The sequence below is a fragment of the Phocoena sinus genome, chromosome 9 (assembly GCF_008692025.1).
Source record: "Phocoena sinus isolate mPhoSin1 chromosome 9, mPhoSin1.pri, whole genome shotgun sequence".
NCBI lineage: Eukaryota > Metazoa > Chordata > Mammalia > Artiodactyla > Phocoenidae > Phocoena > Phocoena sinus.
This window is the reverse complement of record NC_045771.1, coordinates 10,084,949-10,229,127: the sequence shown is the minus strand read 5'-3', so window position 1 is coordinate 10,229,127 and position 144,179 is coordinate 10,084,949.

Here is a 144,179-nt window from a genome sequence, read left to right as displayed (position 1 = left end):
TCTCTCATTCACTTACAGAGTTCCTTTGAGATTAACTTGAAGTCATTATAACTCTATATTCTCTAGCACAAATGAGAGTAATTTTTGAATACGGATTTAAAGAAAGAACTCAGCAGGAAGACACAAGGCATCTAGTGATGGAAACACGGACCTAAGAGGTGGTGAAGGTTAAAATTAGTATGTAGGGTCTTAGCCATTCTGAGGTTAATGTTATTTTTGCTTTTGCAATTATCTGTGTAACCCTCTCTTTTCTTACTGTGTAATAATAATAATTAAGATGTAAGTGGAATGCACTCATGCTTATTGTTCCCAGAGGTGGCCACATAAATAACTTTGGTGTTTTTCTGTTGGTTGGAACCCAGAATGGTAAAGTGTCTGTCATTTCCCTAAGAGTGCATATTCTGCTTTTTCCCAGAAGATGCTACCTGGGCAGGTGGGGATTGTCTGGAATGTGACATATTGTGTCTTTAAAGGAGGCCACTTCGAAAACTACATTAACACGTTCAAGCCTGTAGGGTATTATTTAGTTTAATTTAGGGCTAGTCTTAGCCACCTCCAAACTGGTGAATTACTCTAAATGGTACAGTAGAACCTTGAATGGGTTAGTGTAACTTGCAAACATGCCACATGAACGAAGGAGCAGCTGACACCCAGGAAGAGTCCGGTGCAGTGCATGGGCCTGGCAAGTTCCAGGACAGGACAGCTCTGGTTGGCCTTTTCTGAGCAGAGAGTGATCAGGGCCAGCCTCACTTCCAAAATCCTCCCTCCTTTGTGCTGTGGAGGTTTTACTGAATGATAATCTAGGAGTCTGAAGGAGTTGATGGAGTTTCCATTTATTTAGAGGTAGATGAGACTTTGGCATGGTTTGATCTGTGATCTAAAAAGGGAGATTAATTATTTTTAGTTTTTAAACAAAATCCAGGGTATTCTGAATCTTATAGCATAGCATTTGGATAAGTTCTCTAGGGCTGCCATAACACAGTACCACAAATTGAATGGCTTACACAATAGAGATGTATTTTCTCACCGTTCTGGAGGCCAGCAGTCTGAGATCAAGTTGTCAGCAGGGTTAACTCCTTCTGAGGGCTGTCAGGAAAGTCCATTCCATGCCTCTCCCTTACTTCTGGTCTTTTGCTGGCAATCTTTGGTGTTCCTTGGCTTGTAGAAGCGTCACCCCTACCTTTGCCTTCATGGTCACATGGTGTTCTTCCTGTGCATACCTATCTCTAAATTTCCCCTTTTTTATGGTTACCAGTATTTTTGGACTAGAGCCTACCCTAAATATTTCACTGTGATCTGATTACCTCTGTAAAGACCCTATCTCCAAATAAGGTCGCATTCTGAGGTACTGGGGGTTAGGAATTCAACATTTGAATTTTGTGGGGATACAGTTCAACCCATAGAAGCATTATCAGAAAATGCTTTTGTGTTTGTATATGTTACGGTTTGAAGTCACAAGACTTCAAAGAAAAGCCATATTTAAGAATATGTCTGTTATAACAGATGAAATACCAGTCTACTGAAAAACAATTCATTGTTAAGAGAAATTAAATAAGATCTAAATAAATAGATAACAGTTTTCCCATATTCATAGATCAGGTGACTTAATGTTGCTAAAATGTCATTTTCCCTCAAACTGGTAGATTTAATGCAATTCCAATTTTAAAGGAATCAAAATCTCAGCATGTTCTTTTGTAGAAACTGAGGAGCAATTTAGGTATTTATGTTTAGGTGTTAAAGAATTAAGTTGATCTAGTACATTATTATTATTGTTGGTTCATGAAAGGACCCTTTCATTTTATTTTATTTTGTTTTATTTTATATATTACTACTTACCTTCAGCCCTCAATTCAGTTACCATCCTGTTATTTATTTTTTGCATGCAATTAGTGATATTTTATTATTCACAATATTTTTAGTAAGTAGATTTAATGATAAGGAAAATAATTTCTGCGATTGTATGTGAGTGTGTGGATGTGTATATCCATAACTCTGCAAAGTCCTCTAATATTTTCCTTCCTTTTCTTTTCCTTTTTACATTTTGTGTAGCCGGGGCCATGATTTTCCTGTGATGATTTTTTAGTCAAATATAGATATCTGGGCTCTTTGGTAGTGAGCACGATACAGCGGAAAGAATTCTTACTTGAGAATCAGAGAGCCGGGTTCTAATTCTGGATATGCCAATAGTCTAACTGAGAATTTGGGCAACGTAGTTTCTCATTTCAGAGCTATTTCCTCATTCATCCTCTAAACTGCTTGGCCAAAAAAATCTGTAACACAATAGTTTCCAGAATAATTTCAAACACAATCAAGATCAAGGAAAAAATATAGACCTGAGTAGGATTGCCAGATTATAAAATCCTGCTATAACTGAAAATATATTTTTCAAAAAATTATGCCCTCTACCAAGGGTTCATCTTCTACAACTTCAGTTCCAATTTGGATTCATCTATATCCATCCATTCAGCAGCCTAGCCAACGTTTACAACTATGGGTTCTAAAGGTCCTAACACAGAACCTGTCCCAAACTAAATTCAACTTCTTCACCCGTGAGGTAGTTCCTCCTTCTGTATCCCTGTTTGATTAATAATATCAACATTCTGCTTCTCAAGTTTGAAATGGTCAAGTCTTTGGATTTTCTCTCTTTTGCCATCTGTTGTAAAGTTCAACCAGTCATAAAATCCCCTTAATTTGAAGTAAAATACAGCTCTCCTCACTTCTCTTTACCCATCCTCACTATCACTGCCCTAACATCTTCCCCAAATATTGTTCACCTTCATTTTTTTATCAACTTCCCAATTGTTCCCGATACTCTCACTTACCCCTCCTCAAGTGCCTTTTCTAATGGCATCCTCCTGAAGATGGAATGTGATCAAGGTAGTCATATGCCTACATTTTCCACTGACTAAACAGTAAGAATTAACATCTAAAAATTACAGTTTCGTGGATTAGACTTTTCAAAGTATTTTCTTAATTTACTTTTCAAGTCTCAATTCCCAGTTTCTGACTGACACCGTATACCTCACCGAATATATTTAAACATTTTTCTGAACATATCATAGTGGATGGACACTTGCCAGCCTGTCTTGTTTATTCTTCTGGGAAAGTCTGTCTTCCTCTTTGCCTGCTAAATTTAGTGAACACAGATAAACATTACCTCACTCAATAAACCTTCACAAAATCTCTCCAGGATCAGTCATACCCTCCTTTATTCCCTACCTGCATTTAGCACTGTGATATTCTGAGGGAAACAACAATATTTTAGTCATCACTGTGCCAAGAGCCTCGTATCATGCCTAGGAAATCAGATGAACTGAAAACATATATTTATGCAAAATAATCATTGAACTGTTGAATGGCTGAATATTAAGGTATATGAGGTTAAACAAGTATTGAACAATGTCGCATCCTCTGTACTCAGCACAGTGCCTGCCACATCATAAATGCACAATAAATTTGTTTTGAGCAGATGAGTTACCAAATGAGTGAATGGGTGAGCATGACAGAATAGGGAAATGAGTAATGAAATGGACTTGGAGGGCTGTGAGACAAGCCCCTTTACCCTCAAGTCCCACATCCCCCAGCATGAAGGTCAGTCTTACCCAGGAAAACTAGGATACCAGTGACCACTAATGTTAGCAACTATGTTCTAACATTGCATATTCTTGGGTTTTTCAGTTCGGAAAATTATGAATCAGAGATCTTCCACATAGTGTAATTGATTTATTAGTTCAGGCTATTTTTCCTTATCATGGATATGAATAAATCATTTCCAATGAAAGAGCCTGCTGAGAGGAACACTGTTCCCAATAAGATACACAAGAGGAACCTTTCCCTACAGGGATGGATGGATATAGGTATGGAGTCAGGAAACTTTCCAGGAGAGGCAAGCATGTCACATATGCTGGGACCATGAACATTTTTCCAAAGAAGCCAAGGTGATCCTCGTGCACGTTAAAGATTAAGCACCGTAGTCTAAGGAGTGGGGTGAAAAAGATGTTTCTATGGCAGGGTAAATCCCGAAGAATGTATCTTCCTCTAACAAGTTTTGGAGTTTATTTTCCCCAGTCCTAGAGAGCTCTAAACATAGTCAACAAATGTCAACATAGCTTTGAAAATATTTAATTGGAATAAATAGAGTAACAAAATGTCTCTCACATTGTTTATTAGAAAAGTTGTGATGAATTAATTATCCTTTAGGTTGTGGAACTCCACATCTACCAAAAGTTAGATTTATATGTAGGGGTGATAGTTTGACAGAGCTTTTTAAAGGGAGAAGTGAAATAAAACACACGTACACAAATGACAAAGTTAATGCACAAACTCTGTAGAGTATCATTGGTGCCTTCTTGCATGGGTTTTAATAACAGTCTAGCAACTAATTAACAATTAATTTATCAATAACCATGGATTGAAGTATGGGCAGGAAAGGCATTAAATATACAAAAGTATTTAAAAACCCTCAAATATTTTCTTTTGAAGAAATACATGGACTTATTCTCAGGAAACAAAAAGCAAATTAGAATGTCATCAGAAAGAAATCACTTTTTAGTTTGTTGCCTAATTAATATAGTATAGTTTTTACCCAAAGTTATAAATTTCATTTAAAAATTTACTTTCCAAAACAATTCCTTTAGAAACTTTGAAAACTGGTTTAAGGGGGTTTCATGCTAGATTAAAATGAAGACTGATTCATCTGTAAACTTTCTCTTACCCGAAAACAAAAAAAAATCAAAAGGTCCCCTAAAGTCTTAGTAGCCAGATGCTTTTGTCATGACTTTGGTGGAAATAGCATATTTCCAAACAAATTACTTTGATCTAGATTTTAATTAACCAGTGTTAAGACATTCTTTTTATTCTTTCTCCTTGGGTCAGTCTTTCCAGAAACTCAAACTGAAGAGAAACAAATGAAAATTGTTTACATTCATTTGTTCAAGGGACTTGATCTTTTGTTTGAAAATTGGTGAAAGTTTATAAGTAAAATAAGGTTGCTTACTCCCCTGGAGAGTTTTGTGACACTGAATAAGATACTTCAGTTCATAAACACATATTGAGCTTCTTTAGTGTGGACTCTCTGTGCTTAATGCTGTAGATGATACCCGAACTTTTAACTATTTTTATGTTTGCACATGAGAAAATTACATCCAGAGACATTTTTGTCCCAGGCTGTAAAGGGAGCTTTGGGACTCTGAGCCAGACACAGGTCTCAAAATTGTTTCCTGACTCTCAGTCCTGTGTTTTGCACACCTCAGAATATCAGTGAAGTTTCGTATCATTTCTATACCAGCATCCCTTGATAACTGTTGAATTTCCATCATCAAATCTTCACTCAGAGAGTAATAGAAGAATCAGGATTAGAGGCAACATTTCAGGTCATTTGTTTCAAACATACGTTCTCTGAACTAAGCTAAAAAAGTGTCTGTGTTACTTTTTTAACTCCAAATGAAAACAAACAAAAGAAACCCAAAGCAAACAAAACCTCTGTATTATCTCCTGGAATGACTTATCTTCCATAGTATGAGTTTTTCATAACCTTTTCCCAAGAGCTATTTTCGCAGGGGGAGCAGGAGTGAATAGGAGTATACTGGGAAAGACATATAGGAAAAAATATCATTAGAGGTAAGAGGACATAGAAAGTATTTAAAATAAAATGTAATCAACATGTATTTCCAGGATATTTTTTGTAAAGTCATTTCTAATCCTAAATCCAGGGCCTCTTCTTTTTGTTGTTGTTGTTGTTGTTTAACCGTTTTCCTTATCATTGCATTGACTAAAATGAGCTCACATTCTCCAAAATTTTTCGAAAATCTTGTAGTGCTTTTGAGGTGGCAAGGACTTCTTAGTATAAAGCAGAATTAAAAATTGCCTTGTGTTACTAGTAACAGTAATATACAATTGTCTTACCATTTAAACATTAACACTCCCCAGCTGGATAACTGGATTTCAAATACAACTGGAGACCATCTCATTTTCTAGATGAAAAGTTTAATAAATACTTAGGGAGTAATATAAGTTGATAATATTCAGCCTAAAAATGTAAATAAACAGAAAAAAACCAATAGAATATATGGAAAATTATGCTAGTATTTAGAATACTTTATTGACAAGAATCCATTCCTAAACTGTAAATTCAATAAAGCAGACAATTGCACGAGATTTGGAAAGCAAAATTCAGCTGTGAAGTTACAAAACAATTTCCCATAATTTACTGTTCATCCTTCCCCCGCAAGCCCCCACACGCAAAATACCTCATAAATAAGCATAACATCTATAACCCTCCCTACTTTATAAAAGGGGAAAAACAGTTTTACAGTGAGTTAATAAATTACTTGCCAAAGTTGCTGTAGTTTGTAAAAAAACAAGCTATGGACCGAACACTGCTGGTCAGAATCAAATTAGATTTTGAATTTAGATATTCTGATTCTAAATCTCATGCTCCTTCACATTGATATGAAAAAGAAGATGTTAAAATAGTCTTGGGAAGGTGAAGTAACAGGACCAGAGTTACCTTCTACCTTAAACAATATAAAAACCAGATAAAATATACAAAACAATGATTTTCAGACATTAGACATCAAACAGGGCAGGACAGTGACCTCTGAGAGAGGGGAAAAATATGAGGGATGCTTTCTGATTGGCTCAGCTAACTGGAGCCTGTTGGACTGGCTGAGTTGAAGAAAAGAGGGGAGACCAAAGCAATTAAAATTTGCAAAGCAGATTACCAACTGAGAGAGAGAGGGAGAGAGAGAAAGAGAAAGGGAGGGAGAGAGGAAGTATGTGGATCTGAACAGCCACACAGGTTTTCTTTCAAGTCTTTAGCTGAGTACTGATGAATGCATATGAGACAACTATCTAAGGCTGGGAAAGGATCAAGCAAAAGGACTAAAGAAAAACATTTACAGAGGTCACAAGGGATGAGAAAAGTTCTTGCTCCCGTGATTCAGAGGAATTGCCATTTTGTAATTAAAGGACTTTGGATAGAGTACTCAGAAGTGTGTTGCCTCAGTAGTGGAGCAGAATTAGTTCTCCAGTAAAGTTCTGTCCGCTCTCACCTAAAAGAATATAAAAGCAAGCTTTGAAAGGATCAAACTGTTTCCAAGTCACTCTACAGCACCTCAGATAAAGATCAAGAATATTAAAAGGAGTATAAAAATATGGAGAATCCAAAAAGGTAAAATTCACAATGTTTAACATCTGATCCAAAGTGACTAGGTATGCAAGCAAGAAGGAAAATATGATTCAGAATGAGGAAAAAAAATCAATGAATAGAAATAGACCTATGAAGACACAGATGATGGGATTGACAAGCATATTAAAAGTTATTATACTTATACGCCATATGTATAAGAAACTAGAAGAAAGATTATGCATGTTAAGTAGAGAAATGAAGGATAAAATAAGATTCAAATCCAGCTTCTAGAGATAAAAGTTACAGCGTCAGAGGTGACAAATATATATATCTAAAGAAGGACTGAAATCAGTGACCTCAGCTCCACCTTATGAAAAGCTTTACAAAGAAGAGCAAATTAAACCTGAAGCAGGCAGAAGAAAGGTAAAAGCAGAAATCAGGAACCAGAGAAACTAGAGAAAAATAAAGAGACCAAAATCTGGCTTTTTGAAAAGGTTAATAAAATTGATAAACTTCTAGCCAATCTCAAGGGAAGAGATGAAACAAATTATTAATATCAACAATGAGAGAGGAGGCATTAGTACAGAGCTTACAGAGTTTAAAAGGATAATAAGGGAATATTATGGGCAACTTTATGCCAATATACGACAACTTAAATGAAATGTAACATTTATTGAAGGACACAAATTACCAAGGTTCCCTCAAAAAGAAATAGATAAATGAATAGTGCTTTTTCTACTAAACAAATTAAATTTGTAAACAGAAAATTCTGGGACTAGGGGATTACTTCTATCACCTAGGTAAAGATAACATGCTACCCATACATAATATGGTGGTAAACAACCCATTTAGAACATGGCAAAAAATTGTGAACAAACACTTCACCAAAAAAACAAACCAAAAAAAACCATGAATTAAAGATACTCAACGTCATTAGTCATTAGGTAAATGCAAATTAAAACTATAATGAGGGACTTCTCTGGTGGTCCAGTGGTTAGGACTTCACCTTCCAATGCAGGAGGTGCAGGTTCAATTGCTGATCGGTGAGCTGGGATCCCTCATGGCTCATGGCTAAGAAGCCAAAACGTAAAACAGAAGCAGTATTGTAACAATTCAGTAAAAACTTTAAAACAAAACGGTCCATAGCAAAAAAGTCTTTAAAATAAAACTACAATGAGATGTCTTTACACACTCACTAGAATGCCTAAAATTAGAAGCCTGACCAAAACAATTTTGGCAAGGTTTTGTAACCACTTGACATTTTACTTTTTTTTTTTTTTTTTTTTTTTAATTCTGTACGCGGGCCTCTCACTGCTGTGGCCTCTCCCGTTGCGGAGCACAGACTCCAGACGCGCAGGCTCAGCGGCCATGGCTCACGGGCCCAGCCGCTCCGCAGCATGTGGGATCCTCCCGGACCGGGGCACGAACCCGCGTCCCCTGCATCGGCAGGCGGACTCTCAACCACTGCGCCACCAGGGAAGCCCCCACTTGACATTTTATAACTTGTTAGTGAAAATGTAAAAAGGCACAATCATCTTAGGAAAAACATTTACACACATAACTACGACATGACTTGGCTATTTAACTCCTAGGTATTTATGCAAGAGAGATGAAAGCATATTTCCATACAAAGATATGTGTACAAATGTTCATAAAACCTTACTTGTTCCAGCTCAAAACTGAAAATGATCCAAATGTCCATCAATAAATGAATTATTAAATAAATTGTAATACTCTTATAATGGTGTACTAGTCAATCATAAAAAAGAATGAACTTTGGTTATATACAAGAACATGAATGAATCCCAGAATTGTTATGCTGAAAAGGAGCCAGAGCAAAAAAAGAGTACATACTCTATGATTCCATTTACATAAAATTCTAGAAAATTCAAACTAATCTGTAGAGACATAAAACAGATTAGAGATTGTCTCAGGGTGGGAGTTAGGAGTAGAGGCATAAGGAGCAGTTACAGAGGTGCATGTGTAAATGTTGGGGGGTGATAGATATTTTAATTATCTTGATTGTTGTGATGTTTCACTGTGTGTGTATGTGTGAAAACTGAGAAAACAATACACTTTATATGTTTCTGTTAAAATTAACTGCTATTATAATTGACTATATATAGGCATTTAATTTTATGTGTTATACTTCCCTAAAGCTGTAAAAATTATTCTTGCCATATCCATAACCAGAGTGTTCACAAATATTAATAATTCACTCTGGATGAATGCCTAAAGAAAAATAAATATTAGACAATTTTTGGATTGACAAGAGAGGTAAAACATTATTCTTCTTATATGGGAAATATTTGTACTAGCCCCACACTGAAAACCACTCAAATGTCCAAAAATAGGTGAAAGATTAAATAAGGCATAATATATTCTCATAGTATACTACTCAGCCATGAAAAGGAATTAACTTTGGTTATATATACGCAGCATGCATGAATCTTACAATTATAACTACCATCCCCAAATACTTAAGAACTTTTGAATAATAGGGTTTTTAAATACAGTGAATCTTTGTTGCTGTTGTTACTGAAATTATGTCCTATTTTCTTTCCTGTAAGTAAGATTCCTCTCTGATAATCAGAGGGTGTGTAGCTCTTCTGTTGGGTATTATAAAATGCATTCTGTCATTGGGAAGCCATTTGGATGAAAACACCATTATTTAAAGTTTCACTGTAGGTTTCTAGTTAAAGTGGGCAACAAGAGAGGTGCTTGAGTGAGATCTGGAGGATGGAATCAAGGCAACGGCCACTTTGCAACTCACCCCTGTTGTAGCTTATCTGCTGGCTCATAACATAGGTATAGGGCAGCTACCTGTCCTGCAAATGCTCTACTTTGCTCTGGCATGATGAAGGGCACCAGCTTCCCTTGCTGGACTTCCATACCCTCAAGATCAGAAACCAATAAACTGACACAGGTTTCAACCTATCCTCATGGACTCTAGCCCATATTGTGGTTCCAGGTTGTCCTCGTTCTCCTCTACTTACCCATCTTCTCTTCCCACCTGCCTTCCTTGTGAACTTAAAGTCCCAGCATCAGACTCGAAATTTCCATAAGACTCTGATTTTTATATAGGAAATTTAAACACTTCAGCCACTTTGACGAAAGTTTCATTTTCATCTATGGTTCTTATCTCATTTCATAAGATATGAAAATTTAAGTGTACATTGACAATGTCACCATCCTGGAAAGGTTGCCTTCATTTCAAAGCTCACTTGTTGGTTCAGGCTGTGTTATACAAATGTGAAGCCCTTAGTGCCATGTTGAACAGAGTAGATTTAAAGATGACAGGCTGAGCAAAGGACATTCCTGTTCTTTTTAAAACCAATGCTTTTTATGATCTCCCAGTCACAAATAACATATGATGCTTTAGTAGATTTTTGTCCCTATTCCAGTAATTGACTTTAATTACCCCACAGCACAAGGCAAAAATGTTCATGAGAAAGGGTTATTTTTTTACCTAGATATTTCAATTTTCCCTTTATCCCCTGTGGAAGGCCTTAGAATTAGCCCTCACTGTCTTTGTAATTTTGCCAGCAGTGTATTATTCCTTTTGTTTTGCATCTTTAGAATTTAACTTAATGCTGAACACAATGAACCATGCTTCCACCAGTTCTGTTCCTTGTACCAGTGCAAATTACCCCGTAGATGAAAGAAGAAACGATGTTATTCATTTAATTTGTGTTTCCAAGCTATTTAAGTATTCAGCCGTCCTAGATGTGGGTAAAGCGTAATTCCTAGGGGCCAGCGGCTGAAGTCAGGAATCTATAGGATAGTGTTTATCTTTGACCTCATTCTCTTCCACCAAGCCATAGGGAAATCTTAGGAAGGAGAACGCAGCTGTAGGCACAGAAATAAACCCACAAATTAGGACTCATTTTGTTGTAAACCCATCTAAAGTTAAAAGTTAAAAAAAAAAATGAATGCATTTCCTCATGAGTGTGTCAGTATTTGCATATGCATGTGTGTAAACAGGTATAGTAAAAATGGAACTTTTGTTCTAGGAGAACAGTTGGCAAGATACACAAAAGACCTTACTTACCTCTCCTGTCTTATGTGTATCTTGAAAGGTCTCAGCTGTCAGTGCTACTACATGAACATGATATCACCAAAGAGGAATGAACACTGCAGAAAGGAATTTCATTATGATTCGAGACTAGAGAAAGGCTAAGCTGTTTGTCATCAATTTGGATAGATTCAAATACAGCTGGAGTTTCCCTTGACTAATTATATTCCTTTCTGTATTGTTTTATTAAAGATAGGAACAAAGGAAGTCCATCTGGAAGCGCTGGCAATATTTTACTACCTGATTTTGATGGTAATCTTGGTAATATCGATCATTTTAAAAGGCAAATATTATTATTAGATTAATTTTTTTTCCTTTTAGGAAAAATTATTATTTTTTTCCTTTTATTTACAAATTATTTCTATCTGGTAAAGTATACGTAGATGGGATCAGGAGAGATAGGCTCAAATTTCAGATTTTTCACTTTATTTATTTATGTCTATAACTACTTCTCTTCTTAATCCTCTGTTTGCTTGGCTGTGAATTGAGAGGCTGTATTAGACTTCTCAAAATTATTTTCTATATCTAAACTCTATTATTTTATCCTAATGCTCACATGTAAAAATATGACCCGTTTTTAGTTACACTATTTATTATACCATTCATATGACAACGAAATTTAATGCTATCAATGAACTAACTCTGCTCTATCAGCTATCAGATGGCTCAACATCCAAAACTATTTTGCCAACTCTCAAAACTTTTATTTGCTTTCTTCAAACTTATCAATGTTATAACAATGAAACATGGCTCAGAAAGGACATTGGTAGCCTGAAGAAGTAGAAGAAAGGAAGATGGGTTGTATTTTCAATTTTATTAAAATTCTTATTTTCCACTAGCTGTATGCTTTTTATGCTTGGCCTAATTTCCTCTTAGCTGTGAGCAAATTTTCATGGGTTTTACAATCTCTTCATAAAACACAACCTATCTCATTATCACATTACATACCTCCATAAGCATGTAATATTTTGCTCAATTTAGAAGTGGGGAAATAAAGGCAAGAACAGTTTCAAGGTTTTGAACTTTTCATTAAAGTGCAATTTATTGAGTTTTGCTTCTAGTCACATATTATACAACATGCATGATAAACTACTTGAAATCTTTTTATTTACTGATTTCTATGCATCTCTTATGGAGGTAAGAATTTTTTTAGATAAATGAATTATTTTAGCATGTCATTTTGTTTTCATTTCTATAAATGATACACATGAATTGATATTTACTATACTAATCTATCAAAGTAAAAAAGTCAATCACTCTCTACTCAACGGGACAAAGTAGATTCTTTATTTCCAATAGTTGAGCATACTCTCCTCTAGGTGATAAGGGAATTTTTACGTGCTGAGATCTCAGTATTTCCTGGCTTAATGAGTTCTTTTCAGTACAGGTAGTTAGTCTACCTAAATTTTAACTCCCTATCAGAATTAGTTTTACACAGTAGCCTTTGTGTTGATCATTCTCTTTAGGTCAAGAATCTTCAAGTTCCATCCCCTCACTGCTATACCTCAGGATCGTGTCTGATTGAGTGGACTTATATCTGGATAGAGAAAGTGGGGCCTTGGTTGATATATTGTTCTCTGGATTTGGGGTGATGATAGAATTGAGTTCCTTGCAGCTGGAAGCTGAAGTCCAACACTGTTCCTCACTGGCTGTTGGCTGAGGGCCTTTCTTTCAGTTCTGTAAGCCTGCCTACATTCCTTCTTGTGTGACTCCCTCCAACTTCAAACCAGCAACCAAATGCCAAGTTCTTTCCATTCTTCAAATATCTCTGCTGTCTTCTTCCATTCTGCCACCAACAAGAGAACACTCTGCTTTTGAGAGCTTTTATCTGATTAGATCAGGCTCACCTGAATAATCTGCATACTCTAATTTAACTGACTTGGCACTTTAATTACATTTGTAAAATCCCTCCAAAGCAGTACCTAGATTAGTGTTTGAAAAACCAGGGGACTGGAATCTTGGGAGGGTCATCTTTAGAATTCTGCCTACTACACTTCTGCCTTCTAGTCCCCAAAGATTCATGTCCTTCCCGAAAGCAAAATACATTTCACCTGTTCCATGGTATCCAAAATTTCTTTTCATCACAGCGTCATATTAAGTTGTTTTCTCGTCTGTATCTCATCAGCTTAAAAATTCTAAAATCTCATTGTCTAAATCATCTAAATCAGGCTACCTTCCTTTCTGAAGACTCCGAGGAAGAATCTGCTTCCAAGTTCATTCAGGTGTTGGCAGAAGTCAGTTCTTCATGGTTGTAGGACTGAGGTCCTCTTTCCTTGTTGGCTGTCTGCCAGGGGTTGCTCGAGACCAGCTGCATTACATCTGCAAAGTGCCCTTGCCATACAACATAACATATTCATGGGCATGCTGTCTCATCATATTCCCAGTTTCCTTGGATGAGGACAGGACAACTTTGGCAACCATTTAAGAATTCTGCCTACCATTAGTAGATGCTCCTATGGGCCTTCAGGAGCCCTTCCTAATTCTCTTCTCCCTCTGCTACTCCTGATCAATTAAGCCTCCATTCTCAATGTTCTTGGGTTTTCCCATAGAGGTTCTGAGGCAGGTGGAGCAAGGACCTGCTATCTGATTTATTTATCCTCCCTTTGTCTTTCTTCTTCTTAAAAACCACTCAGTCTGGCAAAACAGGCTTTACACTTGTTCCTTCCATTTTATTATGATTTTCCTTAATATAAAACTCTGAAATTATGTTTGCCAATTTGGTTCTTACTATGGTTGTCATAAGACAATTTGGATCCTGGGATTATAGAGTTCAAATATAACTATACACTCACTCTTTTCTAATATTGGTGAGATACTAACACATCTTTCCAAAATACACAGAAAATATACAACAAATAAGTGGAGATGCATGCAATTGAATGAATACTGAGAATTGGAGAGAAATTGCACATTGTGATCACTGAGTGTTTACATTTGAATTTGGATCATTGATTCTGTGATGAATAGAAATACCTTTAAATTTTGATCCTAACATTATAGTCATGTGATAAACGCTACCTGTGTCTGGCGTCCAGGAGAGCCAATAAAATCTGGGAAATATCGTAGTGAACATACAGATGAAAATAAATTGTTCACATAACATTTGTTTAACAAATATTTATTGAGTACCTACTATATGTCAATACCTACTATTTGTCAATGTTCTAAGTGAATGGGATACGTGAGTAAACAAAGCAGGTACAAAATCCCTGTGCTCAACTATACAAGTAAATTATATAGAATGTTAGAAAATAAATACTACTTACAAAATTAGAGCAAAATAAAAGAGATCGGGGCTTCCCTGGTGGTGCAGTGGTTGAGAGTCCGCCTGCTGATGCAGGGGACACAGGTTCGTGCCCCGGTCTGGGAGGATCCCACATGCCGCGGAGCGGCTGGGCCCGTGGGCCATGGCCGCTGAACCTGCGTGTCCGGGGCCTGTGTTCCGCAATGGGAGAGGCCACAACAGTGAGAGGCCCGCGTACCGGCAAAAACAAAAAAAAGAGATCAGAAATGTTGATCCTGGGATGGAGAGATTCCATTTTAAATACGTTTATGGAAGAAGATCTAACTAAAAATGAGAGCCAAACTTGACGAAAGAAAAGGAGGTTGCTAGTGAATATCTAGGAAAAGAGAATTGCAGGCAACAGTTAAGGAAGAGTTAGGACAATGGCCCTAAGATAAGACTATGTTTGGAATATTGTAGGAGCAGCAAAGGAGCGATGGGGCTGGAGTGGAGGAAATATGATGGGGAGAGTGAGAGGAAACAGGTAGAGGGGTGGGTGGGGGGAGAGAAGTCAGGTAGGAATATATAGTTACTGTAAGGATTTCAGATTTGACTTTGAAGGAAATGGGAAGACCTTCGAAGACTTTGAGGTAGGTTTGACGTAATAATTCAACTCACGTTTTAAAACAATCACTTTCACTGCTTTGTAGAGAGTACTTGTATGGGGCAAGGCTGGAAGCAAGGACCTGGCTAGAAGGTTACCGCAATAATCCTAACCAGAGAAGATGGTGCTTTACATTAGGGTGTTAGAAGTGGAAATGTGAATGGTGAGAAAATTGTTGATGTATTTTGAAGATATAATCAAGAGAATTTTTTGAAGGATCAGCTGTAGGTGTGAGAGAAGGAAAGGATTCAATAATAAATCTAAATTTTTTGGCTTGAGCATTTAGATTTAGAAAGATAGAGTTGTCAGCTTAGATGAAGAATACAGGTAAAAGCAGTTTGAGGGGGGTCAGAATTGCATAAGTTTGAAATACTTATGAGACATCCAAATGAAAATATTTAATAAATATCCAAGTAGAATTTTTTATTAGATATCCACATACAAATGTTTATTAGAGACCCAAGGAGAAATGAGTAGAGATTTGAATACATGAATCTGAAGTTCAGGCGAGAGGTATGGGCTAGAGATATAAACTTGAAAGTTATTGGTATAAAGACAGCCTTTAGATCCAAGAGACTATATAGGATCACTGATATAGTGAGTGTGGATGGAGTACAGGATTAAGGACTGAGTCCAGAACACTGCAATTTTAAGAGGTTGGGTAGAAAGGAGGAATAAGAAAAGGAGACTTGATAAGAAGAGGACAGTGTGGTAAGAGGTATGGTAGGAGGGTGTAGTTTTCTGAAAATCAAGGAAAGAGACTGTGTCAAGAAGGAAGTGATCAAAAAGAAGGATGATCAGTGTCGAATATTGCTGCTGGGTCAAGCGAGATGAGGACTGAAAATTGACTGTTGGGTTTAAGTAATTTGTCAAAATTAGCTGCATTCAAGTGTGGGATGATAGCTTACATGGAGGGGGTTTAAAGGAGACTGGAGAGAGCAGAATGTGATAAACTGATGTTTGGACAGCTCTTTGATAAGCAGAAATAGGGAGCTTAGCTGATGAAGAAGTGGAGTCAGAGATTTCCCTTTTTATTTTATTTATTTATTTTTAGAATTTTCCCGAATAGGGACTCAGAATAGATTGCAGGCAGGACCAGATTATAAGATTATATTTTATTTATTTATTTATTTTTGGCTGTGTTGGGTCTTCGTCTCTGAGCGTGGGCTTTCTCTAGTTGCAGCGAGCAGGGGCTACTCTTCATCGCGGTGCGTGGGCTTCTCATTGTGGTGGCTTCTCTTGTTGCGGAGCAGAGGCTCTAGGCACGCGGGCTTGAGTGGTTGTGGCATGTGGGCTCATTAGTTGTGGCACGTGGACTCAGTAGTTGTGGTTTGTGGGCTCTAGAGCACAGGCTCAGTAGTTGTGGTGCACGGGCTTAGTTGCTCTGAGGCAGGTGGGATCTTCCTGGACCAGGGCTCGAACCCAAGTCCCCTGCATTGGCAGGCAGTTTCTTAACCATGGTGCCACCAGGGAAGCCCAAGAGATTTCCCTGTTTAAATGGAAGAAAAACAGCATTCTTCTGTGCTGATTAAAATAATCATATAGGAGGAAAAATTGATTATGGAGAAGAGAGAATTCTATGGCAAAATACTTGAGTAGGTGAGAAGGAATAGGATCTAATACCCAAGTGAGGGAAATGGCTACAGTTGTTCATCTATTATAATAGGTGAGTAGGTAGAGCACATGGATACAGAAACTGTAGGTCTGTAGGTAGATATGATGGTAATGGCTTCAAATTTCACAGCAGAAAAGGATGCAAAGTCATGCCCTGAGAATAAAGATGATGGAAGAAGTGGAAAAAATTTGAATTTAATTGAAGAGAAATTAGGTGAAGATATTGATTTTAATTGTCATTTCATATTATATGAATTATACTGAAATGCTTTTATATCTGATCTTGTTTACCTTATTCTTGTCATCTATTAGTAGAACTTTGAGCCAATATACTTGTTTTCCAAGCGTTTTTTCACAAGTGCCGTAGTGTGTTGGAACAGTAGTCTATTAACTCCAGAAATGAGAGTATGCTATGTTAGATATTTGCTTTTATGCTATGACTTTCATAAATTATTTTTCTTAATGACTTTTAGTCATGTGTATTAATTTTTGTTGTTAATACAGTTTTCCCTTTGGATATGAGAGCACTTTGCAACTTAATTCTCAAACATTTTGCATAAAGAGAAACCAGATATACTAATGATAAATTAATCAGTATGTTTATTCCAGTCCCAGAGCAGCACTGTGTGATAATGGTGAACAAGAAGGAAGAGTCTTGCTATCATAAATAATGCTGTATGAAAATTAGCCACATCATTAAATTCAACTCCTTTAGCCCAAAATAGGAATTAGCATATTCAAATAAATACTGGAATAAAAAGGCAAGTTGTTCTAATACATGTTAAATTCCTAAGAACAGACTTCCTGGAGATAACTAGTTAGGCATTTAGATACCATACAGAAATATTATCCTATCTAGACTCATTAAGAGAAAGACATTTGTAAATAGAATTTTGAGGATATCCTCATGCATTATTCTCACATTTACCTCACAATATAGGCATTAAACCTAAATACTTATATTGCTATTTTATTGGTAAACTCCAGTGCTGTTAAAACACCACAGATCAATAGTTCAAACCTAGCAATACCATTCGAGTGGGAGAGCAAATCTCTATATGAATTCGGAGTTATATTTCAAGGGAACTGCATACAATATAAAAGCTTACTGAACAAATACCATTAAATAGAGGAAACTTCATTCTCTCCTCCAACATGAAAATGTATTTTGTCGTTATAAGTAAGAAGTAAATTTCCATGCTCTATCATTCTTTACCATGATTTATTTCATTTGGTTTTCCCTCGGAATCTCCAATTCACCAACATGAACAAATATATCAACTCTAATACCCTACCTATAACTTACACTTTGGTTGCTCCATGTTTTCTCCTCTCCCTCTTCCCTCCCTTTTTCTCTTGAATTGCTCCTGCTCTTAGGGGCACAATGTAGGTTAGTATTGAAGGAAACCAGAGATAAAGCATAAATGTATGCACAATATAATTATAGACTTAAAGGGACATAGACATCTATACCAAGTAGAGAGAAGGCAAACTATGTCTAGAAGGTGGTCTGAGTTTAAGTCTTAGCAATTTAAATACTTTAAAAATTCTGCGTATATAGCAAAAAAATCCACGACACAACAAATAATATATTTATGCTAAGCAATATTTCGCTGGGTTGCATATGAGGGGGTGATTAATAAAGCCTACAGGGAAGATGTGTAGGATAAATGATGCAATCAGAAATGGTTAAGCAGTTTTGGATTTTCCTGAAAATATTCATTCTTCTAGTAGATACTGAGCACCTGCTGATCAAATTGCTACTAGAAGTGTTTCCTTGTGTATGACATTTGGATTATTCCCTGTCATGTTTGTTGCAGATGATTAATCTGTGATAATCTAAGTCAAAGCTTTTGAAATTGGTTTGATACAGATTAAATAACAGTATGAACAACAAGTTTTTTAGTAGAAGAAAATATATATTTGAAGTATAAACTAAAAAAGTATATACTACATTTAAAAAAGATAAAGTTTACTGATGTTGACCTATAGACATATTATTTTTGTTCCTTTGTTTTCCATGATCATTTTGTACATATCTGTCAACTATACATTGTAATTGTTTGCATCTCTGTTACTGGGCTAAGATGTTCTTGAGAACAGACACAAGATTTATTGATCTTGATACTTTCATGTGGCATACTTGCAGTCTTCAACATGTTATACAGAGGTTATAACCTATGTCAAAGACTGACCATTGGGTAGTAAACATATGGGCTAGATCCCAAGAGAACTAAAAAGACTTTGAAAACTGAATGGACATTCAAACCACAGCTTACAGAAGGCAAATTGGAACTTAAGGCCTGAACTGAACCAATTAATTTCAAAACCAAAAATACCATCATTCTCTGTAGGATTTATATAAGACACAGAGTATTGACATAATATCCGAAATTCGTAAAGTGAAATAAAAAATGACTCAGCATACAACAAAACCATGAAAGTCAGCTGATACAGAAAAGACAATTAGCAATGCCAACAGCGAGATGGCAGCTATGTTGAAATTATGTGATATAGACATTAGAACAACCATTGTAAAAATGCTTGAAAAAATATTTTTGTGGCCAGCATAGTTTTAACATTTTAAATAAATACTTTTAAGTACTTGAAACACTAAAACTGTAAGCTCCCTTCTGATCTAATCGCAGACTAGATTCGCTCATTTACTTGGTGCTTGCAGTAATGAGATTTTGTAGCATTTGGAATAAGCTAGATTTTCTTAGTTGTGATGATGTTCAACCCTTACAGGGCATTTAGGAAATGTGTGAGAGTGCTTGGGTGTTTATAATTGTTGGAGGTACTACTCGCGTTTGATTAGAGGCTGGGAATGCTGGATATTCTGCAGTGTAAAAAATACTCCTTTATGGCAAAGACTTGTCTCTTTCAAGTATCTCTACAGTTATCTTCACACAGGAGAAAGATTTACTCATGTTTGCCCGAGGCGAAAATTTAACTCCATATTAAAAATAAACATAAGAAATACTTTATTATTATGTAAATTTCTAGGAATGAAGATGTTGTGTAAATTTAGAAGAGATTGTACATTGTTTTTCAGAACATTACCGAAAGTTGATTACCATTTTGCTATCATGAAACCAATGACATATCAATTCATGGATTTTAAGTCTCCAATACAACATCCATATAGCTGTTGTTCATTTCAGAATAATAGCTAGAGTGTTACAAAAGTATTTTTTTATAATCAAGGGTACTTAGGAAGAGACAAATGATCTTTTAATGTTTTTACTAGAAAATCTGTCACTAAAAGCAAACACATGAGCATCGAAAAACAAAGCCCCAATTCATTTCCCGGTAACTCATCCCAGTGGTACTACACTAGGGTAGAGGCTGTTGATATCACATATTAATCATATTCATAAGTCAAATTGTGACTATGGTATAATTTCCATACAAATTAGACATAAAATTGGTATAATTCAAGATCCTGTTGAGATAAAAACTCTAAATACAACAAAAACAACATTGACTCAAACCTTACACCTTATACAAAAATGAACTCAGTTCTTCTGCCCACTTTTTAATCAGAAAGTTGCTAAGAGACTAGATCTTAAATGTTCTCACATGAAAAAGAAATGACAATTATGTGACATGATAGAGGTGTTAGCTAACGTTATGGTAGTAATAACTGCAATGTATAAGTGTATCAAATCAACACATTGCACACCTTAAACTTACATAATGTTATATGTCAAGTATATCTCAATTTAAAAAATAAATACATAAATAACAGTTAACTTAAATGAATCATGGACTAAATGTAAAACATAAAACTGTGTATCTTTTAGGGAAAAAAAAGAGAAGTTTTAGGATTCAGAACTGAACAATGAGTTCTTAGACTTGACATCAAAAACATACTTGGGCTTCCCTGGTGGCGCAGTGGTTGGGAGTCCGCCTGCCGATGCAGGGGACATGGGTTCGTGCCCTGGTCTGGGAGGATCCCACATGCCACGGAGTGGCTGGGCCTGTGAGCCATGGCCGCTGAGCCTGCGCGTCCGGAGCCTGTGCACTGCAATGGGAGACACCACAACAGTGAGAGGCCCGCATACCCAAAAAAAAAAAAAAAAAAAAATCCTTAAAAGGAGAATTGGTAAATTGGATTCCATCACAATTAAAAACTTTTGTTTTGTGAAAGTCTTTGTTAAAAGGATGAAGAGCTATCAACTGGGAAAAAATATTTGCAGGTCTCGTATTCAACATAGGACTATCATCTAGAACAATAAAGAACTCTCAAAACTGAATAGTTAAACAGTGAAACAATCTCATTAGAAAATAGGGAAAAAGTATGAAGAGACATCTCACCATAGAGAATTTACAGATGGCAAGTAAACACAGGAAAGATGTTCAACCTCATTAGCCATTAGGAAAATGCAAATTGAAACTACAATGAGATACCACCACAGATCCATCGGCATGGCTAGAATAAAAAACATCAATTACACCAAATGCTGGCAAGATGCTGAGTAATCACTCATACATTGCTGGTGGGAATTCCAGCCATTCTGGAAAACAGCCACATTTCCAGCCATGCTAGAAACCAATTTGGCAGATTCTTATAAAACTAAATGTATTTTTATCCATGGCTGGGATTCCGGAGAGACAGGAGAGGCACTTACCTCAGGTACACAATTTAAGAAAAGGTGCTGAAAGCTCAGTAATCACAATAAACAATATTTTAATGCAGTCTTTTGAAAAATCAAAATTAATGAAAAATCTTTTTTTTGATAAAAAATTTTAAAAGCAGAATAATACAATTCAGCAAATTGTACTCCTGGGCATTTGTCCCAGAGAAAAGAAACCTTCTGTTCACACAAAACCTGCACATCATTTTCATAGCAGCTATAACCCCAAATTGTAATCAAATCAATGTCCTTCAAAGGGTGAATGGCTAGACATATATATTGTGGTACATCCATACAATAGAGATTGCCAGTACCATTTGGGTGGATCTCAGGGGCATTACGCTGAGTGAAAGAAAGTCAATCACAAAAGTTACACACAGACCAGCTTCTCAAGGCTGAATTCTCAAGGTTACATAAGAACTTGAGGAAATTCTGCAATCAAGGAAGTGCCCTGTTTTTAACTTCCCATACATTTGCCGGAAGATATTAATCCTATATGCAAATATTACTAGTGTATTGGCCTCCCCTCAGGTGATTAGAATGCTAATAGAACTATGCTGTAATTTATTCCTTCCTGAAGCATCATTACTATTGAAATTTGAGTGCATTAGGATATTCGAATATAAAATCATTGAAACAAAATTAAAATAATATTTTGCCTGCAACAGAAGGTTATATACTGTATGAAGCCATTTGTGTAATATTCTTGAAATAACAAAATTATAGAGATGGAGAGCAGTTTAGTGTTTGCTGGAGACAAGGGGAGGGAAGTTCCTTTGGGGTGATGGAACAGCTCTGTATCTTTATTTTGGTGGTGGCTCCATAAGCATATAGGTGTGATAAAATTGTATAGAGCCATACACACACACAGCAGACACAAAGCACTGCATGTAAAAACTGGTGAAATCTGAATTAGATCTGTACTCTAGTTAACAGTATTAAACCAATGCCAATTTCCTGGTTCCTAGTAACTATTGTACTATAGTTATGTAAGTTAACATTCTCCGATGAAGGTTACAGAGGACTCTACCATTTTTGCAACTTCTTGGAAGTCTATAAGTATCTCAAAATAAAAAGTTTTCAAAAGTGAACAAAAGGGTAGTGCCTTAAATGAGAACACTGTCTCAATTAAAATCATGCTTAATGTTGAAACATAGGGTATACACCTGGTCTAGTACTGCCTAACAAGACTCTTAGTTAACATGCTTTCAGAAGAGCTATTCAGTTTATAAATATGCTCAGTATTCCTTTGGATGGTATGTTTATTTTCTTTCATGGTGCTGCATCTTTTCAGAGTTGCAATAAAGTGCTCTTCTACATCTGGATGAATGCACTAAATTAATGAGATTTGGGGTTAGAGAAAAGCTCTGCTCACAGCTATGCCCTGGCTCCTTTGCCTCTTTGGAAGGCACTCAGGCCTAGGGGAGCCTGAGTGGTTCGTCAGTGGGGTGGTGAGGGGTGAGCGACCGACAGAGGAAATGAAAGAGGCAACCCAAAATCCGAAGGAGCAAATGTGACCAATTATATGAAAAAGTACTAAATTGCTTGCAGAATGATGGAGAAGTTTGGATTATAAAATGACAACTGGCATCATTAAGATATACCAAAAGATCTGAAGACAATTTTAAACATTTTAGCTTCTTTGTTAAGATTACTGAGGCTACAGAGAAAGGTACTTTTATTACTGCTGTAGTCATTCATAATTTAGTTCATCCTTTACAATTGCAAAAAAAGACATCTTCAGGCAAAGTTGCCTTGTCTTCAATATGAATTTTAGAAAGCAGTGTTAGCAGCATTTGAATTATACCATATAAAATTTCTCAAAAATAACACAACAGAACACTTTTACAAAAATAGGGGTAATTACAACTCTTCATATAGCTATAGCAAAGGTAAATGTATTTTATGTATAATTGTATAATTTTCCCTTGGATGGTAAAAGTTGTATAGATGGCATCTCATTACTCTCATTTTCAGATAGTGGGAATCAAAGAAAACAGTAATCAGGAAATTTTTGTGTCATTCAGAATAGAACAAGATGATCAAGCCATGGTCTCCTTTTATGGGAAAACATAATGAGATTTCTAGGGCCAACTCTGCCAGGATCATAACTGGCAATTTTAAGATCTGTCACACTAATTTTTTGGCTTGCTCTGAAAAATGATAGCCCTTAAATGTTGAACGTTTATTTAGTTGGGTGCATAGACAAAAACTTTTCCTATTACTAAATGTTCCATTCCTGTTCAAATAAGGAATTTCTTACTATAAATTTTCTGAACAATTCCTTGAGAGTCATTTTAACTATATATGTATATATTATATATACATAGATATGCATATATTTATATGTGTATCTGTCGTCTAGCTCTCTATGTATATATACACATAGATACACTTGTCCCCAGCTAAATGAAACTATACCATGCTTTTTTTTTTTTCTCAGCATATCAGCTGCCTGTGAATAACAATTTTAGTTGGCCATCATCTGGCTGACGCATCCCATAATGACGTATCTCCTCCCAGTGTCATTCACTTGCACTTTTCCAGTTGTGTAAGTCGTCATATATGGAAAGCTTAGTTAACTGGCATCCTATTTGCAATATATTCCACTAATGGAGCATTTCATACCTACTGGGAAGCTACCAGTAATTTAATTGTAATTCTGCCTTCTGCTTTTGGTTGTTGTTTTTCTTTTTTCATATTTACCCCATTCACGTAATTGTTCATTGGGTAGGAAGTAGAAAGGGTGATGTCATGAACTTGGCCAAGTTGTCTGGAAAGATAGTCTCGAACTTTGGATACTCTGGAGGAGAACTGTGGTTAAAAATCCCAAGGAGTAAACAACTGATAGAGCTCTAAAACTGTACAGATGACTACATCGTTGGCTCCACATCTGTAACAAATTGTTATTTCTAAAGACTCTGGAAGTTCAGAATTGTATTGTGACAAATTGTAAGCATGCCTAATTCTCAAGAAACCGTAGGCAGTTTTGCTTAACCAGTTACTAAGGATGCTATAATTCTCCCAGGAGAAAAAAGGACCTTTGCTTCTGACGTATTCTATTTTTGGCTCAGAAATTAAAAAAAAAAGATAAAGTATAAAACTTACGTAATAAAGACACTGTCTCATTCAACATAAATATTCTGAACCATTCCATTTTCACTCAAAGTCCACCATTCCTGACACTCAAGTAAGATTTGACCAGAGCCGGAGTCCACCAGGATCCCTGGAGTAAAATCATTAGAAAGGGTTTAGGAAATACCAGGGGTTGTCACCTGAATTTCACTGTGAATGATGATGAGAAACTAACGCAAGCAGTAAAGACAAGACTGTCCCAGGGATCCTAATTTAGCCAGCTGAGAGTTTCAACTTCCTCCTTACTATTTTAAGTGTTTAATGGCTGCTAAATTTGAGTCACATGTGGCTACTATAAGCACTGATTGACAATTCAGCGAACACCTCCCCAGCGCATACACTGGTAGCATTAGAGAAAGTGAGAAAACTAGGGAGTGATTATTCTAGGACTCCTGACAAAAAACCTATAATGGCGCTTCATCTTACTTTGGGTTGTGGGCATAGTATGGATAAGAAGCAAGGAAAAGAAAATGTCTCGAAGACATCTTGGACGAGTAGCCAACAGTAATGGAAGACCTGAAATATATATTCACATACATATGCTTTTTCTCTATGATTAAGAAATATTCTGTCGTTTATAGAATTAAAAGCCACAGACAGTTGATGTTTTAACAGTTTATGGCATATATGTTTGACAGTCTTCAAAACTTTTCCCCAAAACCTTTTTCTTTTTTTTTAACTTTTGTGAAGGTGCCAGGTAGCTGTTAGGCAACTGCAAAAATCTGAGTGATCCCTAAACATACTTTCCATGAGGAAAATATTTTCCCTTTAGGGGAAAAATTACAATTAAAACCAGTTTTGTTCCTGCATTCTCCTTGGACTTATAATATTTTAGTTGTTTTCCTTTTTTATTAAAAAACCTGAATTTTTATCAGCTGAAAAAATTGGAGCATAGAAATACTTTATGAAATATTTGAATTGCTAATTGTGTGGGATTTATTTTAGGTTTGTAGTTTCTCAAACAGTGGAAATAACAGCTGTGACGGTTCATTTTGTGCATTTGAGACTCCATACTCTTAGGCAAAATGTGTAGAGTATAAAATAGTCCATCCCTAGTATGCGACACTTGAATCCATTATACAGTTCTCTTTATGCTGAGAAAAAAATCACTGATGTTCTCATTCTGCTGTTAATAACAAAACACTTTTCTCTCCCTCCCTCCCTACCCACCCTCCTGTCTAGGGGGTGGTTTTGTAGAAAGAGTCATGGGGTATTCCTAAGTATTTTCAACTTTAATTCTATAGAAATATTGTAAAAACTGGGAGTGATTTTGTGGGATAAGTATAAAAGGGTTCTGTAATATTATTTACATTTTAAAATGCTGTCTATTGTTTTAGGAGAAAGCTAAATAATCCTAAAGTTTTCTTGTGTTTACATAGAAACAGGAAATAAGTGGGACAAAGTAATGGAATCTGTAAAAGACATTCATAGGAGTCTATTTTTGCCACTACTTGTTCACTGGAATTCCTTAAACTCTGTGAGTCTTTGCAAAATAGGAATAATAATAATTACAATGCAGAAGATTTTCTAAGGAGTAAGTAAAATTATACATATGAATGTCCTTTTTTAAAGCTTTCTTTTGATATAATTACGTATCATAAACTTCGTTTGTTTTAAGTTCACATTTCAATGATTGTGTATTTACAGAGTTGTACAAACATCATCACAATTTTGCTTATTTTGAATTAAATGATTGCTGTGGTTGTCAGATTTCTAAGATGGCACTCCAAGATTCCTGACCCTTGATTATTCAATCAAACTTTTATATAGGTACAGCTGAAAGGTCCCAGGTCATTTGACTTTAAGATATAGAAGTGATCTGAGTGGGCTGGACCTAATTACAGAAGTCATTTGAAAGCAAGGAGTTTTCTCTGGTTGGAGATTGAAGAAGTTAGAGGGATACGGAGCATGAGAGGGTTTTGACAAGGGAGGGGTCCTCCGTCTATTGAGATACAGCAGGTTCGCAGCAGGGCACTGAGAGTGGCTTTGAGACTGAAAATAGAATTCCTCAGGGCAGAGAATGAGACAATTGACATAAGGGGTAGGGGGCAGTCAAACTCCCTAAATAATGTTTTATTAATTTAAAAAAATCTGAAGTAGATTGCCAAATGTCCAGGATTAGGAATAGAGGAGATGTTTATAATCTGGTGTTTATTTTATATCTGTATATTTTAGAAAAAAATATTTTGAGAAAAAAACCAAAATAATTGAAGAGGAATCAGACATTGGCTATAGTAAAGTGTTGACATTTTTTTTCCCCTCTTTTTGCTTTAAATTAACTTTTTACTGCTTGATGATGGAAAAAGTACACTTAGCTTTATGTGAAAGTGAGCTGTAATGAGATATGGAAATAAAAGAAAGGAAAGTGCTTACATAAGACTAAATTGTTTGACCTTAAAGCACCAACAGAAGTAAAATTTCAGGCAGCAGCATTTTCTGTTTTAAAGTGGAAGTCACTACCCTACGTGGAGAAAAACGTTTAAAAGTTTTACAGCTTCTCACCAAAAATTGTAAGGAATATTTTTAAAGTTCTAGCAATGATTAGTTAAATATAGAATATGGGCCATTTTATTAAATTTTAATCAACACAGCAAGGAAATGGCACATTATGGTTTATGTTTATGCATAGTTCAAATTTCATTTAGAAATCTATGAAAATTGATTTAGCAGTAGAATAAACAAACATTTCTCCTGATTAAACTTCTATGTTTGCCTTTCTTTGTTTTAAGCACTGTCACAAGCTAAGAAGTAGGACAGAAAAAAAAAGTTCCAACAATGTGTCTTAGAAATTAGAGGCTGAGGGCTTTCCTGGTGGCGCAGTGGTTGAGAGTGAGCCTGCCGATGCAGGGGACACGGGTTCGTGCCCCGGTCCGGGAGGATCCCGCATGCCGCGGAGCGGCTGGGCCCGTGGGCCATGGCCGCTGAGCCTGCGCGTCCGGAGCCTGTGCTCTGCAGCGGGAGAGGCCACAGCAGTAAGAGGCCCGCGTACCGAAAAAAAAAAAAAAAAAGAAAAGAAATTAGAGGCTGAGGCATAGTTAACATTCTCATACTTTGGAGGTGCAATCCTGGGGCTACACGAATGAGGGATGGAGTGTAAACGACTATAAGCAATTGCAGTTGGGTGTGTTCGGGAGATGCACAGCCTTACAAGAAACAGAGCTCATTGCTCAGTCATGTGGGAGGCTTCCAGAGAGGAGAGAAAACTATGCATCACTTTCCGTATCCTGATGCGCATACGTCAAAACGTGCGCAAAGGCTATTCACTCCTTTGCATGCCTTGGTTTTGTTACCTGGTCCAGCTGGGCAGCCGCTGGGGAAGCCAGAGCTTCTGTAAGTTTCCACAAGGACATAGGGACTGCTGGTGCTTTTGCTGCAGCGCGTTTGATGGAGGTCCTGTGGAACTATCATCCCCATGCCTTGGGAGAGGCTGAGGCAGCCAGGGTATCAGATGATGAGAAGGTGGATAGTGGTAGCTGGGGCTCTTCTTTGAGTGAGTGGGTGAGGCTGCGGGACAGGAGAATCGAGAGAATCTAGAGGGGCACAGAAACTGTGTGTAAAGTATAGCAATTTAAAAAGATTTTATGGACAAAATTTGAATGGACAGAATCATACCTATAGCTGAATACTGAGTACATGAAACGCGCTATAACATAAGCAGAATGTTGTTTTGGACACATTCACTTATTGTAAAATGAGGAAGGATGAAGAGTAGTATTAATCATAGTGGAAGCAAAAAAAAATTCTGAGGAGAATTATTTTTTTACTTTTTTGTTTTTTTTTTTTTTTGCGGTACACCGGGCCTCATCACTGTATGTGGCCTCTCCCCGTTGCGGAGCACAGGCTCCGGACGCGCAAGGCTCAGCGGCCATGGCTCACGGGCCCAGCCGCTCCGCCGCATGTGTGATCTTCCCGGACCGGGGCACGAACCCGTGTCCCCTGCGATCGGCAGGCGGACTCTACAACCACTGCGCCACCAGGGAAAGCCCTACTCTTTTTAAAACAAATTTATCGAAGTATAGTTGATTTACAATGTGTGTTCATTTCTGCTGTAGGGCAAAGTGATTTTGAGATATATATATATGTGTATATATATGGATATATGCAATATAATATATATATATATATATGTATCTCTCTTTTTCATATTCTTTTCCATTATGTTTTATCACAGGATATTTGAATATAGTTCCCTGTGCTCTACAGGTAGGAGCTAGTTGTTTATCCATTCTATATATACTAGTTTGTATCTTCTAATCCCAAAACTCCCAATCTGTTCCTCCCCCACCCCTTCCTAGGCAACCACAAGCATGGTCTCTATGTCTGTGAGTCTGTTTCTGTTTCATAGATAAGTTCATTTGTGTCATATTTTAGATTCCACATATAAGTGGTTTCATATGGCTTTTGTCTTTCTCTTTCTGACTTATTTCACTTAGTATGATAATCTCTAGGTCCATCCATGTCCCTGCAGACGGCATTATTTCATTCTTTTTTATGGCTGAGTAGTATCCCTTTGTATATATGTACCACATCTTTATCCATTCATCTGTCGGTGGATATTTAGGTTGCTGCCATGTCTTGGCTATTGTAAATAGTGCTGCCATGAACATAGGGTTGCATGTATCTTTTCGAGTTATAGTTTTTTCTGGATATATGCCCAGAGGTGGGATTGCAGGATCATACGGTAACTTTATTTTTAGTTTTTTGAGGAACCTCCATACTGTTTTCCATAGCAGCTGCACCAATTTAAATTCCCACCAACAGTGTAGGAGGGTTCCCTTTTCTTGAGGAGAATTCTTCAGTGAAGAAGACTTGGGTGAAGTTCGGAATCCATTAAAAGCAGCCTAGCGTGTGACAGTCAGTCCCCAGCAAATTACAGTCAGACTCATGCAAATTACACTTGATTTCTGTAATATGCAGTCAGGAAGCTTGTTATCTGATCTAATAAATTCTTTTTGCAGAAAGAATTTAGAATGCTTGTGTGAGCATGGCCAAGACCTTTTTTAGGTCCCTTTGGTAATCCTGCTGGGGCTTCTCACAGGGGCATCCAGGACTGTCTGAAGAGACATTACTAAAATAAACAGACTAAGCCCGAAGCTTGACCTGGGTATTGGTATTTTGTTTTTGGCAGACTGCCTGAGAGGATCTTTTTTGGATAGATTTTTCTCCAAAGCTTCAATGATTATATTCTTTAATAGGGTTAAAGTCAGATGTCTCAAAAACAATTAGGAGTACATTGAGTACTTTAAACACTGAAAGCAAAGGGGCTGAGTATAAAGGCTTGAGAGTCCTAGCTCCACCTCACTGTGTGAATTTCTGTAAATTTCCTTCTCTGTTAACTGTTACGGGGGGGATAATCATATTGAACTCATAGGTTTACTTTGAAAATTAAATTGATAATTCATATATAATGATATATATAAGCACTTGATATGAGTTGATTCTATATATTACACAGTTCTTCCCATAAGTCCTAGCACCTTGGAGTAATCTTGACCAGTTTTAATGTTTTACATAACATTAATTTTCATAAAAGCATAGAATGACAAGGTAGGGAGGGACTTTAGGGTATTATTAGCTCACCTATTATTCTCCCCCCAAGTTCCTATTTTCTGTATTAGACCATTTTTGGTGAGTAGTCATCTAATCTCTGAATATTTCTCATGGTAATGAACTCACTACCTTGTCTGGCTGCTTGCTTCACTATTGGGCAAACTCCTTCCTAGCTACTGGTGGAATTAATGATGTCTCTACTGTGAATTATATTGTCATTTCCTGGAAATAGAATACATTATATTCAATCTGATTTGTTCATGGCCATCTCCAACTGACACTGGAAAAATAAAATATTCTTGATGGTAATAATAAAGAGAAATAACAAAAGTAGTAATAATTTATATTTTGGTTTCTGATTCTGTATCACCAATATTTAAAAAAAATAATCTAATACCTGAGTTGAGAATAGGGCTCTAAAATTACATCATGAGTTCTAACTTGCAAATATTCTACAAAATTAGAGATTTCTTCTCAGATCAACACCAACACCAACACCATCACCACCAACAAAAAAACCTGTCATACTGAACCATAGGCTCAAAAGAAAGCTTTTTATGGACTTGTCCTATTACCTGAAAGTCCAGAATATATTGCCTTAATTCTTCCCTTTCGGAATCTACAATATGAAGATAAAATGAATATCACTTTCTTCCAGTTGTCAGATGGAATTAGGTAAAATAACTTGAATGAACGACTCTCTTCACACTATCATATTTTCAGCTTGTATTACCTATTCTGTATGGAAATGGGTGGTATATTTTCTTCTAAGCACTGACAGCCCATTGTACTGAAGGTTAAGTTATTAGTGATTGCTTTGAGGGTTGGAGAGAAGGGAAAGGGAAACTTTACATAGAAATGTAATAAGTGCACTTACCTTTCAATCACCAGTGGGTACAGAATTCTCTATCCAGAAGCCTGAAACATGCAGTTGATTTTAATAGCAATTAAAATGCAATGATAACATAACTGTAGCAAGTAATTCCACTTTTTTGTATTTTAATTCAAAGCCTCTCATCTGATTATGTATCTTAAGAAGTACAGCACTTGCAGAGAAAATAAACAAAAACAAAAATGAATGCTTAAAGCAACTATTAAATCTTCCTGAGTATTCAGGTTGATACAAAGAGAAATAAAACATGCATAGTGGGCTTCCCTGGTGGCGCAGTGGTTGAGAGTCTGCCTGCCGATGCAGGTGACACAGGTTCGTGCGCCGGTCCGCGAAGATCCCACATGCCGTGGAGCGGCTGGGCCCGTGAGCCATGGCTGCCACGCCTGCGCGTCCGGAGCCTGTGCTCCGAAACGGGAGAGGCCACAACTGTGAGAGGCCCGCGTACCGCAAAAAAAAAAAAAAAAAAGCAAATGCATAGTGATTTTTGGACCGGTATAGTTTATAATAAGCAGTCGTGCCCATTCACAAACAAGTAGCTTTATACTTTAGACCACATTTATTTTATTTGTTATAATTATATAGATAAGGTAAATGTGGAGGGGAAGGGTCAATGTGTCTATAATTATTTTCCTTTCTTATGAAGAATTACTTTTTAAAGGATCAGTAGGTGTAATTGAATGGAGCTTCCAAGGCATAAGCTGAGGAAAGCTTATGGATGAGGATAACATTATTCTCTTTCTCACATATCCTTCTACTAGTCCTATGAAAGCAATGGGGTCACTCAAGTCTGAGCTACTATATTCCCACCGGTGAAGAAAAGAGAGATGACAGTCTATGCCCTGCTTACATCACTGAGCTTTTGGGATGAGATGACGTCATATGTGTTAAAGAACTTTGGTGTTGATAATGAACCTCAATGATATGAAGAATTGTTTTGATATTAAGTGGAATTTGTTTAATTCAATGTTTAACTTGAAGCATCTAGACTTTTGTAATTTTATCCCTGGAAGTATTATTAAAAGTTAAAGGTTTTTAAGTGATATTTTTCCCTCTCTAGATTAATGATACATTGCTATAAGTAGACAAAATGAGTAATTTCTAAATATTTCAAGACCCACTTATGTATATTAAAATATAATATATACACATTTTCAGGATTGACCCCTCTGTGGTAGCCCTTAACTTCTCTTACCAACCACATTTTCTATACTGTATCTTAAAACAATTTTTTCAATAAATTTATTTATTTATCTGTTTTTATTTTTGGATCTGTGTTAGGTCTTCATTGCTGTGCATGGGCTTTCTCTAGTTGAGGCAAGTGGGGGCTATTCATCGTTGCCGTGCATGGGTTTCCTCATTGTTGTGGCTTCTCTTGTTGCAGAGCATGGGCTCTAGAGAGCAGGCTTTGTAGTTGTGATGCACGGGCTTCGTTGCTCCATGGCATGTGGGATCTTCCTGGGCCTGGGATCGAACCCATGTCCCCCACATTGGCAGGCAGATTCTTAACCACTGCGCCACCAAGGAAGCCCTTAAAACAATTTATTTGCATATTTAATTCATTTAAAATTACTATGAAATCTATAAAACACTGCTTAATATTGCAAATTGTTCAAGACATATATGACTTGATTCTCATAACAATCTTAGGAAGTGGAACGTATTTTTTGTAGATGAGGTAGTTTGTAGATGAGGATACCGTGGTTTATGTTTTTATTCCAGACAAGAAAGAAAATAGTATCTACTATCAGCACTTATGTAAGATTTATATGGAGAAAGTTTAATTTCCACTTGAACTAAAGAACATGGTATTATATGTACTGCTTGATTTTCTCAGAAAAAAAATATACATTATATGATCATAAAAATGTTTGAAAAAGAAAGTAATATAATTACATTTTTAAAAAGGAATAAGGATACCTAAACATGATTCTATAATGCTAAAACATGAAGACAATTTTCTATATAAATATATGATGACTGTGTACTGAGAGTATCTTTCAGATAGTAAACTTAGACAAAAGAGTTCTGATTAAAGAGTTATAAGAAATAAAAAAGATATGTCTAAATATACCCATGCAAAAACAGTCTCTTCTGAGCATCCCTAAAAGGAGAAAGTTCAGAATGAAATACAAATCCAGTAATTATAAGTAAATGTCTGAAGGGTATGATGCATAAAATACATTATTTCCCTCAATTCTCTGAAAAATCATCTCCTTCCATTTCCCCCACCCTCATATTTCTATGTTTCAAATATGGGCATGATGATTAGTTTCTAAGAAGGTAATACCAAGACAGAAAACACAACGATTTTTAAAATTCCTAACCAGAAAATTACTGAAGAAGTTTTATTGGAAGGCGACTAGGCTTTCTTCTATAATATTGTTTTCACTAAATTCTTTTCAGCCTTTTTGAGGCCAAGGACAGGGACAGTCATCAAATATGGTCAATAGCTTTTATGTAAAAATATTTTTATGTGTGTGACATGGATAATGCTGCCTGTCAAAACTTGAATTTGTTCGTCTTCTAAATTGGAGGAAGATATTAATTGTTAACCTTGAGAAAATATTAATATAACTTGATGAGAATAGATTAACTACTTACATAATAAGAAAATAATAGTAATAATTATATAGTAAAGAACCCCAAGGTTCCAGTATTGATTTACCTTTTTGCTAGTTTTTATTTATTTATGTATGTATTTATTTTTTGCTTTGCTAGCAAACACAGCACAGTTTAAATTCCTGCTTTCTGTAACTTTTTCAGATAAGAAGCTCAAGATTTTCTGGTCTTATTCAACTGAGGATAAGCATTTTTAAATAATTTTTAGAAATTTTTCCTTTATAGATACTTTATAAATAGACTATCCACTTACAGCCCAGGAAGAAAACTATGGATAATTCATTGTTGAGCACTTCTGAAGCCTACAGGAGTACTACAGGAAATTTTAGCCAAGTTAATGTTTAATTCCTCCAAGAGGATGGTAGTCAAAAAGACTGCCTCCCAGGAGGGTCTGATAGCCTGGAGCCATGCTAAAGAACTTTTGTAAGTGGTTCAATGCGTTGAAGCAGGAACCTGTAAAACAGAAACAAGGAAGAGATATGTTGGTTTAAGCTGGGTAGTCAACTGAAAAGCAGAGTAGAACAATTTGGAGGGGAGGGGCATAGCAAGACAGGTAATGAAAGGGACAGAGCAAGATCAAGGTGAAGGTCAGAGAAAGTGTGGTCTGTGGTTTCAGGTCTCTCATAGCATTCTTCTTCCATTTAGTTTGCAAAGCGCTCCATTTTGCTATCAGTGTCAGAACTACACCAAATATTGCTTTTGAATTTGGGCTCCGGAATTTGACAATCCACTCCTTGGTTGCACTGATTTCGTGCCTAATCTCCTATGTTTCACTGGCCAGCTTAGTGGAACCCCTTTGGTTTTTCTGACATAGTTGATTAACATTATGTTTTATGCATAATTGATTAATATTATATTCTTAAATATTAATATTCTTCCTGATTTGAAAGTTTAGGGTTTTTTTTTTTGTCTGCCCCTGAAACCCCTGCTTCATCTCCTGTCTTTTTGCTAATAGAGACTGAGAGGAATTTACAGTTTGAAAGCAGTATGCGGCCAGCTGTGATCCCAGCTATCAGGCTCTTGGCAGGTTTGGATTTGCCCAGTGGAAGACCACTTTAGGCCTCGTAGTTTGCACTAAACTCCTCCTGGTGATTTACCACGAGACTCATATGTGGTGGTAAAAAGTTAGATTTCTGCACTCACCTGTCTGCATGAATAAACGGGAGCTCGTATAATTCTTAATCCTAAAATGCTTTGCAACTCATAATCCTATGTTTACCCACTTGCTCTGGTGATTTCTTTGCTCCATTCTGCCTCACGTTACTGAATTCTATGCTTTACAAATGTTTGCAAATTACGTTATAAGCTCTGGTTATTTTTCCCTGCACTAGATTATAAATTCCTTGAAAGCAGAGACAATTGCCTCTTTCTTAAATATCGCCAAATACATTCTAGTAGAATTTGCTGCCTATGAAACACTAAATCAGTATTTTTTATTCTTGTTAAATGAATTGTTATTACTTGTGATTCCCATTTCAATCATATGTTTGAATTTAAAATTTAGTTATTAGTAATATAATTTTTTTCTAATTAAAAAACTAATTCCTGAAATTTGGGCATTGAATAAGCTGTTAATCAATTATCTGGTTCTGCTCAATGTTATATATAACATGGGAAATATTTAAATTCTGAACATTGATGATCTCGCCGGGTGTATTGTGATATTATAACTTGTTTGACAACTCTGATGGGGTTCAAAACATTCAGGATCAACTGTGTGTTTTGTGATCAACTGTCTTCGTTGTATCCTACACTTGCTTTCAAATATATTGAACTGGATTTTACAGTTAGGACCTTGTGTGATCATTACTTACTTATGACACTGTGCTAAGTCTTATCTCAGGCCAGGCAGAGTGAGTGCCATGCTGAATGCTGCAGTGACAGCTAATGCTTCTCCTTCTGAAACGTGGCTGATCACGGAACCTACTGCTGTGTTTTGCTCTCAGCTATGTCACTACCTCCTCCAACTGAAGCTTCACAGTCCAAAGAGCTGACTGACCAGTGGGAAGGAGTGTGTAACAACAGCCCAATGTCAAGGTTTAGGTTGCTAGGAAATAGTATTGCAAAAACACATTATCAGTATCCTTTTGGAAAATTCACCCAGAAAGGTATCCCAGATACTTTTTCTCCTATGGAAAAAATGTTGATGTGCAATCATAAATGAAAACTTTGCTCAAACAAATTAGAAATAATTGAAACATGAACAAGGAAAGTTTAAACTGAGGCTGGTAACTTTTTCACATGCTGGTAAATTTTAGAAGGGAGAGAAGAACCTAGAGAAGATGGTAACCAATCTAGCGTATCAGCCAAGGCTGAAATGCCGCTTGACCAGAATCAAGCTAGAGCGATAGATGGAGTGGTATATTAAGTTGAGCAAATATTGCAAAAAGTGCTTGAAGACAGCAAACTCAGTTTAATCAACTGTTAGCCAGCCTCCTTTCGAGTTTATACTGTTGGATCTTAACAGATATTTTTTGGGTAAATAAAAAAATAACGTACAGTCTCCAGTTGCTTGGTATCCCAAAGAATTGACTAGTTGTTCATGTTTATTTTACTTGGAAAATGATTCTGTGTGTATAAAGACAAAATATCATTATAAAATATAGTATTATAAAAAAAGCTATTTTTGGGTACTAAACCATATAAAATGCTGAACAGACGTTATGTTCCTAATTTCAGGTCTACTTTATATAACATGACCATGGTTAAGGTGAGTCTTCAAGGTATCTGTCCTTTTAGTTTTTGAGACTGTTCTGTTTTGATAATTATCTACGATTCATATGTTTACTTATACACTGAAACATTGCAGAACAATTTAAAAGAAGAGTAACACCTTTCTGGGAGGTTTCCTTTACTCCGAAGAAGCTTTGTAAGCCCTCTGACAAGGTTAGTATCAAAGAAGGTATCAGTTAGGAAATAATATTAGGAAACAATATAGAGGCCACTGAAAAATCTGAAATAGAATTTAGGATGTTGAATTTTATGATCAAGGTAGGTAAGTGCCATTTATAGAGGCTAATTCTGCACTATAGATGTCATGAAAATATATTGCCGTTAATCTCCTAGAGTAAATTTTACTAGAAGACCTGGGATCAGGTTTCCCGGATTAATATTCCCTGGAGAGAACAGAGACTTGCTTAGTTTCATTTGATGGCCAGTCTTAACAATACATTTGGAAGAAAACTAGCAATTTAAAGAGATGTTTACTAATATCAATCTTTTTAGTCCAGTAAATTATCAAATCTTAACATTGAAAGAAATCTTTTTTTTAAAGCACAGATTTCTTCCTTCCCGTCAATGCAGAAAACCCTTTTATCATATCTTTAATAACTGGGCATTTGGCAGCAATTCAATTACTTCCAATGCAAGGTACTCAGAACGTAGGGTAGACACACACTTCATTTTGAGTGAGTCATTCTGGAATTTAAATCTTGGCTTTGTTGCTTAAACCTTTCTGAATCTCTCTGCTTTTATCAGTAAACATTCTTAAAAATTTTACAGAGTAGCGAGGATTAAAGAAATCCTGTGTATAAAGGGACTAGGTTAGCAGTACACTCATGTTCTTTCTTCCAACGCCAATTAAAATTGTCCTTTGTTTTGAAAAAATAATACTCATCAAAAGATTGCATCACTATAAGTTCCACTCATTTGTTCAGATCCTGTTGTACTACAAAGAATTAGTCTATTCTGTTTACATCATGACATGTTTTAAATATTAAAATTAGCCTCAGAAAGTTTTATTGTCTCTAGGCCAAATAAACCAACACCCATTCCAAAAAAACAACAAAATCCCTGATTCTCAAGCATTCCTCAAAGACAGTGTTCAGATTTTTCTGATTTTCCTCCACATACATTTACAATTTTTCAGAACCCCTTTAAATAGAAAATTCTCACCTTAACTCAGAAACTAGGAAGAGTAGAAGAATACTTTTGACATGAAGTGCTCCAGAGGTGTCATTTTAGGGAAATAGAAAATAGTGTGGAATATGATTGAGAAAAGATTGAATGTGAAAACAGTGATTAAGAGATTGCTGAAAAGTTATTTGGGAACTAGATTGAAATGGGTCTTGAAATCATACTAATATATTAGAATAGTTTGAAATTTCCTTTAAAGAAAAGGGAGAAATAGTGATGATTTTCTTTAAAGGAGGAAAAAGATGTTTCTGGATCTGAGTTTTTTGCATAGGTTAGCCTGACAGGATTGATTGGAGGTGGAGGCTGCAGGGGGTAGAGTGACAAAGATCTCAGAAATTTATACAATAATCTAGATCAGAGGGGTGGAGCCTGAACAGGAGCAATGACAGTGAACCTGGAAGAGGCAGAAGCAAGAGAATTCTGAGATGTAGAAGAGGAAACAGGGAGAGTTGACAATATTCTTATTTGAGCAGGTGAGCAAATGGAGATGCTGATACAGTTGGGACTCTGGGGAGGAGTAGGTTGGATGAGTGAGCAGATGGTGACAACTCCACTTAGAACATCCTTACAGAACATCTTTACCAGGAAACTTTATCAGATGCTCTACTGAAATAATGCAACACTATATATCTCTTTAATTTTGCCGTTCATTTGAAAGTGTTTGAATTTCAATTTTTACTCTACTTGAAGTAAAAATATCTCCTAGCATTTATAAAATATTCTGAAGTTCAGAAAAGATCTCAGACGAGCAGAATATTTATAGAGCAAGAAGTCTCTAAGGGCTCATGTCCTTGTGGTAAGCCCTCCTAGAAGCGTTTTGTTCTCACAGAAACAGAAAAAAAAAAAAAGAGAGAGAGAAAAAAAGTTAAAACATATTCAAACACCATATCGTTAATTATTTCTACATGACTGAATCAATAATATCATTTTCTGTGTCTTTGGAATAAAAATGAATTATCAACATTTGAATGATAATTTTCAAAACACATAGGCATGTATATTCCATATATATTCCTTACAAAGTCTTTTGAACAGACCTAAACAAGGCCTGAAAACATCACTGCTTGTTAAAGGAATTTCAAAAATAGATGCAAAAAAGGTTAGATACTTTTTCCTAAGTTAGATATTTTTTTCCATGTTACTGGAAAATATAGATAGCTATTAGCAAAACTTGAACATAAGCCTGGGTCTCCAGGTTAAATCCAATGAATACTTAATTCATCATGAAAAGCCATTCTTAGTAGGTGCACAGCACTTTTCAAGGCAATTCATAAACTCTGTCACAGGAATCTGCAAGATTCTTATATTATCATGATCACTGCCGATGGCAATGTGAGGAGTGAGAAGGCCACTGCAGGGTCAAGCAGCTGGACAGACCAGCATTCTAATGGAAACAAGCACTGGAGAAAATCACTGCAATAGCATTGGAGAGATTCACCAATTCCCAGTAATGGTTACAAAAATATGATGAGGGTTCCCAGAACTCATAGAAGGGAAAAAATAAAAACAGCTTTCAGAAAAAGATTGATTATGTGGATTTTAATACTAAGAAGTTGGTTAGGCATTTTCTTTAAATGTTGAGTGTAAGGACAGACTGCAGAGGAAGATGGACAGTTATATTTTAATTGTGTTTAATTAGAATTGACAACTGATGAACCAATTTTATAATGAAGACATTATTCTAGGGCACCCCATGCAATGTTCAATGTCCCAATTTATAAAAAGGAAATTGGGGGTTAAAAATCAGGAACTCTAGGTAAAAGACAAACAGATCAATGGAATACAATAGCCTAGAAACAGACCCTCATGCATATAGTCAACTGGTCTTTGACAGAAGAACACAGGTAATGCAATGGAGAAAAGGCAGGTTTTTTTTGTTTGTTTGTTTGTTTTAAAACAAACGATCATGGGTAAAAGAACAAAAAAAATCTAGACACAGATGTTACTACTTCACAAAAATTAACTCAAAATGGATCATAGACCCGAATATAAAAAGAAAAGCTCTGAAACTCCTAGAAAATAACATAGAAGAACAATATAGATGACCTTGGGTATGGTGATGACATTTTAGATACAACACCAAAGGTACAATCTATGCTCAGGTGATGGTTTATGTCTCTTCTGACTTGAGGATGGATAACTTGAGGACCAGCTGACCTCTCATCCCTTAATTTCTTGCCAGTGTGTAAGCCACTCCACACCTTGACAAAAGCTGAGGCATTAGGAATCAGGGGAAAGCTCCCCTAACTCCAAAGACTAAAAATAATGGCATCACTAATCCAGTGGGATAGAGGCTCAAAATTAAGCTGAGATAATAGAACATAAACTTAAATTTCCTTCACACACGACTCTATTAACTGAGAGGCATACCTGCTATGTCTCCAACTGGCTTATGACCTAGCAATCAACTAGAGAAATTTAGAGGCTAATTTCAGGTAAAAAAAATTTTTTTTTAAATTGTATGTTGGGCTTCCCTGGTGGCGCAGTGGTGGAGAGTCCGCCTGCCGATGCAGGGGACACGGGTTCGTGCCCCGGTCCGGGAAGACCCCACATGCCACGGAGCGGCTGGGTCCGTGAGCCATGGCTGCTGAGCCTGCGCGTCCGGAGCCTGTGCTCCGCAACGGGAGAGGCCACAACAGTGAGAGGCCCGCGTACCGCAAAAAAAAAAAAAATTGTGTGTTAACTGTAAAGCAACCATGGAAAATCACAGTGAAAAATAATTCAAGCACTGACAGATGTTACCAGTGATTATATCCATAGATTTGGGGTGTTAAAGCTTGTTCAGGATAAGTCCAAGGACACAAGTAAATATATATTTTTTAATTGAAGTATAGTTGATGTATAATATTACATGTTACATGTGTACAATATAGTGATTCACAATTTTTAAAGGTTATACTTCATTTACAGTTATTATAAAATATTGGCTATATTCCCCATGCTGTACAATATATATTTGTAGCTTATTTTATACATAATAATTTGTACCTCTTAATCCCCTATCCCTAAGTTGCCCCTCCCACTTTCCCTCTCCCCACTGGTAGCCACTAGTTTGTTCTCTATATCTGTGAGTCTGTTTCTTTTTTGTTATATTCACTAATTTGTTGTATTTTTTAGATTCCCCATGTAAGTAATATCATACAGTATTTGTCTTTCTCTGTCTGACATGTTTAACTTAGCATAATACCCTACAAGTCTGTTCATGTTGTTGCAAATAGCAAAATTCCATTCTTTGTTTATGGGTGAGTAGTTTTCCATTGTGCATATGTATATATACATATATACCTGTGTATATGCATATATATATATATATATATATATATATATAACATCTTTATCCATTCATCTGTTGATGGACACATCCGTATCTTGGTGATTGTAAATAATGCTGCTATAAACATTGGGGTGCATGTATCTTTTCAAATTAGTGTTTTTGTTTTGTTTTGTTTTGTTTCAGATATATACCCAGGAGGGGAATTTCTGGGTCATATGGTAGTTCTGTTTTTAGTTTTTTGAGAAACCTTCATACTGTGTTCACAGTGGCTGCACCAATTTATATTCCCATCAGCAGTGTACAAGGTTTCCCTTTTCTCCACATCCTTGTCAAGTGTTGTTATTTGTGTTCTTTTTGATGCTAGCCATTCTGACTGGTGTGAGGTAATATATCATTGTGGTTTTGATTTGCATTTCTCTTAATAGTTAGTGATGTTGAGCATATGCCTGTTGGCCATCTGCATGTCCTCTTTGGAACAGCTGAAATCCATGGCTGTCCTCTTTGGAAAAATGTCTACTCAGTTCTTTTGGCCACTTTTTAACTGGGTTGTTTGTTTCTTTGATGCTGAGTTGTATGAGCTTTTTATATTTTGGATATTAACCCCTTATCAGTCATATCATTTGCAAATATTTTCTCAGTCATATCATTTCAGGCATTTCATTTGCAATTCAGTAGGTTGTCTTTTCATTCTGTTGATGGTTTCCTTTGCTGTGCAAAAGCCTATAAGTCTAATTAGGTCCCATTTGTTTATTTTTGCTTTTATTTCCTTTGCTTTAGGAGACAGATCCAAAAAAATATCGGTACATTTTATGGCAAAGAGTGTTCTGCCTATGTTTTCCTCTAGGAGTCTTGTGGTTTCTGGTCTTACATTTAGTTCTTTAATCCATTTTGAGTTTAATTTTGTATATGGTGTTCGAAAATGCTCCAATTTCATTCTTTTATATGTGCTGTCCAGTTTTCCCAGCATCACTTATTGAAGAGACTCTTTTCTTCATTGTATATTATTGCCTCCTTTGTCATAGATTAAATGACCATAAGTGCATGGGTTTATTTCTGGGGTCTCTATTCTGTTCCCTTGACCTATGTGTCTATTTTTGTGTCAGTACCATACTGTTTTGACTACTGTAGCTCTGTAGTATGGTCTGAAGTTGGGGTGCTTTATTCTTCCAGCTCTGTTCTTCTTTCTCAAGGTTGTTTTGGCTATTCAGGATAATATTTTGTGTTTCCATACAAATTTTAAAACTATTTTTCAAGCAACTATATTTTTAAAATTGACATGGACCTTAACATATTGATGCCACATAATAAAGAGAGAATTCTGAAGGTTAGGTTATTTCTAATGCACAGAAGCTGATACTATTACTGGGCTTTCTCCATATCTTCTGAAAGTTGACCTTTCTAATATGTACTACATATTTCTGACACTATCAAAAGTATCCTCCATTACAAGTAAAATTGACTGTCTAAATATCAATCAAAAATGTCAGCTGCATGAAAAAATGGGAATGAATGAAGAAACCATCTTAGCTAACTCTGTAAGAGGAGATAGATTTTTATAGAGTCAACAAAGAAAATCAAATTAGGGTAATGTGAGAAAAGAATGGACTCTGTACAAATATTTCAACTGATATCTTTCTCACAACATGTTTCTTACACTTTTAATAAAACACTGATATTGCAATACCCAGGAATTCTTCTTTAAAAATAGCACTTTTATTCTTTGTGCAGTTTCCTGTTTAAAAGTGACATATTAGGTATGTTTACCTTTGGATGCCTATTTCAAAGGCAATAGTATTATAAAGGAGGCAAGCAGTTGAATCAACTCCAAGAAGCTGTGAACCTTTTACCAGGTCATTACCTAGCACTAGCTGTCTCTACTCTAAATAGAAAACAATGCAGCTCTATTCAGATCTCCTACAAAAAAAGGTTTAAGTCAGACAGTAAAATGTTAAGTTCTACCTTTTTGATTAAAGAGACAGTAAAAAAGAGGAGTAGGGTAAAAGCCAGAAGCTCTGAAAATGTAAGTTCTGAGCAAATGAGGATTGTAATCATAAACAACATGTAACTACAGTGCGCATATACACACATGCTTCATTGTCTTGGAATTAGAATACATTATTTACAAAAGCAAAAGTAGGTCCTTATAGAAGGAGTCTCTGTAATGATTCCCCTCAGACGGGCAAATGATTCTAACAGACCAAAAAATACGTGCAAAACATCAAGGAAAGAGCTTTTTAATGACATTTAAATTGTAATTATAAATAGAAAATCGATTTCTAAAGTGATCTTGTGGGTTTTGAACACATTTTTTTCAATCTCAGTGACTTTTACATTGGATGTTCTCAGTTGATAAATCAAAAGATCATTTTTAGCTGCCAGTGTTATAAATTCCACCTGCAATCTATTAATCACGCTGTGTTCTTTTCCTCTGACATCATCAGCAGTAATAAAGATTCTGTAAATGGAACTTAGCCAACAGTGCTGGAGTTGATGTATGAGATGAAAAGAATCCAGCCTGCTCTTTCATAAACTGCCTTGGCTCGGCAGGAGGTAACAGTGTTAAAAACTTGCTTTCTGTTACTGAGGTAGGTAGATACTGGGCCAAGACAACTAGGGAGAAAAAAAGTGTTGAGTGAAGCTCTGCAGGTTTCACCATCTGGCATCAGCCATCCTTACTGTTTGCTTCTGTTCACGTGGCTCCCTTTTCATTAAATGGTATTTTGTTTCATTTTAACACGAGTACAGATGGAAAGGCCAATAGGCAAAACGGAATCACAGGATTTCCTTCCAATGTGTAGATTCATAATTCCTTATAATGGCTTGTCTCGTCTCTGTTGTAATTGAATAATCAACCAGCCCAAAATGTTCATTTTGTGGCTCAAGAGAACAACAGCCCAATCCAATCTCCAGAGAAAGGTCTACTCTTTAAAAGGCATACTGTATTCTAAAAGACAGGCAGGTAAAATGTGTACAGTACCAAACTAGAAATACAGAATATTTTTAGAGATCATCTAATTCAAACTCTTCACTATAGATATGGAGAAAATAATACCGTTACATGCCTCAAGTTCAAATGCTAGATAGTGTGAAAGAAGGTATCTGAATCTGAACTTTCTGACTTTCTTTCCCCCAAGTGTTCATTCTGTTGCATTATGTAGTCAAATTAAACCTGAGTTTCATTCCTGACTGGATCATATATTGGCTTTGTGACTTTGGGCAAAATTTTCAGAGAACCAGTTTCCTCATGTCACAAGTGAAAATAGCAACAGATAATTCATAAGATTTTACTGAGGAACACAAGAGACTCCTCATTCAAAGCACCAAGAAAGACACCTAAGACATTTCAGGTGCTAAATAACAGGTACTATAATGAGTACCCATCATCACTGTGATGGTTATTCTTATGTGTAAACTTGGCTAGGCTGCAGTGCCCAGTTCTCTGGCCAAACACTAGTCTAGATGTTGTTGTGAAGGTATTTTGTAGATGTAATTAACATTTATAATCAACTGACTTTAAGTAAAGAAGGTTACCCTTGATAATGTAGGTGGGCCTCATCCAATCAGTTGAAAGCTCTAAGAGCAACACCTGAGATTTCAAGAAGAAGCAATTCTGCCTTAAGACCATAACATAGAAACCCTATTTGTTTCTAGCCCATCAGCCACCTGCCTGCCCTATGGATTTTGGACTTGCCATCCCCCACAATTATGTGGGCCAATTTTCTCTGTCACCTGCTGTTCTTTCTTTTGGAGAACCCTAACTGATACTGTCAAAGAAACTGATAAAAGAATGAAGTAAATGGCTCCTCACGCCTACAATACAAAGTATTTTATTATTCTGGAAACAATGTTACACAGTTGAAGCTAAGCTCCACTGACATATTTACATGGAACCATTTTATCCTTGGAAGTCACAACTTGAAAGATGTTATTGACCCTACTTATTAGGAGGTGATTGGGCCGTTGTTTCATTAGAGTGGGGAAAAGAGAGATGATGATTGGTGCACAAACAATCCATTTAGTTGCATCTCGATTTTTAATGCCTGGTTTTAATGGTAAATGCACAGGTCAGCATCCTCAGGCTGAGAAGGGCTTGGTGATGACGGGGCTCAATAACCCTCAGGGGTCAGGTCTAGGTCACACCCCCAGGCAAGACACCAAGGCCAGTAGAGGTATGGCTCATGGTAAGGCTACATATCTACAATATGCTGTAGGTTAGAGCAGATGCGAACGGATATACTTGTTTTTGGAGTGTAAAGGGAATCGCAGAAATTAGCATGAAGAAAACAAGGGAAGAGTGGGATTATTGCTTTCCATAATTAAGTTTAGGCTACATTTTTGTTTTTGAAATGATGATTGTTGTTTTTCCTCTATATGTTATGATGGTATGGGGGTAAAAGAATAGGTTCTGTACTGAATAATGGGCAGAGAAATCGTCCTGCTAGTAAAGTTGAAGGGGAGAAAGCAGGGTGATCAAGAGAGATGGCAGTGGAGGAGAGCAGTGACAGAAAGTGGAGAGGAGGCTGTGGTGGGGGAGGATGGAGACACACTGGGAAGTGGTCTTTCCTCGCCAGGTGACTGTGAGTGTGGCCATTTGTCGATAGCTGCCTTTGTTGCTTGGGTTTGCTGATGAACTGGGGGGTCTTGGTGAAAAAATACACACTCGTACTTCATTATCCAGAACTTTTCTATTCAGACTTGAGAACTGATGACAATAGGGCCAGATTCTCTAAGAAATGATAACTACTGGGGCTGACGAATTAGTGTAAAAATAGAATGGGAAAAAGGATGGAAGAAAGAGAAGGAAGAGGGCAAGAAGCAAAAGGAGATAAGAAAGGAAAGGAAAAAATAAAGAGGCAAGGAAAGGAGAGAGAAAAAGTGGGAGAAACAGGGTGAAAAGAAAGACAAAGAAATAGAAGAAAAGAAAAGTCTTTTCCATGTAGAGAAGCTGAGGTGATGAGTGTTTTTTAACTTTGGGCTTTTAGACATCTATTTTCATGAACTTTTAGCACCCGATTTGAGTAATCAGAGAAAAGTACAGTCCTATTACAGATAATTTCATGAAGGTCTCAGAAGCGAATACTGTGGCTGTAATTTTATAGAGAAAAAAAATCTCGGGTTTGGCTTTCATCTGACCTAGAATCCAGCTACCAGGGAGACTGAGAAGGTAGACACCTTTATACAGGCATTCAAGGTTACAGAGGTTAAGAAGGTCTGCATTACTTACTCCTACCTCATTGTCTTTCAGGCTTAAGAGGATAGATGATGTAATGTTGGTCATTTTAAAGCTTTTCTGAAAAGAAAGTGAAGTTACCAAACGGAGAAAACACTTCTATGGAATTCTTGGTAAGGTTAGTAGATATGTCATATTTTCTAATGATGGCATCCGAAAGAACTCTTAAGAGCTATGTCAAGTGGTTGAGGAAAGTTCCTGGTGGGTCTAGTCATTGCCTAACTTGAATCTGCAAGCAAACTGAGCCAAAAATAACATGACATACAGACGAGGGTCAGGAGGCCGAGGTTATATGCCAAATACAGCTTCAGTAACGGAGGTCATCCACGGGAGTGAGAGAAGCTGTTCAGTATGTCCACGTACAAACTGGGCGGAGTGAGGCCAGAAAGGGTAGATGTTCTCTTGCAGATGGTCCTCAGAAACCATGATCCTTGTGGCCACCAGGCATTGCCTCCTGGCTTTCACATGGGGGAAAATCAGGCTAGAGTATTTTTCAGGCAGAGGGCAGGGGGACTGCAAAAGGCAGTTCTTGAAGGTGAAAATTAATGCTGTCTGGGAGTGAAGGAGAGACCGAAGGCTCTGTCTGGGAGAAGAAAAAGACAGAGGACTAGTCAAGAAAGTGTGAAGGCTGTGCTCAGTGTAAGGAGTTCGGACTTGATCTAACAAGTACTCAGAGATTATTGTTAAGAAGAAATGAGATAACATATGTGAGAGCACTTTGTAAGTGGAGAACCTCTATGCTCATGTGAGGCATTAATACTATTACTCTCATCCACTACAGGTTCCTGAGCAGGGGAGTGACATGATAAAACCTTCTCTTTAGAAGATTAGCGTCAGAGTGAGATACGGATTGTCTTGTAAAGGCAGGGAGAGTGCAGGTGAGGAGAGATGCAGGGTTCTGCTAAGGCCAGCATAACTGAGAGTTGGAAAGTATTTCTTTAAAGGTGAAAGTCCCCCATTCTCTCCCCTCCCTCCCCATCATGCCCTGAAGAAAGCATCCTTTTGGCCCCAACAGCCAGCTGACAATTAGATCTTGCTTCATCTTAAAGGTAAACAGAGAACGAATTAAAGGATAAAGGATATCTTAAAGGATACTGAACCATTGCAAACACTGGTGACAGTGTACAGTAAGTCTCCGACATACAAACGAGTTCTGTTCTGAGAGCACCTTCATAAGTCCAATTTGTTCGTAAGTCCAACAAAGTTAGCCTAGGTACCCAACTAACACAACTGGTTATATGGTACTGCACCGTAATAGGTTTATAATACTTTTCACCCAAATAATACATAAAAAACAAACACAAAAAATAAAACATTTTAAATCTTACAGTACAGTCCCTTGAAAAGTACAGTAGTACAATACAACAGCTGGCATCCAGGGGTTGGCATCGAGTGAACAGGAAAGAAGAGTTACTGACTGGAGGAGGGAGAGGAGGTGGGAGATGGTAGAGCTGAAGGATTGTCAGCAAAGGAGACGGAGGGCAAGCTGCAGTGTCACTCATGCCTGATGTCGATGGCACAGGTTCTGCTTCCTTACTGGATTCAATTCTATCTACCCTCTTGAAAAAATGATTGAATGATGTCTGGGTAGTAGCTCCTTTTTTCTCCTCATAAATAACATGGTAGCACTAGATTGCAGTCTGAACGGCTGCTGCAACCTTCATGTACCATTGTACGTTCAGGTCCTGTGCCTCAAAAACTAACAGTGCCTCCTCAAATAAAAAAAAATCCCCTTGTCATTTCCTGCGTTATGAATCTCTTCGGTTCTTCAGTTACTTCTTCTTCCTCTTGTCTCTCTTCGTCCTTTCTCTGAGCCTCCAATTCCGTCAGATCTTCACTAATAAGCTCCTTGCGTTGCTCAACAACAGGACTATACAGTAAAGTACACAAAAGCACAATCACTTGTAGAGGATGCACGAATGTGACAGTGTACGCCAGACACGTGAACTAACTTACGTGAGAACGCACATTCGCGTCTTTGAAAGTTCGCAACTTGAAGGTTCGTATGGCGTGGACTTACTGTAGATCTAGCTATGCTCCTACTTCTTCATTTGGATCAATGTATTTATCTCTTCTTCCTGCACTTCTCATTCAAGAGAAACAGACATCGCAGTGCTAAGATAAATCCATACGTGGGTCTAGGAAAGGGAACTGCATGAAAGCGGAACATGGGCTTCTGATGTTGGCTTCCTGGTGGCTTGGGAGTTCCTGAGGATGCAGTTTATACCACTAGTGCAATATTAAGGTTTACTCAGTAACTTATTCCTACTTCTTCAAAAATCAGGCTTCTAAATCGATCTCTTTGTGTGCCTTGTAATAAAGTTTAATACCTCATTAAAAACAACAACAAAAAATGAAGAAATATGCATTTTTAAACAAGGTAAATCCTTAGGGAGGGAAAAAATCCCTGAAGTATATAAAAAAGGAGATAACATTGCTTAGAATAAAAGATCAAGATGGATAATATGAAACTTCGATTCCCGTAAAGATTAATGTATCTTACAAGTTGAATGATGAGCTGCCAGCAATTAGAAATCAATATGCTGTAGAAGAATGAGTCAGTGTAAGACCGATAGGAAAATACAGTAATCATTTTTGGAGATGGGACTGAGAATGAAAACAGAAATACTTGCATCAAAGTGAAAGCTGCCACACATTTGTCAAGGGAAAAGTACTGAAGACTGTCAATATATCATCGTCTTTTCTTCTTGGTTTAAATAAACAAAAGCCGCCAAATAGCCCTTATTCCATGAGCCAGGAGGAAAAAAAACACACTAGATTAGCATTTGCTCATAAACCATACTGTTTGCACACATCATTTGTTATCTACCTCATTGTAATAAGCATCTATTTGCAGGCTGGCTTGGAACGCTGGAGTCTGGTTACTGTGGGATACTTGCCATGCTTAACTGGGGAGCCAGGAAGAATGGCTGAGGAGATCTGAGCCTGTCAGTGCAGAGACTCTTATTCAGCCAAAGCACGTGCATGTGCATACACTCACACACACACGCACACACACACACAGATATTCAGTCAGTTCTCGCTCAAGGCCAGTATGAAAAAGCCATTCGTCTATTTGCTTTCTCACCTCATAATGTTCCATAGTAAAGTGCTCATAACTTACTAACGTTATTATTTATGAGTCAGCAAAAGTCAGTAAGAAATCCTAAAATTCCCTGCTTTTACCAAAGGGATGTTACAAGGCTAGGGAGTGATCTATCTCTCTTAGAGGAAGCAAGAAAATATGCACAAGACCAAGGGAAGAGAAAGATGAAGGAAAATAATCACTTAAAGTGAAAGAAAAGTATGATATGTGAGCAAGAGTGTAAAATATGAATGTGCCTAAGAATACACGTCTCATAATTTATAGATAAGAGTGAGCAGTTGTTTTGTTTTGATAGTGTTCTTATTATTTCAGTCCTGGATTCACTTGGCAGTGTGTTTTGGGAAAAAAAAAAAATGATGAGACTGGTGTATAAGAATAAGGCCTTGTTACTTGTAGAGCTGGATCTGCCTCACCCTGGAGAAAGGGTCCTCTAAGAAGAAATAAATATCTCCAGTTTGAGAGGACAACTCCTTTCCCTAATTATTTATGTATGCTACAGTAGTCATTTGAATGGAAAGCTAGGGTTTGGTATACACAAGTGCAATAACTGGTTAATGGGATGAAGAGAAACGATTAATAACGTGTAAATGGATTTTCTACCCACTTGGGCAGTATTAGGGTTCTTCAGAAAAACAGAACTAATAGAATATAGATGGATAGCTGACAGAGATAGAGACAGAGCCGAGAGAGAAGGAGAGATTTATTCTAGGAATTGGCTCAAATGGTTATGGAGGCCAAGAAGTCCCACGATCTGCCGACTGCAAGATGGAAAACCAGGAAAGAGGTAGCGTAATTCAGTCGGAGTCCAAAGATCTGAGAATTGGGAGCTGATGTTGTAAGTCTTCATCTGAGTCTGAAAGCCTGAGAACATGAACGTCTAAGAGCAGGAGAAGATGGATGTCTCAGCTCAAGCTGTTTGTTCTATTCAGGCCCTCAAGGGGTTGGACGATAGCCATCTCCCTGCCCCACCCCGGTGAGGGTGACCCTCTTTACTCAGTCTACTGATTTAAATGTTAATCTCTTCTGGAGACACCCTCACAGACACACCCAGAAATAATGTTTTACTAGCTATCTGGGCATCCCTTTGCCTGGCAAGTTGACACATAAAATTAATCATCACAAGTTCACCCTTAGTCAGTTGTGCACTCATACCCGTCTCCTTAAACGATGCTTCGTCTCTAAAGACAAGGGCAAGGTCGTAATTCCAACTAACATGATCCAATTATCCTAATTACAACAAAAAATGAACTAACCTCTTCCCTAGAAGAAGAGGTAAAGTCTTTGTGTGCTGTTTCTTCTTCTTCTGATGTCTTATAACTTAAATAGTATAAAGTTAATGATAATTAAATACTGATATAAAGTCAATACCTCTTATGTTATATGATTAGAGAATAAGAGAGGAAAAAATAACCAAATATATTTGTTTAATATATGTATAAATGCATAGAAACATATTCACTACAAAATAGGGAAGAAATACACTTGACCCTTGAATGACATGGGTTTGAACTGTGCAGGTCCATTTATACACAGATTTTTTTCAATAAATGTAGTTGGCCCTCTGTATCCACAGGTTTTGCATCCACAGATTCAACCAGCCATGGATCGAGTTTCAATCCGAGGTCAGTTGAATCCCTGGATGTGGAGCCATGGACATGACGGGGCCGATGGTACTGTGCCATTTTGTGTGAGGGACTTGAGCATCCTTGGACCTTGGTATCCACAGGGGCTTCTGGAACCAATACCCCTGCAGATACTGAGGGATGACTGCACTCATAATAATTATAGTCTTCATTTCTGTAACTGCTCATATGGTTGTAGGTGGTATTTATAAGTACCCTCTTCTACTACCCATTCTGTCGTTCCTTTGCCTTCAGCAAACACCTCAGTTGATTGTGGTTCTTTACCTGATGGAGTGATCCAAACCTTCATTCTAAAAGCTTCTGAACCATTAGTTGTTCTGCCCGGATTGGGTTGTCAGAGTTTTCCATTGACTTTAATTATAGTGCATGGTAATACTAAGAGATGCCCTAAGGGATTTCCTGTATTCCAGACATACTCTTTCTTACCTCCATTGTAGAATAGTAGTCCAACTTCCCCTTGGTAGTCAGGATCAATCATCCCAGCCAACAGTGTCAGTCTCTTCTTTTCCTGTTGATTTAGAGGCATGAGAAGCCCAAAGTAGCCAGGCAGCAGTCTTAACTTCTAGTTCAGTGGAATCATTGTTGTGTCTTCTGGTGAAAATATTCCTCCCTCTGAGCTAAGATCTCTAGGCCAGCAAAGTATAAATTTGAGGGAACAAGAAGCAAAATTTGGCTTGTGGCCCTTAGGGTAGTAATGCCTGGTGCCACTCCAATTGTCACCCCTTGATTCCTAGACTCAGAACACTGAGGCAGCCTTCTAGAGAACCTGCCCCAGCCCTGCCAAGTATTGCCTGAAAGAGAACCTTCACCAGAACCCAACCATTCTTGAAACTTGATCTTGGATTTCCAGCCTCCAGAATCGTGAGAAATAAATTTTGGCTGTTGATAAGCTACCCTGTCCCAGTCTATGGTATTTTGTTATAGTAGCCTAAACGGACAAGGACAGATCCTAATATATAAAATATAGTTTGAGAAATGTGACTGTTTCTTAAATTTTGCTTTATGATAGCCTTCTTTTTTCTTCCAACAGATTCGCTAGCAATATGGACTAATTAACTTTACACTATGGCACACTTACAGATTGTAATTTAATTTCAGACAGTTGTTTTAGAATGGTGTACAGATCTGAAGAGTGGGAAGAGTGCAGATGGTTGTGTGTGCCAGCCCCCAAAGGCTACAAAAGCAGCTCAAAGCACGAGGCCTTTTGTGTATTTGCGTGAATGAATAATATCATTTCTAATAATTATTAAAGATAAAATTGAATTTAAGGATAATGAAAAATCTCTAACAGTGTAATAAAAAGCTTGCATTCTTGATTCTAGCAACAACTTAATTTTTAGAGACCTCTAATTTCAACCTCAGATATTTGGAACCCAACCCATAAACCTACAGCGAACGAGAAAAAGCATTATCAGAACTAGAGTAACTAATTAAGCATAATTAAAGTTTATATAATTTTTGTGGGAGTATAAATTTATATAACTGCTGAAAAAGGAATTTGACTTTTGTCAAATTTTTCATAAACTTAGACCTTGACTTCACAACTAGAAATTCAAGCTGGAGTTTTAATTGGACAAAAATGATTTTCATAGAATTAGATCCAAAAATGAAAGCAAAAGCAACATTATGTGGAACAAAGGAAAAAAGGGGAATAATCTGTGGCATATTCACATCATGAAGTTTATATGGAAATCAAAATTCATGTGTTTGAAAATTATTTATTGACGTGGGAAAATATTTCAATTTAAATCCTAAAAAGCAGGATATAAGCTGTTCCATTTAAATATAATAATAACAAGTGATAATCAGAGTAATAGTAATAATATTAAAATATATAGAGTGGAAAATAAGCTAAAATATTGGGGGGTCTGGCTGCTGAGATTAAGTATGACATTTATTCTTCCCATTTAGAACTTTCCACATTTTATTTCTTAAATAGTGAGCATGGATTACTTTTCAGTCAGAAAAAAATTGTTAAGAGCAACCGAATCTCTCCTGTAAAATGCAAGCTCATATGCTTTACTTTAAAATGGTCTCTCATACCCAGCAGATTCTTATTTTAAACACTTAATGATTAGATTTCAAGCCAACAGCAAATTGGTAGCAGGAATTTAAAAGGAGGAATGATGGGAACTACTATAAAAAAGCAGAGTAGCAAAAAGATGAAAAGTAACTGACAACTTGTTCCTCATGGGAGGAACAGGAATATTATGGGAAAGTGTGCATGTCCTCTAAAATCATAGTCTCAGTAAGGCCGTTTTGAGGATAGACTAATGAGCTACCGATTTCAACAGCCTTTCAGGATATCAATAATATGTGAAGGGAAGATTTCTGCACCAGAAATTAAAATGATTTGATTTCTGTCCTCGGTCTGACACTTCCTAAATGACAATTCTTAAGATAGTCATGGAAGATCTTTAAGACTCAGAATTCTCAGGCTCTAAGTGGGGACAATTAAGTATTCTTTGCAGTTTGTACAGTGTCTTTTTGTTGTTGTTGTTTTGTCATGTAAAAGTGCTTTGAAAATAATGATGGGACAGGCATATGTGCCTGATGTTAATAGCCTATGGCGTATTGACTGACACTAACAAAAAATCTAATTCAATACAAATTTAAAAAGCAATTATTTTCTATGTAGTCTAAGAAATTAGAAGGAGGTACAACGTGCTTTAGAAATATGCTTTTGCAATCAAGTTATGATGAATGTTTGTATTTGGCCCTTCTCTGGTACTACTTCTTTTCATGAAGATAATATGTCACGGTGGAAGCAGGTTAGGGTTTGGTGTCCGGCAGATACGGCTTAGGTCCTGTGTTTGTTACCTCCTAGCTTTCCCACCTAGATGGACTTGAGTATGTGATTCTCTTCGAGTCTTAGTGTCTTTATCTGAAATATGCTGAACACACACAAGCAGTAGTCAATGCTTACTCTATAGTATATTACCATATAGTCACTTTTTTAATGGCTAATGTATCAGTTATCTCGGAAAATTACTTATTTGGAATGATGTATTCCCAGACAATTTTGGAAAAATGAGGTGCATCTTCATTTCAAAATTATGAAGGATCAACCTGTCATTTCTGGTAATAAAATATTAGCTCCCTTACTAGGTAATCACTAGATAATGCGATAATCACTAGATAATGTGAGAATGCTATAGCAACAACTGCTGCTAAATTTGGGGGTAGCTTTACATTTGTCCTCAAATTATTTCTTCAGTAAAGTGGGACTAATAATAGCTCCTATAGGGGGTTGTTTTGTGTATTAAACATTTATAATGTATATGGACTGCATCTTAACAAAGCACCTGTCAGATAGCACTGTTGGTTGAAAGCTTTAGTCCAGTGAAAAGCATATCTGCTTTCAGAATAAAATAAATTTGAAAAATAAATAAACTATCCAAATTGTGGTCATGATGAAGTAAAATGTTAAGAGCTATACAAATTTGAATTTTATTTACGACAGATCCACATATGAAAAAAGCATGATACACAGTATTATACTTATTATATATTGTATATTATAAATATATACAGTATTATATTCATGTATATACACTCTTGCTAAAGATGATTAATGTTAGTTTCACACACAGGGATGTAGATTTAAGGAGCATAGTTATAAATAAAAGAAGAAGCGTAGTTGTAATATAACAGACGATGTTGACGTGGGAAAAAAAAACTAGGTAATTACATCGTTTAGTGACAAAGTCCAGCTGAACCAAAGAAATGGTCAAAGGTGAACCTCAGGTGTTCTTCAGAAGATCAGCTGGTAAAAAGAAAGACAAGCAGAAATGGGTTATCATTGGTTAGCTGAGAGGCTGAGAGATAACTGGCAATAGAACTAGGTTTGAAGGAGGAGTGAAAACATTTTCCAGTAGGCAAAACAGGTTCTACACCAGAAATCACAGAGCCGCAGATGAGGTCTGGTTGTCTGGTTTGGCTTAGCATGCAGCACAGAATGGGGCAAAGGATGTGCTTGCTTTGCTGAGCTTGGGCTTAGCTGGAGAGAGATAGGCAGCTGACAGTCATGACTGGAAAGTCAGAGCTTGACTAGCAATAGAGATTCTTCAACAGAAGTACACCGATCAAAAATGGAGAAGAATCAGGAATGGGAGTAATGGTCTCAAGACGCAAGTAAAGAGTTAGAGAAGGCAGAAGAGATGGCAAACACACTGAGGCCAAAGGTAAATTGCTCTCAGCGTGAGTGACGATGGTAAAGCAGACTACAACCCTTAGAACTTTAAATGGTACAGCTGGGAGTATATCTCTCTCTGAATGACTTATTCCATCAAAGGAGGTTTGGTTTCTCTGAGTCAGGTGTCGTGTTTCCTCCTGTCCATGAGTCTACCAGATTGTCTCTGAAGTCAGCATTCTCTTTCGGATGCTCAGCTGGGGAAACTGCTTTCTCAGAGAGACAATTATCTCTTCTTAGAGAGATACTTAGATACTCCTAACTATCTAGGAGTAATATATGTAACATATTTATTTATGGAGAAGCATATCTGTTCATATGAATGTTTTTATCATGAGCATATATATTTATACCTACAGATATGAATGTACGAAACTATAAATCTGTTAAACAAATACTTATTAAACACATACTAGAGACCTAAGAGGGACTATGATAAAAAATGAAAACCAGCTTGATGTAGGATGCAACAAAGGGTATGACTTTATTTTTAGTTGGTATCAGAAGAAAGATGGCAGCCCATATGGATATTTGAAGAGCTTGAATTGAATTAGACTTAGCTAAGCATTGATATGGTGGTTCTCTTGTTCTTATTCTAAAGAAATCAGTATTACTTGCAATTCTATTAATGAAATAAACATACCGTTATTTTCTTTTAGAAATTTTCATTTATTTAAAAGAAAGAAAGAAAGAAAAAAAACTGTGGCATCTGCCGTATCCATCCACCAAGGGAAGTGTCCTAGTCTCTGAAAATTAGTTCCTGAGCTAGAGAAATTGAGACCCTCCTATTCCTCGTAGCTCTAACAAATTTGAAAATGAGAATAAGGAAGAATTCCAAACACTAATTTAAAATTACATTAGTGCAACTAATTAATGAAACTAATCTCAATCATTTACTATGGTTTTGTGAAATGTTAAGTGGTATTAAGAATATGGAATTATTTACTTCAAATGTTATCAAATTTACAAGGGTATTTCAAAGCAACAAGTTCTCACCTTCTTATATCAAATTAAAAAAAATCTTATACAGGGAAGCCACACATGTTAGCTATTTTGAACTATGTCTAGAGTTGAAACAGCCATTACTTAGTGTTACAAATTTGATATGAAATTTGATTAAATAAATGAGAATTTGAAAGAATACACGAATTTGCTACATAAAACTGCCTTTCATTTCTAATTAGTTTTTACATTTAGAAAGATCCAAGTACGCCCTCCAAAAGTAAAACTCCCCTAATCTCTTTGGTACAGACGCCTCATTTCTATTTATTTTATCTGGACCAAAGATACTGAGTATTTATTTAGTCTCAAAAATCTTGTTGAATTTACGAGGATGTACATAACCTAGCAATTTTGGCAAACTGGATCAATCATCATGAAACCAAATAACGTAGAAAGAAGGACAAAGCATAAAGTTTTAAAAGATACTAAAAGATAGGATTTGGGATTAGACAGTTTTGCATTAAAATCCCTCCTACAGTTTGGGACTTTGAGAAAGGTAGTTAAGTTCAACATGCCTCAGTTTTCTCAACTGCAAAATGGGGATCATTATCTTAACCACATACAGCTATTCTGAGTATTAAATAGGATAATATAAAACACTTGACATAATGCCTGGAGTATTTCACTGCTTAATAAATGGTAGTTATTCTTATTGTAATAGTAAATAGGTTAGACCTCAGTTCAAGTTTCCAAAGTCATTTTCTGGGAGTCACCCAAGTTTTAGAAAATAGTGACCAAAATTGAAAAGTTTGTACTCAATACAGGGGAGTGAGTGTCTGTGCAAATAATTTAGATAGCTAGTACAATGACATTATAGTTATGGATGATCTTTTGATAACAACAGCATTATTAATCCATTTTTCAAGTCATAGAGAAGCCTCCTTCATTATGAGCATTTTTGGAGGAGGGAGTGGATGGGGCAGGCTTCTCTATCTAGAGAGCATGAAAAAAATTCAGTTGAGACCTTGCTTTCCAGTCACTGGAACTGGGCTATCCTATTTAAGGATGTTTTAAAACAGCTAAAGTCATAACAATCTAACTGCCAATATTGCATTCTGAGTGTCACATCTTTGGTAAGCTTGGTAAAATTAACTCGTTCTTTCCCAATTCAGGAGAACAGAGTCGCCTTTAGGCAAAGGGTCAAAGTGAACAGTTAACAGCCTTGTTCTTTTGCTCCTTATCTTTCTGTCTGCATATATTTCTAGCCATGGCATAAATAAATACATTTTGCCAAGGGAAGCAGATAAGATAGGAAATAACAATTTTGGAAGAGTCCAGAAATGAAACACCAGTTGTGATGAACTTCTGTCAGTTTCACAGGGTCAGTTATTCCTCAAGTTTCCCACAGAGAGCAACTGCAAGCAGCATCTTCTCTCTGCCCCAGAAATGCAGCCACATGCAGGATGGGAGGGGAAATAGGCTCTACTGGGGTCCCAGTGAATTCACTTCCCTATTATTCACCAGATAATTAAGTACAGTTGAAACAAAAAGAGCTTGCGAATAAGTGGGATTAGAGAGGTAAACATTTTTGTGAGCGTTTAATGCTCTCGTTCATGTCTTATGAAAACGTTCTCTTCTCTAGAAATTTGATGGCCAAGAAATTCAGAAATCCATTCTATTTATCTCATTGGGTAGCTGCTTCTAACACAGCGGTCCCCAAACTTTTTGGCACCAGGGACCAGTTTCGTGGAAGACAATTTTTCCGTGGACGGGGTGGCTTGTTCAGGCAGTAATGCGAGCAATGGGGAGGGATGGGGAGGGATGGGGAACGATGGGCAGATGAAGCTTTGCTCGCTCACCGGCCGCTCACCTCCTGCTGTGTGGCCCGGTTCCTAACAGGCCACGGACCAGTACCAGTCCATGGCCCAGGGGTTGGGGACTCCTGCCCTAACATTCAATTGACATGCGTGTTCTGTCGAATCATTTAGGCAGCATCTCTCTTTGGAAAATAGTCATTTTTTAGATGACATTCAGTCTGCACCCCCCGCCCACCCCAGGTTAAAATTGAATTGGTGAAACTTAGTTAATTTTTGTTCTGCTTCTGTTTTTCTCAAATGGCAAGTAATAGACCTCTGCATTAGGAACGTATTTTTGAGTGCTCTTGTATAACTACTGATGAGCAGAGGAACAATGATAAAATGATGATTTTGTTAAATATGACACCCAACACTTCAGACTCTACCTGTTTTGAGTTTCAAGATGGAATAATAATTTTTTCATAAATTATATGAAGATCGGGTGAGAACATTTATAGAAAGTATTTTAAGAACTAGATGAGAAGATAATATAGATAATGACAGTGGAGAAAGAAAAGGATTGTGTGTTTTTGAAGGGAGAGTAGGATTTAAAGATTTTGTGCATAATTTAAAAAATGTAGAAAATAACAGAGGCATAAATAGAATAAAAGATGTATTTGTGGTTGATCTGTGAGAATTTACTTTCCTCCCATCCAAAAGAATGATCCTCAGTCAAAATAAATTTGACTATTTCTCCTATAGTCAAATAAATTAAACTTCTTGGGGGGGAAAAAAAAACGGTGATGTTGATCTATGACAAAGAAGAGCCGAACGGTTCACGGAACTTAATCACTGTCCTGCTGGTTCTACAATGTCACAGAGCAGATGACGGCATAGTTTTTATTACTCAGACATATGCTATGTTTTATAACAAACCTGAGTTTTCAGAGAAGGCCGCCCCGAAATTAACAAATTTCATTTATTTTAATGCTTCTTGTGGGCCATACTAATCTGTAAGTAAAGAATTAAAGTTGTGTCCTTACCACAGGTAGATTAGTTATGAAGATTCTGAAGATGGATGGAGGGAATATCTCTTTAAGAGCAACGTCCAGACCTTTGCTTAGAGGTAGATCAACAAGCAATTCTTTAGTCCAGCAGTTTATTAGAAAATGTAATTTTGGGCTTCCCTGGTGGTGCAGTGGTTAAGAATCTGCCTGCCAATGCAGGGGATACGGGTTCGAGCCCTGGTCCGGGAAGATCCCACATGCCACGGAGCAACTAAGCCTGTGTGCCACAACTACTGAACCTGAACTCTAGAGCCCGCGAGCCACAACTACTGAGCCCACGAGCCACAACTACTGAAGCCCGTGCGTCTAGAGGCTGTGCTCCACAACAAGAGAAGCCACTGCGATGAAAAGCCTGCACACCGCAAAGAAGAGTAGCCCCCGCTTGCCGCAACTAGAGAAAGCCCACGCACAGCAACGAAGACCCAATGCAGCCATAAATAAGTAAGTAAATAAATAAATAAATGAAAATGTAATTTCAAGATAACATTGCCATGGGCTTGCCAAAAAGTAACTAATTGTAAATCCCTTTCATTCACTGACGGGGATAGTGAAGGTTGGAAAACCAGTCCATGGCGCCAGACCTGGAGAGTATCTACTCTGAGCTTTGCTCCAGGATATTATGGATTCTGTGTAATGAGAAAGAAAAGTCACTCTGTATTTTCTCCAGATAGCAGCCTAGTTCTCTAAAACTTCGAAGAATTTTCTTGCATAGCATGTACTAAATATATCACAACTTTAAATTTCTTATACAGCCATGAAAGTGCCATATAGCAGAGAAAGTGAGCAGACTAAAGTTAACCCACGTATAAGAAATGATATAATTATATAAATATTAATTTTCAAGGATAGTATTTATTATCATTTGCCAAATGTGTTTAAGACTAAGTTTGGCCAGCCCTTTGTGGTTTAAAATGAAGCTCTTTTATATTTCAACAAATTATGAAGATGTCCTTAAATCAGAAGGCTATAATTAAGGCTAGGAGAGCCTATGAGAAACCAAATGCAGAGGAAAAGATATGGGCCAACAGACTATATCCCTCTGAAAATGTGCACAGCCCCATGAATTCGAATCTCACCTTGATAACATTCTGTGACATGTTACAACTTAATTTTTTTCAGTTTCTCTAGAGCAATGTTATAAAGGGCTAACTCATCATACTATTACTTCACCCCAGAATATGGGTACACAAAAAAAAAGAATTATAACTCCTATGACTGGTTGCCTACTTGATAATAAAATGAATGTGTGAAAAGTAGCCTTAGGAAGGATATTTTATTAGATCAATTAATATTGTAGAGGGGTTTTGTTCCTGGGTTAATCACTGGTATGAACTCTTAGCTTGTAGTTAAGGTTTGGGGCTAGTCATAAAAGTGCCTTGAAAAAGACACCTCTGTTCTTTATTCTCTATCAAGAACTTTAACTCAGATTTATTCAATGTGGTTCTCTACCTGCAGATTTCTCAAATTACATGTTTGCCAAAGGAATTCTAAGAGGAATGTTGAGTTACCTTTCAAGGGTGTTTCGCTCACTTTGATTAGGAATTTTTGTAGATGAGGAAAACACGAGAACAGCTAGGTACTCTGAGTTTTATTGACCGTAACTGTTTTTAATAAAAATAATACAGATTTCAATTTAACATAAGTGCAACCTAGATATCTGTTGCTCCCTCTCTCCTTTTTTTTCAAAGCATCACCTTTGCTAACCCAAGGGATGGTCATACTAACTAGTTTTCTCCTTCCTGTCTTTTCCTGACTATCCTGCCTTAGGGTGCAGAGCTTTGGACCAAATAAATCCCTTCTTAAACCTTTCTGTGCTACAAACTCATGCCCTCCCACAAGGAAGAGGGCCCAGACTTCAATCACATCTTGAGGAAGATTGTCTCTTCTGTAGGAGGAGATCTTACTCCTTAATGATTTCCAGAGTCTTCCACTTTCTCTAAGTGCCCAAGACTTCAGCTCAAATGTGTACTGATTACTATTTTCTTCCCACTAATTTTCTGATGAAAAATGGTGAATAGGTATCCTTCAATTCTAGTTCGGCTTTCTCAATAGAGAGAGCCACGGACTCACTAGTTGCTTTTCTAACTGATATTTTAATTAAGAAAACATCTCAAGGATAAATATTACTTGTTTCTCAATGTCAGCACACTTTATATCGATGGTAAGAGAATATTTTCCCTAGCATTGGAACAGACCATAGAGTGGCTGTTTCCTTTTTTCCTCTAGCTCATCTGCAGGTTTAGTGACCTTACGTGAAACATCACAGAATTTGATGTCTGCACAATCTATTTCTAGGAGAATGATACTGTCTTGGATTAATATATATATATATATATATATATATATATTTATTTATTTATTTATTTATTTTCCTTTTCACATTAGTTCTGGTAGAAAATTGGAGTGAGGCAAGCTACTGATTCTTTGCTACAGCATAAAAATAAAATCTTATTAAAATTCTGGCTGAACCCAGTTCAATGAAACCTACTCGGATGTGGTAGCAATGTGTAAACACACTTCATAAGTTAGCAAATATCTGAGAGAAAATGTTTAATAAATATTCTAGTTAATTAATATTTAGGGGAAAGAGGATATTAATATGCTGATAATTTAATACTACTCACCTTTCATGCCATTTATTTTACATAAAAAAGTATTCGCCTCCTACCACGTTCCAGGTCCTCTGTTAGTGCTGAAAAGGCCGTTGTGAAGAAGGTCGATGAGGTTTCTTATCTCTTGGAGCATGCATTTGATAAATGAATCATTTTCGTGTTTTAACACTGTAATCGTCTGGATTTTAGAATAGATGTAAAGAACTTTGAGGCTAAGAGACACTCACATTTTATTCAGATATATTTATATTTTAACATTGGCACAATTTGAAATTGTGCGGAATTCAGCCTCTTCAATAAATGTTGACAGTAGGTGCAAAATCAATATGGTTGTGTACCTGGATCCATATCAGGACTCATAAACAATTCTGATTAGTTATGACCTTTTAGGTAGCTGAAACATGGTGAAAGAAATGCTTCAGTACTCGGTGACTACAAAATTTGGAAACAATTCTGAAGATGATGGAGTAGCTATGTGCAGTACACTTATTTCGTGAGAATTTCTATCTTTCCCATTGCATATTCTTCCCCAAAGATCTCTCGTGAAACCATTGTAGGTCTAGCTTGATTTTTTGGTAACTGCTGTATAGTATTCCAAAACAGAAATGTAGCTTCATATATGTAAACATATATTTAGGTTGTTTAAAATTCTACAATATTATAAACAATTCTACAATAATATAAGCTATACTGCAATGAACACACTTCTGTGTGTGTCTTTCTTTGCACACAAATGCTCAGAATATTGATTACCCATATTCCTGCAAGTAGAATTATTGAGAGAGTCAGTAGATTTAAAATGTTAATGGTGTTAAAATGTCCTCCAAAGTGTCCTTCAACTTATAGACTGATCAGCAATAACAGTGGGTATTATTAAATGTTTTTAATTTTTACCATGTAATGAATAATTTATCATTGTTGCTTAATTGGTATTTCTGATTATCAGTAAGGTTTAATTTCATCCATGTATTAATTAATATTCCTATTTCAAGTGGCCATTGCATTTTCCCCTGTGCCAGAAGCATGTTTTTATTTAAATATTTTTGATGTTTTTATTGAAAAAATTATTATATGCTGTATTATGGACATTAAAATTTTGTTATAAATATTGCAAATATTTTCTTTCAGTCAGTTGTGTGTCTTTAAACTGTATTCATGATCTTATATCCTACTCATGTTTTTAATGTAGATATTTTTTTCACATTTTACTATTTGCATTAGGATTTTATGCCTTTATTTAATGGCCTTTGTTTGCTTTTTAGTATGGTAGGAATAGCCAATATTCTCCTCTGCATTTATTGAGTAGTTCAGCTGTTCCACCTATTTAAAATGCCATGCATATTATGTACAAATTTCCATACGTGGACTCCTTTGTGTACTCACTATAACAGTCTTCTATTTGTCTATCTCTGCATCAGTGATATACTGTTTTAATTATGGCATTTTTCTAGTTTTTTTTTTTAATTTGGTAGCTTTTGTCTTTGTTCTGATTCATAATCTTGTTAGGTACTTTAGCACATTTATTTTTCTGCAGGAATCTTAGAATCAGCTTTCAAAAATCAGGTTTCAAAAATGCCATTGGTAATGAATTCAAGGAACAGATTAACTTGGGAGAATGAATAACCATGTGTACCATTTATTAAACATACCTTTGTGGGTTTCAATAATGTATTTTTATTTTTCTCATATGAAACTTCAAAGACCTTACTGGATTTATTCATGGAATTTTACAATTCTAGTGTAAAATAGATTTTTTGGTTCATTTTGGGGTTTGCGGTAGGTAGATTGGGTGCTGAAATATTATTCATTTCTCTATGTTTATCCTGCTATATTAAATACATTATACAGTCATTCCCTACCTTATCTGCATTTTCCCTTTCCAAGGTTTAAGTTACCTGAGGTCAACTGCAGTCTGAAAATATTAAATGGAAAATTCCAAAACCAAATAATTCATGTTTTAAATTGTGCATTCTGAGTAGTGTCAAGAAATCTCGCAAGGTCTGGCTCCATCCCACCCTGGACGTGAATCATCCCTTTGTCCAGCATATCCTGCCCTTTGATCACTTAGTACCTGTCTTGGTTATCAGATTGACAGACACTGTGTTGCAGTGCTTCTGTTTGAGCAGCCTTTATTTAACTTACTAAGTAATGGCCCCGAAAATAGCCCCAAAGGGCAAAAATAGTGATGTTGGCAATTTGGATATGCCAAAGAGAAGCCATAACGTGCTTCCTTTAAGTGAAAATTTCTCGACTTAATAAGGAAAGAAAAAAATTGTATACTGAGGTTGCTACAGTAAAAACAAATCTCTCCATGAAATTGTGAAGAAGGAAAAAGAAATTTCTGCTAGTGATGCTGTCGCACCTCAAACTGCAAACATTATAGCCACAGTGAGTGGTAAGTGCTTAGTTAAGATGGAAAAGGCATTAAATGTGTACAATATCATAGGTATGAATAGGAAAAGTCACAATATATATATAGGGTTTGGTGCTATCAGTGGTTTCAGGCATCTGCTGGGGGTCCTGGAATGTGTCCCCTGTGGAAAGGTGGGACTCCTGTAATACATTCCTGTTCTACATAAACGTTGGACTCTTTGCTGTGACAACTTATTATAGTTCTCCTTTACCAGCTCTTAATCCCAATGATTGCAGAGAGAAAGAAATTTAATTTTTTAAAATCATCTTTATTTATTTTTTAAATCTTTATTAAGAATAAGAATAGGTTTAAACTGTAAAATGCAACTTGAAACATGAGGCCAAGCTGAGCGCTCTGATCTTTCACTTTGAATGAGAACAGTTTTAGAGCTGCCTGCCTCTCCAGAAAAAAAAGGGCTGTACTGGGGGACTCCTGCCTTTGTGGGCTCTGGAACAGGAATTGGAAGAAAAAAATATACTTTGCTCAGAGGGAAGCACAATGGATTATGTTGGTGTAGGTCAGGACGTATAACAGATTTGAATTTCTTATTTTTTCCTACTTTTTGGGAGAGAGGAAATGGGGAAGAATTAGATATGGGGTAGTTTTGAGAGACTTTGGGGTCTTTGTGTGATAAGGGTTTTGGAATCACCAGAATCACACCCCGCTAAGCTCTCTGTGCCTGAAATCACAGCCCAGTCTCCCTCCTTGGATAATGCTTTTCCTCCCTTGTTTGAAGAAAGACACTGTTAGTGCCTTGTCAGAAGAGTTTACCTTTCAAAGGAAGTTAATTTTCCACATGCCCCTTCGCCATCCCTCCTCATTCTCTCTGGGCCTGTAATTAGAATCCAATTCCAATATGTGCAGGGGACCAATTGCGAAGCCAAACATGTCGGGACGAGGCTCACAGGACAAAGGATTTCAGGATTTTGCTCTTCTTCCTTTTCTTTCTTTTCCCTTTCCTCCTTTATTGTACATAGAATTTGTTTGTGGAGGTTAATTATAAATTCTGGTCTATAGACAGCTGATTTTTGAAACAGAATTGCAAAAGAAGCAGAGTAAAAAGACATCCCTTAGCGATTTTTAACTTGGAGCTGAATTAGTTAAGAGTTAGGAACTTGACTTGTCTTTTATTTATTTTTTTTTTTGGTAGATGGGTAGGAGTGTGTTTTGGGCTATATAATGTAGAGTTGCTTTGAGCTAATAGGAGCCTTAAAATATTTTATTACCAAAAAGAAATATATGCATAGGTATTAGAACAATACCTAGAACATAGTAAGAGTTCAAAAAATATTTGTTGAATGAATAAATACATGCTGGGCAGGCAGTGAGGTGAAGCACAAGGTACTTTGTATTTTAAAAGGTTTTTGGCTTATTAGCTCTCAAATCTCCTCCCTCTTTAAGGTAATTACTCATATTGTGTGAGTCTTAGTGAGAGGTTGTGCATGCCTCTGAACTCTTTCATTTTGCTCTCTGAAATTCGGTTTTTCATCAATAAAATTTGCTGTTTTCAAATGATTTCCTGTTTTCAATTTCTTTGATTTCTGCTCTTATTCTTACTATTTCTTTTCTTCTGCTTACTTTGGGATTAATTTGCTCTTCTTTTTCTAGTTCCCTGAGGTGAGAGCTTAGATCGCTGATTTTAAATATTTATATTTTAATATATGCATTCACTGCTATAAATTTCCCTGGAAGCCCTGCTTTCACTGCATCCCACAAATTCTGGTAAGTTGTGTTTTCATTTTCTTGTAGTTTAGAATATTTGAAAATTTCTCTTGAGATTTATTCTTTGACCCCTGTGTTATTTTGAAGTATATTGTTTAAGTTCCACGTATTTGGGGACTTTCCAGTTATATTTCTGTTATTGATTTTTATTTTAATTCCATTATGGTCTGAGGGTAGCCGTTGTATGATTTCTATTCTTTTAATTTGTTGAAGTGTGTTTTATGGTTCCAAGTGTGGTCTATCTTGCTGAATGGTCCATGTGAGCTTAAGAAAAATGTGTACCCTAATGTTGTTGGATGAAGCAGTCTGTAGATGTCAATTATATCCAGTTGATTGATGGTGGTATTGAGTTCAACTAGGTTGTTACTGATTTTCTGTATGCTGGATCTGTTCATTTCTAAGAGTGTTGAAATCTCCAACTGTGATAGTGGATTCATCTATTACTACTAGCAGTTCTATCAGCTTTTGCTCCACATAGTTTGAGGCTTTGTTGTTGGGCATATACATATTAAGGACTGTTATGTCTTCTTGGATAACTGACTCCTTTATCATTATTAATGCCCTTCTTTATCTTTGATAAATTTCCTTACTTTGAAGTCTGCTTTGCCTGAAATTAATATTGCTACTTCTGCTTTCCTTTGATTATTTGTTAGCATGGTATATATAACATTTCTCTACCCCTTTACTTGTAATGTACATACTTCTTTGTATTTAAAGTAGGTTTCTCGTAGACAACATGTAGTTGGGTTGTGTCTTTAGATCCACCCTGAGAATCTCCATCTTTTAATTGGTGCTCTTAAACCATTGACATTCCAAGTGATTATTGATATAGTTGGATAAATATCTACTGCATTTGTTGCCCTTGTTCTATGTTCCCATTTTTGTCATCCACTCTTCCTGCCTCTCATTGTTTTACCTGAGCTTTTATTTTATTATTTTCTATAATTCCATTTTATCTTCTTTCTTAGCCATGTCAAGTATACTAAGCCCATCAGACATTCTTCATTTCTCTTACAATGATTTTTATCTCCACCATTTGTTTGTTTTTTCTCCCTTCTTATGATTCCTATCTCTTTGCTTACATTGCCCATCTATTCTTTGAGGCTTCTACTTTACCTATCAGAGCCCTTAGTGTGTTAATCATAGTAGTTTTAAATTCTCAGCCTTATAATTCCTACATTCCCACTATGATTGGTTCTGATTCTTGCTGTGTCTCTTCATATTGTGTTTTTTGCCTTTTGGTATGCCATGGAATTTTTTTCTTGATAGTCAGACATGCTGTCCCAGGTAAAAGGAACTGCTATAACTAGGTCTTTAGTAACATTGTGGTGCAGTGGAGGGGGAGGGGGAACATTCTGAAGTTCTATGATTAACTTTGCTCATTTTTAGATTTGTTATTAATGTTTCATATTGTTATATAATTTTCAGTTAACACATTTATCTTTATGAATATAATTATATACATACTGTTGCATTTTTGTCATGTTTTAAATATAATATATTTAGGTATATTTACTTTATACAACAAAATTATTTTTTTAGTTGCATGGCTTACATTTAATTTTATTGTATTTTTAATCTAACACACAATGGAGATAAAATTACTTCCCCAAACCACACTCTTAAGCAAAATCTACAATCATCTGGGGTCCTTGTAAAAACTGCAAGAAAAAAAAAAAAAGTTCCATGATTAGGTCTCAATCTTTTACAGAGCCTATGCATCTGGGCCATGAACTTCACAAGTCTTTCTCATTTTCTTTCTCTCCGCTTGGGTGGCATAGGATGGCTAGAGTGGGCTGGAGTTGGGAATTTCCCGCTTCCCACATAGAGGGTGAGAGCCAGCTGGAGCTGGTTATTTCCTTTCCCCAGGTCAATTAGGCTCTGATCACACACAGCAGGTTGGGTTCTAGTTAAATAGTTGCCGCTGAGAACAGGTTTTGTTGAGAACAGGGCACTCTGGAGTATTTCAAAACGGCTCCTTCTCCTCTTTCCCTGCTGGAAGTAAGTCTGAGGGAATTTCTCTCTGATACTTACTGTGGGAATATGGTTGAGCACCTGAAAGTAAATCTCACAAAATTGTGGAGGCCTAACTATGACAGGGTTCCCCAGGAGTTGTTTTTTTTCTTTTTTTTTTTTCGGTATGCAGGCCTCTCACTGTTGCGGCCTCTCCCGTTGCGGAGCGCAGGCTCCGGACGCACAGGCTCAGCGGCCATGGCACACGGGCCCAGCTGCGCCGCGGCATGTGGGATCCTCCCGGACCGGGGCACGAACCCGTGTCCCCCGCATCGGCAGGTGGACTCTCAACCACTGCGCCACCAGGGATGGCCCCCCAGGAGTTTTTAACTCCCAGAGTTGTCCCCAGTGAACGTCCAGCAATTCATTAATTTCAGTTCATGGTTTCCTACCCAGCGCTGGTTGCCGCAGTGATTTCAACTTGTGATTCTACTTCGGTAAGTCTCGAATCCCTGTATTTGTCTCCAGTCTTGGGGGGCAGTGGCTCGCCCTGTGTGCCTTCCCCTCTCTTGTGGGTCCAAGAAGAGTTGTTGAATTGTTAGTCTGTAGAACATTTTGTTGTTAAGACAGAGTGGTGACATCAAGCTCCTTACATGTGGGACTTATAACAGGATGTCCCTCATCTGCTTTTTATTCTTGTGTGTGTGTGTGTGTGTGTGTGTGTGTGTGAAATTACCCTAGGCTGGTCCAGTCTGCAGGGATTTCTGCCTCTATATTGTTAGGGCATTTAGTTTCACAAACTGCCTTGGGACACCTTTCACATTGTTATTCTGAATGGTAATTTCTCCTATATATTAGGGTTTTAGAATGTTTAATTTTTTACTCCCTAAATATTTTCTAAGTTCTTTCAAAAATAGATTCTCTTACTTGTTTAGAATCCTCTCCCATTTCTAGAAACTGTCGTTGAAACTTCAATAAAGATTAGAGGGCTAATTCTCAAACCTTTCCTTTGGAATCTCTCTCTGCCGGCTTCCTAGAGCAGCTTATGCTGTCTATTTCCAACTCCACAAACAGTTGTTTTTGCCCCATTCTTTCTTATTGGGACTGGGTCAGGCCTCCATGTTACAGATACATGTATATGATGTAAGCGTGTTCACTCAATATATTTTATCTCCCTTACCGGGATAAAAGTAGTTGAGGATTGTATGCATAATGTGCCTGGTTCCTTATACTGTTCTCTGAGATGCTTCTGATACAGTTACTGAGAAAGATGTTCCTGTAACCAGAAGGTATGGCTAGTAAGATGTGTGTCTTCCCACTGACCTCGTTTCTCACCAGGTGAAGACAGCCTTAGAAATAGAGGGGTGGTGTCTGATGAGAGCATTTGAACCCCTAAATTCAGCACCTTAATCATATGAAACAATAAAATTTCTTAATTGATAAAGTAATTTTTAAGTGGGGATTTCGATCACTTGTATTTAACAAAGTTCTGCCAATACATGTCCTCTCTTTGACGTGTCTTTAACCACATTTTTCTAATGGTTTGTTTCCAAAGCATGTACTTATATTTGGGCACCTCTCACTATGCCACCAGCCATCAAAAGCCCTCTCTGCACTTCTTGATTCTCTCTTTTCCTTCCCCTTTTCATTAAAGCTTCTTGAAAGCAGGTTCAGAGCTCGTGATGTATTCTCCACTTCCCATTCACAGTAGTGCTGATTTGGCTTTGGTCTCTTCCACTCCTTTGAAAGTGCTATTACTAAAGTTATGAGTGCTTTCACATGTGGAAATCCATTAATTGTTTTCCTGGCTTTACATTATTTATTGGTTTTGCTACATTTGGCATTGAATAGTGTCTCATTCACATACCCAACTTTACCATTAGTTCCCCTGATACTGTTTTTTTTTTGTTTCTTTTCCAAATGATTTACTGCTTTATCTTACTTTCGTAAGTTCATCTACTCAACTTTTTGACATTTTCAAAGATTTGTCCTCAAACTTTTAATCTCTCACTCTATTGATGTAGTTGCCTCGTTTAAACCCATGGCTTAATATAAACATGTCTACTTGGTAAATATTTGAAAATTGAGAATTCTAGTTTCTGGTAATAGTGAGGTAGGTCATTCAGACTAAATATCCCATTGAAAGCCATTAAAAATGCCAAAGAAAAAATAAAAATCTTTGATTTTTAGAACATCAAAACCCTGATAAGATTATATATTAAAAAAAACCAGATAAAATTTGAAACAGAAACAAAACAGGAATGCAGAGAGAAGCAGAGCACAAAAACTGCTATTATATTAAGAACAGTAAACTTTTATCTAATGACTTTGTCTAGCATGGACTGCATAAACCAAGGCAAAGGGCCATACAAGACAGAGTTCTAAAAAGACCTTATTTTTTAAGGGGTGTTGGAGTTTTAGTTAAAGACCTCAAAGCCTTTCTGTTAAGTAGGCTTAACTGAGTGTGTCTCTTTACTAGGTCTTTTTACCAAGTAGTGAGATGCCCTGAGGCCATCAAATACACAAGGATTTGTCTCTTCTTACTAGAGTTCTAGAGTTTCAAGTTTTAATTTAAAGAGAATATACTATAATAAGGTTTCTAATTTTTTTACAATATTCAATAATAAAGGTTAATTTTAACCTTAATTATTTATCAGTTTGAAACTTTTTTGAGTCGTTCACTAGGGCACATTTCTTCTTTTGAAATAGTAGGTTAATTAGGATGACTTAGTTGAGAAATCACTAACTTACTTTTTAAAAGAGAGAAGGATTAGTTGTAATATTACAAGGACTGGAACTAGAAATCTTTAGAGACTAGCCGATTTTCCTCTTTCTCTTCCTAATTCTGTTTTCTCTACTAATTTCTTACACCTGATTTCTCCTTAAATTCAGCTTCCACATGATTTCTGCTTTCTGTGACTTTTCATTTTTTTGGACATTTTCTTTAAAGAATTTTCAAACACGCGTGAAATAAAGAGAATTATATGGCGAACTCCCATTTTATAATTACCTTGCTTCAACAATTATCCATTTTGCCAATATTTCTTCACATGTCCCTTCCCATTTTGTGTATTCAATTATTTATCTATTTAGTTTCCTGGATTATTTTTTGTAAAAGCTAATCCCGCTTATCGTGTATGAATCAGGACTTCTTTCTTGCTGTAACTACTATTTTCTTAGGAATCCTTGAATTAACAGTAGTTTGTTAATAACACCTAACACCTAGCTCATATTTAAATCACCCAGATTGTATCAGGTGTTTTTGAATTGCTGATTGCTGCCTCCTGGAGTTATTTTGCTTCTCTCTCCCCAGTATTTCCTGTAAATTGAAGTTAAATATCTAGGCTTGATGTTTAGGCAAGGATTCTTCATGGATGACTCTAATCTTTTAGCGTTATGAAATTAAGATAATGATGAGTGTTTTTAGTGTCCATTGACTTAGTACTTTCAAATGGAAATTTTCTAATAGTATCTTCCTTCTGTCTTTATCTCCTGGCATTTTATGAAAAGGGGATTTACCACATCCACCTTTTGGTGTTCTGCATCTAAACGTAAAGCACAGGTAGGGTAAATACTTCACAGCAATTAATGGGTGCCCTAGCAACTTCAGGTGTTCGATATTTTTTCATTTTAAAGTATAATTATCTTATGAATTTTTGTACACTTAATATACTTCAATTCATCGTATATTTATGCTGTTTAAATTGTCCAACAGGAGCTCTGTCAAAGTATCTTTATCCTTTTGTCATAACCTCGTTGAACTTTTCTTGCTTTCTAGCACAAAAAGATAGCCTAGACTCACCTGTTTGTTTCTAGCTCTTTTCAAGTCATAGATCAGACTATTCATATTTTAAAGAGAAATATCATGTACATATTATGGTATTTCAAATACAAATTTAGTATTTCCTATTGTATTTGAATATTTTTTATACTTACATTTTTTGATAAAAATCTTGGTTCTTTTTTTATTTATGCATAGTCAGTTTACAATGTTGTGCTAGTTTCAGGTGTACAGCAAAGTGATTCAGTTATACACACATATATATGTATAAAAAAACCTTGGTTCTTAACAATTGTAACAAAATTATTCACTTTTTCTACAGCATGCTTATAATGGTTCCAAAATAATAGTCCACAATATTTTACTTGTTAGTAAATTGAAATATTTTCTCTGTGATTTGCAGCCATTGTTATAAAGTTATAGCTATATTTATCTTAGCCCAACCCTTACACCCCCACCCCAGTGTTTAGGGATGTTTTATGGTTTGATTTTTAACATATGTAAAATACTCACCTAGCTTCAATGTCAAAATATATAATAAGGTATATTTCCATAAAACTTGTGTTTTTTTCCCCCATTCTTTCTTCTATTTTCTCTTTTTAGCTGTAGGAAATCATTTCGATTATGTTTTTCTTATTTTTCCATACTTATAAACAAAAAAAAACAATTCTGGAAAATTAATTAGCAATTTAGAAACAAAGTTTTTACATCTTGTCATATACCTAAATAAATGCCATAATTAGTGAACAGCTCCAGGTAAAATTAAATTAATTTCAATAAAATGGTATTTAATGTTGATCCAAACTCTAAAAGAAGGAAAAAATATCTAAACGTAGAAACTCTAAAACAAAACACACACTGGAACAAAAAACTTACTTCAAAATACATCACAGAGCTTCCCTGGCGGCGCAGTGGTTGAGAGTCCGCCTGCCGATGCAGGGGACACGGGTTCGTGCCCCGGTCTGGGAAGATCCCACATGCCGCGGAGCGGCTGGGCCCGTGAGCAATGGCCGCTGAGCCTGCGCGTCCGGAGCCTGCGCTCCGCAACGTGAGAGGCCACAACAGTGAGGTCCGCGTGCTGCAAAAAAAAAAAAAAAAAAAAAAAAAAAAATCACAAAGTTAAATGATAAATATTATCATAGGAAATTCTTGCAATAAATGTAACCAAAATAAATTATAAAAATACCATTTATTATCTATTCCAGAAACTTTTCAAAATCATCTTATTTGATAGTACTTTCGTGATTCTTTTAGTGTACTATTTTATAAGTGGAGAAAGTTTTAGAGACAAATTAATTTGGTCTTATGGATTGAATGTTTGTGTCCCTGCAAAATTCATGTTGAGGCCCCTTCCCCCAGTGTGACTGTCCTTAGCCATAGAGACTTTATGGAGGTAGTTATGATGAGATGAGGTCATACGAATGGGGTTGCCCTGGCTTCTGGTTCCCCATGTTGTCTGGGATCTTCACAGTGGTCAACCTCTATATGCAGATCTGGCCCCAGCAGTGTCCTGGCCCTGTGGGGAGGCTGGGGTCCCTGAGGTGGCCTAACCCCCTTAGAAGGCCTAACCCCCTTAGAAGGCCTCTTTCTACCCATGGGTTCCTTCCCCAGGGCAGCTTCTTAAGAGCTATTTCTGTGAGAGCTGGTGTCTCAGGTCTCCTGGGTTTCCCATAAGCAAAGGGTTAGGAGGAATCATCTGGCTCTGCAGGACAGTCTGCTTCAGTGGGGTCTTTAGGTTTCATATCAGGATGGCCTGGCTCCCAAAGATACCCTTTGAAGGATTGATTAGTAGCCATTTAGCAGATGTACTTCAGAGGCCTTTGTTTTCGCATAGGGAATCTGATCTTCTTGCTGTTGAGTTCTTTGCAGCTGGGTCTGGAAATGTAAAAATTAGGAACCACTTCTAGGAGACCCTTCCAGGAAGAGGCCTGATGGATTGAGAGTCTAAAGGTATCCACAGCGTCACGGTTGTGGTTCTGACACCAGCCCTCAGATGTGCCTCCCACCAGGCCGACAAACCTCTTTCAAGTATGTGTGTACATCCACACACACACACACACACACACACACACACACACACATACATACACATGCCTATACTCATACATTTGCCTAGTGTTGCAGAGTTAATAAATGAACGAGTAGAGAAGCAGATTTTGACTCATTTGGCTCCGTGTTTCACACTTTTTCCTATTATGTCTTCTATAAAACATTTACTAAATATATAAAATGCTACAGAGAATAAATAAAAATAACAAACATTTCCTAAATAATTGCAAAAGAAGAAATATAATTGGAAAAAAAAATGTTTGAGTGGGCATGTATGTTACCTCACTGGTAACAAAAAAGAGAATTAAACAAGAGTGAACAGTTAATTGGCAGCATGTGGTTCTCAAAATTTTGTCAATTGTTAGAGTCTGATTTATTTTTAAAAATATGTTATTAAATATCGTCCTATTGATTGGTATTTAGTTTCTGAGAAACAATTGTAAGGGAAAATAATACCATAATTTCCACTCAGATTTGTTAATTACTGGTTATTTACAAAACATTTCCTTCCAGACTTGATATTAAAATTATTTATAACTCAGCAACTTGAGATCATATGGAAAATAGTACCATCGGGAAACCTATAGAAAACATAAACAATAAAAGCACTATGTTTTTATTTCTAACACTACAGCAATTAAGTATATAGAACTCAAAATTAATTGCATGCATTATGATTTAGGAATTAAATCCAATATTTTAGGTAATAGGTATATGAAGAGGTAGTTCTATGTCTAATCTTTCTGATTGAATTAGAAGAGAAACCCCTGTATTTTATCTACACATCTCCCTCTCATAGACCTGCAACTTAGCATGATCTATTTGATATGCTGTGTGTGTGCATTTCAAATCTTTTCCTGGAATCCAGGTTTAAAATCTTACCTTGTTCAACATACAGTTGTTTTTGTATTTGTTGTTTTCTAGAATACCTTAATCTTACTTGGTTCACAAACACCTCTGAGAATTTGAGAAGCTCTTAGTTCTTTGGTTACCTATTATACAACTATTGTCTTCCCATGAATGATTAACGGGCCTTCCATGAACTTATATACTGGGGAAGGTATATTTGGATGAAATAATTGTGTGCTAGCTGGGAAAGATTTCAAAAGAAACATTGTTCTACTTAGTCATGGTCTGAGTTGGGTGGACTCACATGGATCATCCCATACATGGAATTCCTGTACTGGTTCTAATGTACTGAATATATCGACCAGGATGGTTACACAATAGGGAAACAAAAAAGCCATTTTTTTTCCCCTTAAAGACTGCTGCAGGCTCTATTTACAATAGCCAGGATATGGAAGCAACCTAAGTGTCCATCGACAGATGAATGGATAAAGATGTGGCACATATATAAAATGGAATATTACTCAGCCATAAAAGGAAATGAAATTGAGTTATTTGTAGTGAGGTGGATGGACCTAGAGTCTGTCATACAGAGTGAAGTAAGTCAGAAAAACAAATACCATATGCTAACACATATATGGAACCTAAAAAAGAAAATGGTTCTGAAGAACCTAGGGGCAGGACAGGAATAAAGATGCAGACGTAGAGAATGGACTTGAGGACATGGGGAGGGGGAAGGGTAAGCTGGGATGAAGTGATAGAGTGGCATGGACATATATACACTACCAAACATTAAAATAGCTAGTGGGAAGCAGCCGCATAGCACAGGGAGATCAGCTCAGTGCTTTGTGACCACCTAGAGGGCTGGGATAGGAGGATGGGAGGGAGAGGCAAGAGGGAGGAGATATGGAGATATATGTATATGTATAGCTGATTCACTTTGTTATACAGCAGAAACTAACACACCATTGTAAAGCAATTACACTCCAATAAAGATGTTAAAGGAAAAAAAAAAGAATGCTGCAGGATAGATGTCGTACACGTGTGGACTCTTCATTCACAGCTACCTTGATCTTATTGCAATACGATAAGAATACATTATAACATAATAGGAGATGGGGGAAGGAAAGATGATCATATTTTGGCTCTTAAATGTTTCTGCAGCAAAATGACAAATGTCATTTCTCATATTGTACTGACCAGAGCAAGACACTTGGCTGTATCCAACTTCAGGAAGTTCAATTCTCACACTTAGTTTTAATAATACAGCTGCTCAAGTACAGGTTATGGGAAATATGTCTGAACAGTGTTTCATGGGAGCATGAAGAAAAAAGACAAAAACTTAGTGGTTTTGCTTAAGTGTAAGTTCAATATGGATCAACAACTCCTATTTAAAAAATATCTTAACAGCTATAAAAAAAAGAATGAAATTCTGTCATTTGCAACAATGTGGATAGACCTAGAGGGTATTATGCTTAGTGAAATAAGTCAGACAGAGAGAGACAGGTCCTGTATGTTACGACTTATGTGTGGAATCTAATAAAAACCAACAACAATGAATGAATAGAACTGAGACAGACACAGATTGAGAGAACAAACTAGTGGTTACCAATGGGGAGAGGGAAGGACGAGGAGGGCAAGATGGGAGGGGAGTAAGAGATACAAACTACTATGTATAAAATAAAAAAGCAACGAGGATATATTGTCCAGCACAGGGGAATATAGCCATTATTTTTTAACAACTTTAAATAGAGTATAATCTAAAATATTGATTCACTATGTTGTACACCTGAAACTAATATATTATAAATCAACTATACTTTAATAAAAAAGTCTTAAGAAATTAGCAGCTACACAAATAGAAGTGAACTATGAATATTGGCTTAATATTTTAAAATCAATAAATAACTATGGGGCTTGAGAAATATAATAAGATTCTAGTTACTTGAAACATATTTTAAAATAAAACCAAAACCAAAGCAAAAAATACAAGAATATTTGACCTAGAGGTAATCAAAATTTGGGATGACATTTCTTACCAAAAATGTGAAATATAAGTTTAACTTGAGTGGCCCAACATAATTCAATTAGAACTGCTGAATGGAAGTCACATTAGTTCAAATTAAGGAAGAGACTTCCAACAGAAAGATGGGGCATCTTGAAAAACAAGTTCTCTGTTCCAGTGTGTTGAAGAAGGGGGTTCCAGGAGACCATAGAAGGGATTCTTACCCCAGGTGACTCGGTGAACCTTGCAAGTTTCCTTTGGCTCTCAGCTATGTGATGTGATCCTATGTCATCATTTTTATTTTCAGGGCCATATTTTTTTCTACTGTATATTCTTGAGTCAGTTGTCTCATTTAACTTAAAACATTTCATCCTGACAGTGTCTTATAGAATACAATCTTTTCCCTTAACTCATTTAGCCTAAGTTCACTGTTCCCTCCCCTTCACTTCCTCTCAATCCTCTTCCTCCCTGAACCATTTGTCATTTCTCTTTTCCAAACAAAAACACATTTTCATTTTACAGGTATAAAGACTTGGGGGTATAACCAGGCTATTGAAAGTGAAAGAGACGGATATTGTTTAATAGCTGTCTCTATACTAGAGAAAAGGCTCAGATACTCTCCTTCTCCCTATAGGTGTTTCTTTCACTTAACTGACTCGATATTGTATATATATTTCATCTGAGGCAAAATTAGAAAGACCAGGAGACAGAGCAGAAATGATCCTGCTGCCAATTCATCTTCACTTGTACTTTTTTTCATTGAGCCTGTCAGATGCTACAGGGCGAAGAGATAAAGCTGCAGGGTGACAAATAGGCCCCATGATTATTTTCAACAAGTCACAAAAAAGTAGGACAAAATATCTTAATGTTTTCCTCTTCCCCCTCATCTTTCATTCAACAGAGATTTGCTGTCATTTATAAAGGTCATTGGGCCTCTGAGGAGTCAGGTGGAGAAAAAGTTTGGTCATTGCTCAGGTAGACTTTTAAATAGCTACTCTATTGAAATACAGTGAAGTAAGAGCTTGGGTCTAGAAAGTGTCTATCTTTTAGGGGAATAGATTTTATTAGGCCACTTACTGACTTCTATCTACTTGGGGCTATTGTGAGCATCAAATAATATAACATTTTCATGTGGAAAGTATGAAAATGTTAAAAGTGCATTTTCCCCCATTGTTTCTCTCTAGAAATGGTTGATTGGTTTTGGATGTGAAGTTCTAAAGAAAAAAAAAGTTCAAGTGGGATACTCTTTGGCACTTAATATATATACTGATTTACTTAGTAACGTTTTTTCTCCTCTTGGGAGGCATTTCGAAGTAATAGACTCCTCAAACTGTAAATGTGAATAGAGCTAACATGAATAAAAGATAGGCTGAAATGAATATCTATAACCACTTAGCCACAGTCACTTTGGTCTTGGCAATGGGCATTGTACCTGAAGGATTTATACTAATTGAAGAACTTTTAGAGCAAGTATCGGATAGAGTGCCTTCAATTTACTCCCGAGATAAGCCAGGACTGTACTTTTACTAGGAAACTTGTCACTATAAATTTTTAGGTGACAATGTGATGTAGCAGTGACAAAAGGAAATGGCTAATGACTGCTTATCGAATGCCTGCTCCGTGAAAAGCATGAAGGAGGGGGTGGCAGGGGGGTCAGAAAACTGTTAAAGGGACTTCAAGCCATCAATATTATATTAGTCATCATCTTCCTTGATTATGACAACATTTGAAACAGTTCTGTACTTCTCCCCCTTGGAAACACTTTCAGCTGTCCTCCAATACAACTCTCTTTATACTCCTATATTTCACTAGCTTTTCTTTGCAGTCTCCTTTACTGGTTCTTCTTCTAAAAGTTGAAGTGCTCCAAGGATCAGTGCTCAAATCTTGTTCTCTTTGACTGTGAGCCACAAAGTGATCTTATCTACATGCTGATGACTCCCAAATCGGTATCTCTAGCCAAGACTTCTGCCTTCAACTCCACTCCTACTGAAACCTGACTAATCCTTATTCCCGCTTAGGTGTATAATTGAACTATTTAAATAGAAATGTTCAAAATAGAATTTGTGATTTTCCCCAATATAACTGCCCTTCTTTCAGTTTTCCCCACCTCTTTAATTGGCTCTGTATTCTACTAGTCTCACAAGTAAAAACCTTAAAATCATCTTTGAAACTTCTCTTTCTTTACCCTGTACTCTAACCAATCCATCAGAAAATCCTGTCTACTTTGCCTTCAAATTATATTGAAAACCCTAGCATTGATTCCCCACTCCAGTACTACCATTAGTTTAGATCTCCATCTGGCTTTGTCTGGTCACCTGCACTGCCTGCCTCCTCATAGTCTTCAGAAAAGATGCTTGATATGATATCAGTTTTCTTAAATTTACTGAAGCTTGCTTTGTGGCCTAGCTCATGGAGAATGTTCCATGTACACTTGTGTATTCTGCTTTCTGATGGAATGCTCTATAAATATCAATTAAGTCCATCTGGTCTAATGTGTCATTTAAGGTCAGTGTTTCCTTATTGATTTTGTCTGGTTGGTGTGTCCATTGATGTAATTGAGGTGTTAATGTCCCCCACTATGATTGTGTTACTGTCGATTTCCCCTCTTATGGCTGTTAGCATTTGCCTTATGTATTGAGGTGCTCCTATGTTGGGTGCATAAATATGTACAATTGTTATATCTTCTTCTTGGATTTATCTTGATCATTATGTAGTGTCCTTTGTCTCTTGTAACAGTCTTTATTTTAAAGTCTATTTTGTCTGATATGAGTACGGCTACTCCAGCTTTCTTTTGATTTCCATTTGCATGGACTATGTATGTCTCTAGATCTAAAGTGGGTCTCTTGTAGACAGCATATATACAGGTCTTGTTTTTCTGTATCCATTTAACCAGTCTCTGTTTTATGGTTGGAGCATTTAATCTCGTAGTCTTCAGGTTTATGTTTTAGATGTCCCTCCTCCTCCTGTCTGTTTGTTGTTGTTTTTATACATAGAATGTAATTAATATCACTTGACATAATGTCCTTTTATTGTTATTAATATTAGCTCCATGAGGGTGGAATGTTGTCTCTTTCATTCATTGCTCTATCCATTTTCAGCACGTAAAATAGGCCCTAAAATATCTGTTGAAGTAACAAGTGAATGATCTAATGAGAGAGTATAACTATCAACTGCTTGCTGCTGTCCACTGATCTATGATACTGTGACAAAGAAGACAGGACTTTTGATGGTGTGTTCCTTTGATATGGGTCTGACTCCTTCTAAATGTACATATGTACAGAAGGAAGCAGGCTTTCTCAGAATGGATGTGAAGAAAGCATAAGCTAAGTGATCGGGACATACAATGAGAGGATAACTGAGGGCAGTGGATCAATAATTAAAGTGTATTAAGGAGAGGAAATTAATGTAAGAAATGTAGGTAAGGGCCAAATCATGGATCACCTTAAAAATCAAGGAATATACATTTTATCATCTCAGCAGCTAGGGGCCTAAGAAAACTTTTAAAAGGAAGGCATTATGAAAGTCACATTTTAAGCTGTTTAACCTGGCTAGATAAGAGAGAATGAGTCTGCCTTAAGCACAACAAGGCAGCAAGCTAGGTCATAGTTGGGTGAAAAACAGAAAGCTTCTCTTCTGTATACTTGTAGAATTAAAATGATGCAAGAAGCATTGCAAATTTACAACTGGATATTTCATAGGTTTAATCTAACAGCTGGATGTAGGAAATAAAGGAGAGAGGTAAGGCTTACAGTAAAACTCTAAACATTAGTTCTAGCTTTAATTGTTTTGAACTTCCTATAATAGTAGCCATTAAGAGCATCCAGTTGGCAATTACTAGTAAAATTCTGGTCCCGAATCAGAATTAATAGCTATCAGATTTTTAATAGAAATAATACTTTAAATATTGAGGGTACATGAATTCTCTAATAGAAGGCTTATATAGAGAACAGATATTTGAATTGTGAGGACCAAGTTTTGGATTGCTAAATCTATTAGAATAGTTGAACACAAGTGAATGAGAAAAAGTGGTCAGCAGAGAATCACAAAAGAAAAAAGAATGGTTTGTGCAAGCTACAAAAAATGTTGGAAGAAAGGATTTTCAAGGAATAAGGAACACTACCAAGAGGTTAAATATTTACAAAGGATAAAGACTTTTCAACAAGTATTTGTATTTGGTGTCTATGACATCATTGTAAATATTCCATTTTTTAATTTTCAGTGTTAGAAGAAGGAGCTTTAATACAAGATCACAAAAGGTGAATGGGTCATGAAAAAACTAATGCAATTGATTTGATAAAGTTTGCTGGAGAAATTTGTTAGTAAAAAGGACAGAACTAGGGCTTCCCTAGTGGCGCAGTGGTTGAGAGTCCGCCTGCCGATGCAGGGGACACGGGTTCGTGCCCCGGTGTGGGAGGATCCCACGTGCCGCGGAGCGGCTGGGCCCGTGAGCCATGGCCGCTGAGCCTGCGCGTCCGGAGCCTGTTGCTCCGCGACGGGAGAGGCCGCAGCGGTGAGAGGCCCGCGTACCGCAAAAAAAAAAAAAAAAAAAAAAAAAAAAAAAAAGGACAGAACTAGATTGGCTAAAAGATACTTATCCAAAATTTGGAAATGGAAAAAAATAATGACTTTTTCATTTAACCTTGAATACTGCCTTACAAACTCACATGCGGGTCAACCCACCTATCATCACATGATCCTAGGGAAATGTAAATTTATTTGACTTGCTATTTACTATGGATTATACATATTTTCTTGTAATGTTTTTTGACTTAATGCTTATTGATACTTAGCAGCTCTAAAATTAGAAATAAAATTATAGATAAATGAAAAAGTATAGGTTTTTTTACTGTCTAGTAGAGAAGATACCCCCAAATTTGTGCCTTTTTAAAAAAATTGCCCTGTAAGACATCAACCTGTTTTGTGTCTAGCCTATCTTTAACATTTTTTTACCATTTTTTTCCATATTTCCTTTTGAACTGGGTTTTCCTGTAGTGCTTTCATTACTGAGTTAAATAAGTTTGCCACATTCTAACTATTATTTGAGAATTAGGTTTCAGAAATTTTAAAATTAGACTTTGACAGCAGCAAGGTTATTATTCTTATTTCATTCCTTTTCTCTAAGATGGGGAAGACATTTGCACATGAAATAAGGAGGGTAAAAGGCCAGGGGACAGTAGGAGGTTGTGTGTGGAAATTAGATTGCCCTATCTTCTAGTTGTCAGCAAAGATGTAAGTTGTGTTCTGTGATCAGGTATTAGAAGTAGATGGTCCAGAAACAAGCAAACCCCCAAAAATGCTTTCTGTGGTTTAAAGTCTTTAAGAAAAATAAGCAATTTAAGCAAGCCCAGGGAAATACAATCTGTAGTTTAGGGTTCAGAAAGAAAAGTTAGATCAGGACCTTATAAAACTTGAAGCAGGCATTGATAAAGAAAGAATATAACCCTCCCAGTTCTTCATATCCCCTATCTCCTGGGTTTTTACTCTTCTTTGTAAGTTTTTACTTCTGAATGCTTGGACAGAGAAAAATCAAGAAAAAAGCCTAAAGACAGTAGATGAAAGTCTTAGTAGAACCTAGAGGAGATAAATATATTACTGTAAATATTCTTTCTCTGTGGCAAAGAGCTGTATTTAGAAAGTACTCCAGTAAGTTGTATGCCTGGACTTTTGTTTTCTCATCTATTAAATAAGGGCATTGGCATTACCTGAATACCTTTTCCAGGGTGAATCGATTCAATTGATTATCCTAACATGGGAGTAGAAACCTAAGTATGCTCTTTTAAAATTTTTTTTCATTCAACACATATATGTGGTTTATCTATTATTTTTATGCACTTTAAGAAATATAACATACAAAAGATAGTCCCCAGCATCTCAGAAATCTGTAATTACAGATGAGGGTTTATGTATAAATAGCCTTATCAGTACATCATAGGTCTTGATCCTCTCTGCTCAGGAAAGATTGGAAGCTGAAGCACCATGGATAAAATTTGCCAATGCTTCTATGTTTAAGCGCTCTTCTATTATCTACACTGATATAAAATAATGCTGGCACATGGTAAGCACTCAGTACATAGCAGTCAAGTGAATAATTGTCCAAGTGAACAAATGGGTGAATAACGTTAGGAACAAATACTTATTGTATACCCTATATTACTTGTTAAGGAACCATAAAACAGGTAAACAAAAAAGAAGTGAAAAAAATAATTTTAGATTATGGTAAATGCTGTGAAGGAAATAAATAGAGTAATGAGTTAAGAATAATTGGAGGAGAACTTATCCCAACTCCTACCCGAGGGGCAACAGATATAAAGTCCCAGGCACTTTGCAGTGGTCTCTTAGCCTCGGACAGAGCACTTCCCATAGCCCGAGGGAAGCAAGTCTTCGGAAGAAGAGTGTCACCTGCAGGGCTTTGGAGGCAAAGCATGCTGCAGCCGGGAAAAGGTATATAGGAGTAGTTAAGGGATCCAAGGGAATCTCAGCGGGCTGACTGTGTCCATCAACATGGGCAAACTTGTCTGCAAGTATCCTTTATTGTCATTTAGAGCTAAGATAATCCAAATACCTTTGTGAGATATTTGAGTCATTTTGATTGGAAAGCTGTCCTTGGAATTTAATCACCAATATAAAGTTGCAAAATTGATCCAAATATTTGATCCGATCATGAGATGAAAATGTTTTCTCTGTCACTTGAAGTTAAACTTCATTGTGGATACTCTGCACTGCAAAGCAAAATTGGCCAGCAGCTGGAGGTGGCATTTTCTAAGATGTTTTATGTAAGTTGTAAATATTTTGTGGGATTTCTTAGACCTGTGGGCTGTCTTCACTGTTTTACTTTACCTTACTATTTTGTTTCTTACTATAAAATACATAATTCTTAACATTTACATAATAACAAGTAAAATCTATTTTAATAAAATTAACTTTAGTCCTAATAGGTAAGTTAGCATTTGAGTATATCTACTTTTCTGAAGATAAAGGTATTTTAACTTTAAAAGTGTAATTATATTTAAAAGAAATTATGAATCTGATAGCCAGTGCTGCCTTAAGCAAAGGACTTCCAAAGGCGTTTCTTGAGTCTAATTACAAGGTGATTTAATAAAGGTTTAATAATCATAAAAATTGTTTTGATTTTTATCTTCATCCATATGGCAATGTGAAAGATTTATAAGATATTGAGTAAGTTGCTAAAAAATCTGAGTCATAGTTTCCACATCTATAAAATGCAGGTAGTAACAACTTCATGAGATGGCTGTGAGCATTAAATATGTAACAGTGTATATTACAGTGCTTGAGAAGATAGGAACTACCTCATAAATTATATTTATATCATTGGGAACAGTGTCAGCAGCAGTAGACACAGTAGTAATGATGATGGTAGTAAATACTAATGGCAGGAGAAGTAATACAGTAGTAACACTAGCAGTAATGACTAGTAATGTAAGAGTTTAAAGTCTTTATCTGCATGTTCAAACAGTTGTGGTTTGTTAGTTTACATTGAAATTACAGTACAACAAAGTCTAACATCCTCTCCCTCTATTTCGGCTTTCTTTTTATTTTTTTTTTAACATAATGCCTGTCACTTCCTAACATATATTAAAATTTTCTTGTTTATTATATCTACTGCTTATTTATTGTGTCTCCCCCACCTCCCTCCCACCTGAGAATAAGAGATAGATCTTTCTTTTGCCAATGCCTCCTTAGTTCAGGCCATGAAAAACTACACTTCTTGAGGCTATCAGTGAGTGAATGAGTTTGTTTGACAACTTTCTATATTTTTGATGGCCCTATAGGAAATAAAACAAGTCTTTTTCTTAATTTTTAATTATGACTTTTCCTACTTTTGATGTATATTTCAGATGTCTTACAGATATGTCTTCAAAAGGTTTTTTTCTCCTAGAGAGAATAGGACACATATTTTTTCAGTTTTAAAGATGTGTCTGCTATTTCACATGATCATTACTGGACAAGTTAGGTCTAAAATTATTGGGTTACCAAATTTTGCCTAAAAATCTATAAGTAATTGCTATATTGTCATCTGAAATTTAGTTTTGCCAAGGAGTCTAAGGTTAATCTTAATTTTCCTCTTTTTAAGTGATTTGTTTATCCTGCCTTTACTTTTTATAATATTCAATGAGCACTTTAATGCTTCAGTTATCTGTTTTACTAATAACCTTATTTTTTCTCTCAAACACATCAATAAATCATGAGTTGAATCTGTGCTGTCACTATACCACAGGTATCACCTTTCAAAAATATTTTAGTTATCTTTAATTCTTTTTCATGTTATTCATTCAATGATGGCTTTTAAACTTCTTTGTTTTGAAAAAATGTTTGAATATTAGTTTTGCACTTTACTATCCCTAATCCTGTTTTACATTCTTCTAATTAATTTTCTGTCTCTCTGTGTCTTATCACCTCTTTCAATTTCAAAGTCATGTTGATGTTACCATTTTTTCTCTCCAACAACATGGATGACATTAAAATATGTCTCCAGCATGCCTTGCCATCATGGATCTTTCCTGCCTCTGACACTCTTAATGTGCTTTATGCATACAAGGATTAAACCTGTAAGTATATATAACAGCATATAGGTGCCCATTTACTTTTTTTTTTTTTTTTTTTTTTTTTTTTTTTTTTGCGGTACGCGGGCCTCTCACTGTCGTGGCCTCTCCCGTTGTGGAGCACAGGCTCCGGATGCGCAGGCTCAGTGGCCATGGCTCACGGGCCCAGCCGCTCCGTGGCATGTGGGATCTTCCCGCACCGGGGCACGAACCTGTGTCCCCTGCATCGGCAGGCGGACTCTCAACCACTGCGCCACCAGGGAAGCCCGCCCATTTACTTTTAGACAAATTGAGCGTGCGTGTGTTTTGGATAAGTGGTGGTGGTGATAGACTCTTTCTGAATGTTAATAAGTACCATTATGAGGGACTGAGGATTTGGAAATAACATTTAGCCTGCTTTAAACAGAACCACCAATAGGGTAGGTGGGAATTACTCTATTTTCTGAGGGAAGAAAAACCTCAAGTTTGTAAACCAAGATAAACATCGGGCCCGAGGGATAAAGTATATTCCTTTCCATAATCATATGAGTATAGCATATGTTCATCAACAGTTTTATTTCTCAATTTTGTCATAATAGTTCATATTTCAGAGAAAACCTTATTTTAAACATGGTGACTGCATTTTTTAATGGTGTTATAGGTTTTCATCTTTTCTTTGCCTTTGTTTATTTTAGTGGGAAGTTGTGAAAATAGCATCAAGGCAATACTGCCAAATCAAATTAAAATCAGAGACTACATCGTTGTTATCTTACAATGCGATTCAAAAGATTCATGGGAAACTAGCAAATTATTTGAAGATTGGAAACTGGTTAAAAAAAGAGACTAGGAAAAATCAGATAAACATTTTATTGCTTTTTTTTCTGTATAAAGAATATCCTTTACCTTTTAAAAAATTATAAGGTACGCTTATTGTACAAATGTAAAACATAAAGGCATGTATACAATAAAACATTAAAGCCTTCTCATCTACCTCTGCAAAATATTCTTCTGAAGTAACTATATGTATACTTTAACATTTTTGACAAAAGCTATAAATTCCATATATATAATATTATACCTTAATAGCTACTGAATACCTAAAAAAAAAAAAAAAAAGGACAGAAAGCTATCAAGATCCTGTTTCAGGAACTGGAACTATAGATAGACATGAAGAGGCTACCTAGAAGAATCATGGGCTAAAGTAAAGTTATGTATAACATAGAGAAGAACATACAGATAACTTCCAGTCCCTCACTCATTCCATTTCAGAGTTCCCTGTTCGGTTAGCCAAGGCTTCTGACACTGTATTTCAGTTATATTTTTCCCTCTGTCCAACCCTGCTTCTTTCCCTTCCCTTCCAGAGGTGTGGATCTCAAAAATACCACCTAACAAACCCTTTGCACATTAATCTCCATCTCAGGGTATGTTACCAGGGAGCCCAGTCTATGGCACCATCCTCCCTGCAAATTTGGTTATTCAGACTCTATACATACCCTTCTAACTATATTTAAACTTACAAGCTCCAGTATCAATAGCACATTTCCACTAAAGATAACCCAACTGTCATAGAATCAAATATACATTCTTAACCCAAAAGAGAGGAAAGCCAAACTCCTGTCTGTTTATATACTACTCTTTGTTACCCTGTAGCTTAAAGGTATAATTACATGTTTAACCAAGTTCTCACTTTAAATAAATTTGTAAGGGAAGAGGGGGGAAAACTACAATGTATGATGGTATATTTGCATAGCCGCTATAGATTTTATTTCTGCAAGTTATCACAAAACAATATTTGATACTTATTATTTATCTCTTCTGCTGTTTACTTAATGTTCCTTTTGCTCTCTGTGAGTACCACCATAGGCAATATAATTTTTAACTAATGCAATAACCCAAACCTTTATTCCTGCAGGATCTAATCGTCTAGTTGCTGTATTAGATTATAATATTTTATTAACCTTTATTACTTCACATGGAAGTACTAAGAGGTATGTAAGAAAATCTCTTATGTTCTAGCAATGAGATCTCCCTGCTATGAAGAAAGCCTCCATATTCCCATGATATTAAGAAACAACTTTCCCAGTTAATATAAGTAGTAGCCAGCTGTTGCTATGGCACCAAACAACCCTTAAAATTCCATGACTTGTAAAAGCAAATACCTGTATCTTACTTATGGTTGTGAGGTTATGCTTGGCTCTGTTTAGTTTGCATCAATTTGGGAGGGCTCTTTTCCACATGTCTTCTCATCCCCAAACGCAGGCTGATGAAATACTCCCTGCTGGCCCCAGGGAAGCAGGAGCATGTTGGCCTGAGCCAATCCACTCATTTAAGCTTCTACTCCATGGTGGCAAATATCACATCCATGTATATCCCATGAACAAAGCAAGTCATACAGCCAGGGCTCACATTAATGAGTTCTGTAACATGCAGTTTGCAAGTTCCCATCATCTTTGTTTCACTGAAATGCAGTTTTCCTATAAAAACCAAACTACTTTTCTGTATAATGGTGAATCAAGCCAATTCATAATTATTATCAATTCAGCTAACTCATAAATAGTATCATTTCTGTTGTCTTTGGTCCCGTCTCTGTCTTCTCATTTTAGCCTCCACCCTCTTTTCCATCTTTCTTTTTTTTCTTTCCTCTTCCCTTCTCCTGTGTTCCCTACTGCGTTTGTTTTTAATCTCGTTTTTCTTTTGTATCGATTTGATACAGGGAAATGCTAGGAAACAGCTAAATGGTCAAAGTTCATGCTATTATGTGCCCTCTCAACCCATAACCTCATCAGTGGAGGTAAAAGATAGCCCTGGAACATACAACAGTTTAGAAGCTCATAATATCCCAGAGGATAACCTAGCCATATGTTACATATGTAAAACCATACTAATTTCATGCACTTATGTTAATTGCTTACTCATTGTGCATAATAACCATATAGCATAATAATCATCCTAACCATTAAATGTGATATTAAATGTGTAAGTCGTATTCATTTGCAGTACTAAATTTGACTCACAAAAACCCACTGAAACAGATTGTCACCTTAAAACATAACAATAAATAGATGAAAACAAGTCACTGTTTTGAAGGCTATTGACAACTGGGAATCTTTGTGAAACGGAGCCAAGCATAAGTGTCTTGTGAAGCTCCCAAGGTAATTTCAGTGAGCGGCCAATTTGAGATTCACTGAACTAGATTAACAATCACAGATTATTTCCCACATTACAGCTCACTTTTCTCCCAAGAGATGAGGTGAGCTCCTGACAAGAAACTGAGTTTAGCTCCTTCTTTTCCCCCTCTTCAAGCCTTCTGAGATGGTATGTTCTGACCTGTGATCTACCACTGATAAAGGACCAAACCTCAGAGAATTTTGTTTCCTCTGGGGGTGAGTAGGTCCATCTGCTTGAGGAGTGAATTATTAGCTAACATTGATTTCCATCTTCCTGACTTCTCTATATCTGTTAACCAGATCCAAACTTGGAGACCAAAGAGAGTCTTTATATAATCCCATACAACTTCTATAATAGTCATTACATAATCATTGAAAATACATAACACTAGACATTCATATTACAATTACCTCTTCAAGGTACTTACATTTTTGAGATTTTTTCTCTGCTCAGTGTTTTACTTTTAGTCTACTAATAGGAAAACCTATTTGATGATTTAACTCTTCTTTTTTAGATTTACAAAAAGTATTATATACATCTGTAATCTATTAAAAACTTGTAGATTTTTACCTTAAATAAGAGAAATGATGTATGTAAATTAACATGTTATAATAAGAATTGCTAATCACTCAAACACACTAGGTAAATGTAATACTAGAACAGGGAGAGTGTATAGTCTAGTCTTGCCCCCTTTGTACTCTGCATTAAGAGAGATTGAAGGAGCTCATCTTTTCTACCTCAGATGATGGGAAGTTCAGACCAGCTGATAGGACAATAGAAGTTTTAAACTCTAGTAGACTGTCAACAATTGAAAGTATTTCCCACATTATGAGATCTGCCTATAGGTACTGTCAATAGACCTGCTCCTCAGAGAGAAAGTGAGTTTTCATATGGTGTATTTGGGGACAGCAATGAAATAAAAATATTTTTTAAAGGTTTTATATTTATACTGTCACAGTAGAGACCTTAATAAATCAATTAGTATTAAAGATATTATTTTATGTTCCTTTATTATTTTCTTAGACAAGACATATTATACAATTATGTTAGAATAAAACTCAACTATTACCTTAATGGTTTGGACTCTAGAACAGTACTAATATAAATCAAAGAAAATAGAAAAACAGAGGGAAAATAACTGATTATGGAAAGAAACCAATACACATCTTAATATTTTCTTAAGTATGAGATCAAGATAGAGCACGGCTCTTTTAAAAATAATTTGTATTAAAGTTTTATCCCACAGTGTTTTATTAATATTCATTTTATAAAAAGAGAAATGCATATATTCTTAACAAATTAGGAGGCAGAAGCCTAGAAGTCAGAAATTCCAATGGCTCTTTTCACTGGAAACTCCCTCAGGCCATCATTATTGATCACTCCTAATTTTCTATTGAAAGAAAATATCAGGCAGAGATGCTTAACAGCATTTGAGCTTTAAGTGTTTTGAAGGATCAGTGAGTAGATTTGGAGCAGGATCTTTAGAGTTTGCTATAGAAAAACATTTTAGAACCCAAAATTCTTTTACCAGACACTTCAGAAAATACAATAAATTTATTTATTGAAAACTTTGACTTAAGTGTATATTGATGGTATCAATAGGTTTTGTGACTGTGTGTAGGGGAAGAATGGAAAGGAATGAGAAATTAACGTTCTCCAGAGAGATGGCTAATTTTTTGCACTATCACAATGGGAAAAGCTACTGCAACACTATATGTTTATTGGGAAAATATTAATAGACTGTTAAATGATAACAAACTTTGGATTTCAATATGCCAATCTTTGTTGGGAATTGTTTGCATAAAAGTGACTAAAATTGCCATTTTTTTCACAAAAACGAGCTAAAATGAAAGTTTTAAAGAGTTGCCCATTACTCATTTAAAAACATTTGAAAAGAATTCTGGATTTATGAGCTAAAATTTTCCTCCTATTTACTAGTTTTGTTTTTGCCTTCTGTAGATATTAGCTCATTAATCTTTCATTAGATCTTTGTTGCATGCTGGCTCCCAGTAAACTTGTCATATCCTTAACTTTTCTTCATCTCTGTGTCTGGCCTCTACTGTTGCAGGAAGGGAGACCCCTTCCAGGGCCAGAGAGTGGGCTCTTGTCTAACCTTCGAAAATGAATTGTCTGAGGAGACACACGTGCTGACAAAGCAAGAGACTTTATTGGTAAAAGGCGCCCTGGCGGAGAGCAGCAGGGTAAGGGAACCCAGGAGAACTGTTCTGCCATGTGGTTAGCAGTTTTGGGTTTTATGGTAATGCAGTTAGTTTCTGGGTTTCTCTGGCCAATCATTCTGACTCAGGGTCCTTTCTGGTGGCACGAGCATCACTCAGCCAAGGTGGATTCCTGCGAGAAGGATTCTGAAGGGCTGGTAGGACATATGGACTGGCGTCTCCTCTCTCCTTTTGAACTTGCCTGAATTCTTCTGATTGGCGGTAGCTTGTTAGTTCCACATCCCTTACCAGGACCTCCTGTTGTAAGATAATTCACGCAAATTGTTACTGTCTTGCCTGGCCAAGGTAGGTGGTTTCAGTCAGTGGTTCCTCTAACACTACCACCCTCACCACCCACCTTCTATCACAGCCATTCTACACACAAACTAAGCCATTCTTGAAAAGTTGGGTTGCCTCCTGACTTTATGTACTGACATTACTGATAGTTCTAAAGAGTTGAGTTTATACATTAGATCCTCAAGATCTTAAAATGCAGTCTTTGTGAAGATTTCAACGTTAGGCTTGCTGTCAGTATTGACAGCAGAAAATTATCTTCTTCATCATCATTGACATCTTCTTTGTTTAAAAAATGAAATTCAGCTGAGTGCATTTTAAAGCTCTTATTAGCTTTATTCAGCAATTCATGAATTAGCCAGTATCTAATCTAGCAGATAGAAAGTGGCTCCAGAAAACTATAAAATGCAAGAGATTTTATAGGCAGAAGGCAGTGGGAACAAGGAAGTTATACTGGGAAAAAAGTGGGTTGGTTATTGCAAGGTTACTTTCCTTATAAGGGATGGGAGAGGACATCTGGCAGATTACTTAATAATGCTGTTCAAATGCTTCCTGATTGACTGGTTTAAGATTCCAATTCTGGAAGAGCTGAAACTGTAATTAAGTTAAATCTTGGTTTGGTGACATGGAGCTTAGTAAGCGACTCCATTTAGGGCCTTTTGTCTGGTTTTTACCTCTTCATCAGCATTATTGTCCTTGTAACTTATTGAGCTCTTACTATATGGCAAGAACCTTTTAAAACACTTTATATGTATTAATGTGATCCTTAATTCATCCTAGGGATGGTTATCCTTACGTTAATATGAATGGAGATATTAGGGATTAAAGGATATTGTTGCTGAATGTGTCACTCTAGTATTTAGGTAAAGGCTCAATCTGGGCCTATATTCTAGAGCACAACACACTCTTGCCTATGAACCTATACTGTTGGGCATTCATTTCATGGCATTTAAAAATAATTGTTAATATTGGGAGTTCCCTGGTGGTCCATTGGTTAGGACTCAACGCTTTCATTGCCATGGACCAGGTCCAATCCCTTGTTGGGGAACTAAGATCCTTCAAGACACCCCGCAAGGCCAAAAAAAAAAAAGTGAAAATTGTTAATATAAATTCTGAGTTAAAAGAAAACAGTAAAGATATTAAAAAACATTTTAATCCCTTAGTTTACCAATGAGTAAGTGAATAAATAGCCAATTATTTGCTAATATTTGCCAAATATTTTTCAATATTTAGTCTTTAAAAGCATACATTTGGAAAAGACCTGTGTTACTGAACTCAGGTTCAGCTACTCACCACTTGAAAGCTGATACTTGAGAGACAGGTGTTGGTCTTCATTCAGGAGGCCAGCAACCTGGGGAGAAGGTGGACTAATGTCTAAGAACCAACTCCAAAGAGTCTGCTTGGCCACAAAAGTTTTTAAAGGGAAAAAGGGGAAATAATCTCGGTTAAACATTAAGGTGGGGGTCAGATTCTTCATCATCTTTCACTGTGTGCAGACTTGCTGACTCATGATCTTCCTCTAGATACTATCTTGTTCACATAGTTTGCTCACAGGATTACTGAAGGGGAAGCTGGGGAAAAGATCTGTAACTACTTCCTCAAGATGTTAGGCAAGGCATTGTGTGATCAAAAGACTTGAAAGGTATACTAGGGCTAGAGGTTAGTGAAACATGGGAGAACCTGGTGTAAAGTTTAAGTTAAAATACACCTTGGTAAAGTCTGTTATCTGTTAGCTTTTAGGGTCTTTTTACACATGCATTCCAAAATAATTTTCTATTCATAAATTATAGAAACAAAACAAGAATAATCAAATCACAAAATTTTAAATTAACTCTATTAGTTTCATTTTATGACTATAACAACTTACCACAAACTTAAAACACATATTTTTATCTTATAGTTTTAGAGGTCAAATGCCAAAAATCAAGGTGCTGGCAGGGCTGCATTCCTTCTAGAGGCTTCATGAGAGAATCCATTTCTTTGTCTTTTTCAGCTTCTAGAGGCCACACATATTCTTTGGCTTGTGACCTCTTCTTCCATCTTCAAAGCCAACAGAATAGCATCTTCTGTCCTCTCTGACCTTCTGCCTTTCTCCTATAAGAGTGCTTATAATTATATTGGGCCCATTTGTATAATCCAGGATACTCCCTTTATCTCAAGATGATTAATTTAATCATATCTGCAAAGTTATTTTAAATTTAAGGTACATATTCACAGGTTCCAGGGATTAGGAGGTGAACATCTTTGGGGGAACATTATTCTGGAACTAATAATAACATGATGTTGCAGTCCAGAGTAGGCTGCTCCAAATGTGCCTCAATGGCATATTTGGAATTAAAGTTACTTAAGAAATGGCCAACACAAGAGGGACAATCTGACCCTCCTTTCTGTCTCCCTGAAGGCAGAAAATAAATCTATCACATGGAAAGTATTCTCCCTGCATCTGGAGTTAGAAGAACACCCTTATCATCAAAGATATGGAATTTGGAATAAGCTTGTATAAACAAACCTTATTACTTCTTTAATTTACTATCCCAAACCCAAACTCTGTTTAGATTGTTCACTAATTTGACACCAGAAACTTAAGTTTCTTTTGTTTTGTCAATTCCTCACCAATGTATTATTTCTTTGCCTAAAAAGTATAGAAGCTGTCTGCTTTGGCCATTTCTATGAGACCATACACATGATTAAAACGTGTTTCTTTTTCTCCTGTTAATTTATCCTGTGTCAATTCTATTATTAGTCTAGCTGCAATAATTCAAGAGAGGTAGAAGGGGAAATTTATCCCTCTCTGACAATGATATAAATGATCCTTCGGAATGATGCACCTGTTTTTCATCATGCATGATGTTGATGGTATTGATCTGGAACAAGTAGACTGCCAGATGTTTCTCTAGCAAAGATGGGTTTATTCAGGATCAGCAGAAAATTGCAGTTTGGGGTCTGCAACCATGACGAACCAGGTGCAAGTCCTCACATGGCAAGGGGAGAATGCTTTTAGAGAGAGGAAAAGGAAGTTGGAGGGCTGCAGTAAACAAAGAGTCCCTGGCTTTTCATTGGCTGACCCCTTGCTAGGAAGGAAGAATAGTCCTTCTTCTTGCTGTTGGGCTCTGCTCTGAGCACAAGCACTCCCCCTTCTGGTCTCTCAACTCGATTTAATTGAGGTTTCTAATTTTTACTTTTTTACAATTTTCCCCTTTTGCCAAAGATCTTTCCCTGAAAGCATTGCTAATCAAGAGTCAAGTTTTCTAGTTTTGGTGTTTTTTTTTTTTTTTTTCATCCCTCAATGTTAGGAAAGACCTTTCCTGGGTGTAATGTTTCACTTCAGAGGGAAAGTGCACAGACTAGAAACCTATTAAGGTCACATTCAAGTATGAAGGAGGGGTGGGAGGGCAAATTCTCAGGCACTTTTTATCTAAAGTCCATATGTTATTAAGATCATAAACACTGGGGATCATCTGAAGTGTTATGTCATCATCAAAGGTTTGGCAACAAACTGCCAACAGGCCTGGTCCAGCTATCTTGGGAAAGCTGTTACCTGCTTTAATTCTGGGAAATCTTTACTTTCAGATGATGTGTAGGTCCAGCCAGGGTTCAGGGCTTTCTTGAGGTGTGTGCCATGAATCCAAGAGTCTATTCCTTGGAGTTTGGCAGCATGAGGTTTGGTTAGCAGTACCTGGTAAGAGCCTTTCCAGCACGGTTGAAGAGAGTTCATCTTGAGGTGTCCTCTCCAATAGACAAAATCTCCAGGTTTCAAGGTGTGATGCTTAAGGTCTTCATCACCCAAGGGTGTACTGGGAAAAGATTGCTCTATTGAAACATGGTTATTTTTAATAAAAGCAATTAGGCCTTTGCAATATTGGATTATCTCTCCTTTTATCAGTTGTGGATGAAAAGCAGAAGCCAAGTGCATTGTGTATCCTGTGACTATCTCAAAGAGTGAGAGCTTATGAGTTCCTAGAGGGGTGGGACCAAGGGCAATGCTTTTTGGAGGGCATCTTCAAATTTTGCCTGTAGAAGCACCTGGCCAGTAAAATGGGTTCCTCGATCACTGTGAAGTTTGAGAGGATTTCCCCAGGCAGGGATAACATTTTCCAAAAAGACTTGAGCCACGGTAAAGACAGTAGCCTGGCTGCGAGGGAAGGCTTTAGTCCAGTGTGAAAACCGTGACTAAAACGTATTTATATTCATTAGATGAAGGAAGTTGTGTGAAATCCACAGTTGTGTGAAATCTGAGCCAGACCTTGAATGGTCCATTAGGTAGTTTAAAATGCCTGGGAGCAAAATAGCCTTCTCTGGATTATACTTGGGACAATTGTGCAGGACAAGTGAGGTGTAGGCACTTCTTTTGCAGCCTTGTTAATGTTTCGTTACCAACAGTGATTCATGAAAGCTATCAGTTTGCCAGTAGACCAGTGGTTTAATGCATGTACAGTGGTGAGGAGTGGAAATGTTAGAGTCTCCAGGAAAACTGGGTTGTCATTTGGTCCAAATCAGAGCTCTGCCCATAAGGAAGATGGTGGCTGATTCAATATGGACAAATAATCAGTGTTTCCAGATTTTGTTCTAGTACCATCAGAGATGGAACAAATCAAAGATGCGAAAGGGTGATTTAACGTAAAGATGGGTCACTTTGATGACTACTGTCAAATTCTAGAATTATTTCCCCTTTTGGGGAGGAATGAATTTTGGCATCATACTTGAAGTCTCAGCCCAATAAATGGGCACTGGCAGAGGGACTAAGGAGAAAAGGATGTGTATCTCTCAAAGGGTCTGGAAAAAAGGGAATAGGATGAGAGATAAGAACCTCTTGAAGTTCATTAGAGATTCCCACTGTTTGAACTATTTTAGTACTCCAAGACAGGGGCTGTTTTATAGTAGTGTGGTTGAGCAACAAGAGTGTGGCTCTTGTGTCGGTTAGGATTGGAAGAGATTCACCCCTCACCTGGAGAGATGTTTCTCCAAGCTGATTAAGAGGGAGGATTTGGAAGACCCCCTGTACTTTTTTAGAGCTCCATCACTGAGAATTGGGAGGACATTGAAAAGGCTGGTTAGAGGGCTGAAAGAGCCTCAAGTGCTCTCTTTTCCAAAAACTAGGAGGGTTTCGGTTTCATTTAGGAGCCTTCATTTACTGGAATTGAAGATTAGGAATTGTGGTGGTGTTCCTTTGAAGTGACTCATCTAGACTGTGAGAGAGTTGCTTTGCCAGATTAACTAAACCTAGAGTGGACATCGTTTTTCATTCCATTTTGATCCTTCTTACTAGAAGGGAAAGGTCCTAGTTCAGCCTATTAATAAATATAGAGTTAAAAGCTACTCAGGTAGAATCAGCATCTGAAGAAAGACCAGAATTTTCTTTAAAAACAATCTGAAGTTGATTGTGGTATTCATGAACATGTTCATCAGATTTTTGTGTGCAAGCCTAAATTTTATTCCAATCAGCAGGCTTTGGAAAAGCTCTAGCAATTGCTTGATGACTTTGCCTAGCAATTCCCTGGGTCTGATCATGTAAGAAGCTAGGGGGCTGGTCTCCTGTTTGTAATTCTAGAGACCTTTCAGAACTTTTCCAATATGCAGTTTTATGCAGTGCTGGGCCTGCCCTTCACAAATAGGCCTTAGAACTAGCTGATATAAGTCAGAGAAACCAGGTTGGTCAGGTTGAATGTCTGTTTTAAATTCCTCAGAAAATCTGTGAGGATCTTCAGTTACCTTGGGAAAATCTTTGACTATGGCTCACAGTTGAGCTTCAGTCCATGAGTGTAAGAAATTAAGCATTTAGCTTCTGGATCCTCAGAAGTCTTAATTTTAAAGGGACAAGTTCTGACAAGTTCAGAGGAAAAGGGAGTGGAGAGAGTTTCAGGGAAGAGGGGAAGTTTGGTGAGAGAATTCGTATGGGAGGAGTTGAGGGTATAGTGGAGGTGTAGGAGGCATAGAAGGGAAGGAAGAAGGAGGTAGAGCCTGAGGCAAAGAAGTAAAGGAAGAAGAGCCCGAGTTTTTGGAAGCCATTTTATCTCTCTTTAATCTTTTGCTTCAGTTAATCTTAAAATCTTGTTTTTCAGAGAGGCAATGTTAAACCTCTGATAATATTGGAAAGCTTCAAGATACCAACTGAAATAAATATTCCACTCAATTCTGGAAATTGTTGAGTTATTGTAATCCAATTCAGTTTTAAGGAAATCAAGTTTGGGAATTTCAAAAGTTTATTAATTTTTTACAGTGGTTATTGTTGTGTAAATCCCTGTTTGCTTATCAGATAAAAAGATAACTATATGTACACTGTGGTTATAAGGGAAATAGAGAAGTGGGCATATACTATAGAAAATAAGAATCATCATGTACTTGTCTTTTCTCCTTATTAACTTCCCAAATCTGAAAAATAAATCTAGCTAAAATGTTTACAAGATTCCATATTTAGATTTAGTTGGGAATGTACTATAAATAATACCATCTGTGCCAAGTACTATAACAAGTTTTCTCTTTCATTTAGTTTTAGAAGCATTTCAAAAGTTTTCTTATCCCAAGAAACAATAAGTTACTATCACTTACTCTGATGTATATTAATATATGTTTAATGTTCAGATTTTTTTAAGTTGGAGAAAGACAGAATATTGTGTGATAACCTGGAAGAGAAATTAATAATGTTAATAAAATTAATGATATTATAGTTCTCTGAAAATAATAAAATATATTTTGTACCTACCCAACACATGCAGTTAAAACGCAGAAACAAAAAAAAAGTAGTTTTTACCCTGTTTTTACTCCAAAAAGATCAGGAGAGTATTTTTTTCTAGTAGTTTAGACTGCTTCTAAGCAACGTGCTGTTTTTGTGACAGTAAGCTTTGTCACTGTTTCATAGAGAATATTGTTGTTTTGTGTTTAGATGCAACCACTGAGTGGTTGGGAATGCAAATCAGATAAGCTATGTCAAAATATGTAAAAACTTCGAGTCTTCTTCATTTGAGAAAAGAAAGCCAGTTTTCAAGCTTTCAAAGTGGTATTTCTCACTGACACTAAAACTTAAGAACCCTACATTGTAAAGTTAGAACTGATATAAAAAGAATGCAGGAATCTTGTCATAGCTTCAGTAAATGACAGTTTTCTTATATGTTGTCTTATTGAGGCTAGGTTCTCTATTTCTATTTAAAATTAGATTTTCTTTGGAGGTAAATTCATTCTCACAATAAGTCTACAACTGGAATTTTGAAGAACACGTAAAAAGTGTTCTTAATGGAATGCAGTGTTTTTCCTAGAAATAAATCACTTGGATTTCTCTTAACCTCCTTTCTTTCAAGAAATTTTAAAAAGACCCTTGCATTTGCATCAGTGGTTATAAAAACCAAAGTTGTTTCAAACTGTAATTAGTTCTAACAATTAAAGAACAATTTCTTCAACAATGTAAAATTTTCTCTAGATTTGATCTATACCAGATATTTACTTAGTTGAGAAAGCCAAAGAAAATGCCAATTATTATCTCAGATGTCCAGGAACCCAAGTATGAAATCTGAGGTAATGAAGTTCACACTTAGTCTGATTGCTACAAGTATTATTTTAACATTACATAATGAGGTGAATACGAAAGGAAAGTAAAAATGATTCTTTGTTGACAGAAACATTAAGATGTGTTTTCTTTTTAAATTCTCACCACCTAGCCAGACTTCATTTGTATTTCCCACTTTTATACATTAGGAAAAAGGTTCAATGTCTAAGTTTGCAGAAATAATGAGGAACAGAGCTATGATTCCAAATGTGATCTTCTTGATTGAAACCCTTTCTATCTATGATGTCACAAAAACAGGAAGTTTCAGACTTGAATCCTGCCCTCAAATAGACCAGAAAAAAAAAAAGAAATGTCTAACGAGGCAAGATTTTGTGCCATGTGGTGCAATGAGAGTTGAATAAGTAATCAGAACTGTAGGAGCTTAGAGAAGAGGGAGTTTTGTATTTAATGGATGGTAGGTGAAGGGGAGATTCTTAAGACATTAATGCTTCTTGAGATGCTCTCTAAGAATTAGATAGAAGTTGGATAATCATGGAGGATGGTGGAAAGCATTATGGAAAAAGGGAATAGCTAAACAAAGTAACATTTGGACCTGGGATGGTTGCAGGTTAATGGAAACACCGATCTAACCACAGAGGATATTGATTGAATTAATTCTGGAAAGGAATAATGGGCTCAGGCATGGCCAGAGATGGAATATACAAATAGATAACGGCCAGACTCTTATGATAGAATTCTGACCCATAATTTACAGCAACCAGCTCCAGAAGCCAAACCACAACCTTTGGAGCATTATGTGTGTCCCTTAGGGCCAACCAAGGAAGGCCAAATGTGCTCCCCTAACCAATCACATAGGATGCCCTGCTTCTAGTTAGCGTACTCCCAGCATTGCTAATGCCAACAACTTCCAATTAAGGCATACCTGAAGTCTTCCTTTTTTTCTGCTATAAACCTTTCCCACTCTTCTGCCTGCCTTTGTGTCTCTGTTAAACCCAAGTGATGATGGTGGTTGACTCTGTTGCTACAGGAACTCTGAATAAATAGCTGTTGCCTGTTTTCATTTGGGTGGTCTTTATTTCCACACCAGTTATGTTTAGTTGGAGGCAGTAGAGTAATATGGGCATGTGCTGGAAATACAATGACCTGCAAGATTATTACTGTAGAAGGATTAAATGCAGGAAGAGTGAAAAGTTAAGACCTGAGTGAAGACTGACGAGCAGTCAATGAATTATTGCAAGGTTAAATATATGAGATGAGAGTCCATGTGTAGGGTAAAGAAATAGGAAATAAAATAGAAAAATAAAATAGAATCATCAATAATTCATTCATTTTTCTCTACAAATATTTACTGTACTTCTATCTGGTCACTTAACTAGAATCTTCTAAACAAACTAGAAATTTATTTCCATGAATGATATATTTTCCACAATAATGGGCATCCCCAAAGCGCTCCTGTCCTTTATTCCTGCTACATACTTGGTTAATAGAGGACAATTACTGCATTTAGGTGCATAAAAGCTATGTGATACTTAGGGCACAGGAGATATGTCTCTCTTTTTTCCTTTTTTCTCTAGTGAAATCAGTTGTCGGTAGAAACTTGGGAAAGTATATTTCTTCTACAGACTGTTGCAGAGCTATAATGTAAAACAAAATCTCCCCACAATCCAGAACACCTCTCCACAAGGGTAGAAGAGAAAGAAAACAATTTTATTATTGAATAAACATTAAACCAGAATGAACTCCCATCACAAGCATTTTGCTAAGAGATTGGTTTTCCACTTGGTCTCCCTTGGCATCCCAAGGTGGATGGTGGATGCCTTGTCACCACTGAGCAGAGATGGGATTTCAGATTCTCTGAGAGTCTTCTGCTAATCCCACCTGGGTGGCAGAAGGACAGAACCTTGTCCTTGTTCCCTGTGTAGCCTCTACTAACAACATGGTGGCAGAGCATGGCTTGTTACCACTGGACGGTGATGAGAGTTCCAGCTTCTAATCTAGCTCTTCTGACTCTAGCAGGGAGTCTAGATATGCCTTGTTACTGCTAGATGGGGTGAAAGTATAGAATCCCTGCATGACCCACACTGAAGCCATGGAAGGGGGTGGGGGGCCATTACTGCTGAAGAAGGATGAAATTCTCAGCGCCTCACTCAGTCTTTGCTAATGCCACCTCAGCAGAGATGAGGGAGGAGGGGCACCTTACCATAGCCAGGCAAGACTATATGCCCAGTGTCCCTACTTGTCCTTTGATGACAGGGTTGTTGCTGGGACTGCAGTTTTTTCCATGGTGTTTGCTGCGGTAGAGTTTTATTGTCTAAAAGTTTGTTGTTGTCGTTTTCATCTTTCTAGGTTGCCCTTCTCTCCTCATCCTTTGTCTAGAAACAAAAGACTTTCTTTGGACCTCTCTTATGTGGTCCATTGACATTTCTGGGTTGCTGATGTCTCTAGCACCCAATCTGGGTTACATGAGGAGGAAAAAGGAAACCCAACAAACTCGCTGGTGTGTTCTTCAGGGGTTGAAGTCCCTGGGCAGTGTACCTTTTTCTCTCCACTATTCAGAATTTTCTTTTATTTGTTTTATAAGGGTTGTCCAAGTTTTTTAGCTGAACTTAGAAGAAATAGGGAAAAGTATGCTTACCCATCTTGGTCTGGATATTACTTTGAATATTAAAAACATACTTTCTATATATTGCCCCACACCCCAATCCCAAGTATCTTATTTATTCGGGGGATATTTTTAGAAATTAGTTACATATTTTCCTTATAAGTAATGTGTGGGATCTCTCTGAAGGATGAATTTCTCTCTAGTGTCAGGAAATGGATAATTGTAAGAATAAAAACTCGAAATGGATGAACAAACTTCAGATGGAAAACTTCTCCTTTAGTCTTGGTCACAGAAACAAAGATATCTGAGAAAAGACTCTAAGATATTAGAAGTTGAGTGATAATTTCCACAAGAAAAAAATGTCTTTAAAAACTTTGGGAGTTACAGCTAATTTAAAACAGTATATCCAAACTCTGGGAGCATGGTATTGTGTCATGGTTCATATATGCCAGGCTGGTGAACTGCTGTTCGACAATGAAAATAAATGTCTGCGGTGTTGCAGAAGGTAATGAATTGTGAGGCAGAACTGTAAAATGCACTGATAACAAGGATTCTGAAAACTTCCCCAGTTAATAGAGAGTGGAGAAAAATATGGATCAAATGTTTGTATCATTTTTGAATGTGTTATGAGCACCAAATATTATTGATTATCTTCCTCCACTGAGTGTAAAGAGTGGAACAGTTTGAATTTTTCACAGAAGATATCAGTCAGAGAGAAGTCAAGGTGTCTTCAAGGTTCATTGATACAAAGGGAATAAAGGTGGAGATTTCCTTAGGTTATGTGAAAATCTTCTCCTTAGAGCATTAGTAATGTTCCACAGAGGAAAGAAAAGAGTAATAAAACGGAATATTTAGCAGGACACAGAGGAAAGTCAGGGGAGTAAAATGGATGACTAAGGGAATTGAAGAGAGAAAGGTACATGATAGTAATTGTAGGAGAAGATAGAGTTTCCACTCTATCTCATATCCACTGTAGAGAATCCATCCTATATATACCGTTTTATTTTTGGACTACTGATATGTGTATAACCTTTCCCTGCTTGACATGGAAAGATACACACTCCTAGGTTGGAAAAAGGAGCTGGAATATTAGATTTCTGAAGACAGAGTCAATAAACATGCTTTAAAGAAAACGTAATGATTGATTTTTGTACCCATTATTTTTTTAACATCTTTATTGGAGTATAATTGCTTTACAGTGGTGTGTTAGTTTCTGCTTTATGACAAAGTGAATCAGCTATGCATATATCTCCTCCCTCTTGCATCTCCTTCCCATCCTCCTATCCCACCCCTCTAGGTGGTCACAAGCACTGAAGTAATCTCCCTGTGCAATGCGGCTGCCTCTCTCACTTCGTCCCATCTTACCCTTCCCCTCCCTGTGTCCTCAAGTCCATTCTCTACATCTGCGTCTTCATTCCTGTCCTGCCCCTAGGTCTTACAGAAACTTTTTTTTTTTTAGATTCCATATATTTGTGTTAGCATATGGTATTTGTTTTTCTCTTTCTCACTTACTTCACTCTGTAAGAAAGTCCATCCACCTCACTACAAATAACTCAATTTCATTTCTTTTCATGGCTGAGTAATATTCCATTGTATATATGTGTCACAACTTCTTTATCCATTCATCTGTCGATGGACACGTAGGTTGCTTCCATGTCCTGGCTATTGTAAATAGAGCTGCAGTGAACATTGTGGTACATGACTCTTTTTGAATTATGGTTTTGTCAGGGTATATGCCCAGGAGTGGGATTGCTGGGTCATATGGTAGTTCTATTTTTAACATTTTAAGGAACCTCCATACTGTTCTCCATAGTGGCTGTACCAATTCACATTCCCACCAGCAGTGCAAGAGGGTTTCCTTTTATTCACACCCACTCTAGCATTTATTGTTTGTAGATTTTTTGATGATGGCCATTCTGACTGGTGTGAGGTGATAACTTCATTGTAGTTTTGATTTACATTTGTCTAATGATTAGTGATGTTGAGCATTCCTTTATATGTTTGTTGGCTATCTATATATCTTCTTTAGAGAAATGTCTATTTAGATCTTCTGCCCATTTTTGGATTGGGTTGTTTGTTTCATATTGAGCTGCATGAGCTGCTTGTAAATTTTGGAGATAAATCCATTGTCAGTTGCTTCATTTGCAAATATTTTCTGCCATTCTGAGGGTTGTCTTTTCGTCTTGTTTATACTTTCCTTTGCTGTGCAAAAGCTTTTAAGTTTCATTAGGTCCCATTTGTTTGTTTTGCTTTTTATTTCCATTTCTCTAGTAGGTGGGTCAGAAATGATCTTGCTGTGATTTATGTCATAGAGTGTTCTGCCTATATTTTCCTCTAAGAGTTTTATAGTGTCTGGCCTTACATTTAGGCATTTAATCCATTTTGAGTTTATTTTTGTGTATGGTGTTAGGGAGTGTTCTAATTTCATTCTTTCACATGTAGCTGTCCAGTTTTCCCAGCCCCGCTTATTGAAGAGGCTGCCTTTTCTCCATTGTATATTCTTGCCTCCTTTATCAAAGATAAGATGACCATATATGTGTGGGTTTATCTCTGGGCTTTCTACCCTGTTCCACTAATCTATATTTCTGTTTTTCTGCCAGTACCATACTGTCTTGATTATTGTAGCTTTGTAGTGTACCATGAAATTGGGGAGCCTGATTCCTCCAGCTCCGTTTTTCTTTCTCAAGATTGCTTTGGCTATTCGGATTCTTTTGTGTTTCCATACAAATTGTGAAATTTCTTGTTCTAGTTCTGTGAAAAATGCCATTGGTAGTTTGTTAGAGATTACATTGAACCAGTTGATTGCTTTGGGTAGTATAGTCATTTTCACAACGTTGATTCTTCCAATCCAAGAACATGGTCTATCTCTCCATCTGTTTGTGTCATATTTAATTTCTTTCAACAGTGTCTTATAGTTTTCTTCATACAGGTCTTCTGTCTCCTTAGGTAGGTTTATTCCTAGGTATTTTATTCTTTTTGTTGCAATGGTAAATGGGAGTGTTTCCTTGATTTCTCTTCCAGATTTTTCATCCTTAGTGTATAGGAATGCAAGAGATTTCTGTGCATTAATTTTGTATCCTGCTACTTTACCAAATTCATAGATTAGCTCTAGTAGTTTTCTGGTAGCATCTTTAGGATTCTCTGTGTATAGTATCATGTCATCTGCAAACAGTGACAGCTTTATTTCTTCTTTTCCGATTTGGATTCCTTTTATTTCTTTTCCTTCTCTGATTGCTGTGGCTAAAACTTCCAAAACTATGTTGAATAATAGTGGTGAGAGTGGACAACCTTGTCTTGTTTCTGATCTTAGAAGAAATGTTTTCACTTTTTCACTATTGAGAATGATGTTGGCTGTGGGTTTGTCGTATATGGCCTTTATTATGTTGAGGTAGATTCACTCTATGCCTACTTTCTGGAGAGTTTTAATCATAAAAGGGTGTTGAATTTTGTCAAAAGCTTGTTCTGCATCTCTTGAGGTGATCATATGGTTTCTCTCCTTCAATTTGTTAATATGGTTTTTCACTTTGACTGATTTGCATATATTGAAGAATCCTTGCATTCCTGGGATAAACCCCACTTGCTCGTGGTGTATGATCATTTTATTGTGCTGTTGGATTCTGTTTGCTAGGATTTTGTTGAGGATTTTTGCATCTATGTTCATCAGTGATATTGGACTGTAGTTTTCTTTCTTTGTAACATCTTTGTCTGCTTTTGGTTTCAGCGTAACGGTGGCCTTGTAGAATGAGTTTGGGAGTGTTCCTCTCTCTGCTATATTCTGGAAGAGTTTGAGAAGAATAGGTGTTGTTAGCTCTTCTCTAAATGTTTGATAGAATTCGCCTGTGAAGCAAATGGTCCTGGGCTTTTTTTTTTTGTTGGTAGATTTTTAATCACAGTCTCAATGTCAGTGCTTGTGATTGGTCTGTTTATATTTTCAATTTCTTCCTGGTTCAGTCTTGGGAAGTTGTGCTTTTCTAAGAATTTGTCCATTTCTTCCAGGCTGTCCATTTTATTGGTGTATAGTTGCTTGTAGTAACCTCTCATGATCGTTTGTATTTCTGCAGTGTCAGTTGTTACTTCTCCTTTTACATTTCTAATTCTACTGATTTGAGTCTTCTCCGTTTTCCTTGATGAGTGTGGCTAATGGTTTATCAATTTGTTTATCTTCTCAAAGAACCAGCTTTTAGTTTTATTGTTCTTTGCTATTGTTTCCTTCATTTCTTTCTTATTTATTTCTGATCTGATCTTTATGATTTCTTTCCTTCTGCTAACTTTGGGGTATTTTTGTTCTTCTTTCTCTAGTTGCTTTAGGTGTGGGGTTACATTGTTTATTTGAGATGTTTCTTGTTTCTTGAGGTAGGATTGTATTGCTATAAAATTCCCTCTTAGAACTGCTTTTGCTGCATTCCATAGGTTTTGAGTCATCGTGTTTTCATTGCGATTTGTTTCTAGGTATTTTTTGATTTCCTCTTTGATTTCTTTAGTGATGTCTTGGTTATTTAGTAGTGTATTGTTTAGCCTCCATGTGTTTTTATTTTTTACAGAGTTTTTCCTGTAATTCATATCTAGTCTCATAGCGTTGTTGTCAGAAAAGATACTTGATACAATTACAATTTTCTTAAATTTACCAAGGCTTGATTTTGACCCAAGATATGATCTATCATAGCGGATGTTCCATGAGCACTTGAGAAGAAAGTGTATTCTGTTCTTTTTGGTTGGAATGTCCTATAACTATCATTTAAGTCCATCTTGTCTAATGTGTCATTTAAAGCTCATGTTTCCTTATTTATTTTCATTTTGGATGATCTGTTTATTGGTGAAAGTAGGTTGTTAAAGTCCCCTACTATGATTGTGTTACTATCGATTTCCCCTCCTATGGCTGTTCCCATTTGCCTTATGTATTGAGGTGTTCCTATGTTGGGTGCATAAATATTTACATTGTTATATCTTCTTCTTGGATCGATCCCTTGATCATTATGTAGTGTCCTTCTTTGTCTCTTGTAATAGTTTTTATTTTAAAGCCTATTTTGTTCTGATATGAGAATTGCTACTTCAGCTTTCTTTTGATTTCCATTTGCATGGAATATTTTTTTCCATCCACTCACTTTCAGTCTGTATGTGTTCCTAGGTCTGAAGTGGGTCTCTTGTAGACAGCATATATATGGGTCTTGTTTTTGTATCCATTCAGCCAATTTGTGTCTTTTGGTTGTAGCATTTAATCCATTTACATTTAAGGTAATTATTGATATGTATGTTCCTATTACCATTTTCTTTATTCTTTTGGGTGTTTTACTGTAGGTCGTTTTCTTGTGTTTCCTGTCTAGAGACGTTCCTTTAGCATTTGTTGTAAAGTTGGTTTGGTGGTGCTAAATTCTCTTAGCTTTTGCTTGTCTGTAAACTTTTAAATTTCTCCATCAAATCTGAATGAGATCCTTGCTGGTTAGAGGAATCTTGGTTGTAGGTTTTTCCCTTTCATCATTTTAAATATGTCCTGCCACTCCCTTCTGGCTTGTAGAGTTTCTGCTGACAGGTTAGCTGTTAACCTTATGGGGATTTCCTCATATGATATTTGTTGCTTTTCCCTTGTTGCTTTTAATATGTTTTCTTTGTATTTAATTTTTGATAGTTTGATTAATATGTGTCTTGGCATGTTTCTCCTTGGATTTATCATGTATGGGACTCTCTGTGCTTCCTGGACTTGACTATTTCCTTTCCCATATTAGGGAAATTTTCAACTATAATCTCTTCAAATATTTTCTCAGTCCCTTTCTTTTTATCTTCTTCTTGGACCCCTATAGTTCGAATGTGGTGCATTTAATGTTGTCCCGGCCTCTCTGAGACTGTCCTCAATTCTATTCATTCCTTTTTCTTTATTCTGCTCTGTGGTAGTTATTTCCACTATTTTATCTTCTAGGTCAGTTATCTGTTCTTCTGCTTCATTTATTCTGCTATTGATTCATTCTAGAGAATTTTTAATTTTATTTATTGTGTTCATCATTGTTTGTTTGCTCTTTAATTCTTCTAGGTCCTTGTTAAACATTTCTTGTATCTTCTCCATTCTGTTTCCAAGATTTTGGATCATCTTTACTATAATTACTCTGAATTCCTTTTCAGGTACTCTGCCTGCTTCCTCTTCATTTGTCAGGTCTGGTGGGTTTTTACCTTGCTCCTTCATGTGCTATGTGTTTCTCTGTCTTCTCAGTTTGCTTCACTTACTGTGTTTGCGGTCTTCTTTTCTCAGGCTGCAGGTTCGTAGTTCCCGTTGCTTTTTGTGTCTGCCTCTAGTGGCTAAAGTTGGTTCAATGTGTTGTGTAGGCTTCCTGGTTGAGGGGTCTAGTGCCTGTGTTCTGGTGGATGAGGCTGGATCTTGTCTTTCTGGTGAGCGTGTCATGTCTGTGGTGTGTTTTGGAGTGTCTGTGAGCTTATTATGATTTTAGGCAGCCTCTCTGCTGATGGGTGGGCTTGTGTTCCTGTCTTCCTAGTTGTTTGACATAGGGTGTCCAGCACTGTAGCTTGTTTGTCGGCGAGTGGATCTGGGTCTTAGCGTTGAGATGGAGATCTCTAGGAGAGCTTTCGCCCTTTGATATTATGTGGAGCTGGGAGGTCTCGGGTGGACCAATGTCCTGAACTCAGCTCTCCCACCTCAGAGGCACAGACCTGACACCCGGCCACAGCACCAAGACCCTGTCAGCCACACGGCTCAGAAGAAAAGGGAGAAAAAAAGAAAGAAAAATAAAATAATGTTATTAAAATAAAAAAATTTTGAAATATATTTAAAATAAAAAAATTAAAAAGTAATAAAAAAAAGAAAAATAGAAGAAAGAAAGAAGAGAGCAACCAAACCAAAAAACAAATCCACCGGTGATAACAAAAACTATCCAAAAAAAAAAAAAAAAAGACAGAACCCTAGGACAAATGGTAAAAGCAAAGCTATACAGACAAAATCACACAAAGAAGCTTACACATACACACTCACAAAAAGAGGAAAAGGAACAACAATACACCTATATACATGTATATATATAAAAGGAAGAGAGCAACCAAATCAATAATCAAATCTACCAATGATAATAAGCTCTAAATACTAAAATAAGATAAACATAAAACCAGAAACATATTAGATGCAGAAAGCAAACCTCAAGTCTACAGTTGCTCCTCAAGTCCAGCGGCTCAGTTATGGGATGAGTCATTGTCTATTCAGGTATTCTACAGATGCAGGGTACATCAAATTGATTGTGGAGATTTAATCCACTGCTCCTGAGGCTGCTGGGAGAGATTTCCCTTTCTCTTCTATGTTCGCACAGCTCCCGGGACTCAGCTTTGGATTTCGCCCCGCCTCTGCGTGTAGGTCGCCCGAGGGCGTCTGTTCTTCGCTCAGACAGGACGGGGTTAAAGGAGCAGCTGATTCGGGGGCTCTGGCTCACTCAGGCCGGGGGGAGGGAGGGGTATGGATGTGGGGCGAGCCTGCGGCGGCAGAGGCCGGCGTGAACTGGCACCAGCCTGAGGCGCGCTGTGTGTTCTCCCGGGGAAGTTGTCCCTGGATCCCGGGACCCTGGCAGTGGCGGGCTGCACAGGCTCCCGGGAGGGGCAGTGTGGATAGTGAGCTGTGCTTGCACACAGGCTTCTTGGTGGCGGCAGCAGCAGCAACCTTAGTGTCTCATGCCCGTCTCTGGGGTCCACGCTGATAGCCATGGCTCGTGCCCGTCTCTGGAGCTCGTTTAGGTGGTGCTCTGAGTCCCATCTCCTCACACACCCAAAAACAATGGTCTCTTGCCTCTTAGGCAGGTCCAGACTTTTCCCGGACTCCCTCCGGCCAGCCGTTGCGCACTAGCCCCCTTCAGGCTGTGTTCACGCCGTCAACCGCAGTCCTCTCCCTGCCCTCCAACCGAAGCCCGAGCCTCAGCTCCCAGCCCCACCCACCCTGGTGGGTGAGCAGACCAGCCTCTCGGGCTGGTGAGTGCCGGTCGGCACCGATCCTCCGTGCGGGAATCTCTCCACTTTGCCCTCCACACCCCTGTTTCTGTGCTCTCTTCCGCGGCTCTGAAGCTCCCCCCCCTCCGCCACCCTCAGTCTCCGCCCGCGAAGGGGCTTCCTAGTGTGTGGAAACCTTTCCTCCTTCACAGCTCCCTCTCACTGGTGCAGGTCCCGTCCCTATTCTTTTGTCTCTGTTTTTTCTTTTGCCCTACCCAGGTACGTGGGGACTTTCTTGCCTTTTGGGAGGTCTGAGGTCTTCTGCCAGCCTTCAGTAGGTGTTCTGTAGGAGGTGGTCCGCGTGTAGATGTATTTCTGACGTATCTGTGGGGAGGAAGGTGATCTCCATGTCTTACTCCTATGCCATCTTGAAGGTCTCTCCTTTTTTTTGTACCCATTTTTAAAAAACCTATTTCTCTTTGTAATAATGATTTCTTGATGAATATTTGTAGTTTTATTGCCTCTTAACTCAGGATTATAAATAACTCACTTATTGCAACAATATTGATATTAAGCTGAATATTATTAAGATATTTTGGATTTTTCCACATTTTGTCTGTCTTCTCTTAAGGTGTTTTTCTTTTCATTCACTTTCACTCAGTATTCGACTCCCTGTCGTTAATCATGCTACATTTACTGTGAACTGAGTTCCACCAGCCAGTTCTTGATGACTACTTTTACCAGTAAGACAATGCAATAAATCACAAGGAAAGCACTCTCATTAAATATATATTTTCTGTGGAATTTTGGAAAACTATAAATCAATTTTTTTTTTACGTTTTAAAATTATGGGCTGAGGATTTTCATCCCTAGATGAAATGGAATTATTACACTCCACCTTGTCCCTCCCAGTGACTGCACAACAGAACTGTGACATGATGCATGAACCAGCTATTTGAGGATGTAATATCACCAACCTGGCTGTGAGTTTCCGTTACTTTTTCTCCAGTATTCCCAGCCCTGGGCTCATGCCCACCCAAAATTAGGAAGTTAGCATTGGCAGGGCAGAGACAGTTCCAGGAGAAAGAATTTAGTTCTGGCTCAAGAAAAGGGCCCAGATAGAGAGGGAAAATTGCTCCCTATTTTTTTTTCTTTGCTCTTTTCACATGCACACAAGTCCTAAGGCAATTCTGACACAAGGATCCTGGTGCTAGCAACAGTTGTAGCAGAAGGGACCTGCAGTCAACTAAAATTCTGAGGGACGGGGATTTTCCACTCTGATCAGAGAAGTTGGGGTCTCAAGAGGGTGGATCAAACATCCATTGCTTTTTTCTCTCTATCCTGCTGTTTGACCTTTGATGTGGGAGCATTTTCAGGACGTATACAGTAGAGAGAGTAAAAAAACCCCACAGTTTTCTGCCCAGAGGACAGAAAAATGAGTCCTAGGGAACTGGGATGTATTTGGGATACAGCAGAGAAGGAATTGTTTAAGAAAGCAACCCCGCACATAGTTTATGAATTTCGAGATCACCTGTAAGCTAATCTATAATAGCATGACAGATACTTGGAAACTGAACTATATACAGACCACTTCCCAGGTCCCAGGCTGTGACTGAGTAGTGTACATGCAGAACATGTCCAAATGGTACCATAAAAACTTTGAAAATGTAACTGACCTTGAAACTCCAACCTAAAGAAGGCTGGCTGCAACTTATAGCCCAATTTCAATCAAGTTGAGAGCCTATTAAAACAAGCGAACAATATATCAGCATTCTCTATAAGACTGAAACAACATCTAGAGTTTCAAAATATAATACTCAAAATGTTCAGGATATAGTCCAGAAGGACTTAACATCTGTAGAACTAGGAGAAACTCAAATCACACAAAAGACAATTAACAGGGATCAATACTAAGAGGACACAGATGTTAGAATCATCTAACACATTTAACTTTTAAAAAAATGCTCTAAGAAGTAAGTACAAACATATCTGAAATGAATAAAAAGGCAGAAAGTCTTAGCAAAGATTCAGATGATATAAAGAATACCCAAATGGAAATTTCAGAAATGAAAAATAGAGTAACCAAAATAAAATAGTTCCTCACTGAATTGAGTCATAACAGAATGGAGATGGCAGGAAAGAAACTGAACATGAAGATGTACCAGTAGGAATTATGCAATCTGAAAAACAGCCTTGTGGACCCAAAGATCAAACTTTCATGTCATTGAAATTCCAGGAGAGAATCTGAGAAAACACACACATACATATATATATATAATATATATATATATACACACACACATATATATATAATGTATTATGAATTAATGAATTTACATATATTCATTCAAATATGTTGTATATATGAATTATATATGATAGAGTAATACCTGAAGACTTGTCAAATGTAAAAGACAAACCTACAGATTAAAAAAACTCAGCAATTGCAGAAAACTCATTCATGTCCACATATATCATAACCAAATAATAAAAACTAAAGTAAAAGAATCTTGAACAAAACATCAGAAAAAAATAATACTTTACTTATAGGGAATAATTAGAATTATCAACATTTACTCATCTGAAACCACAAAGGCAAGAGGCAAGTGAAACATCATTTTTAAAGTACTTAAAAAAAATTAACCCAGAATTCTATATCCTTCACGAATGAAAATATCTTTCAGGAATGAAGGTAAAATAAAGAGTTAAAATAAGAGAATGCATAACCAGAATACTGGCTCTAAAAAATATTTTAGAGACTGTTACTCAGCCAAAGGGAAATAATGCCAGACAAAAACTTTGAATATCAAAATGAAGAAGCAGTATAAGTTGTAAATATCTGGGTGTACTATATCTGCTTTAACAAATCACTATGAACTTTGTGGCTTTAAGAAACACAAATTTATTATCTCGTAGTTTTCTGTAGGTCAGAAGTCTGGCACAACATGGCTTGATTCTCTGCTCAGAGCTCCACCAAGCTATAATCAAGCTATCATCTGTGGTTGTGGCTTTCATCTGGGCTTTGGGTCCTTTTCTTCAAAGCTCACTGCTGTGGGACAGAGCTCACTTCCTTTTCATGCTTCCCATGTGGACTCCTACATCTTGTAGTCAACATTGTGTTGAGGTTTTGTGCTTCAGATCTTTCTGCCTTCTCCTTCTACTACCAGTCAGGGAAAGATTCCTGCTTTTCAAGTCTCATGATTACATTGGGTCCACTTGGATAATATCCTCCTTAAAAACTTTTAATCTTAATTACATCCGTAAGATCCCTTTGCCATATAACCTAAACTGAGGAGTAACACCAGGGAGCAGAGATTATGAAGGCTAAAAATCTGCTTACCACACTGAGTAAATAGAAAACATTATTCTGCTTTTGAGTTATTGAAAATTTATGAGTTGAAACCAAACTGTAGGAAACGATTTCTGCCTGCTTTTTATAGTTACTACCTTTCTTTTACTTCTCATTGAAAATTAGCAATGGCTGAACTCTCTCAGGATATTCACCTAGTATTGGTTTGGATTCTTCTATTACTTCCATTTCTGATTACATTGTAGTCATGAAAGTACGTAATGGCTGTCAATTAATATGGTGTGTGTGTGTGTGTGTCAAGTTGCAGAAAACCAAATTTAAAAATGTGATGATGATCATGAACACTTAATCCACCCAGTAATAATTCAGGAGGTAGATTGTTTCAAGGGTAAATCTGTATTTTAATAGACACCAAGAAACCAGGGTCTTTCTTCCCCTCAATAATAATAATATGACAATTATGTATAATAAGTGTTTTATGTATCTGTGGGGAGTCGGGGGCTCTTTTTCTTACTAGAATATATGATATTCTCTTATCTTGAAGAAGGAGACCATGTCCATCTTCCTCATCCTGAAATCTACAGTTCCTAGTATAATGTCAGGCATACAGTAGACATTAAATACATTACTTTTTTGAAATATATATTTCATATTTGTTGAATGAATGAATAAACTTCTTAACTTTCCCTTTAATTCTGACAAATAGAAACTGATAATTTCTATAAATGTAGGTCTCCATCCTTTGATTTTAAAGACTAAGATGCTTATAGTCAATGTAAATAATTTATTTTGCAGTTTCTTCTGTGCCCTGTTTTATGTAAAATATTTATAATTCTCAGATCTTGCTCCTAGTTAGGTGTTTGTAAGTTTCAGATTTCCCCAAATAATCTTAACCTGCATTCATGCTTCTTAGTGATTTCTCTATGCCAGGCATTGTATTATAATTAAAACTTAATCAGAGATAAGTGTATATTGATGTTTAGATTACCAGGGAGATAAACAAATACAGAATAATAAGTGTTAAAGCAAAGGTACTCCCATGAAGAAGAATCAATTAACTTAAACTTAGAGAAATTCTGAATGGCTTCTGGGAGGAGGTGATATCCCAGCAAAGTTGAAAGAAATAAAGTGGGGAAATGACATCTTTAAAAGAGAGTATTTACTGTCTAAAAGCATGGAAGTAAGACACATTATTGTTAAATTTGCTTACTTAAATATGACTCGTTCATTTGTTTCTAGGCAAGAGATAAATGACAAGATTTTGGGATGGTTTAGATTTTATTTTAAATTAATAGACATAACAAATAATTTTCCTATAAAAAAACTCCCCATTTTTCCCTTCCACAATGCTATTCTCTTCTTACTCTCCCCAGAGATATTTTCATTCCCATTTCTGGATCTATATTATAAATATGTGTATATATTTACTATATATGTGTTTACAGTATACATAAAATATATGTATGTATATATTTAAAACACTGTTTTACACATTTTAAGTGTAGATCATTGTATATTAAACTTATTTTCTTTCAGTATTATAGTCATGAGATTTATTGATCTTCATAAGTGTGTTGGTTTATCTACTTTTACTGCTGTAAATTATCTTTAAAAGAAATTACTACAATTTAGTTATTCAATCTAGTATTGATGAACTCCTAGGTTGTTTCTAATCTTATTCTTTTAAAAGCAGTGCTTCTATGCATATGTTTTCTTATGCATAAGAACAGGAATTTCTTTAGAAAACATGGCTAGGCATGTTATGACTGAAACCAGCAATTTCTGTGCTCACTTACAGTTGCCATTTTCTTCATATTCTTGCCAACAACTTATATTTTCAGAGTCTTAAAATTTTAAGACCCAACTAGGAATGAAACAGTATATCATTGGTCTTTAATTGCTCTTCCTAATTATCAACCAGGTTCCAATAAGTTAAGTAGTATTAAAAAAACACTCTAGGTAAAATGTGGTTAACTAATTAAGGGGTGGAGTGACTGTTTACCCTTGGATTGTGGAGGAAGGTTAATAGGAAAGGAACCTGGAAACTCAAAGGCAGGAGAACAACAAAACCGAGATTCAGACCACCACTGGAGAAGATATGGTTACCACAGGAACATACTACCCAGGGCTGTGGTGACAAAGAAACTGGCCACCACTTTGCCATCGGAGCAAGAGCCGCTGCCAGTGCTGGGAGGATAAAACCACTGGAAGGGTTTCAGCTGCTGAGATATGAGAGCCAAGAGTACCTCTCCATGCGGTAACAAAGAAACTAGCTGAGTGGATTTTGACACTAAACTGCAAGATCAGCCTGCCACTGTGGTCATCTTACTGGGACCTTGGCATACTTATCCGCTCAAAGTCGCATGGAAATATAGCATACTCCCCACCAAAAGTCTGTTCTTCATCTTCCAGTTTTGCTGTGTCCTTCTAGAGTCTTCTATTTGTAGATCCCAACATCGATCCAGCTGGCAAAGGGTAATGTAGTTTGCAGAGTCCAGTTCCAACATAACAAAGCGTGACACAGATGAGTGGGTTGGAAGCTGAAAGGAAATGAATTTTAACTGGCACAGCCCACCCCTTTGACTACTCAGCATCAACACATTCCATTCCATATGAACACGGACTTCTCTTCAACAACAAAACAGCTCTGTTTCCACCCAGCAAGTTGCATCTCTTTACAGAAGTGATGATCTCACCCTTTTCCCAACATGAGGAGACACAACTCCAAAAATTGTATTCATGGGTGCTTCAAATTTAGTTACAGACCCACTAAATCTTCTCTTACCTCAAGACTGAATTGTAGAGTAAGACAGCAACAAACTTGTATAAATAATACAGGGAAAAAAGGAGAGAGAGAGAGAGAGAGAAGACAGTAATGATTCGTATATTCAAATAAACATATGCATATTATAAGCAAGGAGAGAATATGTTAAGCTTCTACTCTGGTTTCCATAACTGGTGCAAAGCTCTACTTGATATTTATCACTGCCTTCTTCTACTCTACTTTCCATGTGTCCTTTGCTTTAAAATAAAACTCAGCTGGTCAGAGTTCCTTCCCTGGTAGATAACCCAACCCTTCATTCCTGAAGAATCTCAATCTCTGTGGTCTTACTTATTTTGGGTGCTGTAGTTTTCTGTGACACTTGGGAAGGAAAAACTAAAAGCCACCCAGAGAGTCCTCTAGCTTGTAGACATAGCCCTCCTCATCCACAGTGTCAGCAGCAGCACAGTTTCCTCTTGTTAATTGGAATCAGGTACACCACAAGTAAAGTAGCCTCTATTTTCTGATTGGTTCATTGGTAAAAGGAGCCCAGAATGCTCAAGTAACAGTTTTATCTTATACTTCACTGGAACCATTGTTGCGTCCCCTGATGAAATCATTCTTCCTCTGGTAATCAAGATCTCTAAACCAGCCGAGTTCAAAGTTGTTAGAACTGGAAGCAAAAATCCTATGAATGAATTATTAAGTAACATGAGGGGAGAATCCACTTCCACTTCCATCCTTTAATTCTTAGACTCATGTATTTTTGATAGAGGGATAACAGTCTCTTGATATGAAACATATACTTCCTCCTGTAAGATGCCTGTCATATCCCACTTTTTAAAAATATTGACCCTTCACTGGCACTGTAACTGTCTTCATTAAGTCATTCCATCTTTCAGTTTGTACTGGGTTTTCCGTGTGATAGGGTATGTGGTAAGGCCACCCATAGCTGCACTTCCTTTGCATTGAAACGAGTTCCTTGATCAGAAGGAATGCTGTCAGTAGCATGGCATCATCACTGGATGTACACTGGGATATGAATTTTCCTTTCCGGTCTATAATGTTCTTTTAGTACTACCATCCATGCACTCATGGAAGGCCTTATCTCCATCATGTTACCATTGAAGTTCTATGACCATGTAATTAACTACCACTGTGGCAACTTTTTTCATTAACTCATTGAGCAAACAGTGGAAAGCACTAGGATGGCTTGGATAAGAAGCTGATTGACATGCACAAAACATGTCATGTTGTCAACTGCAGGAGATGTCTTGGGTGAGCCTTTAAATGAGAGCCAAGAGTCACTGCTGATACGGTAAAAAATGTTGGCTTAGAGGGATGCCAGGGACTAAGCTGCAGTAAATGGTGCCAGTAACCTGAATCTTAGTAGGATTGCTGCAAAATAGAAAAGGCAGACACAGGAAGAAAGAATCTCTCTTCCTCTTCCATCTTCACAGAGTCCCTCCAGTAGCCAGACATTGAGGCAGCTTGCAAAAGAGAAATATAGTCTGCAGGATCATGTTCCAGTATCGTTAATCAGGGCAGAGAAGGTCGGTTTAGAGCTGAGAAGCAATAAATTAAAAACGAACATACCTGGATTATTACTTAAAATAGCTTCATGATATATTGTATCAGATTTTCAAGTTGCTTCTTCTGTTTATTAACTTTTCCCATTATCTATTTTTTTATCTTCTTCTTATTTCCTCTCTCTGAAAACATGAATATTAGTCCTTTATGGGTTGTAAATAATTTTTCCCAGTCTGTGTCTTGTTTCCTTATAATTTGTAGGTACTTTCACCTTTTCTTACTATTTCTTTATCTTTCTAACATTCTGGATACTAATTCTTCACCTGTAATAGAATTTGCAAATGTCTTCTCTCAGTCTCTGACTTGTCTTTGTATTCAAAGATATATTTTGATTCATAGACACTTGAAATTCAATGTAGAATAATGTTATTTTTTGTTTTTTAATACAAGATTTATTTTGGAATAATTTTAGATTTATAGAGATTTGTACAGAGAGTTCCAATATAATATTCAGTCAATTTCGTCCACTGTTAACATCTTATTACCCAGGTGCATCTGTCAAAATTAAGAAATTGAGTTGGTATAGTACTATTAACTAAACTCCAGAGTTTATCTGGATTTTACCTATTAGTTCCTCTTTCTCTTCCAGGGTCCAACTCAGAGTACGAACTGCATTTACTTTTCTTGTCTCCCCAGTGTCCTCTGTTCTGTGGCAGTTTCTTAATTATGGTTGGTTTTATAATTTCGATGATCCTAAAGAGTATCGTCCAGGTATCCTGTGAAATGCCCCCCAGTCTAGGTTTGCCTGATGTTTATCAGAATTTGTCCCGGATTATGGGATTTTGGAAATAATATCACAAAACTGAAACGTTCTCTTCACATCATATCAAAGTGTTACGATATCTATCTGCCATTATTGGTGATGTTAATTTTTACCGAAGGTTGATTAAGGCACTTTTGCCAGGTTTTGAGTCATTAGGTTTATTTCACCCACAAAAGGAGGGAATGGCCAGTAATTAAACTCCACCTCTTGGATGGGGAGTAGTTATATATATTATTTGGAATTCATCTGTAAAGGGAGTATGTCTGTTTTCTCTTATTTATTTGTTTATTCAGTCATTATTCACATCAGTGTGAATTTAGGGATATTTATTTTATAATATGGATTATAATACTATGCTACCTTACTTATTTTGTTTAAAATTGTTCTGGCTTTGGACATGGGAAGATTTTTAAGATTGGTTCCTCTGTCCCTTTGAAACAACCTCCCCCTTTTTTTTTTTTTTTAAGACTTTCTTTATTTTCTGATACAATAAGATGCTTGAGTCTTATCCTGTAGTTTCCCTGGGCCAGCCTCAGATTCAGACATTTCTCTAAGGACTCCCACTCTTTCCATTTGAGAATAGTATTTAGAAACTAAGTTCTGGGCTGTGGGTGTGCTCATTGCTTGTGAGGTGTCATTGCTTCTAGACCCTTACCATGGTCAGAGCTAAGTAATAAATGTACAAATACCAATTCAAATCTATCTGTTAAATTACCCTCTATCTATAGTTATCTATCTATACACATCTATATAAATATTTGGTGTGTAATTGAATAAATTAATTCTTATTACTAATTTTTTTTTTATATACCCAACTCTCGTGCTCTCATATATGTTGGTCTATGTTTACGCTTGCTTTTAAATTTCATTTATCCATTTAATTTCCCATGTACTAATTTATAATCTTAATACATCTGTATAGAAAGCAAATATTAGCAATTAAAATTGCCACATTCTTCTTCTAAGTTTTAAATAAGTTCTTTCTGGTCCTTTGTTCTTTCATATGAATTCTAGGATCAGCCTTTTGATTAAGACAAAATAAAATTGTGGGAGTATCAGTTCCAGTTATATTTTACTTTGGGAATAATGTGGGGATGCTGAATACTATTTCAGTGTTTAGCATTCCCATCCATGTCTCCAGTCACTCAGGTCTTTTTAAAATAAAATTTTAAAATATTTGTAATCGAAGATGCCATCCATTCTATTTACATTAGTAAAAAAAAAAAAATTAGGCATTTCTTTGCTTTTTTTACTTTCTCATGCACAGATTCTGATTGTAAGTCTCATAGCTGTTGTTGACTCCCACCCATATCTTCTCATATTTTGGGGTTTATGGAATAAAATTGTCATCTACTTTGTTTGCAGATGCTGCCTGTAAGTTTTTGAGTTTGCTGTTTTAGCTCTCTGTATATTTTATAGCAGGATTTGGGGAGATTTAAAAATAATGCCAATACTTCTATCTTCTCTGGTTCTCCTGTGTTGGGCTGAGTGGGATGGTCTAGATATTGGTGCAGGAAATACAGGTCATGTTTTCTATGCAGTGCTTGCATTCGATAATTTTGTAGAAGTTTTTGCACCTCCGAAGGAAATCCTACTTGAAGTAGTGCTAAGGAAACTCCATAAACCTTGTCCTTATATATGTGCCCACATCCCTCACACTTGTGTTCAGTTTTTATACCTTTGGTGTCAGTGGGACACACGTTTGCTTTTCTTTTATTTGTTTTTGTGTTTTTACTTACCTGGTAGCATTGATTTCGAAGCCAAGTGAGAAATTCAAGAGGAATCTTCTTGACAATGATCACTTTAACTAAACTTAGATTTATCACCATATCTTGATTTTGCCAAAAAATAAAAACCAGAGAAAATATCTTATTTTTTGGTTTTTGGTTGTTTCATTGATAAAAGGCCTATCTCTTATTTGAACTCCAATAATTATCACAGTGCCTGATAATTTAAGTAAATTGACATAATTTGATATTGTGCATATTTTTGGACTTCTGTGTATTAGATACTTTGCAAAGTGCTTTGGATATAATAGTGAATAGGAATAACATGATACCTCTTATTTGATCAAAGAAAATACTAGTAGATGAATTATGACAATCTATCAAGCATCAGACCCACAAGCATCAGCGTATATTCACTAGCCATCCATCGCTTCTAATCAGAACTACAAATTTATTGCATGATACCATAGATTCCAACGGTAATTTATGCTTGTGTGTTTAATGTCTTACTTTTTTTCCTAACCTCAATAAATTGTAAGCTCGTTGTACACAAAACAATGACTGGGTCACCTTTGTCTTTTACTAGTCATGGCACAGAACTTAAGTATTCAGTGTTTGCTGGGCTAATCAATTAATGTAAAGGAAATAGTAACATAGAGGAGGAAAAGACAATTAGGAACCAGAAGCTTAACTCATTCTTACATTTTTGATTAACTCATATAGCACCTCTGAAGGTAAGTTTATATATTCATAAAATAAACTATCTCTGAGAACACACCTTTCACCTTCTGTTACCAGTGTTCTGTGGAAACGTGTATGAGAGCACCAAAGTCAGATTGATTTTTTTGCTAAAAAGAATTAGGAGCTATCATAAATAAGCTATTAAGATAAATAAAAGCAATATTAAAAGTGATTTAATTAATTATTTTTCAGCTTTATTGAAATATAATCAACAAATAAAATTGTATATATTTAAAGTGTGCAATGTGATGATTTAATATAGGTATACATTGTGAAATAATTTTCAAATCAAGTTAATTAGCACATCCATCACCTCACATAGTTATCGTGTGTGTGTGTGTGTGTGTGTGTGTATATATATGTATGTGTGTGTGGTGATAATGCTTAAGATCTGCTGTCTTAGCAAATTTCCAGTATACAATACAATGTTATTAACAATAGGCACTATGCTGTAAAAATAAATGGGAAAAATGTATTAATGGTAAATGTTAAGTCATGTAGCTTGAAACCATATAAAAAATGATTTCACAGGCATGGGTTCTGGGACAGGTTAGGATTGTCACAATTTTATATTATAAAGGATATTTAGTTACAACTGACTGTGATCTGTGTAACTCCAGAATTTGACTTTCCAGCTGAAAGTATTTTTTAGCCCAATAGGCTAAGCACTGCATGAGGTGTTGAAATACAACATTCAAAACAAGGGAAAAGATAGACTTACGTTGAAGTTTCTCTTTACTCTTTTGGCTGGAAGAGTTATATATATGAATATAGACAAACTAAAATGTGCTCGTTGGAAGAAATTGGAGGGCATAATTTTTATATATAAACATTATTTTAAAAAATTTTTTAAATATAAAAAATTATTTTTTAAAATATAAAAATTTTTTATATATATAAAATTCTTCACCTTCATAAAGGTGAAGAATTCTTCACCTTCATAGTTTTTCTATATAAAAATTATTTTTTAAAATATAAAACATATTTTTAAAAATATAAAAAAATTAAATATAAAAATTATTTTTTATATTTAAAAAATTCTTCACCTTCATAAAGGTGAAGAATGGTAAGATGGGAGACAAAGTTTAAGTGGGTACTTGGAAGTTTTAAACAATACTTCAAATAGAGTGAGGATAATTTGGTGTATTAATATTCTAGTAAGATTGTACAGTGGCTGCATCTTTAAAAAGTCATATTTCAACTATTATGGATACAAAATAAAAAATAATGTATAATAAAAATTCTCTTAAATGTTTCAAGCAGTGTTTTAACAACCACCTTCTATGAAAGGCTGAATTGTTGGTTAAATCTCATTAAGTTCTCTCTTAAGTCCCTTTTATAGCTAAAACTCAATGATTATAGAATATCATCTGTTTTCATTCTATTTACTTAACATTATGTTTTGCTTCATACATGAAAAGCTCATTAAAAATATACTCTCTGGGGCAAAGCGTAAGCATAGCAATATAGTATCTTTATGCATAAAGTGGCCTTAATGTAGAGAGAACATCATTAAAATTAAAAGAGAAAATTGCTGATTTTGTCTTTGAAGGACATAAATACAAACACACACATAGGCGCACACACACAAACACACATATCCAATTTTAATATATTCCCCCGCCCCCCACCAAAATGTTAGGAAATTATCTTCTCCTGTATTAACTGGAGCTATATAGCACCATGACTATATGTAAAGAATAGTGATATAAATGATGACCTGGAAAAATATGACTTATTTTTATGTGAGTGTCCATAAAAGCAGTATCATCCCGTTGTATATTATTGGATTCAATATTCATCCCACTCAATTATTCTGAATTGGATTAACATTTTCACACACTTTTATTAAAAAAGTATTTTAACTTGCCAACCAAAGCATTATAGCCAACATATTCTTACAAGATATTTTGGCTATCTTTATTTCACTTAAGAAGCTTTAAGTTCTATAAAAGTATTAAAAACAACTTTAAGATAGCCACTGTTGATAGGAGAAAAAAAATAGAACTAGAGAAACAGGAGTTTAGAAACACAATCAGATACAAACAAAGAACAGAGGACAAGAATAATCTAGACTGTCAGAAAGCCAAGATATTGCCATTTGTTTCTCCTTGAGGATGAATACATTATCAAGGATTAGTAATGCTATAGAAATTAGATCCTAGGGAAAATGTCACCACCTCTTTGACAATAACTACCTATCAGAGCTGAACAATGTGAAATCTGGATTCTGTGTATATCTTTAAATGAGCCACGGAGTGATGTCATATCATTTGTTTTCCTTTTTTGTGACTTAGTAAATTGACTTGGCCTGCAGTAGCTGATGTTTGTTTTAAATTTAAGGAGATATTCAGTTGTGTTTTAAAAGAGAACAAAGTTTTACCTCGATTTTGTTAGTGTTGCACATCATGTCATAGAAATATTTTTTTAGTAACAGTTCATATTTATCTAAACATCTGCCAGAAAAGGTCTGGTGACTATCCCCAAGCCCTTGACAAAACTGATTAACAAAACACCATGCCAGGTAGTTTGTATGTCTTTAAGTGTTGGCACAGTATCTGCATAATATTTCCATTAAAAATGTTTAGCGTCCAATAATAATATCATTTTCTAAAAAAAAAAAAAAGAAAAAAAAACTATTTGGAAAGGAAGACCAGGGGAAAGAAAAACCTTAAACACAGCAAATTAGAAGTCAAAATGTGTTTTCAAAGTTCATTATTCACAATTCTGTAATCCAAAAACACTCCCCGAATTTTAAAAATTAAAAAAAAAAATTCCATAAATCCTGCACAAACTTATTTGGAGGCAAAACCTGACCCTGAAAAAAATGTGAGACTCTAAGTTTAGTTTTTTATTTGCCTACATGAATATTCAAACGTTTTACTTTGGAAATAGTGAAGTATTTGATAACAGGATGTAGCCTCAGGATATGCAAGGATGGTCTATGATGTATGTACTATATTACCTTTTCAAAATCTGAAGTATTTCAGATATAATACTCCCTGGGCTTCAAATAAGGGATTGTGACTCCTGTCATAATTGTTGATTGATTTTTATGTGAAAATCATTAGGGTAAATCTTGATAAGGCATATTTTCTGGGAGAAATATCAGTCTGAGTGATGTGTAATCCAAAGACTAGAATATTATGATCAGAAATTCGAGTGTGTATTTAGAGTGAGAAGTGAATTTGAAATGGGATGTTTCAGGTGAAATAATGGGAACTTCCATTAAGGGATCCCGTACCTAACTGATGTATTCTGATGTGTGTTTAGTTTCATAGGTTTTAGTTAAGGGAAGAGTTAAGAGATGAAATCATTCTGAGTTAGTCTCCCCCTTTCAGTTCCTTTAGAGAAAACTGCCTGTCTTCCATGAGAAGATAAATAATGGTCTTGTCCCTTAAGTCCAAAGATAAACTTTTGTGCTTCTGAACTGTTCCGGGCTTCATGAATCTAAATGTTAAATACTTCCAAGCAGAAAAAATGTAAGAGATAACAAGTAGAATTGCATCACCAACAACATCAAGTTATACATCTTAAATATGTACAGTGTTTATTTGTCAATTACACCTCAGCAAAGCCAAAAAAAAACAAGAAATGTTAGCTGTGGTTTACTGTATTTTAGGTATATATCAAATGTCAATATTTTATATACTTTTTAAACTATTTCATGACCTGTATCATATTCTCTGTAACATTGCTAAATTTTTTCCTTTCTCATTGAATAATAATTTGCTTATATTTTATTCAGTTGAAATTTATCTTTTTAAATTTTTTAAAAATGTTAACACTTAGCATGAGACCTTCTCTCTTCAAAATTTAAATGTACAATACAATATCATTCACTATGTTTTACAGCACATTTCTAGGATGAAATTTATTAAATAAGAATTTAGTTTTAACAAATATTTTATTAAGTAATAATATAGCTCAAAGTTTATTAATTCAATTTAAGCTATGAATTATTATTTCTTGACATTTAATGAACAAAAAAAAATGTCATACTTTCCTAGATTTCATGCATTCACAATTTTGAATTTGTTTGGAGCAAGGCATACATACATAAAAAGCAAAACCCAGAAAAAGTTCATCTTTCTATTTACTGAAGATTTTGCCAGACCATTGTTTTCCAGCTCCTTCCCAGAATGGAGGAGGCTTGTGTGTGACATGGCATAGCCTTCAGCGTGGGTGCTGCCTAGGTGGTGACACTTCTATCTCTTGGGGAAGATTGTTTCAGGGACCAGGGGCTGAACCCATAACGGGCTAGGCTGGGGACACCCATTTTGAGGATTGTCAGGAAATTTTTTCTGAGTTGGAAGGTGGCATGTGGCAGGGCTGAGGCTCAGATAACTCTATACTTCTTTTCTTTTTTTTTGAACAGCTTTATTGAGGTGTAACTGGTATACAAAACTGCACATATTTATACAGTTTGATGAGTTTGGACATATGCATTTATCTGTGAAACCATCACCACAATCACAATAACAGATATATCCATCACATCCAAAAATTTCCTGTGTTCCTTTGGTTTGGTTTTGTTGTGGTAAGACACTTAATATGAGATCTACCCTCTTGACAAATGTTTACATGTACAATACTAATTGTTAATTATAAGCACTCTGCACGCCCATGTTAATTGAAGCATGCTCACTGTTGCCAAGATATGGAAATAGCCTAAATGTCCATTAATAGATAAATGGATAAAGAAAATGTGATATATACACATCATGTGACAATATGGATGAACCTTGAGGGCATGATGCCAAGTGAAATAAGCCAATCACAGAAGAACAAATACTGCATGATTTCACTTTTATGAGATGTCTAAAATAGCCAGTCTCAAAGAAGCAGAGATTAGAAATGGTGGTTGCCAGGGCCTAGGGAGAGAGGGAAATGTGAAGTTGTTGTTCAATGGGTATAAATTTCAGTTATGCAAGATACTTGTAATTTTTTGGTATATTCTAGACTGTACTCATAGATGAGTGGTTTTCTGATACATCTATTAAAATTAATATATGCAGGAGTCTTGAGTTTTCATAGCATGACGAGAAAATTAAATGAATAACAACCTTGTTTATATCATATTTTGTGCAAAACTTTATTTGACACACCCCAGGGAAGAGTTTTGTTTTTATGGTGTTTCTATCCTCTTATTCAAGACTGCCAGTTATAATAAAGCTGCATTTGGTGGAACATTGTCTACAGACAGTTTCCTGAAGCCACATTTCATTCATTAATGAATATTCTATTTCTTGAGAAGGTTAGAATGTGGCAGCTATTCTGAAGTTCAGGTCAGAACGTGTCCACTCAGTGGCCAGTGATCGGGACACATAAAGCAGGTCCTAACATGCTGAACTTGCACAAGCCAGATGTACGCTATTAGACACAATTAGATTCCGAGTCCAAAGAGCTGCTTTCCATGCTGATGGCAAAAATGGAAGATATTAATTGCACTGCTTAGAGTTTGAGCCTCTTCAGCTGAAATAGATGTTTTGTGATTTCCCCAGGAGCATGAGGCTTGAAGCTGAAATATATTTCATGACAGATTGACAATTAGGGCAGCTTTTAAAAACATATTTTAGATTCCAGAATGTAAAACAAGAACAAATAATAAAGGGTTTTATCTTCTCTTTCCAATACAAGTAAATTATTTTTGAAGGATTCTCTTTTTTAACATTTTCAATTTTTTGGCAGAAAGATATTTGTTTTTCTTCTATTTTGCTTATCTATGGAAATATATTAGTGCTATATTTTAGGAGTTTTAAAGTAAGCAATAATCAGCTATAATTATAATTTATGAATATTCAGGATGGGGGTAAGTATGGAAAACAGCCAAATATTTTAGTTTGTATGACATTAATTGTGGTATTTGTTATTAAGGGTGTGCCCCCCCCGAACCCACAAATATGCCCATACGCTAATCAGTGGAAACTTTGAAGTTGTTACATCATATGGCAAAGGGACTTTGCAGATGTCATTAAGGTTATGGACCTTTAGATAGGAAATTATCCTGAGATTATTTGGTTGGGAGCAATCTAATCACATGAACCCTTTAAAGCGAAGAATTGTCTCTGGCTTGAGGTAGAAGAAAGATGTGGTAGAAGTCAGAGAGAATTCAAGAGTGATAAAGGTTGAAAATGCCATTGCTCCATTGCTGGCTTTGGGACATAGGGGCCCATGTGCAAGGACCACAGCATGGTCTCTAGGGATTAAGGGTGGCCCCCTAGATGACAGCTGGAAAGGAAAACAGGTTCCGCTAACTATGTGCATGGGCTTGAGAGTAGATTTTTCCTAGAACCTCTTGATAACAGCCCAGTAGCAGACACTTTAATTTCCTGTAACCTTTATAACCTGGAGTGGAGAAACCAGCTGAGTCAATCCAGACTTCCAGCGTATAGAACTGTGAGATAATAAATATACGATGTTTTTAGGTGCTAAGCTACTGGTAATTTATTATGTCAGCAATAGAAAACTGACCCTAATTTATGTCCTACCTCCTTTCAAAAATGATTTGAGATGAATTTTAATAAACAGAAGCACTAATATGTTATAATGAAATGTTTTAATAATTTGAGATTAATTAATAAAATATTTAATATTAATAAAGGATTAATTAATGTAGAATCAGCAGTAAATACAGCTAACTGGAAACATACCAGTTTTTCAGAAGAAATATACTTTTCCTTAGTTTGAAATTCAAAAAGGATATTTTTCATTAATTTTAATTATTTAATTTATTTTAATATAATTGTCAAAGAGCAGCATAATGGGCTTTACCTATTTGTAGAATATACACGAAATTCATGAAATAGTTACTCCTTATGGCGTTTCTCAGTCAATTTAAAGAATGATAACCAAAATTCAGGTAAGATATTTCTTCATGAGGTATAAATTAAATGTGCATTATGTACATACTTTATGGAGACCCAGAAAAAGGTAAACTCATAATGGAGAAATTTATATCAAGTGCATTTACCCAGAGGTTCTCAGATAAATTGACATAATTTAATAATAAAATACTAAAAACCATAATTAAATAGGGAAACAGACACAGAGTTGTCATTTTTAATGAAATAAGATGGTAAAAACAATCTTTCATTGATGAATGTTTTTTCATGACCAAAAGGAAATTAACAGCAAAATGTAGATAGTACATCCTAGCATAGAGTACTATAATTTTTATAACTTGAAAATGTTTAAACGTATATATTTATGTTCTTTGTTCAACTACAAAACACAAGCATATGAGCAAAAATTAATAAGATCTAAAAAGGTATAAATTAAAATGTCTACTCTTGCTCCTGTATCCGTATACCCCGCAATCCCTTTTCTCAACATATAACCTCATCACTGTTTTTTTATGCAGATTGAAGCAAATACAAATATGCTGTATGTTTCTCTGTGCCTCTCCCTTCTTTCACAAAAGACAGAACACTGTGCACATTCTATACCTTTCTTTTTTCAGTTGTCATTTAATTATTCAGATGAGTACAAAAATAACTTTCTCAGATCCTTTCTATAGCTGTACAGCATTCTGCTGTGTGGATGTACCTTAGTAATGGACATGAGTTATTTTCAATCTTACGTCACTATAATCAAAGCAACAGCGACTGCTTTGTATGTATGTGTTTGTTTTTTTTGGTTTTTACTCATACTGTTGGATCTGAAAGATAAGGCCCCAGAAGAGGGACTCTTGGGTCAAGTGATAATTGAGTTCATAATTTTGATAGCAGTTCCTCCAGTTACTTCCCTAAGACTGTATGAAGTCGTTCACTTCTACCAGCATTGTACTAGAGCATCTGATGCACCATACATCGCTATTGTGAAACTTTTGCACTTTTTCCTCAGATTTGTGAGAAATGGCATCTCAGTCTAGTTTTCATTTTTATTTCTCCTTACTACAAGTGGAGTCCACCTTTTCATATACTAGAGAGTGATACATTTTTTACTTTCTCTGTGATCTTTTACTTTTTAAATTGATTTGAAGTTCTTTATATTCTGAATACAAGTTCTTTCACATATATGTGTGTGTATATATGTATATACGTACACTCATGCAAATAACGTGTAAATGTAAATATATGTATGATATACATAAACAAAACTAACAGCATGTCCCACTCTGTGGCTTGTTTATTGTGTAATTGAATAATTTTCTTTTTCTGGGTGGCCGACGATTTTATTCTAAATATCTAGGACTCTAGAAATTTACATCCCACCATCCACTTGTGAGAATTCCAATTGCTCCACAGCATCACGAACACCTGTTATAGTTTTTTATTCCTTTTTCTCATTTAACTGTTCTGTTGAGTAAGTAGTAATATCTCATTGTGGTTCTAATTAATATTTTGGGATGGTTAATAAAATTGAACCCCTTTATATGCTCAGTGAAGGTTTGAAAATTGTGCTCTAAATGGCTCCTTCAGATCTATCGTCTATTTCTACGTGATTGCTTGTCTTCTTTTCACCAACTTATAAGTGTTTTAAATGCAAAGCCTTTATCAGATCTAAGAACTGCAAATATCTTCTTCCAGTTTGTAGCTTGATTTTTCACTCTATTAGTGCTGTGTTTTGATCAACATACATTAATCTTAATGAAGCACAGTTTATCAGCTTTTTTGGTCTGTACAGTTAGCATATTTTCTGTGCATTCTTTCTAGTGTATAGAAATATAATCGTATATGGAATAAAGATCTTATATTCAAAGATCTTGATGAACTCTGTTGGGTTTTTAATACTGATTAATTTTATCCTGAATGTGTATAATAAGTGCTCTACATCAGAAAGAGATTGATTACCTCACATTACAGAATAAGTGTGTCAGCCCCCTCCCCTTCTTTGTCCTAGAATTTACTCTAAGTGTGATGGGATGTGAGTCAGGTTAAGTTTCCTAACTTAGGATCTGGATACCCCATACTCAGTGGATAACAAAAAATGATGTTTTTCTGCTTACAAATGCAGCTGCTCCCCTCCCCTCTTGGAAGGATCTCCTGACTCCAGCCTTTCGGTATATGAATAAAGTCTCTCCAGGAACAAGATACCCAAGACTGTCTCAGTTGTCACAACTTAAAGATGTTTCCAAATTCTGTCTTTCATCTCTTGTGACATGTAAATATCCAGGAAGATAGTATTGGAGTCTTCTAGCACTGTGGTGTTAAAGACTTTGCCAGGATGTAACCATTTAGCCCTCTAAGGGAAATACCATACGTTTTATTATCCTTTGGATCAGAACAATTAATTAGACAAATGATTATAGATTCAATTATCATGATATGGGAAGAGACTTAGAAGACTAGGGCGTTTTGCAAGAACACTGTGAAATCCAGAGAAATTTTCTTTCTCTATAAATTCAAATATAAATTCTAAAGGTTTGTCTGTTAGAACTTTAGATTTTCTAGGAATTCAGTTATGCTCCATTTGAATAATTTCTGTTTTAATCATCCCAATCCTATAGCTCTGATTTCTTCTACTTGCCTTATTGTGACTTGTATTTAAAGTACAATATTTTTAAAAAGTGGTGATAGTGAGCAAACTTTTCCTGATCACAGATGGAAATTTTCTGATGGCATGTTGGAACTCTTCTGTATTAATTTGAGAAAATCTCCTTATATTGCTGGTTTGTCACAAATTTTTTGTTTTGTTTTTGCTATTAATGGGTGTTGACATTTATAAAGCTTCTTTTATTTATGCAGGTGATTATTTTATGTTTCTTCTTATCTTTTCTGTTAATGTAGTAAATACTACCAATCAATTTTCAAATATTAAACCAATGCAGCATTACTAAAATAGAACCCATAGGGTAAGGAGGTATTGTACTTAGTTGTATTTCCCAAATTTAATATAATTATATCTTTGAGGAGGTTATTACATCTGTATTTATGAGTGACAGGTGTCTATAATGTTCTTTTTTTTTTTTATCTCTGCTGGGATTTGGTGTTAAGAAGGTGCTGGCTTTCTGAAACAACTTGGAATCGGTCCCTCTTTTCTACATTACAGAAAAATTTGTGTATAGTGTTACTGGTTTTTAAATATTTGTAAGAATCCACTGAGTAAAGGTATATTGTGTCTTCTCTGTGGGAAAATAAAAAGAAATTCAATTTTTCTAGTACGTATTGGACAACTGAGGTTTGGAAAGCAGTGTTTTTCTGAAAATTTGGACATTTCTTGTGATTTTTTAAAGTAACTTGGCATAAAGTTGCTTATAATATACTCTTGTTAACTATTTGATATCTAGGAACAGTAATGATATCCTCATTGTCATTCCTGACCTTGATGAATTATATTCTTTTCCTTCTTGCTATAAAATCTTGCAATATTAATTGACTTTTGAAGAGTCACCTCTTAGCTTTGTGATTCTTCTCTCATATCTTTGTTTTCTATTTCATGTTTGTCTTCTCTTATCTATTATTTTTCCTTCTTGATTGTGGGGTTAACTTTTTCCCCTGTAAATCTTAAAATAAATGCATGATTTCTAGCTTTTTAATTTCTTTTCTACCATGTATTTAAAGTGATTTACTTTCTTCTTTTCCTAATTTTAACAGCATCTATAAGGTTCAAGTGTTTTATTTTTTAAGTTGTGATTAACTTTTCTATATGTTAAACATCATTTGTTTCTTTTACTGTCATTCCTTGCCTTCTTTTGGATGAATCAATGTGTTAATATTCTATTTTTCTCCTCTATTAACTTGATGATATATATCTCATATAGTCTTCCAGAGGCTTCCTAGAGATTAGAACATTCAACCTTGACTTCTTACATTCTGATATAAATTACTACTTTTTATACAACTTTTTGATACTTCTGGTAACACTAGGCCTTAGAAGTCTCTACTCAATTTTCTCCCTTTATTATGCAATAATTGTATATATTTTAGTGTTCCATTTTATGTTCACTAATGGAATTTTAATTTTACTTTTTTATTTGATATTGTTCTAGGGTTAAAATAAATATCTTTCATAATTTGTCATGGTCTAACTTCAAATTACATTATATCATTTTATATATGATGTTGAATTCTTACAGTAGTAATCTTAAGTAGACCTTGTCTTTTGTGCTGGTTTTGTCATACACATATATTCTTCATATGCTATAATTGTTATATTGTTAACATTGTTTGCTTTAAATAGTCAATTATCTTTTGAAAGAATATTAACGGGAAAAGTCTTTTATATTTACCCACGTATTTAACATGTTTGTCACCCTTCATTCCTTTGTGTAGATCCAAGTTTCTGTCCAGTATCTCTTTTCTAATTGCAGGTCTGCTGCTGATAAGTTCTTTTAATTTTGTTTGTCTGAAAAAATCTTATTTTGCACTTATTTTTGAAGGATATTTTTCCGGGTTAGAATTCTATTCCGATTTTTTTCTTCTTTCAATATTATGAAACTATTTTTACATTGTTTTCTGAATTTTTTTTTTCTAAAGAGTAGTCTGACATTTTTCTTCTCTTTTTTCCTTCATATGAAATGAGTTTTTTTTTCTGTGTTGTTTAGATGTCCTCTTTATCACTGGATTCCCTAATTTGCTTATTCTGTTCCTTGGTGTGTTTTTCTTTTTATTTTGCTTAGGTATCCTTGTCTTTCTTGAATCTGTGAGATTATAGTTTTAACTAAATTTTGAAATATTTTGGCCATCATTCTATCAAAACTTTTTTCTTCCTCCTCCTTATTTTGGGATTCCAATCATAATTATGTTACATCAGTTAATATTTTCCTACACTTAATTGGGGTTCTGCTTTTCTTTCTTTTTCTGATGTTTTTTCCCTCTTATTCCTTCAGTTTGCATATACACTGTGCTATATCTTTTATTTTACTGAATTTCCTTTATTGTATCATCAGCTGTTAAGACCATTCAGTGAATTTTTCATTTATGTATTTTTAAACTGTAGCATTTCCACTGTACCATGTTCCTAAGGAGTTCATCACTTTTATTATTGTATTCATGTTTTTCTTTAACTCATTGCTCTTTGTCATAGCTATTTTGAAGTCCTTGTTTGCTAATTCCATCATCTGTCATTTCTGTGTCTGTTTTATTGACTGATTGTCTACGTCATTATGCTATACCTCAGGAGGTATATTTTCCTCCTTCTTCACGTATCTTATAATTTTTATTGGATGAATATTATATTTTGAGTATTTGGATTTTGTTGAGTTGGAAAAACTCTCCTGTATTTCTTCTTTACTCTCCTCACACAACTACCACACTTCCTTTCTGCTCACCAAATCTGTCAGGTTTTTTTTTCCCCCACACATCAAGCAATTCTCTGACACTAGCTGGTTGTCCTACAGTGTAACTCAAATCTGGCACTATCTGTCTAGAGATAGCATCAGCTCCCACAGGTTAAGGACTCAGCCCCACAAAACTGCACCTCTCCACCTGCAGATGCTATTACAGGTCCCAGGTTGTCACCTGTACTTCTGACTGACCTGCCATGAATCAGGGTTCCCATGACCCCTTTCTTGGATTCAGTAATTTGCTAGAATGGCTCACAGAAATCAGAGAAATAATTACATTTACTGGTTTATTATTTAATAAGGGTTATTATACAGAATACAGATGAACAGCCAGACAAAGAGATACTTAGGACAAGGTCTAGAAGTTTCCAAGTGCAGGAGCTTCTGTTCTCATGAATTTGGGCTGTACCATCCTCCCAGCATGTCAATGTGTTCACCAACCTGGAAGCTCTCCAAACCCTGTACTTTGGAGATTTTTGTGGTGACTTCATTATGTAGCCATGATCAGTCATTAACACAGTCTCCAGCTCCTTTGCCTTTCCCAGGGGATGGGGAGTGAGACTGAAAGTTCTCAGCTTCTAATCATGGTTTGGTTCTTCTGGTCACCAGCCCTCATCCTCATGCTCTCTAGAAGCCCACCAAGAATTGCTTCATTAGCATAAAAGGCAGTCTTATAACCCAGGAACCAGTGGCAAAGACTAAATACTAAAACAAAAGGTGCTTTTCCTAATTAGGAAATTACCAGGGTTTTAGGAGCACAGTACCAGAAACAAGAGGGCAGAGATCAATATACGTGTATACTTTCTATTTTTTTTTTAACATCTTTATTGGAGTATAATTGCTTTACAATGGTGTGTTAGGTTCTGCTTTATAACAAAGTGAATCAGTTATATATATACATATATCCCCATATCTCTTCCCTCTTGCGTCTCCCTCCCCCCCACCCTCCCTATCCCACCCCTCCAGGCGGTCACAAAGCACCGAGCTGATCTCCCTGTGCTATGCGGCTGCTTCCCACTAGCTATCTACCTTACGTTTGGTAGTGTATATATGTCCATGCCTCTCTCTCGCTTTGTCACAGCTTACCCTTCCCCCTCCTCATATCCTCAAGTCCATTCTCTAGTAGGTCTGTGTCTTTATTCCTGTCTTACCCCTCGGTTCTTCATGACATTTTTTTTTCTTAAATTCCATATATATGTGTTAGCATACGGTATTTGTCTTTCTCTTTCTGACTTACTTCACTCTGTATGACAGAGTGTAGGTCTATCCACCTCATTACAAATAGCTCAATTTCATTTCTTTTTGTGGCTGAGTAATATTCCATTGTACATATGTGCCACATCTGCTTTATCCATTCATCCGATGATGGACACTTAGGTTGTTTCCATCTCTGGGCTATTGTAAATAGAGCTGCAATGAACATTTTGGTATAAGACACTTTTTGATTCATGGTTTTCTCAGGGTATATGCCCAGTAGTGGGATTGCTGGGTCATATGGTAGTTCTATTTGTAGTTTTTTAAGGAACCTCCATATTGTTCTCCATAGTGGCTGTACCAAATCACATTCCCACCAACGGTGCAAGAGGGTTCCCTTTTCTCCACACCCTCTCCAGCATTTATTGTTTGTAGATTTTTTGATGATGGCCATTCTGACTGGTGTGAGATGATACCACATTGTAGTTTTGATTTGCATTTCTCTAATGATTAGTGACGTTGAGCATCCTTTCATGTGTTTGTTGGCAATCTGTATATCTTCTTTGGAGAAATGTCTATTTAGGTCTTCTGCCCATTTTTGGATTGGGTTGTTTTTTTGTTATTGAGCTGCATGAGCTGCTTATACTTTCTATTATTTTTTAAGGAAGTTGTCTTCTTTAAGAGCATGTAATTTAAATTGACTGGCAGTTAAGCTACTAATGATTGGCTTTATATTTTCCAGGCTTTTTATTTGTTTTGTTTTTAAAGTTATGATGGTCCTAAAGTAGCCTTTTCTTTAGGGCTTATATATCTATACTCCCGGCAAATTAAAAAAATAAGGAGAGACTATATTCAAAAAGACCAATGCAGTAGGAAGAGACTCCAACCTCAGCCTCTGTAGGCATCACAAAATTAAACGGGAAAAGTATTTTCTTCTATAAAGAGGACTGTATTCATTTCCTAGGGCTGCCATAAATAATTAGCACAAAATTGCTTGCTTAAAATAACAGGAATTTATTTTCACAGTCTGAAGGCCAGATGTGTGAAATCCAGGTGTCAGAAGGGCTGTGCCCCCTCTGAAGACTCTGGGAGAGAACCCTTCATTTTCTTTCCCAGACTCTGGTGGCTGCAGACACTCCTGGGCTTGCGTATTCATCACTCCAGTCTCTGCCTCTATCATCACACAGCCTTCTCCTCCTCTCTGTGTCTTCTCCTCTTTTGTCTTTGATAAGGACACTTGTCATCAGATTTAGGGCCCAACTGGATCATCCAGAATGATATCTCAAGATGTTTAGCTTAACTCCATCTGCCAAGACCTTTTTTTCCAAATAGGTAATATCCATGGATTCTGGGAGTTAAGATATGGACATATCTTTGGGGGACCACTATTCAACCCACTACAAGGAATCAGCAAAGCTAGCAGGGATATTGTGAGAGGGGGACAAGCAAGTGGAGGTGGGCAGACAGCATGACTGGAGAGGATCTATAGGAAATGACCTTCTCCGTGGTCAGCCAGTTTCCAAAATGAGCTGATAAGCGGGGATGTTCTGCATGTTAGTACTTGCTTATTCTTTTTTTTTTTTTTCGCGGTACGAGGGCCTCTCACTGCTGTGGCCTCTCCCGCTGCGGAGCACAGCCTCCGGACGCACAGGCTCAGCGACCATGTCTCACGGGCCCACCTGCTCTGCGGCATGTGGGATCTTCCCAGACCGGGGCACGAACCCGTGTCCCCTGCATCGGCAGGCAGACTCTCAACCACTGCGCCACCAGGGAAGCCCAGTACTTGCTTATTCTTGAGGGAAGGAGAAAAGTCTGACTAAAGTTAGGTCAAGCCAAGTCAATATGTAAGTTTCAGGCAATCGTGAGCACTTGGTGACTGCTAAAATAGAACACTTCTGGGGTCTACCTGAATGCTTTAGGTGTTTAGTACAGTCTCACCAATTGGGATGGTAAGAGCTCAACTATCTCCTGGTCTTGTGAATGTTGGGAGAATTGGTTTATTTTTTATATCCCCCTAGTAGTTTCTTCCCTGACATCTTTCACCCTAAATATGTATAGCTTATTATTCAGCAGCACGCTCAGGGGGAGCCTTCCAAAGATTTCTGCATCTCTTTTTCTACACAGGACCTTTCTTCACAATAATCTCTCCCATCAATTCTAGCCATTTTGGCCTCCTTGGATTCTGAAATCTCAGCTCAGCCAGAGCATCATGCATGCTTGTTTTCCTTCTCCCTGTGCTGCAGTCCAAAAAGTGCCTCTAGGTAGAAACTCAATAATCATATACCTCACTCATTTATTTCCTTTATATCATAGATCAAAATTCTGTAATGCCTTTATCCCATGTCTTAAAGTTTTTCCAGCTGTCGAATTATTTACAATGAACAGGCAAGTACTGTAGTGGTTCCCCAATTGTAGCAGAAGGGGAAAGCTCCCAGAGCAGAGTATTTTTTAATTGAAACTTTCCACAGCCTCTTCATTGAAATCATGTTTACTTCCTTATGGCAAAGAACTTTGTTCATGCTGTTGCCTTTTCCAAGAATGAAATATGACACAGGGACCTGTTTTTAAAATTTATCTACACCTTTCAGAAGCCTTGGCCAACATGTAACCCTTGGACCTGAAGCAGCAGAATTGTTTCATTGCCATCACGATTAAAGTCTTTCACTGCCTTGTCTACCAGGTAGAACAATCAGGGACTTAGGTTCAGTAGAATTGTAATGTCAAATGCCAAGCTGTAAACATGAGGGAAGGATGAAATGTGAAAGAAATGGAAACATTATATATTTATTGCTTTTATGAAATTTTTTACAAAAATGAAGGAGAGAGGTGCATTTTGATGGGATATCTGAAGTAGCAGGATTGGAGAAAAATTGCTTTTGTTTGAGGTAAGAGGACATGTATATATATGCTTTTAGACTGGGAGAATAAATCATTTGGAAGAGAGAGGATGGAGTGGCAAATATTTGACAAAGAAGAACCTGGCAGAGTTAGAAAAAAGATGGAATGAAGGGAAGGGGTTAGGAGTGAAATTCCCTTTGAAAGAAATAGGAGTATCGTTTTATCTCACTCAAGAGAAAGAAACACAGAAAAGGAAATATTTGTTATTGAGATCTTACTATGTGTTAGATGTTATGCATACTAACTTAGTCTGTGCTCATGGGACAAACTAGGTAAACATTAGTATTCCTATTTCAAACATGATAAATTGAGCTTGTAGAGTTTAAATAATTTGTACTTTCTCTATCTATAGCCAGTGTGAACCTTTTACAGCAAAAAAAATTCAAGTCATTTTTCTACACGAGACCTCCAAAGATGCCCCATCCTAAACAGAATCAAAACCAACGTGCTCTGGCTTACAAGGCCCACACGACCTGGCTTCCACATGTTGGTCTGAACTCACCTGTCCCCTCTTTTCCATGATGTGCTCAGCTTTAGCCACCTGGATCTTCCTGCTCTCTCTCCTCCAAACTCCCAGAGCTCACTCTCATTCCAGAGCTTTGTGCTCACTCTTCCCTCTACCAGGAATTACTGTGAGCTTTCTTATTTCACTACCTCAGTCGTGCTTCTGCTCAAATGTGTTTCTTCAGAGAGGCTCTTTCTGACCATTCTATTGAAAATTGTACTTCTTATTTTATCATGATATTCCACTTTTGATATCTCTGTATCTAGCTGCCCAGATACATATTTAATTTCTGTTATATCCACTAGAATGTGTGTTCCACAGAGAAGGCAATACATTGTTTGGCTGGTTCACTATCGTGGCCTCAGAGCCTGGTGGGTACCTGGCACATAGTAGCTGCTCAATAAAAATTTATTGGATGGGGGCTTCCCTGGTGGCGCAGTGGTTGAGAGTCTGCCTGCCGATGCAGGGGACGCGGGTTCATGCCCTGGTCCGGGAAGATCCCACATGCCGCGGAGCGGCTGGGCCCGTGAGCCATGGCCGCTGAGCCTGTGCGTCCGCAGCCTGTGCTCCACAGCGGGAGAGGCCACAACAGTGAGAGGCCTGCGTACCGCAAAAAAAAAAAAAAAAAAATTATTGGATGAATAAATAAAATGAGAGAAGAGCCATAGCTAAGAAATCACAAGAACCTTAATTCCAAAATTCTTTTACTTTTTATTCCAACCAACTAAGGGAAGGTGAGGATTCTCATATCATGTGGTCTTAAAGTTTTACATAGATAGCAAAGTCAGGAATAGCATTTTCCTCATGGGAACAGTAGAAGGCAGATGGTGACATCTTGACTTTTTTTGTTATGGTGGTCACAATAAAAGCTACGCTTAATTGAACGTTTCACATAGTATGGCCTTTAAAATGGTAATTAATAGATACTTAAGAAAATATTAGCTTTGAGGGCTGGAAAAAAATAAGTGAAGAGCAGAATCCAGGCTTCTGAACACATAAGCTGTATTCCAAATTTATATTATGGGAAAATAACAAATTTACTTTAGAATTTAATTTAAAAACAAAGTGTTCCAATGAGCTTATTTTTCAATTTGGTTAACTTGTGACATTCTGAAGGCTATTTAGATTGCTTCATTTTTTCAGACTTTTTTTTTTTTTTTTTTTACATAGGAAGGTACTGCTTTGGAGTATAATATATTTTCCTAGATAATGTTTATTACATTATCCGAGGGTTTACAGAGGACAGGTCAGGCTGACAAAGGAGCTGGACTAGACTATACATCTGAAGAAATCAATAAGTGCATAAACAAAATCACCTTTAGAAGCTAGGCAGATTCGTTAGTACTTTACTGCTTCATTTATATTTCGGCATTTTTATGATGAAATTTACCTTGTGGCACTTACTGTTTTAATAATCTTTTCTACTTCAGAAAAGAACAAAGGATTTGCTTAGTATATGAAATGAGATTGTTTTACTTTTCATGTGCTTTGATTGTTTTTGAATTTGGGCGTTATTGATTATGGTAGATAAACATTAAGTCACAAAGCAATTTATACATGAGCACAGTAATTCTTCATCCTGTTCATTGAGGGCAGGTTTGAAATTGAAATGCCATACACCATTATGAGGAGCCAGTGGTTTATGCATGAGGGCAGCCTAGAATACTTCGCTGGAATTAATGTCACGGAAACTCTTGGAAAAGCAAATGGAACGCTGAGGTTATTTGTAATTTTCCTGCCTCTTGTTATCCTATTTCCATTTTAAAATATTGATTTTAAAAATGAACTTAAGAATAATAATCATAAAGATGATATTAGATTAACAGTCATTCCTGTTATTTCGCTATTTCATAAATTTAGCAAGAGAGGAAAAGTTAATGTTCTATCTTTCTATTGACTTCTTGGGCTCATAAAAAGCCATAATCCTATAGCCATATAATCAGCACAAGTCAGGAAAAGTTAAGTAAATCAGAAATGGACTGAGGTCAATGTGATTTGATGTGAATTTTCTTTTGGCGTTTTAAAGGGTTCTTGATTTTACCTGACCTGAAAAAGTTAATAATGTGTTTCTCCATGCATAGGAGATTTTATAAATATACATACCACCAAACTGCAGGAAAAAATACTGTTTTTAAATACTCTTCTTGATTCAAATGAATGACTATGTAAACTTGGAGGGAGAAAAGGATATATGTTCATTAATATTCAGCGAAAAAGGAATACTAGGTGTATACATCTGAGAAAGAAAAACATTGTTAAAATTGAAATACAAACTCTAGTTGTCACATGTTCATGTCAACTTTGGTTTCTTCAGTACTAGTAATATTTTATTACATCCATACTCAAGAAAAGTTTCTGAAACATACAAATGTTTAATTCTTTAATGTGGATGAATTGCTTCTGACATTATGTAGATCTACTAAAAAGTTATATTAATAAGATTGCAAATGATAAGTTATAGATATAAACTCTATTTAAAATCCTGGTCAATAAAATTTTTTTAAAAAGGGGAGGTTGGGGAGGGAAGGATTGGGAGTTTGATATTAGCAGATGCAAACTATTATACATAGGATGGATAAATAACAAGGTCCTGCTCTATAGCACAGGGAACTATGTTCAATATCCTGTGATAAACCATAATGGAAAAGAATATGAAAAAGAATATATATATTCTTTTCAACAGCTTGGAAAAAGTACTAAATGTCTCTCTACCTGTTACCTCATTTGAAAAATGGGTACAATAACATTTTTCCATTTCAGTGATATTTTTAAGAGAATCAAATGAACGTTTTAAAAAAATGTTAGAAATGACTCTTAAAATGAGGATATAGCTATAGAAATATTGATAGGATTTTTGGCTATGGAGATATTATTGTAGCTTCATCAGATGGACCTGTGGAAGTTATTGAAGGAATAGAGAACACTGGTGGAAGAACTTCCAGAACAATTATTAAGATGTTCTCTATTGCCCATCAGCAGAAAATATGAACCTAAATAGATGAAAAAAAAAAGAGAGAGAAAATTGGGTCAGAATGGAGGAAAGGAAGAAAAAAAGAATATGGAGAAATAAGAGCAAATAAAAGAAAAATATTATTTTACAGATTGTTGACTGTGGAAGAAGGAAAAAAATAGATCACAGAACTGGCAATATTTATGAGGGTCCAAGAGCCTGGGCCAATTTTCTGAAATAACTATGAACTGTAGTAGAGTCTGTCACCATCATAAACTGAAGTAAACCAAAGGGGAATGTTTGTATTAACTACAGTCTCTTGAAAAAACGTATTTATCCCTGTATTGCAGGTATATAAATTCATACTAAATTGAATTAGGGAAATATTTAAATCACTTATAAGTTTTTATATATTTGGGGGGGTTACTGTCTATCTTAGCTAAAATGGATTAAAAGTTTTTAAAGGTTTCAATCATACTGTATATTCAATTACATAGGTTTTTATATAGAATGGATTAATATTGTTTAAAGTCTTCAGCCATAATGTGCATTTATATAGATTTTTAAAATAAGTGATTCACTTATTTGCACAGTTCGAGTCAAGGTTGATTTCTGTAAATCTTAAGTTTTTTCAGTGTTAGTAATGTCTTTATTACCTCAAACACAGTAGGAATTAAGATACTTAGGTACCCTCATGGACACAAAAGTAAATCAAGGTGGTAGAGTGATAAAGATGGTATAAGCAGAAAACTGTAAAGCTGTGTGATGTGGTAGAAGGTGCCCTGGGTGGGGCAGGGGTGGGGTGGGCAACAGGGGAAAGGATTGGTTGTTTTCTGTCCTGGCTTTTGTAAGTATTACCTACTGTTTTGGGTAAACATCTTGATCTCACTGAAACTCAGTCTTGCTATGTAAAGTGTAAAATGGGGGAAATGCTGTGTGTGCCCTTTATAGGCAAAAGACAGATAATGTGTATTGAAAATACTTTATAATCTATGAAACACTATGTGCATGTAAGAGGGCATAACTTTTCCTGGAGCAAATTTGTGCTGCTTCTATGTAGAGGCAATATTAAAAAGTTCTCATAATCTCTTTAGCATGAACTCGGTGCTATAGATGGCATTCATATCGTGCCATGAAAAAAAGTGTGATATTCTGATAGTCTACAAATTCCAGAGAAAAGACAGAACAGTTTGAGATTTGAAATGGAGATTATGCCTGTGAAAGAGACTTCTGGCAAGTGGAGGATGGAGTTAACCACCTGCCAGGTATGAGTCCCATAGGCAGAGAAGGATTATGGCTCTACAGGGGAGAGTCAAAGGCATGCTATAAATGTGACGCAAGAAATCGTTTGAGTGTAAATATGCAGTCAGGAAAAGTGTTCCAGTGTGGAGCACAAGGCATAGCTGTGCTTTCAGGAAAAGAGGTTTTGGGGTAACCTCTGTGAGAAAGGAAGGTCATATATAAGCAAACTATTGAAAACTTATTTTAATTATCCTTTCTCTAAATAGGTCTTATATAATGAATTTCAATTCTTGAAGATCCTCTTTTGACTTAGATTGACTGATATTAACTGTTTAAACTAGGGGAAATTTCATAGGGTTCTATTTGGCAAACCAAATTGTAGGTGCCAAAGACAATGTAATTTTAAATGATTATTCACTGGGTCTTAGCAAACATGCCCCTCTACAGGTTACTTTAGGGCATTGAGTGCTATGACTGTGGGGAATGTAAGCAAGGCAGTAAACTCACGGTTAAGATGAAGCTTATCTCTTTTTGTCTCTATTCTCTATTTGATAAGATTATAGGTGGTACCTTTTTCAAATTTAGCAGGATTCCCAAGTATGTGTGTAATTTGAGTCTTAGTATTGACTAGGTAGTGAAGGTTGGCCAATTCGTCCATTTCAGCAGATGTTAAAGTTAATTCAGAATCTACATTATAGATGGGCAAAAGACAAACTGCATGATTTTTATCTTTTATTGTGTAACTTCTAGTAAATTTTGGGTACCCATTTGGGAGAAACTGAATTGTGAACCTCTTTCAGATCTTTATTCATTTATTGTTTATTTCCTCCCACTGTATCCAAATTTCTTTCTTTTTAAATCTTCTTTCTTATCTCTCTCTCTCTCTCTCTCTCTGTTTTGTGGTGACTAGATATACTTTGGGTGTGGGGTTTGGGGGAGTTTCTCTCTAACCTGCTTACATTTTATGTATTTCGGCCACCAGAGAGCTTCAAATTAGTATCATCAGGGTTAGGAGCCTTGTGGCAATGGTAGAAGAACCCCCTGGGCTGTGCCCGTGGGGAACCATGCGTGTTCTTCCCTATATCCCTGAGGATCAGGGTCCTTATTTCAATAGCGGCATAGGCAGCAGTGGCAGCAACTAGGGCATTTTTGTAGGGTCTTAATGAGTCATGTGATTTTAGGAGTGTGGCCCTCACTAATTCAAATCTTCACATAGTGACTACTCCTCAAATGTGCCTGTTCTTCCTCCACATGGGCGACCACTTGAGAGGCCCTGATATTGCACCGTGTATGGCCTCTCCCCTGAGCACTCTATAGAATGGGGGCCAGTGCCTGATTGAGACACAGTCAGTCAGTCACAGGGTGAAAGTCATTCCCCTGAGTCTAGCGTTAGTTACAGCTTATGCTGCAGTTAACACACATGATTCATTCTAGGACCCAAAGATTGGTCTAGACCAAGAGAAATGACCCATGGCCACTTTTAAGAGAAACCCAATCCCATACTCTTGTCCTAAAAGATAATTAATTATCAAAACGCATGATTTAGGTCAATTAGATTTATAAAAGAGGCTCAGTAAAAAAAAAAAAATCAGAAATGCAGCACAAAGTATCACAGCTCAAGGCTCAAGCCAGCTATCAGGCAACAGCCCAAAGTACATGCTTGTCACCAGGCACAAAAGAGCCAGTTTGCAAGTCAACATAAGAAGAAAGACCCTGGTGGTGATGGTCATTGTGTAGAGTGTCCTGTTCACAGTGCCAGTCGTTGTGACCACTCACAATGACCACGCAAGAGGGAGGGGGGATGGGGTGTATGTATATGTATATGTATAGCTGAGTCACTTTGTTATACAGCAGAAACTAACAAAGCATTGTAAAGCAATTATACTCCAATAAAGATGTTAAAAAAAAAAAAAGATGTAGGACAGAAGGAGAAGAGGGAAGAGTGAGGCTAAAGAGCTGTCAGCAAACATCAAAAGTGGGATCTGACTCTTTATTACACCTCCAAATCGATTTAGAGATTTTATAATTCACACCTATCAGGGTTTTTCTTAAACATCTAAAAACTAGTTATTTATAGGAAAAGGCAAAGTACCTAAAAGAGGCAAGATTTCTTTTAAAAGAATAAACTCGGAGGACTTACATTAGCTGGTCTCAAGACCTAATATACAGTGATCAGGACAGTATGGTGTTGGTATAAGGCTAGAGATATAGATCAACGGAGCAAAACAGATTTTCTGGAAATAGACCCACATTTGTGTGATCAATTAATGTATGATCAAGATGCCAATGTAACGTAATTAAGATAATACAGCTCTTTCAACAAATGGTGCTGGAACAACAGGGTACATATATGGCAAAAATGAGCTTGACCTTTACCTAACGTCATCCATAAGCATTAACTGAACGTGAATCATAGGCCTGTTTGTAAGAGAGAATTTTTTTACATTTCCAAAAGAAAACTTTGGAGAAACCTTTGTGACACTGAGTTAGGTAAAATTTCTTGTACAAGAATAAAAAATGTATGTGAACTATAAACAAAAACAATTAAGTAGAGTTCATCAAAATTCATGACCTTTGCTCTTTAAAAGATATATTTAAGAAATGAAAAGGCAAGCCATAGAAAATATTTCCAAAAGTATGTTAAAAGGCTTTTATTAAGAATATATAGTTGATAAATGCGGGGTTTAGGGGTGCTGACCATCTACATGTAATTTGTAGCTGGCCCTCTGTATCCGTGGTTTCTCTGAACTGATGGGTCCTCCATATATGTGGTTCCAGATCGGGTGATTCAGGCAACCGCCGATCCTGTAAAAATGTAGTGTTTAATATTGAAAAAAATCCATGTATCAGTGGACCTGTGCAATTCAAACCTGTGTTTTTCAAGGGTCAACTGTATAAATCTCACAAATTAGTAATAGAAAGACAGTTCAATTAAAACTGGACAAAGGGTTTGAAGAGACACTTCACAAAAGACATAAAATACCAATAAGCACATAAAAACATGCTTAATTACACTAGCCATCAGAGATTCAAAAATAAACTACAATGAGATACCACGATACATTCATAAGATTAGCTAAAGTTTTAAAAAACTGAAAATAACTACTTTTGGCAAGAATATGGACTAACCGGAACTCAAACAGTACTAGTAGAAATGCTAAGTCACAAGCACATTGGAAAACAGTATAGCAATATCTTTAGAAGGTGGAACATACATTTATGATACCAATCAACAACCCTACTCTTTGATGTTTTCCACAAGATAAATGTGAAAGTATTTGTCCAGCTGAATATTTCTGTATATCTTCATTCACATCAGCACTATATCTAATAATAAAAAGACAAAAAAAACCTAAAAACAATCCAAATGTGCATTAAATAGTGAAAGGATAAAATTGTGGCTTTACTCAGCAAGAAAAAAAACTATTCACAAAAGTACGACTAAATCTGAAAACATTATAATCTGTAAAAATAATCACACAAGAGACTACATCCTGTATGATCCATTCATATGAACTTCTAGAAAAAAATTTTTTTTAGAGACAGGAAATTGGTAGTTGCCTGGGCTAGATACTGGAAGAGGAGATAGTCTGTAAGGGGCCATGAGAAAACTGTTTAGGACAATAGAACAGTTCTTTATCTTTTTCTTTGTGGTGAGAGTTAAGCAGTGGTATACAACTACCAAAATGCCTCAAACTACATACTGTACTGAAATGGGTGAATACAATGTAAACAACTTAAAAAGTACAAGATAGAATTAGGTTTTAATTTTACCTTTGCCAGTTTTTACTTTTGTGGCTTTAAGCAGGTTATCCAACTTTCCTTTTTCTGTGTAAAATGGAGAAAATGGTACCTACTTTGCATGGTGGTGGTTGTGATTATTGTGATATATACAGAGTGCTCGGAACTGTGCAGGTCACATCGTTTATTATATACGAGAAAATGAGAGTGTTTAC